The sequence below is a fragment of the Corylus avellana genome, chromosome 8, assembly GCF_965113065.1.
Source record: "Corylus avellana chromosome 8, dhCorAvel1.hap1.2, whole genome shotgun sequence".
Classification (NCBI taxonomy): Eukaryota; Viridiplantae; Streptophyta; class Magnoliopsida; order Fagales; family Betulaceae; genus Corylus; species Corylus avellana.
This window is the reverse complement of record NC_142497.1, coordinates 4,548,939-4,652,669: the sequence shown is the minus strand read 5'-3', so window position 1 is coordinate 4,652,669 and position 103,731 is coordinate 4,548,939. Positions and strand designations below refer to the sequence as shown.

At 36.4% G+C, this 103,731-nt stretch overlaps 15 protein-coding genes and 3 pseudogenes across 17 annotated transcripts; 10 read left to right on the top strand and 8 right to left on the bottom strand.

Moving 5' to 3' along the window:
• The first annotated feature begins 262 nt into the window (after positions 1-262).
• NLP1 (nitrilase-like protein 1) lies at positions 263-4,643 on the top strand. The gene is made up of 9 exons (XM_059574035.2): positions 263-436; positions 1,517-1,565; positions 2,456-2,547; positions 2,718-2,869; positions 2,947-2,993; positions 3,110-3,143; positions 3,395-3,561; positions 3,958-4,054; positions 4,198-4,643. Exons 1-9 carry the CDS (start codon positions 351-353, stop codon positions 4,371-4,373), a joined length of 900 nt encoding a protein of 299 aa, XP_059430018.1. The 5' UTR covers positions 263-350; the 3' UTR covers positions 4,374-4,643.
• A 3,426-nt stretch (positions 4,644-8,069) lies between these two features.
• On the bottom strand, positions 8,070-9,204 carry LOC132162771 (FANTASTIC four-like protein (DUF3049)). The gene has a single exon (XM_059572999.2). It carries the CDS (start codon positions 8,910-8,912, stop codon positions 8,070-8,072), a length of 843 nt encoding a protein of 280 aa, XP_059428982.2. The 5' UTR covers positions 8,913-9,204.
• A 2,816-nt stretch (positions 9,205-12,020) lies between these two features.
• On the bottom strand, positions 12,021-17,493 carry LOC132163600 (Rho GTPase activating protein with PAK-box/P21-Rho-binding domain-containing protein). Its single transcript, XM_059573947.2, has 5 exons — positions 16,748-17,493; positions 15,802-15,922; positions 15,411-15,530; positions 13,391-13,621; positions 12,021-12,858 (listed from the first exon to the last, which is right to left on the bottom strand). The coding sequence occupies exons 1-5, from the start codon at positions 17,170-17,172 to the stop codon at positions 12,280-12,282; spliced, it is 1,476 nt and encodes a 491-aa protein (XP_059429930.1). The 5' UTR covers positions 17,173-17,493; the 3' UTR covers positions 12,021-12,279.
• A 7,164-nt stretch (positions 17,494-24,657) lies between these two features.
• LOC132164378 (Late embryogenesis abundant (LEA) hydroxyproline-rich glycoprotein family) lies at positions 24,658-25,684 on the bottom strand. The gene has a single exon (XM_059574881.2). The coding sequence runs from the start codon at positions 25,332-25,334 to the stop codon at positions 24,783-24,785; it is 552 nt and encodes a 183-aa protein (XP_059430864.1). The 5' UTR covers positions 25,335-25,684; the 3' UTR covers positions 24,658-24,782.
• A 2,254-nt stretch (positions 25,685-27,938) lies between these two features.
• Positions 27,939-29,738, top strand: RHS18 (root hair specific 18). The gene is made up of 4 exons (XM_059572997.2): positions 27,939-28,166; positions 28,262-28,441; positions 28,535-28,694; positions 29,317-29,738. The coding sequence occupies exons 1-4, from the start codon at positions 27,948-27,950 to the stop codon at positions 29,736-29,738; spliced, it is 981 nt and encodes a 326-aa protein (XP_059428980.2). The 5' UTR covers positions 27,939-27,947.
• Positions 29,739-30,575: 837 nt separating this feature from the next.
• Positions 30,576-31,196, top strand: LOC132164754 (germin-like protein 9-3). The gene has a single exon (XM_059575309.2). The coding sequence runs from the start codon at positions 30,585-30,587 to the stop codon at positions 31,194-31,196; it is 612 nt and encodes a 203-aa protein (XP_059431292.2). The 5' UTR covers positions 30,576-30,584.
• A 565-nt stretch (positions 31,197-31,761) lies between these two features.
• Positions 31,762-33,056, top strand: LOC132162767 (germin-like protein 9-3; annotated as a pseudogene).
• A 9,200-nt stretch (positions 33,057-42,256) lies between these two features.
• Positions 42,257-44,807, bottom strand: LOC148583997 (uncharacterized). Its single transcript, XM_088519099.1, has 4 exons — positions 44,254-44,807; positions 43,761-44,058; positions 43,295-43,646; positions 42,257-42,831 (listed from the first exon to the last, which is right to left on the bottom strand). Exons 1-4 carry the CDS (start codon positions 44,805-44,807, stop codon positions 42,257-42,259), a joined length of 1,779 nt encoding a protein of 592 aa, XP_088375225.1.
• Positions 44,808-44,872: 65 nt separating this feature from the next.
• LOC148583996 (uncharacterized) lies at positions 44,873-45,712 on the bottom strand. The gene has a single exon (XM_088519098.1). It carries the CDS (start codon positions 45,710-45,712, stop codon positions 44,873-44,875), a length of 840 nt encoding a protein of 279 aa, XP_088375224.1.
• An 83-nt stretch (positions 45,713-45,795) lies between these two features.
• LOC148583995 (uncharacterized) lies at positions 45,796-47,304 on the bottom strand. Its single transcript, XM_088519097.1, has one exon. The coding sequence runs from the start codon at positions 47,302-47,304 to the stop codon at positions 45,796-45,798; it is 1,509 nt and encodes a 502-aa protein (XP_088375223.1).
• A 6,068-nt stretch (positions 47,305-53,372) lies between these two features.
• On the bottom strand, positions 53,373-57,602 carry LOC132162766 (TMV resistance protein N-like). The gene is made up of 5 exons (XM_088519096.1): positions 57,052-57,602; positions 55,425-56,499; positions 55,013-55,309; positions 54,090-54,917; positions 53,373-53,999 (listed from the first exon to the last, which is right to left on the bottom strand). Exons 1-5 carry the CDS (start codon positions 57,594-57,596, stop codon positions 53,373-53,375), a joined length of 3,372 nt encoding a protein of 1,123 aa, XP_088375222.1. The 5' UTR covers positions 57,597-57,602.
• Positions 57,603-73,353: 15,751 nt separating this feature from the next.
• On the top strand, positions 73,354-73,980 carry LOC148583994 (germin-like protein 9-3; annotated as a pseudogene).
• A 2,935-nt stretch (positions 73,981-76,915) lies between these two features.
• Positions 76,916-77,545, top strand: LOC132164767 (germin-like protein 9-3). Its single transcript, XM_059575321.2, has one exon. It carries the CDS (start codon positions 76,916-76,918, stop codon positions 77,543-77,545), a length of 630 nt encoding a protein of 209 aa, XP_059431304.2.
• A 2,517-nt stretch (positions 77,546-80,062) lies between these two features.
• LOC132164681 (germin-like protein 9-3) lies at positions 80,063-80,689 on the top strand. The gene has a single exon (XM_059575226.2). The coding sequence runs from the start codon at positions 80,063-80,065 to the stop codon at positions 80,687-80,689; it is 627 nt and encodes a 208-aa protein (XP_059431209.2).
• Positions 80,690-83,222: 2,533 nt separating this feature from the next.
• Positions 83,223-83,847, top strand: LOC132164762 (putative germin-like protein 9-2; annotated as a pseudogene).
• A 2,122-nt stretch (positions 83,848-85,969) lies between these two features.
• LOC132164550 (germin-like protein 9-3) lies at positions 85,970-87,395 on the top strand. Its single transcript, XM_059575083.2, has one exon. The coding sequence runs from the start codon at positions 86,538-86,540 to the stop codon at positions 87,144-87,146; it is 609 nt and encodes a 202-aa protein (XP_059431066.2). The 5' UTR covers positions 85,970-86,537; the 3' UTR covers positions 87,147-87,395.
• A 913-nt stretch (positions 87,396-88,308) lies between these two features.
• On the bottom strand, positions 88,309-91,731 carry LOC132163430 (small ribosomal subunit protein uS11x). The gene is made up of 6 exons (XM_059573717.2): positions 91,621-91,731; positions 90,284-90,403; positions 90,096-90,141; positions 89,208-89,293; positions 88,947-89,076; positions 88,309-88,595 (listed from the first exon to the last, which is right to left on the bottom strand). The coding sequence occupies exons 1-6, from the start codon at positions 91,621-91,623 to the stop codon at positions 88,528-88,530; spliced, it is 453 nt and encodes a 150-aa protein (XP_059429700.1). The 5' UTR covers positions 91,624-91,731; the 3' UTR covers positions 88,309-88,527.
• Positions 91,732-95,787: 4,056 nt separating this feature from the next.
• LOC132163429 (uncharacterized) lies at positions 95,788-100,189 on the top strand. Of its 3 annotated transcripts, none has more exons than XM_059573716.2 (3): positions 95,788-98,903; positions 99,031-99,163; positions 99,661-100,189. In XM_059573716.2, exon 1 carries the CDS (start codon positions 95,967-95,969, stop codon positions 96,699-96,701), a length of 735 nt encoding a protein of 244 aa, XP_059429699.2. In that variant the 5' UTR covers positions 95,788-95,966; the 3' UTR covers positions 96,702-98,903; positions 99,031-99,163; positions 99,661-100,189. The 3 variants fall into 3 exon arrangements, with proteins under 3 accessions (XP_059429699.2, XP_059429698.2, XP_059429697.2); XM_059573715.2 differs by having other exon boundaries at positions 99,015-99,163; XM_059573714.2 differs by having other exon boundaries at positions 95,788-99,163.
• The last annotated feature ends 3,542 nt before the right edge of the window (positions 100,190-103,731 follow it).

Here is a 103,731-nt window from a genome sequence, read left to right as displayed (position 1 = left end):
TCCGGTTTCCCGGTTTCCCGGTTTTCCGGTTCCGGTTCCGGTTCCCCGGTAATTTTTGACACCCCTAAATATGATATAAAAATATAAAAAATAATTAATGTGATATAAAAATAAAGAAGAAATAAGATGCTATTTTTATAAAAGAAAAAAAGCGAAAAAAAATTATTATTATTTTCTTTTTTGGGAAAATTGAAGGAAAAAAGGGAGAGTGAATTGACAAACTAGCCCAACAATTTTTTAAACGAACTTTATGCAAAAAGGTACAGTTCAGAGCGCCAGGGGCTCTGTCATTTTGTGCGCTCAACAACCACTACACGCTCTGAGAGGCGGAGAGAAAGTGAGAGGAAAGAATGGAAAAGGGAAGGAGAGTGGTGGTATCGGCTCTGCAATTCGCTTGCACCGATGACGTCGCCACTAATGTCACCACCGCCGAAAGGTCTCTCTTCTTCTTCTTCTTCTTCTTATTTTTTCTTGATTATCCAGTTCAAAGTGAGTAGGGTAATTACAAGTACATGGTGCCTGTTAATCTTGCTGTTGCCTCTCTTATTCTATTTGCCTCCTATGTGCACGGTGCTGCAAATTTAGGACCAGGTCTAGAAATTGTTCTGTGCGTTCTTTCTGAGTTTAACAAGTAGGTCTGAATTTTGATGTAGTCTATTTAGCAGAAGAACTTGTGGGTTCCTTTTATTTTAGTATTATTGGTCTTTGATCTTTAAGATTGTTCTTCCTGCATATGTTGGACAACAAGGAATGTTTGTTTTGCTTTGTTATTGGGATATCTCTGTCCAGTATTCTTATACTCTCTTTGAAAGTGTTAAGACTTCGGTTTAGTTTTTCTTTTCTTTTCTTTATCATTAATTTCTGCCAGCTTATTGTGAAGGTTTTAACCAAAGTGTACTTGCTTATTGTCGAAATGAAGGGTACTCACTTTTATAGTTTCGTCGTGAAAAAGGGCAGGGTTCGAACCACCAATTTCCCTTGATCACGAGATTGGAACTTCCAACATCTTAACATCTTGATAAGTTCTTCTTGGTTGCGCCAAGTGATTTTGGGGTGACAAAATGTTCCAATGTAAAACAATGACCCAAAAATCTATGCATCAGTGAATGATTTGGTTATTCAGACGCCAACTTGAATGATTGTTATGTGGCATCAACAATTTGTGTTTGCAATAGTTCTCAGGAACTTGATCAATATTATGTCATCTGTCTTCATGTCGGACCAAATTGAGTGCTTGGTGTTTAGAAACTTTGTATGGCATTTTATGGGAGTTCTCCTTCTTTTGCCATTCAAATGCTAAAGCGTGCTTCCATCAGCTTTTTCCTTCATGTTGTTGACTGCAAGTCATAAACCTCTCCATGTTTGTTTGTTTCCCCACTCCCTGTCTTAGTTTATCTTTTTGAAGTGTGTGAGTAATACTTTTGAAATTCGCTCATGCTTCACCTTTTTAGGCCATAAATGGAAAGGCATTTAAATTAAAATTGTTAGTATTCTTAAGCAACCTTCTTTTGTGCAGGCTGGTTAGAGCTGCTCATGGAAAGGGTGCAAACATCATTCTTATACAGGTATGCACGCTAGGAACTTGTGATATCCAGTCTATGTCTTTGCAGTTTACGGCTCTTTTAGAAACATTTCTCTTGAGAAAGTATTTATTTAATACATCTTCAGAACTACACCATCATTTCTGTTTCTTTGTTCTTATTTCTGTTTCTTTGGTTCATATCTAAAATGCGTTTTCCCTTTTGCAATTGTTGAAAATTTGTAACAAAAAATCGAAAATGTGAATATTCATGACATTAAAGAACCTCGGAGTTGGGGTAACTGACTATTTAAATGCTCTGAATGGTATTTGGTTCATGAGATTAAAGAACCTTGGAGTTGGGGAAAGTGACTATTTTTGGTAGTCTAGGCAAAAAAACAAAAAAAAAAGGAAAAAGAAAAGAAGTTAATTATTTTTCTATAGGTTTAAAGCACCTTTTTAGATAATGTAATAACTTTGTTAAGAGTATCTGTTTTAATTGGTCTTTTGTTCATTACTTTTTTTTGGAAACAATGCATATTGGAGACACCTTTCGATTTACGTATAACATAAACCATGTTGTATACAGCATATGATGCGTAATAGGATATTGAGATCTATTACAGCCAGTGATGACAATGATTTATAAAGTTCTACGGCAAGGTTTTTGAATGGTTCTTCTCCCTTTGAAATTATGGTAAACAGAGTCTTGTTTTATCATTTATTGCTCTGACCCCATGAAAGGGAAATGTTTGATTTTTAATGTAAACAAAGATACTATGGATGTTGATGTAAGTATTGCTCGTAACTAATGCATGCCAGGCATATAAAAAATTAACTGGATAAGTGACAGTGTTTGACACAAATTCTTCAACTGACTTAGTTTTATTGTTAATGGTAGTGTATAAGCTTTTGTTCTAATGGATGTTTCTTCAGGAGCTTTTTGAGGGTTACTACTTCTGTCAGGCAGAAAGGGAGGATTTCTTTCTACGATCTAAGCCTTATAAGGGCCACCCAACAATCCTGAGGTAAAGTATCAGATAATGTCATATGCTATTTGCTTAGGTGGCTGACCGCTCTTATGCCATATCCAGTTGGCACCGTGTTATTTTCCTATCACTTTACCTGTCTTGATCTCAATTTCAAGCACTTTTGTGCAATTGAACTTATTTGATATGTTTATGTTCATGCTGTGTAGGATGCAGAAACTTGCAAAAGAGTTAGGGGTAGTGATACCAGTTAGCTTCTTTGAAGAGGCTAATAATGCTCATTACAATTCAGTTGCCATAATTGATGCTGATGGGACAGATCTTGGACTTTATAGAAAGTCCCATATTCCAGATAGCCCAGGTATGCAAGATGCAGGATTATTCCTTCCCTTGAATCATATATTTTTTATGATGACATATAATAGTTTTCTCTGACAGGCTACCAAGAAAAATTCTACTTTAATCCTGGTGACACTGGCTTTAAGGTGGGTGCTTACAATAATCTCATTTGATATCTAATACTGCTTTGGTAGCGTAAGTCCTGGTAGTGATTTGTAATAAGTGTTGAAACTTTAACAAACGTGATACTTCTGATCAACAGGTATTCCAGACTAAGTTTGCAAAGATTGGAATTGGTAAGAATTTTTAAATGCTCTAATTTTGTGTTCTGATTTTAATTTTTGGGCTTGTATTAGATTTTTATCTACCTTTTGCACAATGTGGAGATGGTGTACCTTCAGTAATCTTCACTTACGCTTTAGATTTGCATTATAACTATGTTAATGGCAAACGTCATAGCATTTTTTATTTTTTATTAGTAATTTCATCTGCAACAGAAGTAAGGGTAGGAAAAAAACTAAGGCTTCTACTGCATATTTCATGTCAGCAATTTGTTGGGATCAGTGGTTTCCAGAGGCAGCCCGAGCTATGGTTCTTCAAGGTGCAGAAATATTGCTTTATCCTACAGCTATTGGTTCTGAACCTCAAGATGCAGAACTTGATTCCCGTGAACACTGGAAGCGAGTAATGCAAGGGCATGCTGGGGCAAATGTGGTAATTTCTCTACACTAGTAGATTATCGACTTAAAATTACTATAGTTGGTTCTGGTTTTGCCTGTTTGCCGAATCCGTGTTCCAGTAACTTCCTCTTTGGGGCCCCCATAATAATCCAAAAAAAATGACCACAAAATGATAAATTGGACACTTGATGCGTTCAAAGTAAATGGATCTTTGTTGTTATCTTTTGATGATTCTTGTCAAGAACTTGGCGTGATTTATGATAAATTTGGGCAACTTATGCATTCCAGAGCAAATGGCACTGTTGGTTGTTGTCTTTTGATGGTTTCTGCCAAGGACTTGCTGTGATTTAGAATAAAACTTTCCAACAAATAGTGTTTGTTATTGAAACACTTCCATACAAGGGGAACCAATCTATTTGCATGAATTCAGGTACCTTTAGTAGCTTCTAATCGCATAGGAAAAGAGTTGATTGAGACACGACATGGAGAAAGTGAGATCACATTCTATGGGAACTCGTTTATTGCAGGTATTCCTTCTGTTTATCTGCTGGCATTAGCAATATTGAGACTACCTTAAGTAACTGCGGCTTGCGCATGGATGTGTATCTAATATATATATATATATATATATATATATATATATATATGTTGTTTTGAAATTTGACCACAGGGCCTACTGGAGAAATTCTCGCAGCTGCTGATGACAAAGAGGAAGCTGTTCTTGTAGCAGAATTTGATCTGGATGAAATCAAGTCCAAGAGACACAGTTGGGGAATATTTCGTGATCGGCGTCCGGATTTATACAAGGTGCTTCTGACATTAGATGGCAACAATCCCACACTCTGATAATCATCTTATGACTACCTTGTTGCTGAGGTAACTAATAAAAGTTCTTTAACAACTTTCAGTACCGTGAGGTTGAAAGTTGGTGAAAAAATTTGGTTATCTTGTATTTGAACCTGAAATGGAATATGGTATGTTGAAGACTGTTGTTAGTAGTACAATTTCCATGTCAGATTGCCCTGTATTATTTTAATTCCACAAATCATACTCAATTGTTTGAGTATCATTTTTAGCACCCTGTTCATTAATGATAGGCAGCATTTGTTGTGTTTATGTGTAGGGAATTGGGGTAGTAATTTGTGTTTGCATGTCAGGTTTAAGTCGTGTCAAAGCATAAATATAAGACTGACTATGTTACGGAAGTAACATAGAGATAAAGTAGACATTATATTATAGTAGATTTATATTTAAAATGAATTAGATTTCATTTAGATTAGTTTTGTTATCAGTATTTTTATATTAGAGATAAACATGTGTCTATTTGTATTTTAATTATCTAGTTATTTATTTTAGAGTCAGGATTGCATTAGTTATCTTTCTAGGTTTATCTTTAGTGTAGGAGTTTTACTCCAAGTCTAAGTCATTGAAATCTTCCTATTTAAAGGATGATATTTTAATAAAAAGGGACTAGAAAATTAATCCCAAACCTTGAGTTTGAAAAGGGTTTTTTAGGTTTCCTCAAAACCTAAAAGGTCTAGGTTTCCTTTGAATCTAAGGTCTAGGTTCCCTCAGAACCTATAATCTGTCCCAAATGTATAATCTGTCCCAAATGTTACGTGTACATAACATTTGGGACAGATTATAGGTTCTGAGAGAACCTAGACCTTAGATTCAAAAGAAACCTAGACTTTTTAGATTTTGAGGAAACCTAAAAAACCCTTTTCAAACTCAAGGTTTGGGATTAATTTTCTAGTCCCTTTTTATTAAAATATCATCCTTTAAATAGGAAGATTACAATGACATAGACTTGGAGTAAAACTCCTACACTGAAGATAAACCTAGAAAGATAACTAATGCAATCCTGACTCTAAAATAAATAACTAAATAATTGAAATACAAATAGACACATGTTTATCTCTAATCTAAAAATACTGATAACAAAACTAATCTAAATGAAATCTAATTCATTTTAAATATAAATCTACTATAATATAATGTCTACTTTATCTCTATGTTACTTCCATAACATTCCTTCCCCCTTAAGGAGACCTTGTCCTCAAGGTCTAGAAATTCTTTTCTTCCAATGTTGCCCCCCATTTTTGCATTCTTTCGTCTTTGGCCTTTCATCCTCTTCCTAGGTGGTCGTTCTCTCGGCTGATGCACTTCCACTTTTGCAAGCATGGTGGTCATCAAACACAACCAAAACTGTGACCGGTGTGTATCAATTCTTAACACACAGGTCTTGTCTTTTTGATCAATCATCTTTGTTTGTATCCATGGAAGTCGTTCTGTTTGTTTCAAGTGGTTGCGGCATGAGGACTTTATTGTTAGTGGTGAGACTTCAACATGGTGAGATGGATCTTGTGGTTTGACAAGGTTGTTGACGTCTTCGGTTGGTTGGAAATCTAGTGGTGGCTGAGAATATAGTGATAGCATGGGATATGGCGGTAGCACCATTTGTGGCTGCTCGTAGCAATGAAATTCATCATTGTTATCAACTGAACCATCGTCAAATTTGGCAATCAATGCAGACAATTTTTTTTGAATCCTCTCATTATTTTCTTCCATCTTCTTCATAAAGCCTTCAACCATAGTCATGAGGTTACCAAGCTGCTGCTCAAGTCGATCCAGCCTTGGATTCGCCATTGAACAAGATCGCGGCTTTGATACCAAATGTTACGTGAATACGTAACGGGGATAGATTATAGGTTCTGAGGGAACTTAGACCTTAGATTCAAAGGGAACCTAGACCTTTTAGATTTTGAGAAAACCTAAAAAACCCTTTTCAAACTCAAGGTTTGGGATTAATTTTCTGGTCTCTTTTTATTAAAATATCATCCTTTAAATAGGAAGATTACAATGACTTAGACTTGGAGTAAAACTCCTACACTGAAGATAAACCTAGAAAGATAACTAATGCAATCCTGACTCTAAAATAAATAACTAGATAATTGAAATACAAATAGACACATGTTTATCTCTAATCTAAAAATACTGATAACAAAATTAATCTAAATGAAATCTAATTCATTTTAAATATAAATCTACTATAATATAATGTCTACTTTATCTCTATGTTACTTCTGTAACAGACTATATAGGTCAATCATAACTTAACTCATTTAATTAAATTGATCATACCCTTCAACCTTAACTCGTTGATTTTGTATTAGGTTCGCAGGTCGTGTCAAAGGTGTGTGTATAAGACTATATATGTCAACTCTAACATGATCAATTTAATTAAACAGATTAGATCTCTCAACCATAACTCGCTAATTTCATATTTAGTTCACAATTGTGTCGAAAATTATCTTAGCCTGTGGAAAACTATCTTAGTTATACCTAGGGCGTTATTCAATGATCCACTCAACCTAGCAGATAAAGCAAGTAGTATAGTTGCAATCATTATTCAGGTGATTGGTTGAGCTGTTTTGAAGCAGCAGCACCCTAGAGTTAAGGCTCAATTCTGTCAGCGATATGTAGGGCTTATGTGAAATCCATGTTGCTCTAAGGTTGGGTGATAATTGAGCTGAACCAAGTCGAATATTGGATCTTCGGACTTGTATCGGCCGAAAACAAACATGTTTAGATTCAACTTAAACTCAAGTCAACCTTTAAATATATATGTGAATTATATTCACGAACATTAATCAAGTCGAGCAGAATGTGTATGAGTGTGTTTCGTTTAATAGTCTAGTGTGATTTTATATTTACAAATGAACCGTTTTTTCTTACTTTCTTTTTTTTATAAATGATAAGGTTTTTCAATTAGAGCCTTACTTTTTAAGGTCAAGAAAAGCGAAAGATTTTTGTGATCTTCCAAAGAGTTGGAACGTATGTGTTGTCTGGTGGACAAAATTGTGGTGGTCACGTCTGATCTCTCTTTTGCATGCTCAAAAAGCATCCCATCTGATCTCTCTTTTAAAAAGGGCATCTTTAGGAGAGATAAGTAAAAAGCTTTTGTTGGCTCCAAGATTTTAAATACCATCAATAGGGATTGAATTATTTTGACTTATCATCAAGTGTCACAAAGATGCTCGTGAGACACGACTTTAAAGCACACACGAGCTTGTCCTCCCCTTCAACACCCAAAAGAAACACTCACTGGGCTGCATCATCCTTGATATATATATATATATATACTTTCTTCTCGTAGAAAGATAAAAAAATTAACTTAGTGTAAACTTTTATATTTACATTCATCATGTGATATATTGGCGGCAGCCAAAAAGTGTTCGGGTTGCATTGAGGAATGCGAGGCTTATAAACATATTTTACAAACTGATGTGGCACAATATTATTGGATATAAAATAAATTCAAATTTTTAGAAACCCAATCATATTGTGCCACATCAATTTGTAAAATTTTTTTTGTAAAATGCGTTTATAATTTTATTTTATTATTATTTTTTTTTTTTTAAATCTTCGAAATCTAAGGGTGAGAAACGTTAAGTAATTAATAGACAAATAGAGGAAAATTACTCACTTTCCTTTTAATTATTTAAGAAATTACTTTGGGTAGAAAAACAGAGTAACCGGCTACACCACTGACAGCCTGACATCAGGAGACTTCCTACCTATTACGAAACTTTCTGCGTCTTTTCCTCCATTGCTTCCACCATCATGGTCTTCCTTGCCTTCTTTGTTGTCATCATCAGTGTCCTCTTGATCTTCTTCGTCCATTTCTTCTTCTTCTTCTTCTTCTAGAATCTCATCATTTGGCTGAACAAAGTTCAACTTGAGGCGCCCATCTTCTCTACACGCATGCAGGAATTCCTGGGTGGGAATCCTTATCTGCTTGAGAACAAACCTGCCGTCCTGCCTATAAGATTTGAAGCAAACCCAAGGCTTTCCACTCTTTCCGATGCAAGAAATCGGCGGAGGAAATCCTCCCCCGGCCCCACTTGTCCTCGACCTCCTGAATTCGCCGTCATGATTCTCAGACGATGGAAAATGATGATGCCTTGTCACCCTTATTTTCTCCTCGTGGTTTTTCCAATCTTCACTCATCTCATTCCCCATGTCCTCGACGTCATCGGAGCTCTCAAAACCAAGCCCCTCCGTGCACAGCTGAAGGCTGTCGGAGCTCATCGACGAGAAGCTGTCACTGCTTTTGTGACAGCGGCTGTACTTGCTGCCATCGTTGATATTGAGGCTTTCAATCAAACACGACGAAGACACGGGCGAGACTGGAATGGCAGGACACGGGGGTGATTCTGCAGAATTCTCTTTGAAATGGAGTTCACCGAAGATCTCAGTAGTAAACGATGGCTGCTCAATGGGTTTCACGGGCTTCCACGAAGAAAGGGATTCAAGCAGCGTTGTTGGGTTTTCTGGCAATGGGTTTTCAAAGATGTGTTGAAGGCTTCCACAGGCAGCCATGGCTAGCTGCTTGAGAAAGAGAGAAAATGCAACAACAAAAAAGGGTTGATGAGTATTTGATATTGGTGAAGATGGGAGAGAAGGGTGCCGGAGATTAGGATGGGGGGAAGGCGCTATTAACCAGGGGAGTTGATTTTGGTTATCTTTTTCTGTTCAAGTGGAAGAGGGACGAGTGGCTATGGAGGTTGGTCAAGATTTGGTGGTTATGATTGTATGTGAATTTTCATAGATTTGCTCGACTATTTATGGGTGGCTGGTTTCCATTCACAGTTTCTCCAAAGGCTACGCTATTGAGTGGACTTCCTTACCTTAAAACTATATTAGACTTCTACACTAGAAGATGGTCCAATGATTTTGTGACACATTATTATATATTTTCAGAAATTATAATTACTCCCCTAAAACTTTTTTTTTTTTTTTTTTTAAAGAACAAAATTCTAGCAATATCATGAATAAAATCTGGGTATTTTTCCATCTAAATTTACGTAAAAAATTATTGAATCTACGAGCAGCCATATTTATATGTCACACTCCGAGATCTGAACCAATGAAGTAACAAACCATTAAACTTACATCTAAGTGAAATGATTAAATAGTTTGGGGTCAATTGCAACTTTATAAAATACAATTTTAGTGTAAGTTTGAGAGGAATAAGTGAAGTTTTATTTTTTTGATTTAGGGTAACTCTAATATTTGTAAGGATTTATATATGTATAAAATGATCATTTGGAAAGAAAATCTTTAAAGAGGATTTAAATTGGCCACTAAAAAATATTTAATAATAATAATAATAATAATATCCTGGTCATTGGTGGCACAAACTGCACCAAGCATTGCAACCTTTTGATTTTTGATTTTTGTTATTAAATGAAAAGCTAGATTTATTCAATGTATTCAAACTCACATGAATTGAATCTCAAGATTTTTATAAAAAGAACGACAAAAAAAAAAAAAAAAAAAGAAGGGAAAATGCGACTTATATATATATATACAATAGAGAAACATGACATGAAAAATGCACGAGGGTGAGAGAGACAGCCAATTTTTTTGGTGAAGGCTATATTGTTGTTTACCAAGGAGAGCAGCAGCAGCATGGCAGCATCATATGGTGGCGTCCAGGTTGTAGCGATGGAGATGGTTAGAAAACTAAAAACCCAAAAGCCAACCATATCTTCAAGTCGTCTCTACATTTTCCAGCAACTCCTAATCAACACTGATTTTTCGAATCTTGGGCACAAAAGTTTACCTACGTCACATTCATTGACATCAATCAACATACTTTAAACTTAAAAATGTACGATCCAAATTGAAACAACTATGTTTGGACACGAATTCAATTCCCACAATGAAAATTCTCGTGTCTTCTCATGTCTTATTAGTATAAACTACTTTGGGTTTCATTGATGTCCTGATGAGGCCACATCAGACTATAGCTCAAGTAGACTTGAGGGAGCGCTGCGGTTTTTATCGTCTAAGCCAGTTCTGTTATTGGTTCTCTCACCCAATAAAGAAATGCTACTATATGTTAGAATATATTTGAATGACTCTAAAGTTAGGGATTTGATGAAAATTGATAAAGATTTTATTATGATTTGATTACCCTAAATTAGGGAATTTGATTAAGATTATATTTATGTGTAAGCTCTATAAATAGGGTATTGTAAACAAATCAAGCAATAAGAGTATAATATAACCATTTGAGCTTTATCTATATAAGTATGTCATAGACCGAACCACATAAAATCTTTTGTGTCTAATTTATTTTATTATTCTACATTTAATTTATTTTCTTATATTATTATGAATTTCTTCACTATAATCTCTCTTTTTTTTTTTTTTGTTGTTGACATGTCCGGACAAAAAGGGAAAAGAGAATTCGAACTAGAGACCTCTACTTTATTAGGCGTAATCCCATTTAATTGAACTACCTCTTGGGGACAATTTCTTCACTATAATCACGCCCAAATAAAATAGCCACCATAATCGCTCCAAACTTCTCTATAGAATAGTGAGTGTTAGACACTTTATTTGATGTGTAGTTCTTCCAGAAACAAAAAGAAAAAGAGATAACGAGGGAGCAGCTGCTGCAGCCAAGTGTTTGTTCCTCCTCTTTCTCCTGTAATTTTCATTGCTATACAAGTAGTTGGGATATTCGAGCAGATCCTTTTTTAACATGAAACTTGCCATCCATTTCATTTTCATTGTCCTATCTTCAAAAGAATGACGGTGGGAAAGGGCTCACATCTAATCTCTACAGCACAACCTTCCCATTTTCCTTTTGCTTCAATCTAAATGTGACACATGTCAACATACAAGAGATCTGACGGTGGATATATAAGTATAACAGACAAGTTTTTGTTTTTTTAATCTATCAACCCTAAAAATGCCACGTGCGTCGTTTCAGCACCGTCATACATGTACCCCTATATCCAAACAAAAATAGAAGATGATAGAAGGATTTTGAAATGACAACTTCGTCCCTCTCTTCTTATATCCAAACAAAAATCAAGAGGATTTTTAGCCTAAACTTACTCTTGGAAATTAATGGCACGTCCACATTGATTAGTAGGGTTAGAATTCAAATTGAGACCATACTCAGAAAATAAAGACAAATTTCTATCTCGTTTTACATCCATAATCTAGTAGGGTAACCATCAAGAACCCTAGAAGTGTAGAAACCTCTAGTAGTCTCGTAGGTGACGAAAAAGAGCTCTAGTTCATGAGATCGTGCATTGGACTTAGACGGTAAGATAAGCAATGTACCGAATCCGACCCGTAAGGAATCTGCTTGGAGAGAGGCATATTATCATGTAGAGTGGTGATATAGAGTACACCAGCGTGAATGAACAGTATTCATGCCGGTGTACTGTTTGATAAAAAATAATATTATAAAGTACACCAACGTGAACACTGTTCATTCACGCTGGTGTACTCTATATCACCACTCTATCATGTAACCCTGCTAGTCCTAGGTGGTCTTCCAGGCTTATTAGATAATGGTGTTCACTTTCTTGTCTCGATTTCTGGTCCCAACTCAAGGGTGTAGAATTCAACTCTTAACGTGGACTATGAAGCACCAAGAAACAGGAAAAGGAAAACAAGGAGAGATAAGAGGATGGTGACAGGCATATATGTAGGAAAACAAACACACAAGAAACCACATCAATGAAACTCCAGTAGCAATGTTAGTATGATCCTATGGAAGTCTCCTCCATGAAATCAGAACAGGTTAAGCAAACCAACAACACAGACAACATACATGAACAATTCACAAGACTTTCCCTCAACTTTCAAAGCAAACAAACTTACACTTGAGAACATTGTAATATAATCACCTGGAGCTTGATCAACTGCTGCTGAGCTTCCTTTACCTCCAGGCTTCGATACGCTCTGAACTTGAATCAATGCGACTCAGATTGCTGATTCCTCTGGTCTTCTCAACAGGCACTGTTGCAGGAACTAGAGGTAGCTGACCACATTTTTTCGTTGGCCCCTTTTTGAAATTTGAATTACTTGGTTGACCAGTCTTGCCCTTTCCAGAATTACCTTGACCTCCACCTATTGCACCATTGATTTCACCAGCTTCTGCTTTGTTAATGGAAAGGTCAACTTGAAATGGAGTCTCACAAGAACCATTATCACAAGTCAATAAACTGCTAGCTTCTCCATCAATAAGGTTATTGTTTTGGTTAGAGTTGGGGGAAATTTCTGACACAGGTTCTTCAGCAACGAATGCATGCTCTCTCTCTTCATTCTCTCGGGTAATATCTTCCAGGCAGGTTTGTGAAGGGCTCTGGTGGCCATTCTCATCAGAAGGCTCTAAACGGCTAGCAGAAGATGGCTCCTCGGCAGAATCTTTTCTTTCGCGCAGTGTTTTTAAGATTAGGGTCTTGAGGAAGTTCATAACTTGGACTGCATACATCAAAGCAGTCAAAGGATCTGCCATCTGCAACAAAAGAAGTGAAAAATACTGTCATTCCACCAACCACTGGATAAATCTTCCACCTGCATTACCGTCAAATCTTTTCAATTAAAAAAAAATCTTAGAATGATTTATTTGGAGCTGAGGTAGGTATGGGTTGTAGCTCTAAATCTCACCAAGGAGCCAGAAAAAGGAAAAAATCTATTAGTTTGAAAGGGGTGGGGGATCTCCTTAAGCAACTTTTACCGTTTACATGTCATTTTGGTACGTGATTCAATAGTGAGCCGCATACAGACACCACCAACACGGAACTGAAAAGGTGAGACCTCTTCTAAAATCCGCAAAATGCTCCAATAAGCAAATGGTAAGAATATGGTCACTTAAACGTCATCCAAAGCATGCTTCTAGATTACATCCTATGTGACACAACAAACTGATTTGATTTAGGGGGAAGCCCAAATCCCATCTTATAGAAAGAAAGAAATTTATACTCTGCTATTAACATAAGTATATCAAGAATTTCTGGACTTCAAAAGTAAGAATGATTCAAACTTGCCTGAGTCATGTTTGGTGCAAAAACCATAGCTATGTTTCGCGCATCCATCTTGTTCAGATGTTCCTGTTGGACAACATCAGCCATGAGGTTGATGGCCCAATCCAGTAGAGCAAATTCAGTTGGGGGTAGAAGCCTCACAAGCTCGGCATAATCCTCTTCCGTCTGGCATTGCATTACCTGCTCAGGTGATAGAGAATCCAGAACCCCACTTGGGAGTTCCCTAAACCAAGCCTGAAAGATCAAATATACATCTACTTATATACATACATCGTTATTAGTTATAGGGCTCCATTCTTACCCATCTATAATAGAACCAATGTAGTGACTTAACTATTTATTCAATACAAATCAGTCTGGAATAAGCCAAACACTATTTCCACAGTGATTGTTGACCTCAACTTGACATAATTTTGCTTTGATTTAAAACTACGATATGAAACCTAGAATCTAACTTCTCTACAGTATTACCATCCATTAAAGAGTCAATGCATGTCAAAGAAGAGCAAATTCTCCTTAAATGGTCCAAATATATATATATATATGGTAAAAAACAATCAATTCATACTTTTCTGGTTTTCCTGCCATAATCCATAGTAGTGCCTTTGTCTATCAAATACAGAAAGTGAAAGGAGACAAAATGTAGCATATAAAAACAGCCGATGGTGGAGCCAAGATTGGTTGATATTTTTTTCTAACTTTTTCTTTGTGAACAGCTATGGTTGTTAGGTTGACAAGGAGCCTTCTGTAGATACGTTCTTCTAACTTCATCTTGATCATTTGGAATATAATCTCAAGTCGTAATACTAAGTCCAAGATCCATGGAAAGATTTTCCAAAGCCTAGAGAGTCTTTTACTTTGAAAATTTTATTTAATATAATGGCTACTAGATTTACGGACACCTGGTGCTTGGCTTTTTTCTTGAAAAACTTATCCATAATTGATTAAAAAATAATAACTTATCAACCTCAACACTTTTATAGAAGATAAATTGATGCACCCATTTTTTAAACGGGAAACCTAATGTGCATTAAGCAAGAAGTTTGACTGAAGTAAGCAATACCCAAACTACTATGATATATAATCAAGAAATTTACTATTCATAAACTTAATAGTAAAAGCCCAGAAAGAAATATTTTAATTCTCTACAAGAAATTAATTTTTGTCATTAAACTACATAATTTATGAGAGGAAAACACCCTAAACTACCATAACATTCAATTTAAACAAGCAAGTGAATAGATGCCATAAAAATTTAGCTTTATTGTTAAACATTTCAAATAATCAAACAAATGGATCCCAATAGAAATTTGGGTTTTAAACAAAAACTTTTACTTAAATGACCTAGATTACTTTTTCCTCTTTCTCCTCTTTTTTTTTTTTTCCAAGCAGATACAAAGTAAAGTACATTTGGAACCATGGGGGTTTGTTACTTTGTTTTGTAATCAAACAAACAGTACCCGCCATTTTATAATCATTTTTTTAATTATTTTGTTTCTTATAGTAAATCTGCCTATGAGTATGAGTCCCAATTTTTTTAAAAACCTCTCATAATTGACCCCATAAAACTTTTTCGGCAGAAACAACAGTGAAAATTTTCCAATTGTCTCAAATTTTACAAATTTCAGTGGAGAGAGTTTCCCACTTAGCATGATGCAGCTCCGCCAATGAAAACAGTAATAGCAGAACAAAGTCACTGCATATGTAGACATGTAACCTCAACGAAACATTGTTCTCAGCAATATGACCGTTTCTTTTGCTTGACCTTTGACAATACACCCTACACTGATGAAGGAATGAAGGATGGCAGTATTGGAGCAGTGACAATGAAATAAACAGTTTTATGCCACAACTTGTACATGGTGTAAGTCTTGTTTATCATTAAGCTGATTCAGATCAAGTGATCAACTCAGTTCCACATATTCCTCACAAAGAAATATAGGTTAAACACGATGGTTGAAAATGGTATACCTTGATAAAGATGATATATTTAATCAACTTTGATAAAATAAAAATGGTATACCTTGATAAGGCCTGCCAAACAGTGTACATCAGTGCCTTCTGGTACCACACCCCCATTCAATTGGTCCCTGACATACTCCTCTTGGCTGTTTTCTGCAGCAATTCTGAAAATTCCTTCTGCCTTCACATGTAAACTCAACAGTTTGAGGAATTTAAGTATCCAAAAGAACTCTCAGACAAAGAACAATGCCATTGGAATCAACATAACTTGACATGCAACAGATAAACATCTATAGAAAAATCCCCTTTACTCAGATATGTCATACCACCCTACAAATTTTCTTTCAATTCCCAACTATTGTACTTGGTTACACAAATCATATCCTGAATTTAGAGTCAGCATCATGATGTTAAAGAAGATAGAGGAGAAGAGAAAGAACAATGTCAAATACCTGCAGGCCTCCTAGAGCATACAAGTTTCTCTGCATTAGCAAGAGAATCGTTGGCACACTATTCCCTCTTGAGTCAAATGACAACTGCATGGATTCCGTGGAAACTCCAAAGACAGTAGCACTACATTGATAAAAATCAAAATCAAAAGAAAAGCATAAGTTTGATCCTACTAGTTAAACAATTTGGCAGAAACTGATTAGAAGATATGCAAAAATTACCAAGTTTTAAAGCCTTTGAGGAACAACCTTACACCATTTAAAGTGATGTACATGGAAAAGAGAGCTACATGGGTTCTACAATTTAGGAGAGATGTATTACTTCGTTCTTCTAAATTGAATATTCATGTGGCATATGGTAACCCCTCAATGGTAAGTGGTTGATCTCCTGATATCATTATTTAGGTTTTACTTCGTCTAAATCCCCCAGTATAATTGCCCCCACATATATAAGATATCATTCACAAAAAAAAAAAAACACCAAAAATTAAGTTAAATATCAAATGAATGCAACAATTTTCCAATTCCCAGAACCAAAATTTTGGGTGACGAAGTTGAATGCAATCTACTTGCAATTCTATGAAATGTATAAACCAATAATTAAAATAGGCCGCAAATCAATTAGGACATCCAAAACTAGAAATCCAGCAATTGAACAAAAATAATCTTAAGAATTGCATTGTACAGAACCCAGCAATTACACACGCCAAATTCACAATTTCAAGACTGCATTGCACAAAACCTATACGCAGCCCATAACCGAAATCCAACCCTCCAAAAAGAAGAAAAAAGACAAGGAAAATCAAAACCCACGAATTGTAAACAGTAAGGTAGCATTATGAAAAGAGTGAGAATAGCAAAACCCACCCATCAAAACCAAACAATTTCACAAATTTAATGACCAAAAATAAGCACAATAATGAAAATTCAAAACCCACATTCACATTACCTTGCACTGGGAGGCCTCCTGGGCACCTCAGGTTCAAACTCCACAGGTAATCCCAAGAACCCATTGAACCTATCAAAGGTAACATGCGCCACATGGCGCACATTAGTTGGCAACCCGATCTCCATTGCACAGAGCTCCCTCCTGTCAGTACTCTTGCAAGCAACCAAAGATCTCCTGAAAAGGGCCACCAGCAATGCTAGCAAAGACAGCTGATCCCTTCTCTGCCGGTCACCCTCCGCCTCCTCTTCCTCACAGCCGGTCACTATAGAATCCCGTTCCTCGGCTACCGACGAAGAGGGCGACCCACATTCACAGCCGCGGTTGTTGTCCTCATTCTGAATGTGTGCAGAGGAAGAAGGAGAAGGAGAAGAAGAAGAGGGAGAGAAATGTGAAGGAGAATGGTTGGGGTTGAGGACCTCAGTCATGGCTGGCAATGAAAACAACCTTTCTTGAATTATAAAAAATGGAAAGTAAAACGCTTTCTTGTTGATCTGGGAAAGCAGAAAAAACAAATACTAAAAAAGATTCTTGACAAAGAAACAAAGAAAATTTTCACAGAGACATTTGGAGTGGTGGAGTTGGACTGAAGCAAAGGGGTTGAAGAATGTGGGACGTGACTATCATTATCTCAATACTCTTTCTTTTTTCTTTTCTTTTTTTCGTATTTCTTTGGGGTTTTGGGGAGTCGAACAAGCAAAAGACAGGAGAGGGAAAACGAGAGAGACAGAGAGATATTTGGTGGGAAATTAAATTCAGTGAAATACAGAGTGGTATTGAAGCGTACGGAGCAATTAAGGTAAAAATGGGTGATCCGGATCCATTAAAAAAAAGATGCTTCATGTGAGAGGTTGTTCGACCCTATCAGTTTGGATCGGATTGTTCGAGGACGTGTTCAGGCCAGCCACATAGGTGGGGTCGGGAAAAAAGAGTAGGTGAGACTCGGTCTAGTCAAACATTTGCTAGAGCAAGTAGAACCTGAATAATCTCTCACACGAGACTATCCATTGTAATAGACAAAACCGAAACAACCTCTCACATGAGTCTACCCATTGTAATAGAACGACCTCATTGCACAAGTTTTCCCTTTATTTGTGGTTGTTTTCTAATTTTTTTGGTAAAAGTAGATTTTGTGTGTTGTAGTTTTTTCAACGGTTTAGATTTAATTTCACTCTTTTTTCTCATAAAAAATTTAAAATTACATCGATTCAAAAACTACTACACATAAGTTTTTTTTTTTTTTCATGTTTAATATCTAATGATTCCACTGAGGAGATTTTGTTTCAATTGATTGACAATTTCATATTAGAGTATGGTCTCTTGTTTAAAACAATTTACTCTGAAACTGAAAATTAATTGATTCCATTTAAAAATTGGTATAACTACTTTCAAAATGAAATGTGTCATAAAAATTGTTTGAAAATTGAGTTGTGAGAAAATCATAGTGGACTTAAGGAGCTAGCATTGGGAGATTTTAATATTTATATTTGTGCAATTTACTTATTGCCATTATTAAATTTTAAGATTTATTTGGATTAAGAACATAGTTATTTCAAAGATTCTCTAGAATTTTAAATTTAATATTTCCAAATTACATAGAAAAAGATGTCATGATATAAAATTATACTCACATTACCATTTTTATACTACCATTATTATTCGAGAAATGTTATGAGTCAGTATGGATAAGGATGCTCTATAATTTAAATAAATAAAAAAATATATAAATTTTAAAGTTATGTGAATTCAGATCATTTATTGCGTCGAACAAAAAAGTAACACCTATTAAAAAGAAGGCATGTTAACAATGAGAACGGACTATATTTTCATCAAGTTTTTGCGTTTTATATTGTAGAAAAGCTTTGAGCCAAAATTCGTCTCTTGGTTTTCTAAAGAAGCGTCGCTTCAGAAATGAATAATAAATCTTTTGAGAGATTTTTTTTTATTTTTTTTTGCTACCTCGATAACATGCCACATTTTTAATAAGTAACATTTTCCAGACTATTCGATATAAAGAACGGCCTAAATTTACATAATTTTAGAATTGACGCTTTCTTTCATATCGTAGAAGATCTCGATCAAACATGTATATACTATCATCTATGTCATTGTCACCACCATTGCCAATGTGGTAAATTTCTTCCAATTACTGCCAAATTTTATTTTATTTTGTTTAAAAAGTGCTAGATAATCATCAAACGTCGTTTAATACTTTAACGTGCTAAAACTTCCATGTTCATATTTATATAAAATAGAAGTCTAACATTTTTATTTTATTTTGAGGTTGAAAAAGTAGCAATCTAACCTAATACTAGCTAGTAGTGTACAAGTCTACAAGAGTTGTCCACGTGGTATTCAATTTTATAAATCCTAAGTAGTTTTCATTGTCAAACCTATTTCAATCACTTTAAATTCCCAACCAATAAAAGAAAATATTCAACAATGTGGGTTTTAGCTATGATGGATTTTAGTTTCAGACATATTTGGTTTGACATATCCATATATTGTCCCATTAAAGTAATGATATGTATTAGAAAGTAGAAAGAAGTTTTGAATTTTTTTAAAGAAATGTGAAAATTTTATGTTTTGTTGTGGATTTTTTGTTTTACTAGTAATAAAAAAATGATTGTCGTAGTATACAAGTAAGAGTATTTTAAAGTTGATTTTTTAATGAAATTTTGGTTAATTACCAAACGGCGCCCTAGATATCATATTCAGAACTCAAAAGTCCGTCTTTAAAAGAGCTTGCAACCCCAAAAACTATGTAACGTATCCTCTCTCTTACTCTCTTCATTGAGTATTCTCTTCCAAAATACCTTATTAATTTATGATCCGTTTGGTAAACCATTTTTCTTTAGATACTGTAATTGACGTGAATTAATGTAGTATAAAGTTTTGAATTTTTTGTATTGAAAAATGAATATGTTTTGGTTTGTGGTGATTTTTTTTTTTATTTGAATAGTAATAAAAAATGAATGATATGATATAAAAAGTAAGAATATTTTGATGTTGACTTCTTAGAAGCGTGAACAGTAAAAATGAAAAAAAGAGTTTGCTGAACAGACTCTTAAGCACCGAAAATTCTCCCAATCTCTTGATGATCAACGATTTTCAATGACTCTTACTCTCGTTTTGCAAGAACCCGTTGCTAGTTTGACCGTCCAAAAAAATATTGGTTGAGCAATTAATATGTCTCAAATTGAAATTCATCAAGATTATAATGAGATTGAATTCCAACCTACTTTGCTTTCATTTGGTGAAGATTCACGTCGGCCACAACTTTTTACATTTAATTGTTAGGTGTATATAAAAGTGAAGCGTGGCTTTTTAGGTGTTTGACACGTGTTCTTGCAAGTCAATTTTTCACATTAAAAAAGAAACTAAAATATTCTTACCAATATTAAACCTTTATTTATTTATTCTTTTAAGTTTTATAATTTAATTCCTAATTCCAACCTCCGCCTCGCCGGCTCCAGCCGTTGGATAGCCGTTGACTTTCCAATTGACCAATCAATACCACATCTAGTCTATCTAGAGACTTATATTACACTGTCTAGTCAAATTTCAGCTTGTAAAACAAAAAAAAAAAATTAGAATACTATACACCACATTTATTTTTTATTTTATTTTATTGATGTAGCACAGCTAATTAACTCTTAATTTTTGGTTAAGAAATACTGATCTAATAAGGGTTGATTGACAGCTCCACGTTAGCAAAGTAAGATAAAAAATATGATTCTAGCATTTTTCAATTGAGTATTATTAGAGTTACTACAAGTTTACGACAAGCTCCTTACAAATTGACACGATTGATGTTCACGTGACACTTATCACCTCAATTACTAAATAATTAAATGTCAATTGAATTAATTAGAGGCTGCCGTGGTAAATGCTACTTGAGCTATCATGTGAGTTTACAAAGAATTATATTAAGAGTGTTATAAATTACATTTTTAACTCATAATGCTAACGTGATATTTTTAACTAATTCTTGGATCAATCATTATTAAATAAAAAAAATTAAGAATTGGTTGGTACATCAATATTATGAGATAATTATAAAATAAAATATGATTTATAAGAAAGCATTTTCCTATAAAAATTGAGCCAAAATCTCTACACTGCAATAGAAAAAATATAGAATCATGATCAGCACTCCTTGGCACTCACTGGTGGCTTGACGCGTGACACACACACAAAAAAAAAAGGGTTATATTTATTCATTTGATAAGAATGATAATGATCAAATTATGATTTAATTGTTTCTTTTCTTTGCAATTTTTTCCTTGGTGTGACTCTTTCTTTGCTTTAATGTCAAAAAATGAATCTTTATGGTTTTAAGATTACAACGACACACATTGTTTGGTTAAATGGGCCGTTTCTCACTTAGTGTTCGGAAGCATTCTCATAAAATCATTCATTCTCTCGTCCATCTGGATAAGAGTGAAAAAAGATTCCCTTTGTTACCTTTTCCTCCTTTCATTAAAAAAAAAAAAAAAAAAACATAACAACTACAGGACCAGTCGAATGTGATTGTGGCTGATTAATTACTTAAATAATTATTCTTCAAAGTAATGATAAATCAATAGACTAAAAGAATTGAGAACATTAAGGAGACTTGGGAAAAGAGAAAAGGCTAAAAACAAGAAAAAGAAAAAGACTTTCAATCTTTCTGTCTCTTTTTCTTTCAATTTCTCTCTTTCTGTCTCTGTTTTGTTGTTGGTTATGGATGAAAAACAAAAGACTTTCCTCACTTTATAATTTATTTAAGGTGGGTGGCTATAATTCTACTTTACCATACCAAACTTTCAGTATTTGTTAAGCAATAAGCACAACAACTCAGCCTTTTGTTTTCTTAACTTATTTTTTTCATAATTTTTTGAAAAAATTATAGTTTACACCTTCAAAGTTGACATCGTTTTTTAATTCGAACATCAAAGTTTTAATTTTTGCAATCTATCCCATAAAGTTTCAATTTTTTTCAATTTGACCAATGTTATCCTAAAATTCCCAGATTGCCCATGATTTATTATTATTTTTTATGAAAAATAAATAAATTTGGAGGTGCAAAAATGACGAGATGACCAAAAGGGTGGCCGTAGCCACCCCGAATTTTTTTTTAAAATTTTTTTATAAAAAATAAAAAATAAATAAAAATTAGGGGCAATATGGGAAGTTTTGGATACAATTGGTCAAATTGCAAAAATTTAGAACTTGGGAGGGGGGTGGATTGCAAAAATTGAAACTTTGGTGTTTAAATTGAAAAACGCTGTCAACTTTGGAAGGGTAAACTGTAATTTTTCCTAATTTTTTATTTAAAATTTATACCTAAAAATAGCTTTGTTACATAGGCATACCCATGAATTTAAAAAAAAAAAAAAAAAAAAAAAAAAAAAAAAAAACCACAATAAATGATGAGAAATGCTAGGTGTTCTTCTAATGTTCTCTTAGTGTCCTCCCCATTGTGATGTAATTTTTAAAATCATCGTTGAATTTAAGATTATCATTATTGACTTTTAATCTATTGGTGAATTTAAAAGTCACATCACAATTAAGAAGGCATCAGAAAAACACCTAATATTTTCCTTTACGGGGACAAGAACTATTGACACGTATGTTTACACCATTTGTATTCATCCTGTCGTGTTTTATGATGACATCATTGGATATGGAACTTGAAATTATTGATAGTTGTTCGTAATAAGTTGATAATCGAATTCAATAATTAATTAATTATAATTGAGTAACTAACAAACCATTGTTGTAGCAAATAGTAATAATACTGCTCCTACAGTACTCAATCCTACCTTTACTACTTTTATCACTGATTCACGCGTCGATGATTTAAATTGAGCGGTGGAGTGAGGCTGAGGCGTGCATCTCAACTTTGGTTTCAACACGCGAAATGATTGTACAATTTATTCCAATCGTACGGAGGAGGATGATGGTGTTCTAATTCTGCGGGCTTTTTTCTTAAATGGCTGCTTTTGGTCCTGCCAAAACAAAAATCAAATTACACCATATTTTCTTAAACCACCCCCAACCGCCGGTTTTGGGGGTGGCTGTAGGCCAATAGGGTTGGTTTCGGTCACTTTATTTTGTTATTTAGGGCAGTTTGGCCACTCTATGGTTCGTTATATCGATTTAAATTATCTCATTTTGGCGAAAGCCATTCCTTCCCATTTTGTTTTAAAATAAGTTTTTTTAGTTTTTCTTTTTTTATTTTTTTTAAGAAAAAATATAAAATGGCCTTCAAATTATCAGTTATTTGCAATTTAGACTTTAAATGTTTAAAATGTAATAAAATAGCCACTCAAACTACCAACCAGTTATAATTTGGCTACTTCGTTAGTCAACACCGTCAAAATGGATGTAAAATTTTATACGACGTGGTCGATTTGGCAAAGTTAAGTTACTAAAATGTCTTTTTAGGGTAAAAAATCAAATCAAATTAAAAAAAAAAAAAAAAAAACCCACAAAACCTTGTCGTTTTGCTTAAAAATAAATAAAAATCCCTTGCACCTACAAGAATGGCGCCCTTTTAAAAAAAAAAAAAATCCCTTGCACCTACCAAAACGGCGCCCTTTTGATAAGTGTTTAATACCCTAGTCCCTAAACACGCATAACTTCGTCTTCTTCTCCACTTCCCTTCTTCTTCACCTTCTTCTTTGTCAAATTTCTGTTCAAACTCAATCTAATCGGTATAGATTTCATAATATCTTCCACCCAAACGCCACTTCAAACTTGTAATTGGTAAACCTCATCGAGATGCTCAAACCACTTTCATTTTTCAACTCAAAATCAACCCAGGAGTTGAAGCCAAATTCAAAGAAAACAGAACAAACAACCAAAATCTGAAAACCACAACCCAAAACCCATGATCATCTGGAGTTAAGAACAAAGAGAAAATCAAGCTTATCATCACCCAATTTTTTATTTTTTTATTTTTACTCAATGCAAAATCAAGCTTCAAATTGAATGGATATTGTTAGTAGCAGAGTAGAGCTAAGATTTTGGGTCAGAGGTCAATAATTTATTTATTTATTTTATTATATATAAAGTTGAACACAAATTAATTAAAAATCAATTCCCTCTCTTCCTCTGTTTCTCTTTCTCATCTTTTTGTTTCTTTCCCTCTCTTTTCTCCGCTACTTCTTAGTTCTTTCTTCTCTTTGTCTTATTTTAAAGGAATGGGGTTATGATGCCATGGCGTTGTTAAAAAGATAAGGGATTAAGCTGGTTTAGTTGATTTTCGGGTTGGGCTGCTGCATGGAGAAGGGAAGTGGAGAAGAAGATGAAGCTACTTTGGGATTAGGGTATTAAGGGTTTTTTTTTTTTTTTTTTTTTCAAGCCACAGACATCGTTTGGGGGCCTTTTTTAAATTGAGTTTTGAGTTTTTAAAAATGGTATTTTAGTAATTTAACCTCAACAAAACGATGTCGTTTTGTATTTTTCATCCATTTTAATGGTACCGACTAACAGAGTGGTCATATTGTAACTAGTTGGTAATTTGAGAGGCTACTTTATTACATTTTAAACATTAGGGGGTTAAATTGTAAATGACTGATAGTTTGAGAGCCATTATATATATTAATTTTGACATATTGGCACGTGTCACCCCATCCTTTTTGGCCACTTATGCTTCTGTCAATTTTATAAATGGAACATGAAGGGAAGGACGATATAATTTTGATGACATCCACAATATGAATTAAAATCGAGTAAGGCTAACATGGAGATATGTACATGTAAGGTGATGTAATTGAGCAAGTGTGACAAACGATTTATTTACTGTTGTAAAAGTGCAAGGTTTCTCAATTTTTAAATCAAATGATGTATCACCATCCATTACCTAAAGTCTGAGCATTTATCTTTTAAGGAAGTGGATGGGTGGAGTAATTTACACAGCTAGAAAGTCAAAACGCTAATCTTATCATTTGTGAAAGCCCAAAAACTGATTTCATAACCAATCAAATCAATTACATCTTCTGCTAAACAACATACACTTCACTTAAAAAAAAAAAAGAAAACATAAACTTCAAGCAGGAAAAACCTCCATCTCAGACTTATTATCCTGATCAATCACCTCAAAGAAAACCGGATCAACGGTCACGCGACTCTCCACGCGGACCTTGAACTTGTGGTCCCACCACAACACCTTGGCCGTGCCAGCGATGTCCACGACGGCGTCAAGCACCATCTCGCGCCTGGCTACGTCGGCGATGAAGCGCGGCGCGTGGTGAGCCAGCTCGAGCCCGTCGAGCCGAGCCGGAAGGCGGAGCAACTGGCAGGAGTGTGGCCCCTGGGAGCCCGCTTGCACCTGGGCGGAGCCCAGCAAGGAGCCCTCGTAGAAGATGGACATGGTGGTGGAGGAGTAGTGGATCGGCACGATGTTGGGGTTGGAGACGTGGACGGTGAGGAGGAGCTCGGCGTCGAGGACTGGGAGGTTCAGCTTGAAGGTTGTGAGGTTGATTGATATCAAATGGAAGGTTGGGTCCTTGGGCTTCGCCGAGATCAGAGCCGTCGCTGCCACACCCGACGCCGCTCCCACCAGAGCTGAGCTCCAGCTCCATTTTACCATTTTACCCATACTCGTTGGAGGAAATTACAGTCTTCTACTTCTTCTTCTTTAAATTGCCTACTCAGTTCAGAAATTGAGTTAACGGTGGAGGGGGAAGAGACAGGCAGGTGGAATCTACTGGGGGCTTTCTGGTTGGTTTGTTCGGCGGGTGGATGGATAAACGAAATGCCAAGAATACCCTTGGATGTGCATGTTGTGTTTTTTTAGTACACTAGAGTCTAGAGGTAGAGGGTTAGTATTGGTACTTCGACTGGAATGGCAAAACCAAAGCAATGTGCTGCTTAGGTGTCGCCAGAGAATCCGCTCGTGTGGTAGCTGTCGGAAATCCGCTGGCGTTGGGTTGAGTCAAAATGTATGGATTTCAAAGAAACCTGCTGCTGCTATACGGTTGGGGCAGAAAACATAGGTCTTTTGCCTACCAATCACCACATGACACATCCCCATTTTAAGAAAAATGCAAAAACTTAAAATGAGAACAAAACATCAAAATAAAAAACAAAATAAGGGTAGCTAAAGGAGGACCACCAGCCCCATCTGGGGTGGTCGGCACAGCCATCCCCAAGCCACGGGGTGGCCGCGCCGGCCACCCCTAGGCCATCTGGGGGTGGTCGATGCGCCACCCCTAGGCCAAGGGGTGGCTCGCGAGCCACCTTAGTGGTGGCTGGGCTGGCCGCGCGCCACCCCAGACAGATCTGGGGGTGGCGCGCAGCCACCCCCAGCAAGATCTGGGGTGGTTGCGAGCCACCCCATAGGCCCTGGGGTGGCCCGTGAGCCGCCCCCCGTGGTGGCGGGGGTGGTCGCGAGCCACCCTAGATCTACTGGGGTGGCCTGCGCCACCCCACGTTGCCGACGAAGAGATAGAGGGAGAGAGGCAGCGGCGGTTCTGGCGGAGGCGGTGGCGGCTCTGTCAGAGGCAGGGTGGCAGGTCAATGTGGGAAGAATAATATGGTGTTTTGTTCTATTTTGAGTTTGTGTGGTAAGTTAAAGTGTCAGCTTGTGAATGGTGGGCAAAAAACCCCCCTTTTTGCCTTGACCGAATTGAAGTTATTCCCAAAACCTCAAGGCAATCACAAAATGAAGAAAGTACATATACATTCATACATGGACATATTAAACAAGAAAAATGCCCACTTTCAAGTATCTACTTACTGATATGATACTGAAAATCATTATTAAATTTTTGTAATTTTTATTATTACCTCAAAAAATAAGCACTTAAAAGAACGAAGATAAAAAGAAAAAAAAAAAAGAACGAAGCAATGATTGAATAGTTACCCATCTAGAATATGAGAAAACTACACTTATCTCTCAAACTTAGACCAAAATTACAATGTACCCATGTTAAATTTGGTGGTATGAGATGGTGAAGTTGATCAAATGAGTCTAAGAAATGATCATATTACACAATGATATATCGAGCTAGAGAACTCTTTGTTCACTCTTCAACTATAATAACATTACCATCAATGGTGGTAATGGTTCAATGGCCCAAATTTTTCTTTCAAGTGGTCAAGACATGTATTAAGGTGTAGTTCGAATATCTATAATAGAGAATTTCCACATATGCTTAATTAGTATTAACTGTTTTAGATTCTTGTTGATGCTCTGATGAAGCTGAGTCAAGCTACACCACAATTGGTGGTGTCCCCGGCCTACCCTTTTTAATTAGAAAAAAAAAAAAAAACTATAATAACCTTTTACTTTCCCATTCCAGAAAATGTTTTCAACAGTACTACTGAGTCGGTTTCCCTGTTTGAAAATGGTTTTGAGGGGCCAGAATAGCTCTGTACGCGCGTTTTAGAATAATTGACATCCAGATCTCGTGTCCAAGGGAATCAAATCCTGTAAAATTCTATGTATATATCCAAACGTGATTTTTAATTAATATTTTTTTGTTTAGAGCGGCAGATTCATTCCTTGGAGGCTATTTTGTATACAAGATAACTCTACAGAAGCACGAAAAAACATCGGGGAACTTTGAAATAATGGAAAATTACAGTTTATCCTTCTAAAGTTGACATCGTTTTTTAATTTGAACAACAAAGTTTTAATTTTTGCAATCCACCCACCTAAAGTTTCAAATTTTTGCAATTTGACCAATTGTATCCAAAACTTTTCATATTGTCCCTAATTTTTATTTTTTATTTTTTATTTATGACCACCCCTTTGGCCATTTTTGCAACCCCATTTTTTTTAAATAAAAATAAAAAATAAAAATTAGGGGCAATATAAGAATTTTGGGATAATATTAGTCGAATTGAAAAAAAAATTGAAACTTTGTGGGGGTGAATTACAAAATTGAAACTTAAGTGTTTGAATTGAAAAACGCTGTCAACTTTAGGGGGATAAACTGTAATTTTTCGTTGAAATAAACAAGAATTGTTGCATGATGCAAACTTTTCTGTCGTTGCAATTGCAGTTTCCATGATCTGTTGACAGTATGATCCACGATTTTCTTTGACTTTGCAGATTCTCATAAACATCTCACAATTCATAAAATATTTCCTTACATGCCATCGTGCAAACCATTCATCATATGCATCCATGCATCTTCTTCCTTATAAATAGCAAAGAAACATGTTCTTTTGTTTCATCCCCTTCCAATTAATTAAAATAACGAAAATGTCTCCCAAAGCACTAGCCCTTGCGCTCATGATCATCTTTGTGAGCTTCACAGGGGGGGAGTGTTATGGTGAACTTCAGATGGGGTTTTACAGGGGAAAATGTGGGTTTCTAGATGTGGAAACTATTGTAGCAAGTGTTGTCAAGGCTAAGTTTTTCGGGGACCCTACAATTGCCGCCGCCCTCATTCGCATGCAATTCCATGACTGCTTTGTCAATGTCAGCTTCTAATTATTTTTATCTTTTCTTTTCTCTTTTGTTATAAATTTATATATACCATGATCACTAACATTGTGTTTGGCATGCATGAAAAGGGATGTGATGCGTCGATTCTGCTAGATGGGAGCTCCAGCGAGAAAACTGCACCACCAAATCTAAGTGTGAGGGGTTATGATGTGATCGATGCAGTAAAATATCAAGTGGAGAAGTTCTGTCCTGGGGTTGTCTCTTGTGCTGATATCATTTCTATGGCTACAAGGGACGTCGTTTTCTTGGTAAACAAACAAATATTAGTGTTTTGATTAGTTGGTAAACATGATTTTAGGAAAGTATTTTGTGCTGATATTTGATAATATATATATTTGCAGAGTGGAGGAGGGAAATACAACGTCCAAACGGGGAGAAGGGATGGTTTTGTATCTCTTGCCAGTAATGTTGATCTTCCTAGTCCTACATTATCAGTAGCTGAATCCATTGCTGCATTTGCTAGAAAAGGACTCACTGATACAGACATGGTTTATCTTCTTGGTACACTAAACATTTGCCTCCTCCTCCATATATATCTTGTTACTTCAACTAATTCAAGCACAGTTTAAATCGAGTTTTTTAAACAGTTGGTAATTTAATATGGTAATAAAATTTTTAAATTCAAACTCAAATTTTCAACTCACACATGAAGGAGAGTGTTAGAATATGTTATATCAGTTTCCGGTATGATATGAATGGCACGTTCTTCAAGGCATCCTTGATCGTTGATCTTCGTTCTTCGTGCTCCTTTTACTCATTTTATCAAGACAATATTGGGTATCGGTGGGGTCTTACTCTGATGCCTGAGTCAGTTTTTGAAAGAAAAGTATGCGTAATACACGATAATTCACTCTAGGGTAATTTGTACTTGGTGAAAGAGCCTATTTATAGGCAAAGAGATGGAGTCAGACCTGAATTAGGTATTCTACTTCAACTTGATGTAGGAGTGCTGAGAGTTGTTGTCCATTATTTTTTTGGTGGGCTCCTATTAGTCTTGAAGCCCATAATGTATCTGGTGGGCCAATAGAATGGGATTATTCCCAAAATTAAATGATTCTTATTAACTTATACTCTTTGATCTGAACCAACTGATTTGGTTAATTTCACGTTTGATGATATACAGGTGGTCATACAGTTGGTGTTACACACTGTTCCATATTCCAAGACCGACTTTACAATTTCCAAAACACTGGGAGACCCGACCCGACCATGGATCCATGGTTGGTCAAAAGTCTAAGACTTCGGTGTCCACAGAATTCGACAGGCAGCAACATCGTTAATCTCGACCAGAACCCATTGAGTTCGTTCATCGTTGACAACTCGTTCTACAGGCAAATCTTAGCCCACAGAGGCGTTCTCCAGATTGATCAAGAGCTAGCTTTGGATCCACTCACTAGCTCCACAGTGTCAACCATAGCCCGCGGTTTCGATTTTGGCACCAGATTCGGTGAAGCCATGGTGAAGTTGGGAGCAGTCGAAGTGCTTACAGGAACAGATGGGGAAATAAGGAAATCATGCAGAGCCATTAACAGCCCAAAGTTTTAACATATCATGAATTCTTAATATTGGCTTTTGCATGTCTTTCGTTTGTTTGTGTCTTGTATTGGGTTGATCATGATCATGTGTGTCATTTTCATGTTTCATTTTTTTGGCTTTTGTTTCCCTGTAATTCTTTTGCAGTTATTTTAATTAGAACTAAGTTGTATGAGGCAAAATTTTATTGATCAAGGACAATATTAATAAAGAAATGGAAAAACTTTACTTTTAATTCCTCAACTACGGCGCGTTTTAAGAAAACCTCTCCAAAATTCAAAAACTCGATCAATTTACACTCTTAAATTTTTAATTTTAATCATTTACTCTCTCTGTTAGTTTTAGCCGTTAACGTCTAACGGAAATGCCAAAAAAGACTAAATTATCCTTCGATTTTTTTTTTCTAACTTTATTATTATTTTTTAATTTTTAATTTGAAATTAAGGGTAAATTTATAATTTTATAAAAAAGTTAGAGGTATAAACGTCAATTTATCACTTTTAACGTTTAAAATTTGATGGGGAGGTAAATTAATTAAAATTGAAAGTTTGAGGCTTATAATTTGAAAGGTTTTAAATTTTTGAAGATCTTTTAAAAAACGCGCAATACTTCTGGAGTTTAAATTAAAGTTTTTCCTAAAAATATTAAGCCTTATTTTTATCGACAATCCACCAGCCAAATGACTAACCACCAAAAAAACTGCAGCTACTCTAGGCCTGCAGGAGCATACACAGGTACGAACGATTGCCTTTCCTTCAAATTCTATATAAATAGAGCCTTTCTTATAATCTATGAGCATCTCATTCCACCACATCAACAATCACTAAAATACATCAGCTTTATCTCAAGTTCTCTTCCATGGCCTCTAAATTCTTCTTCCTGCTAATTTCTTCATTTGCCATCATGAAAATGGCAACAGCCGGAGATCCTAACATCCTCTCGGACTTTATAGTCCCTCCAAATGTCACAGTTGATGGAAATTTCTTCACATTTACTGGCATGCGTTCGCTTGTTGGAGCAGGCCCTCCCACAGCCCTTGAGGTCTTGAAAGCAAGTTTGGCTGAATTCCCGGCTCTCAACGGGCAGAGTGTTTCCATTGCTGTCCTTGAATTTCCAGCTGGCACCACAAACCCACCCCACACCCATCCTCGCTCTCCTGAGCTTCTTTTCCTGGTTGATGGTACCCTTCAAGTGGGGTTCGTTGATACGACCAACAAGCTATTTACTCAGACGCTACAAACGGGTGATATGTTGGTGTTTCCTAAGGGACTTGTGCATTTTCAGTACAATGTTGACCCGAAAGCACCTGCGTTAGCAATTTCAGCTTTTGGAAGCGCAAATGCTGGACTTGTTTCGATTCCCAACACTTTGTTCAACACTAGCATTGACAACAATGTCTTGGCTTTGTCCCTCAAGACCGATGTTGCCACCATTCAACACCTTAAGGCTGGTCTTGCTCCCAAGTCCTAAGGATAGCATCCATTTCCCATAATATAATACCTATTTTATGATTTTTTTTTTTTTCGAATAATTACCCTCTTGTTTTGAGGGGTATGAATCATCAAATTTGTGAGCATTAACTTTTATTTGTCTTATTGGTCATTGAAGATATATAAATTCATTTATTTTTCAAAAATGTTGGAAATGAATATGTGTGGTAAAAAAATTGGAATGCAACTCATTTCATTGGGATCAAAAGGAGAACAGTAATTGTTTGTTGCATGTTAATTAAGAGTCTTTCAATGAGACATAATATGACATGTTGGGACACTTTAGAGAGTGGTTGAGATGAGGGAACTCTAAGGTCAAATATGAGGATCCTTCCTTGTAATTCATGATACTAGGCCTTGTTTGGAAATCCAGTTTTTTTTTTTTTTTTTTTTTTTTTTCAAAGTAGAAATCCAGTGTTTTTGAATCCAAACGTAATCATTGGATGTGCTACTTTGGATCCCAACGAGAGGGGGCGTCTAGAACGAGTGACTTTACTATTTGGGCATGACCATCTATAATAGCACTTGTTTACTGAGAACCCCACATGAAGGACCTAAAAGGTAGGAATCATATATATGCACTGTTTCAAGTCCGATTGAGTCATAGCGTAATCCAACCCCATCATGACATGAATGGCACCCATGGTGGTTTATAGTAATGAGATTTTTGTTTTGGAACGTTGAAAATTTTATTAAGACCACTAAATCATCACCATATATGTTTTGAAAACAAAAACAACAATTTATTTATTTTTTTATTAAAACATAAACTGTAATCCTTATCTGTTTTCTAAAAAAAAAAAACACCAGTATTTGCTTCCAAAGATGGCTTTTTGACTCTTTTTTTCACGACTAATAGATTGCTCTCTTGATATCTTGAAATTTCATATATAATTATTCTTTTGGAAAATTAAAAATTATTACTAGAGTTTTCATGGGATAAATATTGGTTTTAGATTTTTCAATTTCGACGATTAACTTCCATAATTTTTTTTTTTCGTTTTACAAACTGCTCATTTAATTAGTTAATTACCATTTCATCCAAATAATTGTTGAAATGTGTCCACATAAGCACAAGCTGCCACTTCACTCTCAGGTGGCCTATTAACCAATTAGTAATTAAGATTTGTTAAAAAAATTGATTTTTTTTTTTTTTTTTAATTATGTCCACAAAAGGAAAAAACCACAAGAAAAGAAAAGAAAGAAAGATCGATGAATGATTTGAAGAAGAAACCAATTTCTTTTATATTTGATTTCGAGTACTTATATTATCAGTTTTTGGATATGAATTAATAATAGTACTATATAAAGCATGTTTTTGAATAAGAACTTAAAGATTTAGTAAAAAATCAATGGTTAGTAAATACAAAATTTTAAATTTTATTTTAAACTTATATAAAAAATTTACCTAGCTAGATAAACATCATGCTCTCATACAACTGAGACGACGGGCAGAGTGTTTCCATTGCTGTCCTTGAATTTCCAGCTGGCACCACAAACCCGCCCCACACCCATCCTCGCTCTGCTGAGCTTCTTTTCCTGATTGGTGGTACCCTTCAAGTGGGGTTCGTTGACACGGCCAACAAGCTTTTTACTCAGACATTACAAGTTGGTGATATATTTGTGTTTCCAAAGGGTCTTGTGCACTTTCAATACAACTCTGCAAATGCAACCGCGCTAGCAATTTCAGCTTTTGGAAGTGCAAATGCTGGACTTGTTTCACTTCCCAACACTTTGTTCAACACTAGCATTGACGACAATGTCTTGGCTTTGTCCTTCAAGACCGACGTTGCCACCATTCAACATCTTAATTAAGGCTGGTCTTGCTCCCAAGCCCTAAGGATAGCGCTCAATGTACTATGGTGTTTTGTTCTCTCGCTGTTTCTTTTATTTTCTTTTTCTTTTTTTTTTTTGAAGTTTTTCTTTTATTTTTTGAATAATTACCCTTCTTGTTTAGAAGGGTATATATCATGATCACCTTTGACAGAATTAAGTTAAATGAGCTCAAAGCACCACTATCTTGACATACAATGAGTACGTAATAGCTTACTGTCTTCTCTCTCTATTAACACCCTTCCTTCCTCCTTGGCATAACAGGATTAATGGAGACGTCACGTCCACTTGAAACATGCTAAAGTAAGATTCAAGAGACCATACTTTGACAACTATAACAAACACATAAATTTGATGAGATTATTTGGAAAAGAATAGAGAGAGAGAGAGAGAGAGATCCAAGGGTCCAAAAATTACCATAAAAGAGACCCATTTGAAAGAGTTTATCAAGCAAAGCATAAAATCAATCAACACATAGATTTAGGTATTGAAGTAAAAACCATAATTCTAAAGTATTCTTCAAAAGTAAAACTATGTTGGAGCCGGCGGGACAACTCAAAAGCGTACACTATAGAATACTTACGTAACAAATTGTTCTTGCATACAAAACCTTTGTACCTTTGAAAACCCAATTTGCAAGCCTGGGAAATTACACGTTCACCTTTCAGTGGTGACTCAAGAACCTCTGACGTACATGACCTTTTATATGGATCACTTTCACAATTGAACCTTGTCTGCTTAAAAAACCGGAACTCCGATTGTTGTAGGCTATATTCTATGGTTTGAAATGCAAAAAATAAAAATAATAATAAAAAAAATAAAAAACTAAGAGAAGATTTTGATTTGTTTAGGCTCAAGAACAAAAGCAAACCTCTCCAAAACAATTGAGAAACTGCCTTTATTACAATATGAAAATCGTGGTATGTGAGGCTTAAATTGAGAAGGGGAAAGCGGGGTTTTAGGTCAAAGTTGATGTGAATTAAAACTACTAGCAGCTAGGCTCAATCAATTGATCTGTTAGAGTTTCAAATGAAATTGCAACGTGCCCTACCTTGGTCGACCGAGGGATCGATCGACCCTCTCAGGTTTTAGTATGGGACATGTTACATCATCTTAGTTGATTGAGCTTCAACTGGGACTTTGACCTATGTCTTCCACACTTGAATTTTTGACTTGTCTTCAACTGCATTACATTTCGACCCCAACTCAACCCTAATCCTAATACTTGCAACAAAACATATTTTTACATTGAAATTGGGAACACTAAAAACCTAACATCGTTGTCTTTAGGGTTAAATACTAAAAACCCCCCCTAAGGTTTCACTTCTATATTTTTTCGCCCATAAGGTTTGATTTTTATCACAGGAGGTACCTATGGTTTTGATAAAAGACCAAATTGGTCACTCCATTTATTGACCGTTAGTTGACTTACAGGAAGTCCACGTCACTGACACGTGGACCAGTTAAAATTTGACACCTAGCATAAGTGGCCACGTCATCAGCCACCTAATTAAATTTTTTATTTTTTTTTTTAAATTAAAAAATATATTTTTTTTCAAAAAAAAAAAAAGAGGTAAAAAAATTTGGGAGCCACTAGGGGTGCCTCAGCCACCCTCTTTGGCCATGGCCACCCCCAAGGTGCCAAAGGGGTGGTCGAAACCACCCCCAGTGGGTACTGGGGGTTGCTCAGCCACCCCCATGGAGCCAAGGGGGTGGCCGAAACCATCCCCAACGGTGGTTTGGGGGTGGTTTCGGCCACCCCCATCTGGCCGAGCCACCCCCATTCGACCAAATGGGGGTGGCCAGGCCACCCCAAATGGCCAAGGGTGTGGCCGTAATTTTTTTTTTTAAAAAAAAATATATTTTCTTAATTTTTTTTAAAAATAAAAAATTTAATTAGATCGACGTGGCCACTTATGCCAGGTGTTAAATTTTAATTTGTCCATATGTTAGTGACGTGGACTTCCGTTAAGTCAATTAATGGTTAATAGACGGAAGGACCAATATGGTCTTTTATCAAAACCACAGGTAATTCTTGTAATAAAAATCAAACCCAAAAGAAAAAAAAAAAGAAAGAAGTGAAACCCTAAGGGGGTTTTTAGTATTTAACCATTTTCTTTATTTTGAAATCCATATATGCTTCTCTGCCCACCATCTCCTTTTTGTTAACGGAGGCCTCAGTCAACATTAATGTTCCTCATGTGTCACCTGCCGGCCGCCAGCATCTCCGGACATTGTCATGGACATCTCCTCCTCCAATGACCCTAACCTAATTGATACTAGTGCCATCCTTTTTGTTGTGGTGTTCAGCTCCTGCTTGCTTGCTATTGCGAATTTCATCGCCTGCAACTCAGTTGAAGGCGCCATTTGCTGCTGCGAATTTCACAGGCATTGTACGCGCTAGCTAGCCTAGAGTGCTTGTAGATGATCCCACTTTTGTTACTTTTGAAATTACACTTGTTTATCTTTCGAAGTAATCAGTGGCGGATTTAGGATCTTATGATTGTAGGGGCAGGAAGCAAGCCTATAAATAATATAATATAATATAATATAATATTTTAATATGGTCTATTCAAGTAATGTTATACATAGGACTCATGTCTCCGTTTTATACATTCCCAAAAGTGATGTTATTTTTACTATTTAATCCATCACAAATTCAATGATGATTTTAAAAGCTACGTTACTTTTGGAGATAAGAGAGGAATATGAATCCTACGTATAACATTACCTCGATTTACCCAAGATATGTTGATGGAAAACATCCAAGTCTTATCTATGACATTGTGAGTGGCTGCCTTAGCCAAACCATGTACCGTTGCATTTCTATCTCTACGTACATAGCATACCTAATTAATTGCTTCTAATATTTAATTATCTATCAATGGTATACAATTATTTTGGAGTTGTTTTCTCTTTGATACTGACATTTAATACCTTCTTTAATTTGCTATAAAAGGGTAAAATTATATTCAAAATAATTTTTCAGATTCACTCATCTTTTTCTTCTGCTACAAAAATCAGGGAGTGTTTTGACATGACAAACAATAACAAACTTTTTGCCACGTTAATAATTATTGACGTAGCTAAAGTCACACGTCAATAAAAACTTTATTGACGTGGCGCATTTAGACACTATAATTAATTTCAGTATTATTATATTATATTTTTCATTTTTTTATTTTTTATTTTTTTTTGTAAAGTCTTAGTGTTGCTAGTTTCTATAAAAAGTTTCTTATACGTTTATTTTCTGTTATCTATGATTATAAAAAGTTTTTAAATGCTTTTTTTTTTTCCCTCTAGTTGCCTAGTTGACTAGGCGTCTAGGAGATGATTTTTTTTTTTTTTTTTTTTTGAGGTATAGCGTGTGGCGGGTGTTAAAACTTTTGTTGGGGGTAAAAACCTTGTCGGGGCCCTTATAAGGGCATAATATATATAAATTTTTGTTTACAAACGTTCTAGAAATCCTTGGGGGTGCCATGGACCGCCTAAGGCATGGTGTAAGCCCGCCCCTGCTTATTGGTGATGTGTCAACACCTGCAAGACAATGAACAACGAGGTAGAGGGCTTGTCGGAATGGCCTAACAGGAGATAACTCCAACGCTTAAGTCAATATCTGCTTTCATGAGGTTGTAAGAATATGAAAAAGTATTTGAGAATAAGAGAGTGTTCGAATCCTCATACCAGAGGTCCCCTTGACTATTTATACTGCCTAAGTCTTATTGAAATTGATCCCATAACTTCACAAATCCCAAGATTAGGGTGTGTGAGGTGGCCATGGATGTGACACTGGGTAATGACATGTCAACAAGGGAACGTTCACATACCCCTTATGTAAGACTATGGGTGAAACTCGAGGATGACTCAATAAAGTATGACACATTATTTTCCTCAAGTTTAAGGGCTTGAGAAGTAATGAATTGATTGCATCGCCCCACTTTGCTAACATTTAGATGATAGAGACAAATACTTGGCAATCGACATGAGAAATGAATAAGGATTCGATTCTTAGTCTGTTGTCATCTGTGATCAGCAACCTGTTAGCGGTGAAAATCTCCGATTAAAAAATTATCAATTTAATTAATCAAGGCGTGACATTGAATTTGGATCGCTCAATGGGCCTTGGGCTTGAAAGCCAACATGTTGAAAATGGGACAATTAAAGAATTTAAAAAAGGGTATATCACTATATAAAAAAAAATGCAGATGGAAGAATCAACATTCCAAATTAATGACCCTTGCGGCCACGCACCAACTATAGGAATGGATGCAAATTCTACACAATTATCAGACCCACAAAAAAAAAAAAAAAAAAAAAAACAGATAAGAGCACTGTTGATACACAGTTTTCCGGGATGGTAACGTGGCACGCCTTAAGGTGGTACAGACAACCTCGTGGATGCTTCAAGCTACACACAGAAAAGAACAAATAGGATTAGAGCCCCCGATGGTGTCCCGGTGGGGGAGCTCCGATGCCTAAGTTAGAAAGTGAGAAAAGAGTGTTTAAGCAACCAAACTTTTCAGAGCCAAGATTGCGCTTACCTTTGATTGAAATTGAGACTTGTATTTATAGGCATGGAGTAGAACTTGCTTCCCACACATCTCGGGATCCTATCCCTAAATATCTGTTTCGCAGTTATTTGATAAGAGTAGGAATCCTGGGACATGTGATAAGGTTTTCGTTTGAAGTTCAAACAACCTTTTGAATTTGAATAATAGCTTATCCCGCTTGTATAGGGATTGTTTGCAGGTGGATAACCTTTTATGTTGTAACAAGCTTTTTTGAATGTGAGATAATGTTCTCTGGGATGAGTTTGAATATTTGCATATCCTTAACTGTAAAATGGCAGTTTCACCCTTGATACTTGACTTATTTGCTTTTAGAGTGGTGTCTCGGGTCTGACATCTGATACCTACCGAGGAGTAGTCTCGGTTTCAGAAAACTGAGACTGCCTCGGTTTATGAAGCCTTCTCGGGAAAAGCTTGTCCGAGGCCTTGTCGGGTATTCCGTGTAGCTTAGATCGGGTTTGGGGCCCGTTGGGTTTTAATAGCATATCCATGGCCCAACAATTACCCCCCAATTTTCTGGTTTGAAAGATTATGAAAATTTTTGCATATAAATGGATCAGCGTTCCAAAACTGTATTTGAGAGAGAGAAAAAATCCGAGACCCTTGAGGTGGGAAATTTCAATTTTGAATTTTGGCAGGAAATTTGAAACCAACCTTTGCCGAGACGGTTGACCTAACCGAGGGCGTATCGGCAGCCCCACGTGTCAGTGCTGGGTCGGGGGCCTTTTCATTTGCCGGCTGTCAGCTGTCATGTGGAATTCACAGAGGCGCCTTTTTTGCCGCATTTACTGCCCCTCGGGGAAAGCTTTGATATTTACACTTTTATCCCTGCTTTATAAAACCTCTTCTTTTTAGGGTTTCATTCTTATTCGCACCAACTCTTTGCACCGCTTGTTCTTTTCTGAACTGTTTTCTCTCCTCTGTTCTGCTCTGACAATGTCTCAAGGAGAAGGATCAGGGTCTGATGGTGGTTTAGGCAAAACTTACCCAGCCTTGTGGAAGCCCTCTCTAACCTCGGCTGATTAACGTCGAATTAGATTGGATTGTTACATCCCTAAAACTATGAAGCTTCGTTTTGATCACGAGAATAAGGGCGCCGTTGTGGATGTCGGGACACACGAGGTCTGCCTTTATGACGAAATGTTTAAGGCAGGCCTCAAGCTTCCTTTCCCCAAGATTGTTCGTGAGCTTCTTGGTCGCTTGAATCTAGCTCCGCACCAACTGGTTCCTAATGGCTCGAGGATGTTTTTCGCTTGTGTTGTTGTTTGGCCCATGGCCCTTGGAGAAGGAAAGCACTTGACGGTTTCGGAGTTTCTCTAGGTGTACCGACTCCAGAAGAATCCCAACAGTGATGGGCTTTACAGCTTCCAATCAAGACGGGAAAAAATCTTCTTTATGGATAAGACCTTCACCAGCAACCATAATTGAAAAAAAAAAATATTTCTTTGCTCAGGGGCAATGGGAATTTGCTCCAGGAGAGAAGGCGGAGGGGCCTCGAGTGCCTCGGGAGACGACTCCCCCCGATTTGGGCCTTCACAAGAATTTGTGTTTGTCCGAGGACGAGGCTGTCCGAGTTAACACGGTTCTAGCCTGGGTTCAGAGAAATGAGTCTTCCATGACCTTCAAGCAACTGGTTACGACTGGTGCACTGAACCGCTGTTTATATACCGACAGAGAGGGCGTCGATGGGTCTTGGAACAGACCATCTCACCCCGCTATTTATTTGGGCCCTCCTGCAGCCAACACCCGAAGCGCTACCCTTCGGAAGCCTATACTTGACAAAGGCAAAAAGAAGGTAAACGAATCTGGGGTTAGGAAGGCCCTCCACTTGGTTGACGAGCCTGATGAGCGTGAGGCTCCTCCAATGAAAAAAAAGAGGCTAGTGACGGGCAAGGGCCCTGCTGTCAAGACCGAAAAGGAGAAATCCCTTTTTTCCGATCTCTTGGCTGCTCGGAGGAGGGCTAACCCAAAGCCTGATGTGGCCCCTGTATCGGCCTACGAGAACATTCTTGCCAATCATCCGATTGCTGCCACTCCTTTGGCAGCAACCCCCCTAGAACCTCCAGGAGCTGCTACTGCTACTACTTCTATCCCCGTGGGGTCGGTGTCACCGGTCAATTCCGGTCCCAACATTCAACATCTTTTAGTTGACCCACTTTCGGATAGCTCGGTGGGGATGGAGCTGGAAGAGAATAGGCCGCATGCTGATATAGAAGAAGTGAGGCCTCGAGTGATGTCCCCGATAGCCGAGGAGCAACCTCGGGTTCCGGCTTCTGCGCCCGAGACTTCATCTCGGGCTCCGACACCGGCTCCTGAAGCCAATGGTGGTGCCTATCCCGAGGCCTCAGGCTATTCCCTGGTGAAGCCTCGGAATGTAGAATGGATCGTGGGTGAGCCCCTGTCTCGGTTTGGTTGAGAATTGCTGGGGAACCCATTTCAAGCTTTGATAGAGCTGGTTCCCCAGGAGAGCTTGACGGGCGAACGAGACATCTCTGCCAGGGGTATGGCAGAGTCGATGTTATTTAATCAGTTGTGTGTGAGTATCACTCTTCATAAAGCTTTCTTTTTGCTTTAGTCATATTCCGTTTGATTAACTTTATCTATTGCAGGGAGTTGTGAAGTCAGTAGTCTCATACTGCTACTTGAGGAAGTTTCTCCAGGAGTCTGCCACAGAATCCGAGAGCCTTCGAAGTAGGCTCGTAGCTTCTGAGGCTGAGAATTCCAAACTGAAGGATACGCTGGCTCAGCAAGACAAAGAACTGCTGCTTCTCGGCCAGCAGCAGTCGGCAACTCAAGCTGAGTTTGAGCAAACCGAGTCCAAGGTCTCGGCTCTATCTTCTGAGTTGCAGACCCTCCGTGCTGATCACTTAAAGCTTCAAGAGGATCATTCCATTGTAAAGGAGGACCTGCATCAACTTGAGGAGAAGCACGGGGAGGTCTTGGAGCAGTAAAAGGCTTCTCAGGCGGAGGCTGCCGGCCAAAATACTAAGATTGAAGAAGTTATCGCAGGTCAGGCAGTTGCTGAGGAGCGACTTAAATTCTTCCGAGGAAAGCTTGAAGAGAAGAAGCTACGACTTAAAGAGGCAGAGGCCCAATCCTCCAACTACTTGCAGCAACTGTCGTATGCTTACTGGACTCGGGATAGTGCCTTGGCCGATGGGATCATTCTTGGTTTTGAGACCTTTCGGTCTTGGGCCAAGGATCCTGCTCGCACCATTGACCTTGATACAGTCAAGCCTGAGACCATTCCTGTTTCTGATAAGGCTTTGAAACAGCTTTTCAGTCTCGGGTCAGATTTGATGCCTGATGCTGAGGGGATCAACAAATTTGCTCATCAGCCATTTTCGAGTTCTGAGGAGTCCTCGGGTGATGAAAGGATTGCTTCTAGTCATGATGCCGAGACCCCACTTGCTTCTAAGGCTCCCTTTGAAGACCCCAAAGAAGGCTAAACCTTTTTTTTTCTTTTTTTCTTTTTGTAATAAAGTAGTTTGTAAATGACAAACTTGAGACTTTAATGAAGTGTTTTATATTTATTTCTCGGAATGAATCAGCAATGCTTTCTGAACATGCTCTTGATAAATTACTTTTTTCTGAAGTTTGTTTAACCTTTTTCGAGCATATTTTTTTTTTTTTTTAAGGATTTTTGCTCTTGACAGGCTACTCGTTTGACTTTCTTTGAACACACCTTTTTTCGAAGGTTTTACGTTCTTTACAAGTCATTAGTTTAACCTTCTTTGGACACACCTTGTTTGAAGGTTTTACGTCCTTTACAGGTTGCTAGTTTTAACCTTCTTTGGACACACCTTGTTTGAAGGTTTTACGACCTTTACAGGTTTTGTCTCGGGAAAGTTATAAATCTTTTTGGTGATCTTTCAGTCGTTTACCATGATGGTAGTTTTAATTTTCTTTGCTTTGAAATGTTTAAAAGGTGATTGAAACTTCAGGAGATTCTTTTATTTAAAATGTAATGAAAATTATAGAGAAAATAAGAATCAAATGAAAATTAAATAAGAATCACCTTACTGAAATAAGCTAGATAAAGTACTTTTTGAGGTGAAGGTTTTACGTCCTTTACAGGTTGCTAGTTTTAACCTTCTTTGGACACACCTTGTTTGAAGATTTTACGACCTTTACAGGTTTTGTCTCGGGAAAGTTATAAATCTTTTTGGTGATCTTTCAGTCGTTTACCATGAGGGTAGTTTTAATTTTCTTTGCTTTGAAATGTTTAAAAGGTGATTGAAACTTCAGGAGATTCTTTTATTTAAAATGTAATGAAAATTATAGGGAAAATAAGAATCAAATGAAAATTAAATAAGAATCACCTTACTGAAATAAGCTAGATAAAGTACTTTTTGAGGTGAAGGTTTTACGTCCTTTACAGGTTGCTAGTTTAACCTTCTTTGGACACACCTTGTTTGAAGGTTTTACGACCTTTACAGGTTTTGTCTCGGGAAAGTTATAAATCTTTTTGGTGATCTTTTAGTCGTTTACCATGAGGGTAGTTTTAATTTTCTTTGCTTTGAAATGTTTAAAAGGTGATTGAAACTTCAGGAGATTCTTTTATTTAAAATGTAATGAAAATTATAGGGAAAATAAGAATCAAATGAAAATTAAATAAGAATCACCTTACTGAAATAAGCTAGATAAAGTACTTTTTGAGGTGCTCGGCATTCCACGGCCTGGGGAGTGCTTTTCCTTCCATGCTCTCAAGGTAGTAAGCTCCTGCCCTTCTACACTCAATCACTTTGTAGGGTCCTTCCCAGTTTGGAGCTAATTTTCCTTCCGCAGGGTCTTTGGTAGCAATGGTGGTCTTGCGTAAAACCAGGTCCCCGATCTTGAAGCTTCTGTGCTTGACTCCTTTATTAAAATACCGAGCCACTTTCTCCTGGTATTCCGACATGGTAACTTGGGCCTGGTCCCGCTTCTCTTGTAGCAGGTCCAAGTGTAGTTTGAGCCCTTCATCATTAGTCTCGGAATGAAAGGACTCGACTCGGTAACTTCCCGAGCCTATCTCGGTTGGGATGATCACCTCGGTCCCGAAAGCCAAGGCATATGGAGTCTCTTCAGTGGGTATTCTTTTGGTTGTTCGATATGCCCACAAAACTTTTGGAAGATCATCTACCCAATCTCCCTTCCGATCTCCAAGTTTCTTCTTCAGAATCTTCAAAATTGTCTTGTTGGTGGCTTCTACTTGCCCATTTGCCTGGGGGTGAGCTGGGGAGGAGTAATACTTTCTTACATGAAGTTTTGCACACCATACTCGGAATGACTCGCAGTCAAATTGCTTCCCATTATCAGTTATAAACGCATGTGGAATACCATAGCGGCATAACGTTCTTCCACAATAACTATTTAATGCTTTTGGTTGTAATATTCACTAGGGCCTCTACTTCTGCCCATTTGGTGAAATAATCCATTGCTACAACCGCGAACCGAACACCCCCCTTTCCACGAGGTAGTGGTCCTACTATGTCCATCCCCCATTATGAGAAAGGCCATGGCAAAGAGATTGAACTTAGATCTTCTGGGGGCTGTTTTGCAATGTTGGCGAAGCGTTGGCATTTATCACAATTTCTGACTGTCTGTACCGAATCCCGACTCATATTTGGCCAGTAGAAACCGGCTCTAACTGCTTTATGTGCCAATACTCTTGCTCCCTAGTGATTGCCGTAGATACCTTCATGGATCTCGCGGAGGACATAATCTCCCTCTTCCTTGGAGATGCACTTGAGGAGTGGTAGCATGAAGCCTCGTTTGTACAGAATTCCATTAATTATGGTAAACCTAGCAGCCTTAGTTTTGACTTGCGTTGCTGACTTCTTATCTGATGGGAAACTTCCATGTTCCAGGTATTCCTTTATGCTCCTCTGCCATTCTGGTATGGTCTCAGTAACCGAGACCGGGACTGTCTCGGTAACGGCAGGTCTTGTTAAAGTCTGGATTGGCTCCTCGGGCTGTTCATTCTCATTGGCTGGTGCCGACGCCATCCGGGCCAGCCTGTCAGCTCTTTCATTCTCTTCTCTTGGTATCTTAACAATGCAGAATTTCTTGAATGCATTCTACAATTCTTGTACTTTTAATAAGTACTGCTTCATTTTATCTTCTCTAGCTTCAAACTCTCCCCGGATGTGTCCGACGATTACCTGCGAATCGCTTTGTAGTTCAATGAAATCAGCTCCCATTTCTCGGGCTAAACCGAGTCCTACTAAAACCGCTTCATACTCGGCTTCATTATTGGTGGTCTTGAATTCCAGCCTCAAGGAACCGCATAACTCTTCACCATCCGGGGTGATTAATACCACACAGGCTCCACCATTCTTCCTTGTAGATGATCCATCTACAAAGACCACCCATGTCTCGTCTTTCTGCCATTCCATGGTGATAGGTAGGTTGGTGAATTCTGCTAAGAAATCAGCCAGTACCTGTCCCTTGATGGCGTTCCTTGGAAGGAACTCAATATCAAATTCTCCGAGTTGAATTGCCCAGTTAGCTAATCTGTCAGACAAATCTAACTTTCTGAGCACTTTCTTTAATGGATACTCGGTCAACACTCTTATAGTGTGAGCTTAGAAATACAGGCGTAGCTTTCTAGAAGCAATAGTCAATGCAAATGCTAACTTTTCCATCTAAGGGTACCATTCTTCTGCTCCCCTCAATGCTCTGCTTATAAAATAGACTGGTTTCTGAACGCCGTCTTCTTCTCGGACAAGGGCAGTACTTACAGCAGTTGGCGAGACAGCTAAGTATAGATATAATGCTTCCCCGGGAACAGTTCTGCTTAGCAGGGGTGTGCTCGTCAGGTACTTTTTTAACTGTTCAAAAGATTCTTCACATTCTACAAACCACTCAAATGCCTTCCTTTGGATTTTAAAGAATGGTGGGCATTTGTCAGTTGATCGAGAGATGAACCGGTTTAAAGCCGCAATTCTGCCAGTTAACTGCTGAAGTTGCTTTGTATTTTTTGGTGATTGCATATTCAAAACTGCCTGGATCTTCTCGAGATTAGCTTCTACTCCTCGGTTTAACACCATATAACCGAGAAACTTACCCAAGGCCGCTCCAAATGCACACTTCGCGGGATTCAACTTCATCCCATATTTTTTCAAAGTTCTAAATTTCTCCTGCAGGTCTTCTACATGATCTTCTGGTAACACGCTTTTAACCAACATGTCATCGACATATACCTCCATATTACGCCCGATCTAGTCTCGGAACATCTTATTAACCAGTGTTTGATATGTTGCTCCTGCATTCTTCAGACCAAAAGGCATGACCTTGTAGAAGTACAAGCCTTGGTCAGTAATAAACGCGATCTTCTCTCGGTGTTTTGGATGCATATAGATCTGGTTGTAGCCAGAGTGTTCATAAAGCTTAACAGGCTATATCCAGCTGTTGAGTCTACCAACGCATCTATGCGTGGCAGAGGAAAGCTGTCTTTTGGGAATGCATTGTTGAGGTCTGTAAAGTCTACATACATTCTCCACTTCCCGTTGGATTTTTTGACCAACACCACATTAGCCAACCAATCGGGATAATATACCTCCTGTATAAACCGAGCCTTAAGCAATTTCTCTACTTCCTCAGCAATAGCCATATTCCGCTCGGGAGCAAACTTCCTTTGCTTCCGCCTCACTGGCTTCATGCTTGGGTCCACGTTGAGTTGGTGGAGAATGTCATCGGGACTGATCCCCGGCATATCTTCGTGAGTCCACGCAAACACCTCCATATTTTCTTGGATAAAAGTTACGAGAGAGTCTCGGATTTTCGAGGCGAGCTGTGTTCCTACTTTTACTACTTTTTCCTCTTCCAACTTCACGTCCTCCAAGGGCTCGGCAGGTTCCCCTTTTAGGGGATCTTTGCTTCGGCTACCTACCACGCCGACCGTCAAAGGAGCAGGATCTGATTTCTTCAGGGAAATATTATAACATTTCCTTGCCGTAACTTGATCTCCTCTTACCTCTCCTACCCCTTCCTCGGTTGGAAACTTCATCATCAAATGGTAAGTGGAGGTTATAGCCTTCAACTTATTAAGGGACGGTCGACCAATGATTGCATTGTATGCAGATGACCGATCAATCACCAAGAAATTCGCCATAGTTGTGGATTGTCTAGGAGCTGTCCCCACTGTAATCGGAAGGGAGATGAGTCCCATTGGCTGGACTTGTTCTCCAGCAAACCCTACCAATGGTGAATCAAACGTTGGATCCTGTCTCGGTCGACTCCCATCTGTTTGAAGACCGGCCAATATAAAATGTCGGCCAAACTACCATTGTCCACCAAGACTCGGTGGATTTTATGGTTGGCAACTATTAGCGTAACTACTAACGCATCATCATGGGGGAATATTACCCCCCTTTCGTCCTCTTTAGAGAAGGATATAGCCATTACCTCCTTCTTTGCTACCTTTGAAGGTCTTCCTATTGATAGCACTTCGTCATCAGCCTTTGTTCTCCTCACGTAAGCTTTTCTACTAGAAATTCCTTCGCCAGCCAGTCCTCCATAAATGGTGTGGATCTCCCTTACTACATCCTGATGGCGAGGCTGATGGACTTCCCGGTCTCGTCTCGGTTTTGCCTGCTGATTGTGCATCGGTTCAACATACCGATCTTCTCTTGACCTTACTTCTCGGTTTCTTGGAGCTTCTCGGTTTCCCTCTAGTAACTGAAGATCTTCATTCCTTCGTGGATTCCTCTCACCTGCTAGGAATTTCACCAACTTCCCGTTTCTGATGTGATTCTCAATCTCCTGCCTCAAGGTTATGCACTCCTCAGTTAAATGACCATGGTCACGATGATACTTGCAGTATTTCTGAGGATCACGTCTCTTAGGGTCGCCTTTCAACTTTCTTGGCCATTTAAAGGCAGGATCCCTTCTTATCTCCATGAATACCTCAGTCATGCTAGTATTCTGTGGAGTGAACTTCGTGCTCTGCAATTTTCGAGGGTCCATCCTTGGGTATGATGGGACCACCTTCTCCGACTTTTTCACATTCTTTTCTTCCTTCTTTCCAACACTAGCCGGTGCTATCTTCCCCATACTACTCTTGGCTTCAATTTCTTCCCTCTGGTTCTTCATGAGAGCCTTGACGGTTTCTTCTTGATTAATGTACTCATCAGCCTTTTTCATGAACTGACTTAGAGTCACTAACTTAGTACTTTTTGACAGTTCGGCCATCAATGGCCCTTCTGCCCTTACCCCGTGCATTAAAGCATAAAGTACTGTCCGCTCATTCGGATTTTCAATCATCAACTTCTCCAGGTTGAATCTGAGCATAAATTCTTTTAACGACTCCTCCTTTCCTTGAACAAGGGACAACAAATAAGCTGGATTCTTCTTTCTTTTTCGGGTAGCCAAAAATTGACTTAAGAAGAGGCGCCCAAGAGTCTTGAAATCATCTATTGAATTGGGTGGAAGTTTGCGGAACCAATCTTTAGCTACTCCAGCTAAAGTTAGGGAAAAAGCCCTACATGAAATTGCGTCTGGGGTCCCATGAAGAATGAAATGTGCACGAAGACTTTCCATGTGGTTCGTTGGATCCCCGGTGCCAACATAGAGATTAACTCGGGGCATTTTGAATTTGTCAAGGAGAGGAAAATTCATGACCCGAGGGGTGAAGGGAAGATTTGTGTTTTCCATGAGTTCCCCTGAATTGGATTGATCTCCGCCATCAGCTATTTGACGGGCCATTTCTTCGCATTTCTTCTTAAGCTCCTGCACGTCAGCATTAACGTTGCTCTTGTTATACCCATCAGTGTGACGGTCCTCCTGGCGAACAGACTACTCCCTTCGAGATCTAGTATGACGAGACCTTTCGGGGTTTGTTTGCTGGCTATCCCTTTCGTTCTGGACAGTATTATGATGGCTGGCTTGAGCTGAACTCACGTCGTCTTCGTATTCAAAACCTCAGGGCCTCTTTCCCCTACGGATTTCAGCGCATCTCTCCTTCTCGCGCCTCTCTTCATGCCTTTTGGTCCTCCTTTCCTCCCGCTCTTGATCCCTTCGGCTATTTCAGCCTTCGGCAATCGTGAGCCTTGTGGCGAGGTCTTCGTTCTGCTTCTGCAAAGCCTTCATGGATTCAGTCATCTGCTTCATGAAATCGGCTAACTCAAGAGGAGCTCCAGTAGCCCTATGAGGTATGTTGGGCTGTCGCACGGATTGGGAGCGTGTATTCACCATACCGGAAATTTGATCAAATGAATGAAACTTGAGGAATGAAGTCGTTCCCACAAATGGCGCCAAACTGTTGATACAGTTTTTCAGGATGGTGACGTGGCACGCCTTGAGGTGGTACAGACAGCCTCATGGATGCTTCAGGCTACACACAGAAAAGAACAAATAGGATTAGAGCCCCCGGTGGTGTCCCGGCAGGGGAGCTCCGATGCCTAAGTTAGAAAGTGAGGAAAGAGTGTTTAAGCAGCCAAAGTTTTCAGAGCCAAGATTGCGCTTACCTTTGATTGAAATTGAGACTTGTATTTATAGGCATGGAGTAGAACTTGCTTCCCGCACATCTCGGGATCCTATCCCTAAATATCTGTTTCGCAGTTATTTGATAAGAGTAGGAATCCTGAGACATGTGATAAGGTTTTTGTTTGAAGTTTAAACAACCTTTTGAATTTGAATAATAGCTTATCCCGCTTGTATAGGGGTTGTTTGCAGGTGGATAACCTTTTATGTTGTAACAAGCTTTTTTGAATGTGAGATAATGTTCTTTGGGATGAGTTTGAATATTTGCATATCCTTAACTGTAAAATGGCAGTTTCACCCTTGGCACTCGACTTATTTGCTTTCGGAGTGGTGTCTCGGATCGGACATCTGATACCTACCGAGGAGTAGTCTCGGTTTCGAAAAATCGAGACCGCCTCGGTTTATGAAGCCTTCTCGGGAAAAGCTTGTCCGAGGCCTTGTCAGGTATTCCGTGTAGCTTAGATCGGGTTTGGGGCCCGTTGGGTTTTAATAGTAGATCCATGGCCCAACAAGCACAAAGAGCCCACAACACGCCATGTTTTCTGGCTTTCCCATTCAACACGGTTTTAAGTCTCTTTTCTAGTCAAAAAGCAGAGTAATTAAAATAGTGTAAGAATCAAAGAAGAAACACTAGCTTTGCATCATTAATGCTTTTCACAGCAATTAAAAGCTTATTATTAAAAACTTTAACTTGTGGGTTACGAAATTGAATGGGTCCCATTAGAAATTGGTCTAATCTGGTTATCAAACTCATTCCCAGACATTGTTGATATTTCTTCTAGGCTGCTATGACTCTAGTTTCTTCATTCGTGACCAGAACAAATCAGGTGTACATATAAAATAGTAGTTAGTCATTAAAGCAAAACGCAAACAATATTTAAAATCAAACAATTAGTTAAAATATTAAACTGACCTACAATTTTCGCGCAATATCGCTATCGAGAGTAATGTTAAAAGCTTCTTTTAAGTTTTTTTTTAAGAATGATGCGACTTAAAATAACTATTGGACTTGTGATTAATTATTATTGAATTTTAATCAAATAATAATTTTAAGAGTAACATCATTTTTTTAGGGACACAAAAGGGACTTATGAAATTACTCTTGCATTGCCATCTTGAACTAGGGATGCAACTAGGCTCATAGTAGATGTTAGGACAATTTTCCTATTGGCATGGACGGGAACTAGGATTTTTTTTTTTTTTTTTTTTGTGGGGTCTGAACTTTTACACACACACACATATATATATATATATATATGATCCTCTATGTGTGTTCGCGCATTTATGTAAAATTAAATTTGACAAAAAAAATTCTAATAATCAAAGTAAATATTCAAGATTTTAATATAACGGTGTCATAAATACATAATAATATAAACTAATGGAAAAATAAAATACACACAATTAATAAGGTCTAAGAAAAATGAGCAACTGCGGTCATACAAGCCATTCCAACATACAGCATGAGCGTATTTTTGCTTCCAAAAACCCTTTGTTCAGAAATCAATTCGCTGAATCAAAAGTTTTGGTGGGGACACTAATCAAATCCATCTCGAATTCATTGGATGAGTTGGAAGAGACTGGGAACACCAAAGGCACAAGGAGGGATGGGGTTTAGAAATCTTCATTGCTTCAACAAAGCTTTGCTTGCAAAGCAATATTGGAGATTATGGGAGAACATGGACAGTTTGGTGGCTCGGATTATGAAAGCAAAATATTACCTAAATTGTACGGTACTTAAGGCGAATTTGGGTAATAAGCCGTCATTTGCTTGGCGGAGTATAATTAATTCAAGGGATCTTGTGAAGGAAGGTTTGATATGGCGAATTGGAAATGAGAATAATGTTTGAATTTGGAGAGACAAATGGTTACCAATCCCGAGTACGTACAAGATCCAATCTCCTACGGCTATTTTGAACGAGGAGGCTAGGGTAAGTGAGTTAATAGAGCAAGACATACAATGGTGGAATATAAGCTTTCTCAAACAGATTTTTAATGAAGAAGAGATGCAGGCAATCCAATCTATACCAATTAGCTTAACAAATCAGCCAGATGTTCAAATATGGAGGGCTACTGCCAAGGGAGAATTTACTGTATGTAATGCGTACCACCTGGCCAATGAGGTAGAAAATCAAGCAAAGGCTGAAAGTTCGGATTATAAGAGAGAGAGCAAGGTTTGGAATGGAATTTGGTCTATGAATGTTCCAAATGCATGGAAAAATTTTATGTGGAGGGGATGCCAAAATCTTCTCCCTACAAGAGAGAATCTGGTTAAGCGTAAGGTTATTAAGGAGCTGTGGTGTCCAGTTTGCAATCTGGAAGCTGAAACCATTTTCCATGTTTTATGGGAATGCCCTTCTGCGAAGGATGTGTGGGGGGCTAGCAAAAAGATTTTTCAGAAGCAAGGTTGCATGGAATCTGATTTTTTCCATCTAGCGGAAGATTTTTGCCAGCAGTGCAATAAGGAAGACTTTAAACTTTTTGTGGCAATTGCTCGAAAAATTTGGCTTCGAAGGAACAAGCTCGTCCATGATGAGATTTTCTCCCATCCAGATGATATTGTAAGTGAGGCAAAAGTAGCCATAGAAGACTTATCATCAGTGCACCAACAAAATGGTTTACAAATTAATGAAACAGAGAGAAAGAGTACCAAAGTATGGAAACAACCCCTTGAGGGATGGGTGAAAGTCAATTGCGATGCGGCGTTGGATAGTACCAGAGGGTGCTTTGCAATGGGCATTGTCGTGTGAGACCACAAAGGGAAGGTGAGGGTAGCACAATGCTTATACAGGAGGGTTACGGTAGTACTTGCAGTGGTTGAAGCAATGGCTAGCTTCTATGGGGTTAAACTCTGCAAGGAGAAAGGATTTCATAAAGTATGGCTAGAGGGTGATGCAAGAATGGCTAGAGGGGGCTCTGAATTCCAGAACCCCCAACAATAGAGGCAAATACCACAGCACATACACTTGCAAAGGATGCTCTTAATTGTGCTAAGGATAGGATTTGGGAAGGAGTAATCCCTGCAAGCATCAACTTAGTTGTAAACCATGAGATGCCATGAGATGGTGGTTTTACATGGATAGTACCAATGGAACTCTTATGCTCTGTTTTTGATTGCACCCATAGAGCTTTTGCTCTATTTTGATTTTTCTCAATGAAAGTTATCGTCAATTTCAAAACAAAAAAAAAAAAAAAAAAAAAAGGAAAAAGAAAAAGAAAAATGAGCAACTTTTTAGGAATCAACATTATCTTAAGGGATTTCTTAGAAACAAATCAAACACAATCAAGTATTAGTTGAATGCTTTTAAAAAAAAAAAAAAAAAAAAAAATTGAATTAGAAGAAGAAACGAAAGAACACAACTAAAAAAAGTTAACTATTTTGTTGCATTTTAATTAGTACATCGGCTGAAAAAAGCATGTCTAGTTTTCACGTTGCCAAATAAATTTCAGTTCTACTACACTAATAAATTTCACACCTACCTCTTAAATACTCTAATTAATTTTAGTATTCTATTTTATTTGTCAATTTTTTTATAGGTAATTTATTTATTTATTTTTTTTGTAAAGTGTTAGTGTTGCTAGTAAAAATGTATATGATTATTTACGATTCCAGAATCACCAGTGGAATCAAAATCTTTGCTATTGGGACTCCTCTACTCCATAGTCATTCCGATTACAAGATTTACATCTTGAATCCTTGTTGTCTTCCCTCGACTCCTTAAACTATGGGTTCCATAAACGGAATCCTCAAATCCTTGAAGGAAAGACAGAACAGTAAATTTATCTGTAAGAACAGAGAAATGACAAAATAACTATGAGTTAATGAATGGATAAACCAAACTAAAATTACATAACACCCTCCTAAATAAATATAATATAAAACCCTTTTTCTTCTCTCTTATTATTATTATTGTTATTGTTTTTTTTTTTTTTTTTTAAGTCAAAAAATAAAACCAATACCAGCCCTTCACATGTTTGGATCCAAGAAAAGCTTTTTTTTAACAAATATGTAAGTATCCTATGGTGTCAAGGACCGTTCTCAACATCACCTTGCTAAACAAAAATAAATAACTCAAACCGGCAAGCTTTCTTCTACCCTAGAAATAATTCAAAACTTCGCTAATTAAGCACCCTATGATTTGATATGGAAAATAGCAGAAACAAGCAAACATGATGAAGATGAAGAATTTGACTTGCATATTAAAATTATAAGAGTTACCAATATGACATGAATAACAATCACAGTAGGTGGTGCTTCAAATTATTATACAAGTGAATGAATCTACTTGTTGGCAGAAATGTGGACTCTGCAGCAACTCCAATATATCCTCTGCAGTCCATTAACCTGCATGTTATAAGCAGTAAAACTTGTAAATTGGAGTCTTGAGGTATGATGCTACACGCTGTTCAAAATGGCAATGTGTGGATGAATGGCATTATGAAATCAGGTTTCAAAATATCTCTTAGTCCCAAGCCTAGCCAACAAAAGCAAAGACAAATTAAATCCATACAGTACGAGTACAACCTACTTCACCATGTACCCATATTAAGTTATTCACATGTCCTATTTTCTGGTTTTCCAAAAAATTTAACCTAATTACACCACTGGACCAGTGAACAAGAAGCTGACAATATAAAAGATCTGGCCAACAAGGCATACCATAGAAAACCAACATCCTGGAATTATCTTAATAAATATCTATTGCCACCAGGTCATACTCTTTCAGTATAAATCACTATTTATAACAATCTAAACCGTGAATCGTATGGCACAAGCAAAAGCATTAGTAATACATAATAGAGAATAAAGAAATGCACAAGGGACTATGATGAAAAAATTTGCTTCTTCCATGATGACAATGGTAGAAAAGTGGATTGGCATTTGGCAATCATTTTTTAAATGCAAAAATCTTAAAGAAGCTTGACAGGGGTTTTGGCAACAAGATTTCAGGAAACGGCTTAAGCAACTGGGGAATGGCATCTAAAGACTCACCAAAGAGGCAAAGAGTGTCGGAACACCGCCAAAGACTTCTTTTCTGCTTTATTCAAAATAAAAACACCAAAAAACCACCATTTTTGGCCTTCGCTACCTCGCTCTTCATTCGTGTGCTTTGCTTCTCCTTTTCTTTGTCAGTTCGAATCTAATCCTCTGGAATGGAAACGTCAACGTTTTTTGTTTTCTCTTAATGCCCATTAACCTTTTTCCTATGAGTCGAATATTATACCTTTTGCTTTTTTTCAAAAGATGCAGACCATAAACCGACACAATTGGATTCTGATGATGAACTTCTTCAATAATAATTAAAAGGAATAATAGGGCCGTCTACAAAGAGCGATGAATTTCCGTTGAAATCCATATGAGAAAAGAAATCCTCACAACTTTTGAAATCCAAAGCAGAAGAAATGCTGTTCAGAACTTGGTACAACTCTGAAGCATCACGTATTAGACGCATCCCACACTCCTTTACCTTAACATTCAGGCTGCCTGTTGTAATTGAAGCCTCCAGGGATCTCCGTCCATCCAAAACGTGAGACAAACTTCTCCGCATGAGCCGCTTAAATGGTATATACACCCAAAATCTGTTTGGCCCAACAGAAGGGACTCCAGGGGCACAAAGGACAAACGGTTCTGTAGCATCAACTCCATCGTCTTGATATTGAAATTGACAAACAAAGTTGGGAAAATTACAATTACTGCCATCAAATGTTGTAGAATTCGAATTCCCATGCTCATCGACCTCTCTTGGATGAGTGAGAGGGACAGGGCCATGAAATTCATAACCAATTAAAAGAGCATACCCCTTCCCAGACAACCACCTAGTTGAGCCCAAATTAGTGCTTTTATCATCGTTGAACCACTCTGGGATGCTTGATTCCACCAACGCAGGGCCGCATGCTTCAGCATCAAACCCTTCAGACTGTAAAATAAAAACCGAAGAGAGAGATGTTAAGCTATTACAAACAGTGTTATAACTTAATTTAGTGTACGTGTTAAAAAAGAGACTCACAGTTATTTCCTGCCTCCATACAGGACTTTGTGGATGCAGATAGAGGATCTTGAAGGGTTTTCCATCAAAATCAATACCAGCTTGTAGAAAAGAGCAATCAATGCTCCTTAATTTTTCATTTGAAGTCCATATTTCCATTTGCGTATAAAACAACTCCAGCAACGGACAATTTCTTACCCTCAAGAGGCTTAATCCCAATGGAAGCTTCGGCAGTACTTGAAGCGAATTACAATCTGCCAAGTGAAGCTCACAAAGACGAGAAAGTTGAGCCACATCTGGTATTCTCGTAAATTTGTTCCCACTCAGCAATAAATCCTTAAGTGAGGATAAGCAACTAAGATCACTAGGAATTGCTCCATCTGATAGATTGCAATAACTCAAATCTAGTCTTTTTAAAGAGCTTAAAAACAGGTTCATCGTGATTAGCTTTAGTCTTGAGCAGTTACATACCTCGAGACTTTCAAGAGACGACAACCTCATAAATGATAGTGATAACTCTTCTATGGCAGTCCCGCCCAAAAAAAGACATCGCAAAGATGTCATATTACCCACACTATCTGGAATTTTGATGAGTCCTGAACAGCTAGAAAGATCAAGAATTTCAAGAGTTTTCAGGCAGATCTCGTCAGGAAGACACTTAAGCTGTCTGCAACATCGTAGATTCAACTCTTTAAGCCGACTTAGACATCCAATGGATGGGTGGACCTTGGACAAATTAAAACAACCAAAAAGAAATAGTGTCTCAAGATTTGGGACTTCGCTCAAATCTGGTGTCTCGATCAACTTTCGAGAAAAACTTAGGTCAATGTATGTCAATTTTTTACAACTCTGTTACAGACAATAAATAGTTAGATAAAATGAGTAAGAGTGAAGGGACTAAGAAGAATAAGAATAAATTAAATATGCATAAGCCAAAATCTTACCTTCTTTCCAATCCACAGTTCCTTGATGGAGCTGACAGGCATTTTGAGCACAACAAGATTGTCGAATTGGAAATTTTCCGGCAAGGATTTGGAAGGATATCCCCAAATTTCCAGGATGCTTAACTCATTGCTCATGAAATTCAAAGGATTTCCATTAAATTCCAGATTAGTGTGTCCATTATTGCCCCTAATCTCAAGCACTTTCAAATTTTTCATCTTTGAGAAGGCTTCAGCATCTATTCGCTCTTTTTTCTGTAAAGGAAGTTTTAGGACAATGCCTCTAACCGCATCAGTTCCCTAATAACCAACAAAAATTAAATTAGTAAATATGGTGGAAATATTTGACAAATACTTAGAAGAATCAGTATCAAAAATGTACTTCTCTATGCTTGTGTCAAGACTAACCACTTACACTATCATTTTTCAATACTCTAATGACATCCTCTTCACGCCACAATCTACTGCGTTTGCCAAGCTCCGCAGACTCATCATGAACTATTTTTTGACCCATTTTTTGTAACAAATCATGCATCCCCAATATTCCGATCTCTGAGATGGTTATAAGAGATTTCTCCACAAGAACATTCAAATTGATGTTCGGATAGCAACCCAAAGCTTCTAGTTTGTATATGAAGTATTGTTTGTGTGCGTATGCTCCATTGAAGAAACATGCAATATCTAAAAACAAATTTTGCTGCGAATTCTCTAATCCATGATAACTTATTTTTAGTCTATCCAAAATTTCTGCATTGGGATTTTCTCTTAGTAGATCCCTGACACTCTCCAATGCATTCAATTCTCTACCACGCGATAATTTACCAAAAGCATTTATAGCTAAAGGAAGGCCATCAGCGTAATTCACAATTTCCTTAGACAATTGCTCAAATTTTTTTTCAGGATGGGGTTTCTTGAAGGCTTTCAAACTAAAGAGTTTTAAAGTTTCAGCATCATTCAGCACCTTAACCTCATAGATCTTATCCACATATTCGCTCAGCAAATGTTGATCCCTGCTTGTTATAATGATTCTACTCCCTTGACCAAACCAATCGTGTCTCTTTGCTAATGCTTCTAGTTTTTCTCCATCCACATCGTCAAGAACAATAAAAACCTTTTGAGTACGTAGTCTGCTCCTTATCTCTTTGCTTGGATTGCAAATATCTATTTCTCTTTCCTTTAGGATATGAGAAATAAGATGTTTTTGTAGATCAACTAGACTAAGAGATCTAGTTTCTTCAATAAAGCAACTAGCATCAAATTTATGAGAAACTTCTTCATAAATGGCTTTTGACAGAGTTGTTTTGCCAATTCCTCCCATCCCCCAAATCCCTAAAATGCGAACTTCATCCAATTCTATACTAAGTAAGGCCATAATTTCCTCTACACGGGGTTTTATTCCAACAAATTCCTCGGAAACAAATGAGAAGTTAGAAGTTCTCAATCCATCAGATATACTATTACAAATTTCTTTGATAACGCTTGATTCGTACCTGTAAGAAATATAGATCAGCTATGGCCATAGAGAGAAAAAACTCAAAATAAGTTACAATGTTAGGCTGCATTCATCAGAGGAATGAAAATTATTAATTTATGATGTAGCACCATAATTAAGGTTTGAATGTTTGATTTGCTCTGTTCATCATGCGGTCTAATAAAAAACCATGTTTTATCACCTGACTATAAAACTTCAATGGTTTGAGAGTGTGCCTAATATACACAGGAAAAGAAAGATGCTTCTGTCACACAATTAATATACACAGCTAATTGTTGGTGAGGCAAAAAAACAAAGACTAGAAGTTTCATCGGAGTTGGCAAAAATTAAAAATTTCCCCAAGTCCAAACAAATTGAAAGTTGGTGTCATTCTGTTGGACTAGGAAATTAAATAAAATTTCGCATGTTAATCCATGGGAGAGTCCGCCAAATTTTAGTGTAGTAAATCATGATGAAGATACAAATTTAGAACAAAATTTGATTATTTTGCAGAAACTTTTAATTAACTTATTGATGCTCACGCTGAAAGAAGAAAAGACTTTAATGTTACCTATCGCTATCAATGAGTCGATGCCATCCGGAGATCTTGCTCACTTCTCTCAAAGCAGCTCTCCACTTTGACATCATCTGAATGTCAACCTTGGGATCTTTTTCATGCCTACCAAAAGCTTCTGCAAAAGTTCCCCTCTCGCTTCCTACATCGGATGGATTCACATGGTAGAAAATAGGAAAAACTCTAAGCCCCGGGCATTTGACCATCTCGGCAAGTTCATCGAGACACCATTTAGAGAATGCGTAGTTTTTAGAGATAACGGCGATCCCACACTTGGATTGTTGTATTGCTTTTGGAAGCTCATCAGAAATATATTTTCCTCGCTCGAGTTTCTCAACGTCTCTAAACACGAAAAGGCCTTTCCGTTGCAAAGCATCATGGAGATGGTCGCTAAAACCATAGCGAGTGTCATCCCCGTAGAAACTGAGGAAAACATCATATCTCTGTGGAGATGTTGAAGAAGAAGACGAAGAGACTATGTCAGTACTCGTGGACGCCATCGAAGAAGATGAAGAGACTATGTCAGTACTCGTGGACGCCATCGAAGAGACACAAGCTGGTCTTCTCTTTTTTAGCAAAACATCATATCTCTCTGGAGATGTTGAAGAAGAAGACGAAGAGACTATGTCAGTACTCGTGGATGCCATCGAAGAAGATGAAGAGACTACGTCAGTACTCGTGGACGCCATCGAAGAGACACAAGCTGGTCTTCTCTTTTTTAGCAAAACATCATATCTGTGTGGAGATGTTGAAGAAGAAGACGAAGAGACTATGTCAGTACTCGTGGACGCCATCGAAGAGACACAAGCTGGTCTTCTCTTTTTTAGCAAGTAGATCATGATGCCAATAACCAAAATACACACCAAATTAAAGCAAATCATCATTGTTAAAAGCAATGCCATAATTTGCAGATTTTGAGAATAGGCTGGATCAGTTTCTGTAACAAGGTTTCTGGCCCTGGGTATTGTTTATATTGAAAAGGCTTTCCGCGTTGTGAAAAAGCGGTCAACATATATAAATATAATTAAGGAAACTTGCAGGTTACTCACCATTAATGCTCCCTCTCTTGTCCACGAAAGTAGAAGGAAATGTCGTGTAAATTTAGTTGGATTCGGGGTCCACCAATTAAGGTAATTATTTTGCCGTACTTGAAGTTTCTTGGAAATTACAAGCGCTTTATCTTAGCTTGGCTACCATCTTTTTTTTTTTTCTTTTTTTTTGTGTTAAATCCCACCCCATCCCTTTACATTCTCTCACATTTTATCGTATTATTCATTTCAATTTTTTTTTAAAAAAAAAAAAAAAACTTACTTTTATATCAAATTATTCATTTTTTATATTATATTATTTACCTTTTATTATTATTCAAATAAAAAAATTACTACAAAATAAATTTTTTTACTTTTCAATGTCATTATTTCATTTTTTCATATCAATTATTATTATTATTATTATTATTTTGTTTACACATAAACAGTGCGGTGGGGGGGGGGAGGGGGTGGTGTTTAACAAACACCCCCTTGCTTCACTTATATTTTGGTTACTATATATAATTATTATTAATATATTTTATTTAAAGTAGGATGTCACAATATTGTTTTATGTGATTGTGATGATCTTCAGTCTCATGTTAGGCTCATAGTACATCTTGTGTAAATTGTAATTACTCAGATAAACTTTTTTCTTTTTCTTTTTTTTTTCTTTTTTGTTTTTTCAACAATGGGACAAGAGTTATACAGTCAAATACAAATAAAATAGAGTGGGCTTTCCAACAACAAAATTCAAACGAAAAAGTCAATATAAAAATGGTAATAGAAACAAACGGTAGGCAATTGAATCAAAAAGAATCCAGACCTTTCCAAGGGTCCCACGAAGTGGCATACAAAGGCAAAAAATTATTATTATTAATAATTTTTTTTTTTTCAAAATAAAGAAATTTGTAGGCCTAACTCATATCATAAAACCGGTTTCATAAGAGAGGGTTGGACATTCCTTATAAACATGCCCAAGATTTTGTCCACAAGCAATGTGAGATTATTTCTCAACACTCTCTCTCACGTACAGGCCAGTATTTTTTCTTGGTTCTTGTCACAGGGTAAGTAGTGTGGGCTTCATTAATCCTGTGGTAGGCTCTAATATTATGAAGAAATTTGAGAGCCTAACTCATCTCATAAAACCGATTCTATAAGAGAAGGTTGCCCATTTCTTATAAACATGTCCAAGATCTTGTCCACAGACAATATGAGATGACAAATTATTCAAAGTAAGATGACAAATTATTTTATGTTACTGTGATGATCGATCTTTTAGGCTCATAGTAGATACACAATAAAACCATATCATATGACCAATAAAACAACAACATAATATGAAAAGGGAAAATTACTTGGAAGTAGGCCTGGGTATCGGTCAAAACGGTCCGGTTAAGGACCTTATCGGTTGTTAACCGATAATTTTCGGTTAAACGGTTTATTAACCGATACCGAACCAATAAGAATTTTAATCGATAATTTCGGTTAAAACAGTACATGGTTAAACGGTCCGGTTAAACCGGTTAACCGATTTAACCGAGAGCTTTATATTGATTTATTTTGTTGGGCCAAAAACTAAAAATGAGTTTTTTTTACTTTTGAGAGCCCAAATACTTTTTGTTGGGCTAAAATAACTTATTAAAAATGAGTTGTTTTAGGGACCAAATACTTTTTGTTGGGACCCAAATATCTGTTTTTTTGGCTAAAAATTGAAGTTTTTTTATATTGATCAACTTCAACTTTTTTTTTTTTTTTTTTTTATATTATAAAATACATTTTTCCAAAACAAATGGACTAATTAACATAATGAATGCTAATTAGACTAGCCAAACTAGTTAATGAAAAATGCTTTTACCAAAGGCAAAGAAATCCCATCACCATCACTTAAAAAAAAAACATCAAACTTACCCAAACCCAAATTAAAATAAAATTCATTAATGAATAATAAACAAAGTATTAACTAATTAAAGTCACTTAGCAAAAGGAAAATAAGTCATGGGCAACACCATTACACAAATTCGGAAACCTGTGTCACTTGTGGGAATTTGGAAACCTCTCCAAAAGACTAAATGGCGCCGTTTTGGGACTAGGACTAAAAAATAAAAAATAAAAAAAATAAAAAAAAAAATATGGTTTCTTATCGGTTAACCGATAAGAACCTCTTAACCGGACCGGACCGAATTCCGGTATACTTTTTTTAACCGATAAGGATATCGGCATATCGGCTACGGTTTATATCGGTTCGGTCGAAGCCGGTAGACGGCCGGTTAAACGGTAACGGTTAATTTGCCCACCCCTACTTGGAAGTTGCAATGTCCCTAGCTTTAAGCAATTCCCCAGCTTTCGGCGTAGTGAAAAAGCCGTCAACTCAAGGAAGGTTGGAGGTTACAACTAAGCAATAAAAGAAAGTTGTCTTCACATTGCTTTTGTGTAGCTTTTTTTTTTTTTTTTTTTTTTTTAAATTTTTATTTTCTTTAAATATGGAATGAAAATGAAATTTCACGAGCATAAAACTTTTACAACACAGATCATAAAACTCTGAAAATATGCTTCATGTTTCCGTTAATCCGTGTACAATTACATTTAAGGAACAAATATGTTTCGTGCTGACTAGATCTAGGACCTGAGATTGCTTTTGTGTAGTTGGTCGGCTTCTTTTCTTTGCAGATATGTTCATCATAGCCAACGGGTGAGGTTTTTTATTGAAAAATGTTAGGCTTACCAATAAAGTTTTTAAAATGTTTTTTACAATATGATGTGTCATAATATGATTGAGTTTTTCAAAAGTTGAATTTATCTCATTTTCAATCGTATTGTGCCACATCATGTTTTTATTAGAGGAGAGATAATCATATGTATTTTTTTATTGGTATTTGTTATGAATTTGTTAAATTCCAGTAATAAAAAACCCAATTCTAACTTGATCTCCACTTCTACCTTGATTACCTGTCTTACAATATTTTCAAAATATATATTTTTTATAATTTTTATATTTGCTCAACTGATTTATATTTTCTGATTTTATTCTGTACGTAATATTGTTCATTAATTACTTAATTGTATTTTCTATTTTAACAGGCATTATTTAACTATAAATATACCTTTTTTGTACACAATTTGACACACAAAAATACAAAATTCCATTCAAATTTTGATCTAATATTCCTTTCTGCACAATTTCTAAAATACAGAAACAAAATCTAAGTGATGACAACATTTTGGAAAACAAATGAACTTGTAGATGTGTGTACAACCCCCTACTACTCTAATTCTATATTGATACCACATATGAACTAATGCATGCTTCTTTTTGGATGCATCCAATTTTCTCCTTTTTTCTTCTTCTTCTAGATTTCAAGGACAAGATGAAGTTTGAATTAATTACTGAGATAAACCTATTGTCTACATCCTGTATGCTTAAGATGTCTCCTCTTTTATAATCAAATTTCATTAATTACTACTTATCAAAAAAGAATAAAGAAAAACATTATTACTGATTTGTTGGCCCTGTAATATAAGGTCAAGTGTCTTGAAGCAATTGAGCAGTATGTCCTAAAGCACGAGTTTTTAAAAGCACTATTGCTAAGGGCAAGGAAAGGGCAAAAGGGTATATCAGAGCAATGCAGATGGAAGAATCAAAATCCCAAATTAATGACCCACGCACCAACTACAGAAATGGATGCAAATTCTACACACAATTATCAGACCCACAAAAAAACAAACAGATAAGAGCACAAAGCGGACACAACTAACAACACGTCATGTTTTCTGGCTTTCCCATTCAACGCGGTTTTAAAGTCTCTTTTCGAGTCAAAAAGCAGTACTGTAAAAATAGTGTAAGAATCAAAGAAGAACAGTAGCTTTGCATGATTGCTTTTTACAGTAATTCAAAGCTTATTCTTAAAAACTTAACTTGTGGGTTACGAAATTGAATGGGTCCCATTAGAAATTGGTCTAATCTGGTTATCAAAGCTCATTCCCAGTCTCCCAGACATTGTTGATATTCTAGGCTGCTGGGACTCCAATTTCTACATTCGTGCCCGGAACAAATCAGGTGTACATTAAAATCAAACAATTAAAATCAAACAATAAGTTAAAATATTAAACTAACTACAATTTTTGTGCAATATCCTATTTAGAGTAATGTTAAAAATTTCTCTTGAGTTTTTTAAAGAATGATGTTGCTCTTAAAATTATTATTAGACTTATAATTGATTATGATTGAATTTTAATCAAATAATAATTTTAAGAGCCAAATCATTTTTTTAAAGACACAAGAGTGACACAAAAGGAACTTATAAAATTATTCTGCCATCTAGGGGTGCAACTAGGCTCATAGTAGATGTTAGGACAATTTTCCTGTTGGCATGGATGGAATTAGGATTTTTTTTGTGTTGGGTCTGAACTTTTACACACACATATATATATATAGGGCAGTGTTTTAATATTATTATTATTTTTTTACTATTTATATAATATTTTAATAATATTATATATTATTAAAACACTGGCATGCATGACTATTCATGCACGCCGGTGTTGTCTTAAACATTACTCATATATATGATCCTCTAACGCATTTTTGTAAAATTAGATTTGCCAAAAAAAATCTAATAATTAAAGTAAATATTCAAGATTTTAATATAACGGCGTCATAAATACATAATAATATAAACTAATGGAAAAATAAAATACCCACAATTAATAAGGTATGAGAAAAATTAGCAACTTTGTAGGAATCAACATCATCTAAAGGGATTTCTTAGAAGAGAGCTCCTATGGTCCGGACCTCCTCAAAACAACACTTTTGCAGCACCCAATCAACATATGTCACATCATCATTTCAAGAAAATTGCAAAAAACCAAAATGAAAACAAATGCAGCACCCAATCAACATGTGCCACATCATCATTTCAAGAAAATTGCAAAAAACCAAAATGAAAACAAACACAGCAAATCAAAGTGAAAAAAATATCAAAAAGACCCTTGGCCGCCCGACCCAACAGACCCACAACCAGACCTGGCTGCCGGCCGTAGGTCTGGCCAAACCCACGACGTGGGTCTGGCCGCCTGCCGTGGGTCTGGCTAGACCCACGGCATGGGTCTGGCTAGACCCACGGCGTGGATCTGGCCAGACCCACTGGCCTGGGTCTTGCCGTGACCCACGGGTCTGGCCGGCCGTGACCCGCTGTGACCCGCCGAAATTTGCCTTAAAACTCGATTCTAATGCCCCAAAATCCGTTTTTAATGCTCAAAACTCGATTTTGGATTCAAATTTAAAACTTAAAGGTGGAAGGTTAACCCTTTAGGGATTTATCACCCTAAATGCTAGAAACCGACGCTGGAGAGAGGTGACCCACGGCGTGGGTGGGTTTCTACTAGACCCACGAAGACCCACGGCGCCAGACCCACGCCTTGGGTCTAGGTAGTTTCACGAAGGGGTCTGGCTAGACCCCTTCACCAGTTCTTTCATTTTTTTTTCTTCCTCAAAGAAAATCCAGTGTATTAGGACCTAGGTTATTTTGGTGCATTTTTTGAGTTTTTGCTTAGGTGTCAGTTAAGGATTGGGGGCTGTAAAAGTAGTGTTTTAAGGAGGTACTGACCAAAGTTAAACTCTTCTTAGAAACAAACCAAACACAGTCATGTGTTAGTTGAATGCTTCCAAAAAAAAAAAAAAAAAGACTTAGAAGAAGAAATGAAAGAACACAATAAAAAAGAACTTATCTAATTTAAAAAAAATAAAAAATAAAAAATTAAAGGTGTTGCATTTTAATTAGTATATCAACCGAAAAAGGCACGCCTAGTTTTCACGGTGCCAAATAAATTTCAGTACTACTATACTAATAAATTACACGCCTACATCTTAAACACACTAATTAATTTCAGTATTATTATATTTTATTTGTCATATTTTAATTTTATTTTTTAATTTTTTTTGTAAAGTCTTAGTATTGCTAGTTTCTATAAAGAGTTTCTTATAGGTTTATTTTCAGTTATCGATTATAAAAAGTTTTTTAATTTTAATTTTTTTCCCTCTAGTTGCCTAGTTGGACTAGGCGTCTAGGAGATGACTTAATATTTTTTGAGGTATATCGTGTGGCGGGTGTTAAAACTTTTCTTGGGGGTAAAAACCTTGCCTAGCCCTTATAAGGGCATAATATATATATATAAATTTTTCTTTACAAAGGCTTTAGAAATCCTTGGAGGTGCCATGGACCATCAAGGCATGTTGTAGGCCGCCCCTGCCTGTTGGTGACGTGTCAACACCTACAAGACAATGAACAATGAGGTAGAGAGCTTCTCGGAATGGCCTGACAGGAAATAACTCTAACGCTTAAGTTAATATTATCTGCTTTCATGAGGTTGTAAGAAGATGACAAAGTAATTGAAAATAAGAGAGTGTTCGAATCCTCATACCAGAGGTTCCCTTGGCTATTTATATTGCCTAAGTCTTATTGAAATTGATCCCCTAACTTCACAAATCTCGAGATTAGGGTATGTGAGGTGGCCATGGATGTGACACTGGGCAGTGACATGTCCGAAGGGGGACGTTCCCCATATCCCTCATGTAAGATTATTGGTGAAAACTCGAGGATGACTCAATACAATGTGACACATTATTTTCCTCAATTTTAAGAGCTTCAGAAGTAATGAATTGATTGCATCGGGCCTCACTTGGCTAACATTTAGATGATAGGGACAAGTACTTGGCAATCGACATGAAAAATGAATAAGGATTCGATTCTTAGTCTGTTGTCATCTGTGATCGGCAACCTGCTAGGGGTGAGAATCTCCAATTACAAAATTATCAATTTAATTAACCAAGGCGTGACATTGAATCTAGATCGCTCAACTGGCCCTGGGCTTGAAAGCCGGCATGTTGAAAATGGGACAATTAAATAATTTAAAAAACCAAAAGGTATTCATTACTGTTACCTAATGAAAAAATAGGTTTTTCATTTTGGGCCAGATTGAAAAGACTCAGGGTAAAGTCCAAATATCTCCCTTAAACTACCACCTAATTGACAATGTCCTCCCAAATTTTTAATTGTGACAATGTCTCTCTAAGGCTAGCAAAAAGATAAAAATGTCCATATGTATTCCTCAATAAGACAAAAATACACATATAAATTAAAAATAAATTTTTTAATTTTGTTAAAAGAAAATTTTAATTTTAAAATAATGATTTTCTTTTAAAAAAATTATTTTTAAACGATTTTTTTTTTTTTTGAAAAACGATTTTTTTTAAATGAAATTTTTATTTAAAATAAACATTTTTAAAAAATTTTGATTTAGAAAACGAAAATTGTTTATTTTTTTAGAACAGAAATTTTTATTTTAAAAAGTTATAAAAAAAAAAACAAAACAAAAATGTTAATTTTTTATATAAAAAATCGATTTTTATTTTTTATTTTTTTCTTATACATAGGACTTTTTTTATTTTTTTTATTTTAAATTTGCCACCCTTTGGATTTTTTTTTTTTTAGTTTTAGTTTTTTTAGAAGTTTTAGCATTTTTATTTTATTTTATTTTACTAAGGTTAGTTTTGCCAATGGGGGAACATTAACAATTTTTGATAGTTTAGAATGAACATTATCAATTTGGTGGTAGTTTGATGAGGTACGTGGACTTTCTTCAAAAAATTATTAAAAAAGCTCCTTCTTTTTTTTTTTTTTTCCTGAGATATTGAAAAACTCATTAATTGTAAGAGCACTCTAATTCTCCCACAAACCTGTGCTTGTTATTCCCCAGTTCTGAAGAGTGTATCCAATGCAAACCCAAAAATAGACTTGGGATTAAAGGAACTACCTATTCTTTTTTTAAGACCAAACCCATGTTAATTTATAGGTCTCTTAATGATTTGCTGAATTTGCACTTTGGTGGAGGGAATCCTTTTTGCTTGGAATGTGAGAGATGTGAGAATCCACATTCCTTGGCTTGAAAATGTGGTATTTTTCTAAAATAACAAAAAAGCTGAATTGCTAGTGACTTGAAGTGTATTTCACCAACCGAGTAATGCTAGAAATTTTTTTTATGTTACTTTAAGAATGATGTGGCTTCTAAAATTATTATTAAGCTTATAATCGATCATTCTTAAAGTGATAAAGAAATACTAAAATAACTTATAGAATTACTATGTACCAATCAGGCAAAGTCCATTGTGTGTCGAGAGATCTTAAGACCACAAGTAATTACAAGCAACCTCATTATAAGATGCTATTACTCTTTGTCCTCACCGTGCGATACTTTGAGATTTGTTAGGTATGAATGATGATCAGATCTGGTGCCTCCAATCTAAATCAAGTGTTGGAGGGATGAGGGAGATCATAAGTAGTACTGTTTCACACTACTCAAATACAACTCCTTGTCGTTGAAGTCAATCTGTTACTCTCTCTACTCTGCCAATATCATCAAATAATTAAAGTCCTGTGAAGACTTCCCTTTGATAAACTACAGGGATTAGAAATGACAATAACATTTTAATCCAAAATTTATGGATTTGGACTCCCCCAAATATTGTTTATTAGTAGTAAGATGTTATAATTTGACAGTGTTTTGGTTTTTATGTGATTCTTGAGTTGTTATGAGTACTGTTTAAATTTTTTTGTTATAAATTTCTTGATTATGTTAATTTTAACTCCATCATATATGTAAATCATTTTTTTTAAAGCTTCTTCTTGTGGTATTTTATCTACAAAATCTAAGTTTTTATGATGATGATGATGTCTGTTAAATCACCGCTTCTTCTAAAAGCTTAACTAATAAAAATACGTAAATTTAATCATTTAATAATTACTTTAACACTCTCATTCATATTCATATGTGAATTCAAACTTTATTTTAATATGTGAGACCCACGACATGAAATATTTAATTTAAATGAGGGTGGCACATGTAGATTCAAATTCTCCTAAAAGTTATTTTTTACTTTTTCATCTAATTTTTTATTTATTTATTTTTTATCTATCTATGTATAATGAATTGGTAAATTTACAATTAAATTTATTTGACAACCATATGAGTCCACAAATCCACTTCCAGCTTGATTACCCGTCTTAGAATATATTCAAAATATATTTTTGTATTTTTTGTATTTGCTTGACTGGTTTATAGTTTCTTGTATAGGCTGATTTTATTATGTAATATTCTTGATTAATTACTTAATTGTATTTTCTATTTTAACTTGCATTATTTAACTATAAATAATGTCCATTTAAAGTTGCAGGAAATTTCATGGAAAGTGGAAAGTTACACCTCACAACACGTCATGTTTTCTGGCTTTCCCATTCAACACGGTTTTAAGTCTCTTTTCGAGTCAAAGCTTTTTTGCAGCAATATTTCAAAGCTTTGTTTGTATTAGAGGACCTTGACTCAGGAAACTCATCACCTTGTGGGTTACGAAATTGAATGGGTCCCACTCCCACTACAAATTGGTCTAATCTGGTTATCAACACAACAGCAATGGATTTATTGCTTTACTCGAGACCCCACAACAATTTTAACCTCCCACCCATGTAAAAGTAAAAAACAAAAAAGTGACCAATGTCCATTTAATGTTGCAGTAGATCATCATCATCATATATATATATATATATATATATATATATTGTTTTTGTTTTTGTTTTTAATTTTTTTGATGTAGTTCATCATATGATAGGTTTTTTTTTTTTTTTTTTTATTTATTTTTTAAAGTACATTGAAAGCAAGAAAAAACAAACACAACAGGAAGGGAGAAACCCTTAACAGCAAGGAGAGGGGGATCTTTACCGCTACAAAGGAGAAAAGTGGGGAAAAGAGAAAAATAAGTGGGAATATAGTCTGAATGAGATTTAGTTGCGGCCCAATATGCCACATGATAGGCGCAGAAGTTAGCACTTCTGTTAATCTTCTTAGCCTGCCAAGAGGAGGAATTGAGTAAGGAAATGGAGTCTGAGATGAGATCTGCAATGCGCCAATCTTGAACATTTGAAGGCTCTTGGTTAAATATAAGTGAAATGCTACAGATATGTAATGTTTTTACCAATAGAGTTTTTTTTTTTAAAAAAAAAAAAATCAAATAAATAAATGGACCAAGTGTTACAAATTATATTTTTGAAATCGCTACTTTTTAAAATTGTAAAGGCGTTTGATAAAAAAATACTTATTTATCAAATATTTGTTATGCGAAATCGTGATTTTGATTAAAATTCGTGCTTTTTTAAATAAGCACCCGCTAGCCCTGCTTATAGAAATCGCAGTTTTTTTTTTCCTATTTTAAATTAAATGCTTTTTAAATGGCAATGTCAAACGCTTTACATTTTGCGAAATCTTTTAAAAACATAAATTATTTTTGTGAAATTGTAATTCCAAACGCACCCTAGTAATAATTATGTTAAATGTTTTTTTTTTTTTCCTAAATAAATGAGGAAAGGGCTATAAGGGGGAATCTTTCTCATTCTTGATCCAAATGAAAGAAAGAATGAAAGACCACTTGGGAATGCTTCCGAACACTAGGTTGAAAGCGGCCATCTACCTAACAAATATACTCGAACATTAACACTTATAGAAACTTTACCAGCTTTCCAGTTATGAAAAGATAGTAAAAAACAATTGATATCTGAAATAATGGAAGCAAAGTTCCAATCCTTGAAGACATCCGGATTTTGAACGGCTAAGATGATGTTGATTGCATCCCCTTCTAAAATGAGAGAGTTCACTACAAGAGAAGCTGCTGATTGAATAGCTAAATGTTACTCATGCAGTTACCTAGCGATTGTAATGGTGGAGTTCAAAAATTGGAAATGTCAATAACTGGCCCTCAGCTAGAGGAATAGTCACAACCTCTTCACAGACCAACAGAAATCCAACTTTAAGATTCTATTACTGTTCAGTTAGTTTCCATTAGCCCATTAAATCTATTCTGAAAAAACCCTTACCATTCCATTCGGGGCATCGTTTGCGAAGCAGGTCATGGTCCCTTGCTCGATTATTCCCAGACATTGTTGATCTAGGCTGCAATGGCTGCAGTTTTTCCATTCGTGACTCGAACAAATCAAGCGTAGGAGATAGTTCTGACGCTTAAGTCAGTATTTACTTTCATAAGGTGAATCCCAAAATAATTGAGAATAAGAGTGTTCGAATCCTCATACGTAAGGTCCCCTTAGGTACCCTTGGCTATTTATACTCGCTAGGTCTTATTGAAATTGATCCTCTAACCCCACAAATCTTGAGATTAGGGGTGTGAGGTGGCCATGAATGTGACACTGGGTAATGACATGTCAATAGGGGGACGTTCCCCATACCCCTTGTGTAAGACTATGGGTGAAACTCTAGGATGACTTGATACGATGTGACACATTATTTTTTTGAAGTTTAAGGGCTTGATCGAGAAGCGATGAATTGATTGCATCAGGCTTCACTTGCTGACATTTAGCTGATAGGGACAAGTACTTGGCAATCGACATGAGAAATGAACAAGGATTCGATCCTTAGCCTGTTACCTCCTGTCATCATCAACCTACTATCGGTGACAATTTTTTATTACAAAATTATCAGTTTAATTAACCAAGACCAGACATTGAATCAGGATCGCTCAACGAGCCTTGGGCTTGAAAGCCGGGATGTTGGACAGTTGAAGAATTTAAAAAACCAAAAGGTCTTCATTAATTACTATTACCTATTGAAAAAATAGGTCTTTTTTTTTGGTCAGATTGAAAAGAATTATTAAAAAAGCTTTTTTTCTTCCGAGATATTGAAAAACTCATTAATTCTAAGAGCTCTCTAGTCGTCCCACAAGCCTCATCTTTGTGACTTGTGAGTCAAGTTACTGTGCTTGTTATTCCACCCAGTTCTGAACAGGGTATCCAATGCAAACTAAAAAATAGGCTTGGGATTAAAGGAACTGCCCATTCTTTTTTTAAGAACAAACTCATGTTCCGGGACTCCTAATGATTTGTTAAATAAAGAGAGGTTTTTTTTTTGTGTGTGTGTGTGTGTGTGTGTTTTACTAAGCCTTTTCTTGGAGTTGTGTTTCCTAAAGTCGATGAAAGTAACTTTTTTACAAAGGGTTGAATATATGACATAAAATTATTAAGCTAAAATAAATAAACAACCAAATCATTTTACTTGAATTTTATTGGCCATATCATATGGGCATTATACCAATACAAGCATATTTCTTGATAGCAGGCTTATATGAGAGAGGGTTCTACTCCAAGCAAGAGTTCTCTGAACATAGCCTCACACAAACCACTCTCGTGAATCATTAGATGCCCTCCATCAGGAACCTCATGATACCTGATCCAGGGGAGCTTCTTCACCAAATATCGCTGCATTTCAAACGGCACAAGTTTATCTTCATGTCAATGCCAAAGATGAACAGAGGCCTAATTGTTAGGGTATGGATTTTAAGCTCCATTGGGTCGAATTCCTAGTTCCCAAAATGCACTATTATGTCTCTATGCAGGGATTCGTAGACCCCTTGTTGTCTTACCTTATGCTGTATACACAAAAACACATGATTTTGTCATAACTGGCCATAAACCATCACTAAACAAGTAAAGGGGAAGCTTTACCTCATCAGGCATTGGCACTTGTGACATTTTCTGGATGGTTTCTACATCACGTTTGTTAAAAAGAATAGGGTGTCTTTGCAAGATAGAACAATAAGGGAACCACTTCTGGGTCATCCACCAGTACACTAGTGCAGGGGCATAGTGCCCAATCCAAATTGGCTCCAAAACAAAAACAAATGGATGAGAAATTAAACCAAAAATGGAATGAAAATAGAAGTGGGAAAGAGTAGCCTGTCTGTGTGGAGACTTAGTGGTCCTATAAGCATATATGATGACACCCACTACAAACACCGACGCTGCCAATGTAAACATCACTGGCACAAACAACCAATATTATGATAATGCAAATTTATCAAAATCATATATGGCTTCTTCATTATTCTACTTTTGCTAGCACTTTCTAGAGGTAACAATAGCAACCAAATTACCTGGAAAATGTAATGAAACCAAATATTGCCACCAAAGTTTCTTTTGGTGGTGACGCGAGAGCAGAGGATGATCGATGTTGGCATGGGTGACAAAGTGACAGGCAGGTGATGTTAGAAAATTAATCATATTTCCCAAGACCCGTGAGATGCGAAAAATAAGAAGAATGCGGAATAACAAAGATTAGGCAATCACACACGACACAAATATTTAAGTGGTTCGGCTTAACAAGCCTATATCCACTGGCAGAGACGACCCAGAGAAAATTCACTATCAAAAGATGGAGTACAAAAATAGTAGAAAGAAAATCACTCAAATCTCGAAGCCCCAATACACCAGAGAGATTATTCCAAAATAGAATACAAAAGACAGATGTACAAACTCTTCTTTTGTTGGAATGGCTGGCGGCTGATCTCTATTTTCTTCTATCACTTTGCAGCACCATTTTTCTTCTAATCACTTGTTTTTGGCTCCTCCAAAAACCACCAAGAAGAAAACACCCTTACTGCCCTTGTACCTCCTCTCAAATTCTCTTTTTTTTCTCCTCCCTTTGGTGCTTCACCGATTTGGCACACACTCTTATGAAGCTATTCAGCTTGTCCCTCCTCAATAAACAAGACACTCTTTTATGGTGTGACTAAGTCGGTCATAAGCCTCTCAATGCAAGTCCAAGAATGACAAGGAATCCAATATTGAGTGGGAGTAGGAGAAGTCGACTGAAGTAAGAAACCTCTCCTAATTGGAGAAGGAATAATGTTGTTGGGTCCACCATATTGATGGGTTGAAAAAGTCATATACTTAACAATCTCCACCTTGACTTGAAACCGATCAAGTCTAACAAAAACGTGTCTCCTCCGGATGTCTCCGCCTCAACCCCTAAGGGCAATCAAACTACACAAGTGTCCCTCAAGTCCAAGCGCCTCTTGAACTTGAGCATAGGGCCTGATTTAGACATTACACCATGCCTCCCTATCTGTCTCGTTGACCATACAGCTTTCTCCGATGACTCTTTCTGATAGGGAATCTACCCGTGTGATCACTAGGAATCCTAATTCAAAGTACCGAGGGTAATCCGAGGAAGAAAAATAAGGGATAAGGGTTATCTCATTTATCTAGGAGTTGTTATCTTATCTTGTTATCTTATTTGTTAGTCAGTATCATTTAAGTTATTAGGAGATATCTCTTGTGAAGATAAGATTAGTTATTGTTATTTTAAATAGTAGTTATCATTAGTAGGAATTGGCTATTTATTGGAATGTGATAGGGAAGAGAGATTCATTGAAGTATTTTATCAAACACGTATGTGTAATCGGTGTCTCCTACCTCAAGTGGAGAATTATCAATAACATTTCCCATTCCATTTCAATTATCATCCACAATCCATCAATCCAACATCCCGAACCTATCACTTTCTTCCTGTAGACCCATCTGCACTCTTTAGCCTTATTTCCCTTGGGTAATTCTGTCGAATCCCAAGCTTTATCACTCCGTAGTGACTCCACCTCTTTCAACATACCATTCTGAACAGACGATGGATCTCCACTACTAGCTGTTATAGCAAAAGATACCGTATCCTCAAAGCCATACCTCTCTGTGCCTTTTGATCATGTTTCTCTTTGCCTCTTGCTAAAGAATATATATATATATATATTCCCGTCGATCGTGTTAGCCCTTTTTTGGATTCAATGACTAGCTTTTTTTCCTAGCTAGGCTCCCTCTTTCTTGTCCTTTAAAAGTAATCCCAGCTGGGAGCCGATGTTGGCAAAGCTTGTTCTTTTCTTGTTCTCCTTCGATCGGGTATATATATATATATATATGCGAAATCGTGGACAATAGCATTTGGACTGCTGAAAATATTAGATAGCTGAGTCATCAATATTTTCCACCTGATCTCATCAATTAATTGAGTTTTTTCTAGCTTCTCACTCCAATACAAACAAGAGAAGATGGAAGAGACATACGCCTTTGCCTTCTTCCAGCTGTGATATATAGTCAAATCCAATTTGGCATGAAAGGTTTTGAAGAATATATTCGTTAGAAACTACTCCAACATGGGCCAATGCGATGGATTCTAGTGAGAAAATAGAATGCTTTGTAGTCTTCATCTCTAGTTGTCGTCCTAAAAGGCCTGCAGCCTGCAGCAGCACCAAAAACACGATTGCCTTTCCTTCAAATTCTATACGCATGGATAAAAGTTAAAACCCTATAAATAGAGCCTAAGCATCTCATTCCACCACATCAACATTAATCACTAAAACCCCATATCAGCTTTACCCAACTTCTCTTCCATGGCCTCTAAAACTTTCTCCATGAAACTACTCTTCTGACTTCTAATCTCTTCATTTGCCATCATCCGCATGGCAACAGCCGGAGATCCGGACATTCTCTCTGACTATATAGTTCCTCCAAACGTCACAGTCGATGGAAATTTCTTCACATATACTGGCGTGCGTTTCCTCATTGGAGCAGGCCCTCCCACAGCTTTTAAGGCTTTCAAAGCAAGTATGGCTGAATTCCCGGCTCTCAACGGGCAGAGTATTTCTATGGATGTCCTTGAATTCCCGGCTGGCTCCACTAGCCCACCCCACACCCGTGTCCGCGCTACTGGGCTCCTTTTCCTGATTGCTGGTACCCTTGAAGTGGGATTCGTTGATACGACCAACAAGTTGTTTACTCAGACTCTACAAACGGGTGATATGTTTAATTTTCCAAAGGGGCTCGTGCACTTCCAATACAACGCTGGTTCGACATCTGCGATAGCAGTTGCAGCTTTTGGGAGTGCAAATGCTGGACTTGTTTCAGTTCCCAACACTTTGTTCAACACTAGGATTGACGACAATGTCTTGGCTTTGTGATTCAAGACCGACGTTGCCACTATTCAACATCTTAAAGCCGGTCTTGCTCCCAAGCCTTAAGGATATATATATATATAGTTTCCATTATCACTAGTAGTTCATTGTTCTATGGTGTTTAATTTGTGCTCTCTTTTTATTCGTTAGTATTTTTAAATTTTTTTTTTTTTGAATAATTACGTACCCTTCTGGTTTAGAAGGGATGTATCATTGACTTTGAAGTTAAATAAGCTCAAAGACACCACTTTCTTGACAATGCAATATTGAGCAAGCTTGCTTACTGTCTTCACCCACTTTTACCACCCTTCCTCCCTGGCGTGTACCCTTATACTGGATTGGAGATGTCACATCCACTTGAAGCATGATAAAGTGAGATTCAAGAGACGTCGACAACTATTAAAAAATACATTACTATTAAAGAAGAGAAATGATTTGTAAAATATACCTGCTCTAACTTCGTAAAATAAGTGAAAGACATCACATCATCAAGGGTGCATGATGGATCAAAGGTCCAAGAAAAATTTCGAGTGATCAGAGAGGGCATATACTAGGATGTGGGTTTGAATCTTTGCAATGAAGAATCTCCACATATGCATGATTAGTATTAATCGCCTTGAATTCTCATTGATGCCCTTGTGGGGCTAAGTCGGGATATGGCTCAGTTGGACTTGAGAGAGCGCCTGCGATTCCCATCGTCTAAGCCCCTTCTGTGCGACTCCCAGCGAGTAGGTGCTACTATGGTTACATTTGGGTAGGATAGCTACAAGTAGTTTCCCCAGCCTACCATATTTGCTCAGGAAAAAGAAAGAAAGTGAAAGACATCACGTATCAAAGGGAGCCGAGATCCACAAAATTAATGGTATTCTTCACATTCAAAAGGAGTCGAGACATATTTTAAGTGACTTCTCATGTAAATCACTTAAAACACACAACATCGATCAACCACTATGATAAATGTGGGTGAAAGTAGCATTACTTGACATACAAAGATCTTCACTTTCTTTTACATTGTTTATTGTAACAAAAGATTTCACTTCTACACGTTACACTAATTAAATTATTGAAATAGATGAATTTAAAGAGGAAGAGGTTACCATTATGTACTCTCGAAAGAAAAACTATATATATATATATTACTTCTACACGACATTAGAGCAACCTCTCACCTAACTACCATATTTTTAATCCGAGAAGTGCTACGTACACATTCTTATTTTCTTCTCAAAAGTTGGTTCCCAAATGATGTGTCATCATTTTATGAGATTTATTATTTTGAAAAATGTGTCACCAACTCATGGGATAGTGACATATCATTTGGAAACTAACTTTTGGAACAAAAATTTGGGATGTTTAGCATTTCTCTTTTAATCCATTACTTGTCGCCAATAAGCCCTCTTTTCTCATCATACCTCCATAACCACTTTCTTAAAAGAGCCTAATTGAAAGTGAGCAAACTCCTAATTCCCAAACCTCCGAGTTTATGTGGAGTACGGATCGACCTTCTTTTAATTAACAAGGTGAAATTTTGGCTCATCATCTGGACCACCCCAGAAGAAGGCCTCTACAATTTCTCTATTTGATTAGCAACAATTATCGGGATAGGGAAATGAAAAAGGAAATATGCTGGAAGCTTGGAAAGCGTGCTCTTGATCAACGTAATTTGACCACCCTTAAAAAGGTAGAGACTTTTCCAACTCACTAATCTTCTCTCAATTTTCTCAAGAATAGTATCCCGGATAAATTTTGCCTAAAAGGAAACACCTAATTAAGGGAGGCCCAAGTATTTCAAGGGAAAATAAGAAAAAAACGAGCCACACCATCCACATTTAGCACACTACCAACTTGAACCAATTAATACAAATTTAGCCAAATTACTCTTTGAATAATGCTACACTTATTCCAACTTTTTTGCACAATTTTTTCATACCCATAGGTGGCTATTAAAACTACAATTGGATATGCAATGAATCTTTATTGAATTTCGATCTAATGGTGGTTTTAAAAATCACCTATAAGTGTGAAAAAATTGTTTAAAGAAATTGGAGTAAGTGTAGCATTTGAGATTGCTCTAAATAACTGTCTGTCTTTGAGATGTATTCTCATTTGATTTTAAAAGTCACATCTGGGTATAGAAAAATTATGTAAAATTATTGTTTCTCTTAATCTTTCGCCATAGGGCCGCTTCAAAACAAAGGAGAACACATCTCAACGAGGAATGCTACACATCAATGAAGTATGATAATTTTTTTTTTTTTTTGAAAAACAATGAAGTATGATAATTAAAACTTCAAAAGGCATTGCATTATTTAATATTATTGCGCAACTTGTGAAAAAAGATTAAATTGTATATTGAAGGTTGTATAACGTAGAACTAAGAAATAAAACCTATTTTTCTAGTGAAACAATTGGGTTAAGTGAACAAACGAGAAGATGGAAGAGACGACTTCGATCGGTTTCTACCAGCTGTACGTGATAGTAAAATTCAATTTTCCCATGCTGTTAAAGACACATTTGTAAGGTCCATTGATCAAGTCCGCATGAAAGCCTTTTGAGGGTATATTCAATTCGTTACAAACTATAATAAATATCTAAATGTTAATTCATATATATATATATATATATATATATACACGCCAATAATATAGATACACACCAATAACCAATGTGGGAGCTAGAATACACAATATAAAACATAAACCAACCTCAGAACCCAGGCTACGTACGAAAGCTGCTAATTGGTCAAAAGATGTCTTGTAGCAGCCGAACGATAAAACCAAAGAACAGCAGCTACAAGAAAAATGTCTTTGTAGTTTTCATCTCAAGTTGCCACCCAAGAGGCCTGCAGAAGGCAGCACAAACACGATTGCGTTTCCTTCAAATTCTATATGCATGGATAAAAGTTAAAACCCTATAAATATAGCCTTTCTTATAAGCCTAAGCACCTCATTCCACCACATCCACAATAATCACTAAACTTCGTATAAGTTCTCTTCGATCCATGGCATCTAAAACTTTCTCCATGAAATTCTTCTCACTACTACTGATTTCTTCATTTGCCATCATCCAACTGGCAACAGCCGGAGATCCAGACATCCTCTCTGACTTTATAGCCCCACCAAATGTCACAATTGATGGAAATTTCTTCACATTTACTGGCATGCGTTCTGTTGTTGTGGCAGGGCCTCCTACAACCTTTAAAGTCTTCAAAGCAAGCTTGGCCGAATTCCCAGCTCTCAATGGGCAGAGCGTTTCCATTGCTGTCCTTGAATTCCCGGATATCTCCACCAACCCACCACACATCCATCCTCGCTCTGCTGAGCTCCTTTTCTTGGTTCAAGGTACCCTTCAAGTGGGGTTCGTTGATACGACCAACAAGCTGTTTACTCAGACACTACAAACGGGTGACATATTTGTGTTTCCAAAGGGGCTCGTGCACTTCCAGTACAACGCTGTTGCGAATGCATCTGCACTAGCAGTTTCAGTTTTTGGGAGCGCAAATGCTGGACTTATTTCACTTCCCAACACTCTGTTCAACACTAGCATTGACGACAATGTCTTGGCTTTGTCCTTCAAGACCGATGTTGCCACCATTCAACATCTTAAGGCTGGTCTTGCTCCCAGGCCTTAATTAAAGATGATAACTCGGTGTTCTTATAATCCTTGGCTGACGTGGATGTTGTTGTTTAATTCTCTTATTCTTTTTGTCCATTTGAATAATTACCCTCTTGTTTAGAAGGGTATAAATCATCAAATTTGTCAGAATTAACTGTTATTTCTCTTATTGGTCATCAAAAATTAAAGATATATAAATATTTTTTGTTTCTAAATTGTTGGATATGAATCTGTTTGTAATAAAAGAAAAATGGAACGCAACTCATTTCATTGTGATCAAAAGGAGAAAAGTAAATGTTGCAACATGTTAAAGAGATTAATACTTTCAAGAGTACTCTTTCATTCAAACATAATAGTACTTTAGACTCTAGAGACATTTTAGATTGCTCTTGTAATACCTTGAAATTCATAATTATTATTTTGGATTTATTAACTCCAAAAGATCTGTCTTTTTGACAAATGGAAATGTGGTCAAAGATTAATCTTTATTAATCCTTTCGTCCTAATAATTAATGGAAATGTGGTCAAAGATTCATATGTGCGCAAAGACATATTGAAGGTGCTACTTCACTATCCCGTGGCCACGGTGGCCAATTAGCCACGCCCCTTTTTTTTTTTATATGAATATACTACTACATAAAGCATGTTTTTGTATAAGAACTTGAAGATTTAGTCATAATTAAATTGTTAGAAAATACAGTTTTTATAGATTTTGTTTTAAAATTATATATGCCTTTGCCTATAGCTAGATAAACATGATCTTACTTCGTTGTCGTTGCCTCTGTTCTAAGTTGAGCACATGCATTCATATACCCAATGTCTCGGTTACTGCTAAGTTATCTATAACGTATTGTTGATAATGGCTCAAATTGTTAACAAATGTGAAGATAATTGCTGAAAAATATTAATATTCAAATTGGTGGGCTCAAGTTCTATTTATCTATAAGAGGATAATGTTAGTTTTAAAAGGAGTCCAAGAACAACTTGGAATTGAATTTCTGGAGAAACCGTGTGTGGGTAAACATGTGAGCCACAATGTTTATCTTCATCATGGAAAAGACTTTGTATTCATGATGGTTTCGTTTTCTCAGCAGCAATTAGATTAAAATTGTTCTCCTATTTTTCGTAATTAAGCCTCTATAAAAGGACATGTAGTCCTTTGTTGAGATCATCTGAAAAATCCAAGTTGATGAGAGCACTTTGTAGCATTTACAAAGTGTATAGAGTTTTTTTTTTCCTGAGTATTTGAGAGGGACAGTTGAGTGAGGTGTACAAGGGGTTAAGGGCTTCGGTTTAGGATATTAAACTTTAGCAGTTCAGCCTTGTAACATTGTATTCAATATTTCTTAATAGTAAAGAATGAGATTGGATCACGCCCCGTGGACATCGGCATATTGCCCAACCACGTCAACTCTTTGTATACGTGTGTGATTGGTGTTTTCTTGTGTGTTTTCTTTCGCATAAAGGTCTTGTGGGAAATTGATTGCCAATTAATTATCAATTTTCCCAACACGTATACGTACCTAGCACTTTAATATACAAACATATTTTCTACTTGTTACCGTACACATAATACGGAATTGAAAAAATAAAGCAAGAAAAATTGAGACACCCATTTACATGGTCAGGACAATGCAGCTATATTTTACTATTCAATTATTTAAGGTCATAGCATATATAACATACTAAAAACCCTAATTGTACGACGTATTTTGGAAAATCCCAAAATACCCATTCACTCTACTTCGCTCTGCTCCGACAATTGGCCAACCATACTAGTATTTCAATATTACTCTTTATGCCTGAGAGAATATGAGCCACTTATTTCAACACTACTGAAACATGCACGTTTGCTTCTACCAACTGTGATAGTAAAATCCAATTTCCAATGCTGTCAAAGACAGAGATATTGAAAGCTCCATTCAAGTCCGCGAATGAAAGCCTTTCAAGAGCATATCCGTTAGAAACTCGTATATGTAAATGTTAATTCAAATTTACAACTGTCCCAGATAAGATCATACTAAAATACAAACAATTAGCACAAATAACACCGTTGCACTTATATATGTGTGAATATGTCATGAATTTATCACCAAAAATTGTAGAAAATAAAATCATACATTAAATCACGCATAATACAGTACATGAATGGCTTATATATAAAGTCCAATAATACGTCTCAACCTCAGAACCCAGCTTTAAGGGAGCATGCATCCTCTTTTTGGCTTGGTATTAAAGGTGCTCATTGGTCAAGAGAGCTTATTAAGCAAAACTTGTACTTTCTTGGTGTATTATACGAGCCAAATGATAAAACCAAAGAACTGCAGCTACAAGATGAATGTCTTTGTTGTTTTCATCTCTAGTTGTCATTCTAAAGGCCTGCAGAAGGCAGCACAAACACGATTGCCTTTCCTTCAAATTCTATACGGATGACACCCTATAAATAGAGCTCTTCTTACAAGCCTAAGCACCTCATTCCACCACATCAACAATCACTAAAATCCCATATCTTCTTATACCCAAGTTATCTTCCATGGCCTCTAAAACTTTCTCCATGAAATTCTTCTCTCTACTGATTTCTTCATTTGTCATCATCCAACTGGCAACAGCCGGAGATCCAGACATCCTCTCTGACTTTATAGCCCCACCAAATGTCACAATTGATGGAAATTTCTTCACATTTACTGGCATGCGTTCAGTTGTTGCGGCAGGGCCTCCCACAACCTTCAAAGTCTCCAAAGCAAGCTTGGCCGAATTCCCAGCTCTCAATGGGCAAAGCGTTTCCATTGCTGTCCTTGAATTTCCAGCTATCTCCACCAACCCACCACACATCCATCCTCGCTCTGCTGAGCTCCTTTTCTTGGTTCAAGGTACCCTTCAAGTGGGGTTCGTTGATACGACCAACAAGCTGTTTACTCGAACACTACAAACGGGTGACATATTTGTGTTTCCAAAGGGACTCGTACACTTTCAGTACAATGCTGTTGCGAATGCATCTGCAATAGCAGTTTCAGCTTTTGGGAGCGCAAATGCTGGACTTATTTCACTTCCCAACACTCTGTTCAACACTAGCATTGACGACAATGTCTTGGCTTTGTCCTTCAAGACCGATGTTGCCACCATTCAACATCTTAAGGCTGGTCTTGCTCCCAAGCCTTAAAGCTCGTTGATCCTTGTCGACGTGGTTGTTGCTGCTGTTGTTGTTGCCTTTCATCTTGTTCTTTTTTCGTTTGAATAATTACCCTCTTGTTTAGAAGGGTATGAATCATCAAATTGGTCATCAAATAAAGATAAATAAATTAATTTTGTTTCTAAATTGTTGGATATGAATCTGTTTGTAATAAAAGAAAAATGGAACGTACTCAACTCATTTCATTGCGATCAAAAGGAGAAAAGTAATTGTAGCAACATGTTTAAGAGATTAATACTTTTAAGAGTCTTGCATTCAGTTTTTTGTATAAGAACTTGAAGATTTAGCTATGAATAAAGTGTTAGAAAATACATTTTTTTTTAGATTTTGTTTTTAAATTATATATATGGCTCTGCCTAGATAAACCTCTTGCTTTGAGGAACAGCCGAGCATATTATTTTAATTAGCTATTGCAAATCAATTATCCCAACATTCCCCCAAGATGTCTTTCTCAGTTGAATTTATTCCCTTTCTAAGGCATATTCATTTTCCCACAATTCCCAAAAAAAAAAAAAAAAAAAAAAAAAACATACACTAGCAAACCACTCACCAAAAAGGCCATTAATACAGATAGACACGGCAATAGCAAATGTGGGACAATATATACTGTACAATATATATATAACCTAACAAATAAATGGCACATCAATTCTCTTATATTCATATGCGGATGGATTGGTGGCACCCCTTAGGTATTCTTTTTGAAAAGTATGGCTTCCGGGTGATTTATTATGATGCTCAAAGTAGAATTGATGCAAAACTTTCTTTGTATTCTGCATAATGGGAATTGGCGGTGGAGCCCTTCCAGATTTGATGTGTTTGTCAACATCTAGATGAAATGATAGGAATAAGATTAGGGTCAGGAGTTGAGTCCCATACGTGGAATATTTAATTGAAATTGGGTGAATGACTGAGACAATGTTCGAACTCAGTATCTTTGGCTTTAATATCATGTTAAATCACTGATTGTCCTAAAAGCTTAAGCTAATATGAAGAGATGAATTTAATCATTTAATCATTATTCTAACACTCCCGCCCGAAGTGGATCCTTGTGGTCTCTCCTACTTGAAAGAGCTTTTGTGGTGCTCCCAATCCAGTGGGTCTCCATCATAAAACTAGTTGAAGTTCCTATTTTTGAAGAGCATAGGCCAATATGGGTGATATCTAAAAAGGGGTATAGTATTCGAGCTATGAGACATGGGATGAAATTAGGGTGAAAAGACTAGCTGCAGATTGGTGGAAGATTGTCTGGTTTTCTATTGCTATTCCTAAACATTCTTTTCTTATGTGGTAGGCAATCAGGAACTATTTAAAGTGGGATTATAAGGATAGGGGGCTGCAAATTGAATGTTTTGCCGAAGAGTTATTGGAGGGAAGGAATGAAAAGGTGCAATTATAGTCAACCTTTGACAGTTTGAGAAGATATTGAATCAACTTACTGTGCAGGAATGGAGGAAGAAGTCCCTCAAAGCTAACATGTTATGAGATGTTTACAATATTTGGTGGAACCAAAATGAGATCAAGTATGGTAAGCATCCTAAAACAGAGGAGCCTGGTTCTGCAGAATTTATTTTGGGAATCTTGGGAAAAGGAAGATTTAAAAGAAGCTTTAAGAATATTGAGCTTTTTCAGAATTGGAGCATTAAAGAGGAGATTTTGGTTTAGAGGTGAGTGCTACTTGCTCTGTCATCAGAAGGGAGGTTTTCTGCAGAAGCTGAACAGATGCTGCTACAATTGGTTGTGCTTCTGCAGCATTGTGGCTTTTGTTTTAGGAATCTTTGGATGCCAGTTTTTTTACTAGTTGTTTGTGTTAAATCACTACTTGTTACAAAAACTTAAGCCGACAAGAATAAATAAATTTAATCATTTAATCAACATTTTGATAGTTTATAAGCGTTTGCTAATTTGTAGTCGTTTTTGGTCGATATGGTACTGATCTCTAGTATCATTGTGTTTCCGGTTTTTGCTGAAGAGTTATAACGTGTTGGTTTGCGCTCACATGTAAGCTCAAACTCTCATTTAATATATGATGCCAAAAACATAGAACATTTAACTGAAATTGAGAGTGAATGACGGAGTTATAGTTTGAAGTCAGGACTTCTAACTCTGATATCATGTTAAATGTTCATATCTTAAAAGCTTAAACTTATAGAAAGATAAATTTAATCATTTAATCAATACTTTTAACTCTATTTCACAAATTTAATCTAAGCATTAAGGAGCATCCTCTTTCTGGCTACGAAAGGTGCTAATTGGTCAAAAGAACTTACTAAGAAAAACTTGTACTTTCTTGGTGTCTTGTAGCAGCCAAATGATAAAACCAAAGAACTGCAGCTACAAGAAGAATGTCTTCGTAGTTTTCATCTCAAGTTGTCATCCAAGAGGCCTGCAGAAGGCAGCACAAACACAAACCCTATAAATAGAGCCTTTCTTATAAGCTTAATTAAGCACCTCATTCCACCACATCAACAATCACTAAAATCTATACCTCAAATTCTCTTCCATGGCCTCTAAGACTTTCTCCATGAAATTTTTCTCACTACTAATTTTGTCTTTTGTGATCATGAAAATGGCAATAGCCGGAGATCCCGACATCCTCTTCGACTTTATAGCCCCCCCAAATGTCACAATTGATGGGAATTTCTTTACATTTACTGGCATGAGTGCCCTTGTTGGGGCAGACCCCCCCACAGGTTTTGAAGTCTTGAAAGCAAGCTTGGCTGAATTCCCGGCTCTTAACGGGCAGAGCGTTTCCATTGCTGTCCTTGAATTTGGGGGTGGCTCCACCAACCCACCGCACACCCATCCTCGCTCTGCTGAGCTCCTTTTCCTGATTGATGGTACCCTTCAAGTGGGATTCGTTGATACGACCAATAAGCTGTCTACTCAGACACTACAAACGAGTGATATATTTGTGTTTCCAAAGGGTCTCGTACACTTTCAATACAACTTCTGCAAATGCAACCGCGCTAGCGGTTTCAGCTTTTGGAAGCGCAAATGCTGGACTTGTTTCACTTCCTAACACTTTGTTCAACACTAGCATTGCCGACAATGTCTTGGCTTTGTCCTTCAAGACCGACTTTGCCACCATTCAACATCTTAAGGCTGGTCTTGCTCCCAAGCCTTAAGGACAGTGTTCATTACCATTGATAGCTATTTTATGATAGCTCGTTGTTCTTTGGTACTTGGTCGATACGATTGTTGGGTTTTTTTTCTTTCTTTTTTTTTACAAATAATTACCCTCTTGTTTAGAAGGGTAAATACTAAATCATCAAATTTGTCGGCATTAACTGTTATTTCTCTTATTGGTCATCGAAAAAACATAAATCCATGGGTTAATTATCTTTACTCCCTTTCAAATTTATTTATTTATTATTATTATTATTATTATTATTTTGACATATTCGCACAAGAGGAGGGAAAGGGGATTCGAACTAGTAATCTCGGCGTGGTTCCAACCGATTGATCTACCTCTTAGGCCCCTTTAAATTTAATTTAAAGTACCACAGATATACAAATTATTCTTATTGGATTACCATATGTCATACTCAACCGCCTTTAACAAAATTTGTTTGCAAAAAAAATTTGGTAGGCCAAATAGTTGAATTTGGCGGATAAAAAAAAAAGGGAATAGGGATAGCCGAGCGAGCCACCCTTAAGTGTGTTTAGGGGTGGCCAAGACACCCCTAAAAGTGTTAGGGGGTAGATTGGCCACCCCCGCAACACATGGGGCAGGCTAAAAATGTATGCCTCTGAAACACTCTTGGGGACAATTTCACATAAAAAAGAGCGTTTTAAGTACATTTGGTTTCTAAACTTAGTGTATTTTCATCATTTCATGTCTAAAAAAGCATGTACTATCCATATGATCAAGATTACATTTGATTTAATGAGCTGCATAACCTATCATAAGGGGGGTTTTTTCTTTTTTTTTGCCAAAAAAAATAAATGGCAGTTTAAGGTGGTTGAGTGTGACCTGTAGTAGTTTTGGGAGAAAGATGTAAATGAGTGGTAGTTGAGGAGAGTAAAAGTGTTTAGCCCTAAATTCATTTCTTTTTCAAAATTGTTGCATATGATAATAAATAAATAAATTGAAATTCAACTAATTTAATTCACTACGATCAAAAAGAGAAAAGTAATTGTTACAGCATGTTAAAGAGAGTAATTTTTTTATTTTTTCTTTAAGGTAAAAAGAGATTAATACTTTAAGAGTAATATGACAAGTTAGAATTCCATCCATATACTTTAAACTTTAGAGACGTACACTTTACTAAAGTATTTGCGGACACATTTAAAAATATCCCCTCAGTTTTCATACGATAAAAATTGGTTTTGGATATGAGTTTTGTATTTTTTAACAAAGTGCTCATTTATTAACCTTTTCCTCCAAATAATTAATGGAAATGTCACATGTGCACAAATATTACACGTCAAAGGTGCCCTTTCACTATCACGTGGTCAATAAGCCACGTCAGATTTGATAAAAATATATATATAAATTTTATTATTATTTTCACAAATGAAAAAAATAAACCAAAAAAAAAAAGGCAAAAGAAAGAAAGAAAGAAAAAAGAAGAATTTGAATAAGATAGCAAGCCTTTTTTATTTATATTAAAGAATTTGGACATTTTAAAGTTTGGTGGTCAGAGTAGTAAATGAGTGTTAGTTTAGGGGAGCGCAGTAAATGTATTCATTTCTAAATGCTAATAAGTAAATTTTCCGTGTGCTAACTGCATGTGATGAATTTTTCATCTATTTTAATACCAAATGTTAACTGAGAGTGTGATGTGTAATAAAGTTGTACAGTTGAAGGCGAGTAAGTGTGACGCATTTTAAAATTTGGCGGCGATCCCTTTGGTTGTGCAACTACCAACCAAAGGTCAAGAGGGGGTGGCGAGCTGGGAGGATGAGATGGAAATGCTTCTAGAACCATCATTGATGGCTACATGTGAATGTGTTTTTTCTATATTTCAACTTCTCAAAATGCCCTAAAAAATTATCAAAGCGCAATAAAATCCGCTCAAATAACTGTAGGGGTGGCCAAACCATAGCTGCATAGATGTTTTTTTAATAAATTTGGACTGAAAAAATAAAAAAAATGTTTAGAAACAATCCATTCTATAATCAGCAATCAAAGGATGATTATTCTTTTTTCATCTGATCCCATAAGGATCATTTCACAGATATTCTTGTGTATGCAGATGATCTTAACATAGCAAGAAACAATTTAATTTGGAGAATAATTTCAATGTAGGCAGTATATTCTCTAGTTTCTACATGCAACAATCAAAAAGAAAAAGAAAATTCATAAACTAATCCCAGTTGGAGGTCGATGTTCGCAAAGCTTGTCCCTTTCCTGTTCTTCTTGGGGTATATGCGAAATTATGGACAAATTAAATGAGAACGCTGCTGCTGCTGCTGTCCAATATTTCTACTGAAACAATATTGCAGTGATAGTGATATATACTCAAATCCAATTTTCTAGTGCTGTCAAAGATAGACATATTGAAGGGTCCATTCAATTTGGCATGAAATCTTTTGAAGAGTATATTCGTTAGAAACTCCAACATGGGCCAATGCAATCGATTCTAGTGAGAAAATAGAAGGCTTTGTAGTTTTCATCTCTAGTTGTCATCCTAAAATGCCTGCAGCCTGCAGCAGGACCACAAACCCTATTGCCTTTCCTTCAAATTCTATATAAATAGAGCCTTTCTTATAAGCCTAAGAATCTCATTCCACCACATCAACATTAATCACTAAAACCCCATATCAGCTTTACCGGCCAACTCCTCTTCCATGGCCTCTTAAGACTCTCACCATGAAACTACTCTTCTCGCTATTGATTTCTTCATTTGCCATCATGATCCGCATGGCAACAGCAGGAGATCCAGACATTCTCTTCGACTTTGTAGCCTCACCAAATGTCACAGTCGATGGAAATTTCTTCACATTTACTAGCATGCGTTCCCTCATTGGAGCAGGCCCTCCCACAGCTTTTAAGGCTTCGAAAGCAAGCATGGCTGAATTCCCGGTTCTCCACGGGCAGAGTATTTCTATGGATGTCCTTGAATTTCCTGCGGGCTCCATTAGCCCACCCCACACCCGTGTTCGCGCTACTGGGCTGCTTCTTCTGGTTGCTTGCACCCTTGAAGTAGGGTTCGTTGATACGACCAACAAGCTGTTTACTCAGATTCTACAAACGGGTGATATGTTTATTTTTCCAAAGGGACTTGTGCACTTCCAATACAACGCTGGTTCGACACCTGCAATAGCAATTGCAGCTTTTGGTAGTGCAAATGCTGGACTTGTTTCACTTCCCAACACTTTGTTTAACACTAGCATTGATGACAATGTCTTGGCTTTGTCCTTCAAGACCGATGTTGCCACCATTCAACGTCTCAAGGCTGGTCTTACTCCCAAGCCCTGAGGATATTGTTCGATGGTGTTTAATTTGTGCCTTCTTTCTTTTCTTTATTTATTTATTTATTATTATTTTTTTTTGGAATAATTACCCTTCTTGTTTGGAAGGGTAAATATCATCACCTTTGTCAGCATCAAGTTAGATAAGCTCAAAGACACTGGCCTTTATCTTGACATACAATGAGCTAGCTTAATTACTATCTTCTCCCTCTTTCTTTTACCACCCTTCCTGCCGGGATTTTAGATTCAAGTGGCCGTACGTTGACAAGTGACAACTATAAAAAATAAATAAATAAATAAACAAATAATAATAAGGTTGGAGGTGGCAAATGTTAATTGGCTTGTAATAAATGAGAAGTGTTTGAAAGCCAAACAAATGAATTTTAAATTGACGTGATAAGAATTTTTAAATTTAAAAAATACAATTTTTTCTCTCTTGTCTGCCACGTCAGTTTAAAAAAAATTTTGAATTCATTTCTTTGGCTCACTAGCACTTCCCATAATAAATTGGCTCTCCAAAGAAAAATTCCTCTTTCTGAGTAATACTAAAAGTTTCTATTGTGTCACTTCGAAAATGAAGTAGCTTTTAAAATTACTATTTAATCAAAACTCAATAGTAATCAACCACAGGTCCACAAGTCCAATAATAATTTTAAAAGTCACATTATTTTTAGAGTGTCACCAAAAAAGACTTCTAACATTGATCCAGTTCTCACTCTTAACTCATAATAGATCAACTCCTTCCTAGGTCTGCTAATCTCCCCAAGTGCTTGAGCATAGTGGGAAACACAGCCACTATGGTCTATTTAAATATTGTTCTAGGGTTACTAAAATCATCCATAGATATTATTTTCCAAACATTTGTTTTAAGGAAACTTTGGCTCTCTCTAAAAACTTACTCTAATTTATCCAGTTAAAATATCAGCTACCATTCATGAGAGCCAAAAATTTTCCAGTCCTTAGATTTGAAAGAACTTTAGGCTATCGAGTGAAGCATCCCACAAAGACTAGCTACTGATTTCATAGACATTTTGAACCCAGGTGTCTTCTACAAATAAAGAACAATTTTGCTTTCTACACTCTCCATATGCATTGCATATCATTAATGACCGACCACAGCCTAGCCTAGATTAATCATTAAAGAAAAACAAACTCACATGAAGCATCACTAAGTCATTAACATAATTTCATTTATGCGAGAACACAAATGCCATAGATAATCTCACACCCTTCTGATTGTACATTATGCTTGATATAAAGCAAGAGTCCGCCATCGCCAAAAAAAACTACAAAAATGTTCCAACGACTAATAAGCCCTACAGGAAACCAAGAAAACGCATCACCAGCACCAAAGCTGAATGATAGGATGATTGGATTCGACAACGAGCCTACAGTCTTCTTCCTCTTCTACCACCCTTCCTTCGCGTGCTGTCACTGGGGATTGGAGTCACATCCTCTGTGAACATAACACACACAGTAAGATTCACGGCCACATTCTGATTCCAATTAAGTACATTGTTCTAGAGAGAAATTCCCAGTATGCAAGGCATGGATGCTAATGGTCCAAATCAAGCAGATGCCCATCCAGATAAACATAGTACCGGTAAACTGGGGTAGGGATAGAGAAAAACAAGCCCTAAATGCGGACAACCTCAGAAATTCATTCTATGCTGAAAGAACTTTTGCAGAATCTTTATACAAGACAGGCAAATCCTCAAGGTGTCTGCATCTCCACCATGCAATTGCAGCACACAAATGCCAGATTTTATGCTTACATTTCATGCATTTAAAAGATCAAGAGCCTTACCAATGCGACCAATCTTCATTCCAGAACGAGCAAGGGCACGGAGGGCAGACTGAGCACCAGGACCTGGAGTCTTGGTTTTATTTCCTCCAGTAGCACGAAGCTTAATATGAAGAGCAGTGATTCCAAGTTCCTGTTTAGGATTGAATGAAAATTGGTCAAGCTAGCAAATACTTATAGTCAATAAACACATTTAGGAAGGCTCAATTCAAAATCAAATAATTACAGTTCGAAGTAATAAATTAAAGGGAAAAGAGGAAAGACCTTGCATCTCACTGCTACATCCTGCGCTGCAAGCATGGCAGCATATGGTGAAGACTCATCCCTATCAGCTTTTACCTTCATACCTCCTACATTTTGAAGAAAGATTCATTTTCACCTTTCATGGGAATCCATAATGGAGACTTAAATTCTAACACTAACAAACACCACATCGGAATAATTATACTGGATGGACAAAAGCATACATGCAAAGATAAAGCAATTCAATTTGTTTCCTATGCTAAGGTTTAAAAGGCAAATAAAATCACTGCTAGAAGGCAATTTTTCTAGACGTAAACATAGACGCCCTTACTGATGTAAGAAGATCAACCAAAGGCAAGAACACAGAAGCACAGGCAAGCCATGCAAATGAGCATAGACAAGAAAGATGACACAAACCCAACATCGACATTAGCTAAAGAACAGCCAACTTGAAATGCAACCAATAGGAAGGAATAACTGACCCTTCCAAAATAAGACCCCCCCCCCCCTCCCCCCTCTTCAACTCTTATGGCCCAAAGTGACTCCTTAGTTACCCAAGTATGAAACAAAAAAAAAAAAAAAAAAAGAGTTGTAAGCATGGCATATTAAGGCCCGCATAAAAGTTTTTCTGATGCACACCAACATACTTGACCAGGAAAAATAATTAAGTTTTCCCCAAATAAATGGGATGGTTCAATATGAAAAGAGCATCACATTTATAAATTTCTTCGGTAGTAACAAGACACATAAAGGTCTACAGAAAGAAATATAGACACCAAAAACTATAGATATAAAATAACAAATGATGTACAACAGTGTAAACTCTTTTCAAGCAAGTGGGCCTAAAAATGTTATTCAAGATAAAAAGTGCACATCAAACTAAACAATTAGAAATAAGATCACACATACCAGTGATGCGAACAAGTGTTTCTCCTCCAGAAAGATCAGTCACATGCTGTTTTTCAAGCAATAAAATGATTTATGATCAAACTCAAAAAAAAAAAAAAAAAATCCATAATTGGAAAACAAACAAATAGCTTCTTTACAAAAATGAACAATGACACTTATTTATAAGAAAAATGAATAATGACACTTACAATGAAAGTATCATTAAAGGATGCGAAAATATGAGCCACACCAAAAACTTGTTCTCCTTCACGGGTAGCTGGCCCAAGGGTCACATTTTCTTCCTTTGGTTCCCTTTGCTTCCTCCTCGACTACACCAAAAATTAAGAAAATAAATTAGAATTAATCTCATTTCTCAAACATCAAGATTTCACACTCATAAATGTTAATTCTGGTTATCTTTCAAAAAGTTGCCCCCTGGAGATTTGGGGAAGGAAGATTTGAACCAGAACAAAAATAAATGGATAAATTTATGAGCTTGAGCAATTATGTGGTGCGAAAGAATAAATGCATGGCTTTGATAGCCGACTAGAAGTACTATTGAGTAGCAATGGAGCACACCATTCCATCCAGGATAATTATGAAACTAAAATTAAGAGCCCAATTACTGAATAATGTTCTCCATCCAATTACACTACCACACTAAAGTTTGCAGTTCCTCTCAAAAAAATGACATTAGTGTCACACTTTGTGAGGGGTAAAAGTTGTCTGTCCAACCCACTACCTAAATTTATACAGAGATTGAAGTGACTCCTAGTTATATGAAGTCTATAAACTTTGCACATCCTGATGCGTATTATTATAACTCAACAATCAAGCAAAAAAAAAACGATCAATTAAAGTCAATCAGTATAGCACATGATTAACGATTGCTGACCATAAAGTATGAAAGAATTAAGAAATTGTGAAAATATTGTGGACACCTTTTCCATTGCAATCCAGACAGAGAGAGACCAGCGACAAAAGAATGAACCAATCAAGAGAAGGATATGAACAAAATATGTCCAAACGTGACTACAGTACTTATAAACATAGTATATACATACACTAAGCAAAATTATCATCAAATGTGACTCAGTAAAACAAGCACACACACAAAGCTTTTCTACAAAAAAACAGGAAATTACTTGCATGAAGAAGGTATGGTTCAACAACTTCAATGAGTATAAAAGTTGGAAAACCGCACAGAAATTAGATATTACATGGTTTGGCTGAGAATCGAAAGATTGTTATTAGACCAAATTTTTAATTAATTTCAACTGTTCTAGTACAAAATAAATAAATAGAATTAAACATAAGCCTTCAACTTTTCCTATCGTTTCGAAGTTTTCTTCGCAAACTAAGAGGACCTAGAAAAGCACAACAATATAAAGAAAATCAACATTTTTTTCAGAATCCAAATGGCTACAAAATCCCACTGTTTTCCCATTACTGTAATCAACCTTTCGCAGCGACCAAACAGAGAACAAACAGGAACATAGGTCTTTGATTTGCTGAAAAGATTAGAAATTGGATTCGATTCGCTTACCATGGCTGCTTCGAGTAGATGAGGAACTCACACAGAGCGGGAGAGATTACTGGCCTGAGAAGTGCGGCTTTGGCTTAGAGATGAAAGCTTCGCTTTATATGAGACTGGGAATTAGGGTTTTACGCGGTGGGGAATATTTTTTGTGAATTGATGCGGAGGTCCCTGCAATTTTCTTGTATTCTGAAACCGTGCCTTAACTTTTGGTATTTTCCGAATTTAGACCTTGGAAGTTGGGCCATACTCTTTCTTTCCTTTTTTTTTTTTTTTTTTTCAATCGTGTTAAGAATGGTTTTCTATTCATGAAAACATAAAGTATTTTCTTAAAACTTATTATTCAAACAAGTTTTATTAGGGGTGTCAAGGCGGTTATGGTTAGCGGTTATTGGCAATAACCGCCAACTGTAACCGCCTTAACGATTAGTAGATTTCACTAACCGCCTTGCGGTTAACGGTTAGCGGTTAACGGTTAGCGGTTAGTGAAATAGATAACCGCTCGCTAACCGTTTCTTCAAAATTGATCTTTTTTTTTTTGCGCTTTTGGGCTTTCTTTATGGCTTTTTGAGCTTTTTTTTTGGCTTTTTTTTTACCTTTTTCTTCCTTAAAAAAAAAAAAAAAAAAAAAAAAAAAAAAATTATTTATAGTGTCGTCTTGGGCCCAATTGCTATAAAAAGAGCCCCTATTGAAAAATCATAAATATTTGATCCAAAATTTACATTTACTTGTACTTTAAACGGTTAAATTTTTTTTTCAAACAAAAAAAAAAAAAAACAACATATGAAAAAAAAAAAAAAAAAAAAAAATCAACACAACATATAAAAAAAAAAAGTTCAGAATTCAGACACCTGTCACAACATATAATGATAATACATTAATACTTAAATTGTGTTTATAAGTAACACATTGGTCATTATTTAATTCAATGTCAATTACTTAATTTGATATTATACGAATCATATCATCACTGTACATTAATAATATGATTCACTTGAAGTCTTGAATAAAGTATTTGAATTGTCATTTAATCATATGATTAAGTATTGATATTTTACATTTGTATTATTCATATGCATATGTAGACTTATATAGACTTATAACATATATAAACTTATAAGTTTATAACATACATCGGAAATAAGTCTCTAAATATTTAATTGTTGTATTAGTATGAATTGGTATACTTATGAGTTATGTCATATTATATATATATATAATTTGTTATTATATAATCAAATGATTTAATTATCAATTGATTATGTGATATAATCATATAAATTATAGTGATAATATATTAATACTCAAATTGTGATTTAATTATTTTTTTTAAAAAAAATTGTGATTTAATGATGAAGTGATTATATGATATAATCATATAAATTAGAGTGATAATATATTAATACTTAAATTGTGATTTAATTATTTTTTAAAAAAAATTGTGATTTAATGATCAAATGATTATGTTATATGTATAAATATTTTTATGATTATAATTATAAAAATATATTATATAAAAAGGCGGTTAGCGGTTATGATTAATAAACCCAATAACCACTAGGCGGTTATATCGGTTAGCGGGCGGTTTTTAACCGCCCGCATTGATACCCCTAAGTTTTATCCCACCAAATTTTTTTTTTTTTTAATTTTTAAAAATGGTTTTCAAAACACACAAATATTTTGTTGATTATTTTCTTAAAAACAGGTTTAATGACTGATTTAAAAATATAATAATAATAATAATAATAATAATAATAGTCAATATCACATATTCATCTAGTGGCCACTGGTTGCCCAAAAGTTTCGTGGTTACAAATCTGTTATTGTGCTAATAGTTTCAAAATTATTTAGAGATATGTGATACTTGTGAAATCATGTTAAAATCCAAGCTCACATGTGAAATATTATGGAAATGCTACTTGTTTTTTTGGTATTTTTTTAGTGTATTTTTGGTCATAGATGAATATTATTTTTTTTAAAATTATGTGAGAAATAAGGGTCAGTTTGTTTTTTTTTTTAAAACTTTTTTAAATAATATCCACTTAGGATGAAGTGGACATTAAGAGAATACCAAGAGAACACATAGTATTCCTAAGTACATTAGTTTTGAAATCATGTTTTCAAATACATTTTTTGGTGATTTATTATTTTTAAAATATGATTACTTTAGAACTACTATATTTTAATTGATACTTTTAAAAATTATGGTATATATATATATATATATATATATATATATATATATATAATAAATTAGTTATATCATGGAAATTAGTCCTTAAGTATGTTTTATGTCCAAAAAACTAACTTTCATTAAGTTACATGAATATTTTTTTGTCATATCATATTAAAATAATAAATATTTATTTTATTAAATAAATTAAAAAAGTAAATAAAATAATAAGAAATAAATTATAAAAAAAAAAAAAAGAAAAAAAAAAAGAAGGGATCCATCCCTAAAGGCCGGGAAGGTGAGGGACACCATTGGCTGAGGATGGTTAGAGCGGCCACCCTCATTAACAGGGAGGTGGCTCGCGAGCTACCCCAGCCATTAAATGGGGTGGATTGCAAGCCACTCCTCACCTCTAGGAGTGGCTCGAGATCCATCCCCTAGACCATGGGAGTGGTTGCCTCTCTCTTTCTCTTTCTTCTTTTATATCTAGAGCACTAGCAACAAATACCCTATAACCTATTTTATTTCTTATGTATAGGGAATATCTCAAATAAAATCACAAAAAGTTACCTGCAACAGTTTCTCTATTGCTTCCCTATACATTAGAAATGCAACAATGCTACTCAATGTGTAGAGAACCAAAATGATTTTTTTATACATTATTTTAATATAAATATTTATCTTTCCTATCTTATGTTTCATCTTTTTGCCTTTTATTAGGGATTGTGTTAGGATATTGTAAAAAATTTGAGGGTAAGTATAAAACTTGTATTTTGTAAAGAAATAATATTTTAATGATATAAAGAAATGTAAGAAAAGCTATTATGAAGTATATTTAAATAAGGAAGCAAAAAGTAATTTTGTTCTTTAAACTTGTAAAAAATAAAAAAGAAACTGTTGTTAGTGCTCTTTTAGGGATGCAAACATGAGCTATTTTAATTTATTAGTTTATAACAAAATAAATAATAATTATTTTAATATGATTCAACAAAAAATGCTAAGGTAGCTCAGCAGGCATTGCTTTATTGGATGGAAAACAATGACTTATTTCAAATCTACAAGCAAGCTAAGTAGTTAAAAATCAAATTTTAAATGCTGAGAAAGTGATCACGAAATGCAATTTGACTCATATATTTATCATTTTTAAATTAAAATAACTATAAAGAATAGTTTATTTGCATAGTACGTTGTCTCAATCTCAATTAAATCGCTTTGAACAATATCAACCACGTCTTCAATTCCCATTATCAGTCCACCTCATGAATTTGGTCCAAATTTCCGTCAAGAATATTGTATGTAGCATAGCATGCCCACTTTAATCTACAGTCACAGCATTGCCACTTTATGACATTTGTTATGGAATATATTGAGCGCATTTTGCGCCTCTCTTTTTTATTTTTATTTATAATATGGGTAACTAATATTCCCAAACACTTCAATAATAGAATTTTTTTTAAAAAAATTTTTATATGTTCACACAAGAGAGGAGGGGATGAGAAATTCAAACTAATAACCTCCGCTTCATAAGACGTGGTCTCCAGTCGATTGAGCTGACTTTTAGAAACCTCAATAATAGAATTTAAAAGGCCTATTAAAATTATATATATATATATATATATATATATATTTTGTGAGTTGTTAAAATCGTATTCAATACTTACTTTGATCGGACATTCGGAATCCATGATCGTTAAGTGCGCGACTCGTCGTATCCGCATTGAAATTGCCGGTGCCAGCATCAACTATCAAGCATCGAGATTCGAGAATCAAGATCCTTTGCCGGGTCCCACCCGGATTCGCTCCATTTCAAAAATGGGACTACCTTCTCGCCCGCACCGTTATCCCACGTTTATGTCATTGCTTACCCCATCAACCCTCTTCCCCAAAGTTTCCGCCACGTCATTCACTCCCCCATCCCCTACAATCGCATCTTCATATCTACATTAATCTACACCGTTGGTTATAGAAATCAGGATAAATCACCATTGTTTCGATTTGTCCAACGGTTCACATTTCGTACAGCCTCTACGAGAATAGCGGGAGATAGTAGGGAATACCGAATATAACCTTCTCCTTCCACCTCTCGCTCCTCGTCCTCTCTCTCTCTAAAGTCTATCACCGTGGTCCGTGGACGCTCCAAATTCACACAAACGCCATCGCTTTCTGAAACCGGACGACCCACATGGACCTCAACGGCCCGACCCGGTTCCGCCCCCGGAAATCCACGTCCAGCGACCGCTTCCTGGGCGCGTTCCCCCACGCGCCCCTCGAAAACCCTAGCTCCTCCTCCTCAACCGCCACCACAGCAAACGTCATCGTCGAGCTCAACGAGGACGATGTGTTCTGGACCGGTGACTATGCCGAACAGGACCACCACCATCACCAAAACCACATCCACTCGACCCCTCCCTCCTCCGCCTCCTCCACTCCTCGCCACAACCACAACCCCCACCACCACCACAAGAGTTTCGCGCAGGCAGAGAATTTCGGAATCCTCGCTGTGCTCCCCGAGAACGAATCGTCCCCGGGCCTCCGAAACGTTTCGAATTTGTACCACAAGGCTTCGTTTTCGTCCTCGTCCTCGTCCTCGTCCTCGTCCTCGCGTATGATTCCGGCGATCCCCAAGCCGCCGCTGGAAAGACTGGCGCTACCTTCTTCGCTGAAGTACCAGTCTGCGCCGGTGAACGTGCCGGTGCTGGCGAGTGCGATGCGGAGTCACCACGAGTTCGACGACATTGACGACGACGACGACGGTGGCGGGGACGGCGAGATGTTGCCCCCGCACGAGATTGTAGCTAGAGCGCAGTCGCCGATGCTCGCGTGCTCGGTGCTCGAAGGCGCCGGGAGGACGCTCAAGGGGAGAGATCTTCGCCAGGTTCGGAATGCGGTGTGGCGGCGAACAGGTTTTCTTGATTGAGGACTTCAATTTCTTGGGAAAATGTGCTTTTTTATTTTTATTTTTTATTTATCTTATTTTTGTTTTATATTTTTGTCCATTGACAATTATATGTGCAAGTGTAACTGTTTGGTTTAATCATCAAGTATTTGTTTTTAGGGGAAGAATGGTGTTTCGTTTGGTTTCTGATAAATTTGCGGGGGAAAAGAGGGAAAAAGAAAATAAAATTAGGCCTTTCGAATGTTAGATTGTTTATTTCTTGGGATGAAAGCAAAAGCCTACATTCAGAAACTGTGTTCAAAATGAATATTTGATTTCGGTTCATGGTGGAAGAGTATGTTTCACTTTGCTTGCAAGAGGTTACTGGTTTTTATGCCTTCAGTTCCTTCCAATTTTCAAGTACCCAAATTCAAGTAGTAAGATTATCCTCTTAACGGCGAGTTACAGTTAAACTAGGCAAACTAGGAAAGAACCATGTTTTGCTATTGTTGCGTGTAAAAATTATAGATTTAACGTGTATCAACCTACAACATCTATCTTCATATTCATATACATAGATGTCAACTACTTGGATGTAATGTACACAACATCTAACATTTTGAGTCCGTTGGGATTGCGATTTCAAAACATGCGATTTAAAAGTAACGATTTTAAAACTTGCAATTTGAAAACACGATTTAAAAAAAAAAACACTTAAGCGTTTGGTTAAATCGCAGGTTGACCTTTAAAATCACAATTTAGCCTTTTAAATCATGCGATTTTAAAAATACACTCCCTTGCTTTTGATTTGAAACATAGAAAAATCTACATTTTCAAACTGCAATTTGTAAAAAACGCACTCACCAATGATACATTTTCTCTAATTTGGTTTAAAATCGCACTTTTGCTCTGCGAAATCGTAGTCCCAGTCTCCTAGACGCACTCTATGTTTGTCATGCCTTTATCTACTTGATCCAAATGCAACTGTTATACTTGAAGTTCTTTTTTGGAAGCGTTGTGGTGTCTCCCTCCTCTTTCTTAAGGGATTATGTGAGTTCTAGTCTTGAAGTAGGAAATACACAAGTCTAGCAAGGGCCTAGTCAGCGTGTGATCTAAAATAATCAAAGATGTTTGCAGCTTTCCTTGCTTTATTATACAGAAGTCGGTTTGGATTTCTTTGTCATACCCAATAGTGCAAATGCTTGAGATAACAATGCACACTTCAATTGATGTGTTATCTGTATCCTTCATACTTAAGCTGCCCCAACTTTCAAGCATATTTGCAGTGCTCATGGAGTAAGACATAATTTGGCATCCATAGCCAATCTTCTTGTGTTGATTACATTTTTAGTGTTGTGATCATATTAAGCATGCACTTAGTGATGGAAACACGAAGTCTCATGTTTGTGGAACTTGAGTGTAATTAGTTATCATGATAAGTTGGTCTTAGATCTAGATGATGGTTTTTACCAAACGACAACCCCACCTTCTCCACCACCTCAAGCTCGGTTCCTCTGCACCCTCTCTGGCCTCCACTCCTCACCATCGTCCCTTTTCCACTAAGAGTGTGGCCCATGCCCCATTCATGAAAAGTAAATTTGGGTTTTTTCAATTCAGATTTGGCCCACTAAGAGTGCCTATTTCTTGATGTGGAGGCTTATTCTACCATAGTTTGTTGCTTCTCATCGATGGCTCCAGATCAATCCATTCCAGCGCTCCTCCTCCTACAACGACACCCTTTAGGTGGTTGTTTCAATTATTTAGCTTCTTGGCCCGCTTTAGAAACTGTATCATGCAGCCCATTTTTTGGCCCATTTTCTAATTCTAAATTGTATTAACTTCAAGCATTGTATTGTTGTTTCGGCCTATTGCCAGAGAGTCCACCCCTTATTGGTTTTTGTTTCCTTGTAACCCGTGTTCCCATATTGCTTAGGGGAAAAAAAACAACTCATTTTAGAGTTCCAGACATTTGGCAAAGAACGGTTGTTTTCTGGGTTAGGCACTTTTAAAACTCATTTTAGAGTTCCAGACATTTGGTGAAGAACGGTTGTTTTCTGGGTGAGGATGGACTTCTCCTTTAGTGTCCTTAAGCACCCGGGGTAATTGTTTCTCAATGTCCCACTCAATGATGCTGCAGCTTACATTTGTGGCAATGGTCTTCATGAACAGTTCTTGGTGCTGGATAGGCCGGCAAGTTTCTAAATCCTGTTACCCCAGCTGGCCATAGTGGATGTATTCTCGCAGGTGAGCCACTGGGAGAGAGAAAGAGAGGGAGAGGCATGGTTGGCTGCTTCGAAAGTGCTCTTAATCATCCTAAATAATTGTTTTTCCATGTTCTGCTCAATGATACTGCAGTTTACTTTTGCGGCAGTGGTATTCTTGAAGTGTTCTTGGTGCTGGGTGGATGGCAAATTTTTGAAATTATGGCTATGGCTGCTTCTGACCCAAAAAGAACATTTGCAGTTGTTGTCTTCTTGCAGGCGAGCCACTGCCAGAAGATGGAGGTATTTTTGTAATGCTTTTTAGAAAGTGCTTTTGGCTCTTTAGTTGTAATGTGACATTAAAGTAAAAGTAGTTATTGAGTGTTTTATAAGTATTTTGTTTGTCGAGTTGTTTGTTAATATTTTTATTTTTTATTTTTTATTTTTGATAAAAGGCAAAAAGCAGGTCGGAGTTTAATAGGGTACTACCATGATTATATGGTTGTGTTTTGGTTGGGCCTATGTGTTGGATCATATGGTTGCATTACAGTATTGGAGATGCCTTTACAGATGAGATTTGAGGTTGCATTTCAATTGCTGATCATGGATTGATTGGTGAATTAGAACTTTATGAACTAATGCGTAGACCCCTTTGTGGAGCCTGATCATTTATTTTTTAGAACTTTATAAATAAAGTGAATGTGATGGGTAGCAAGGTCTCATTTTCAGACCTTTCCCATGGATAGTGGTTGTATGGATTTGAATCATTGATGCCCATTCCTTTTTTGTATGTGATACAGTCACAGAAGCTGTTAATCCGGAAAGTATATGAGTACCTGTGACTCTGTTGTGGATTGAGGTCTCTTTCGCTTCCAATTCTGACATCCAAAATATCAAGGAGTGTTATCATTTGGGAAAATGTTGGTTAAGTTTGGACTTGTGTATACTGGGGAGGGAAATTATGTTGGCTCGTTATGGTTGAATTGTTTGGCTCGGATTTGGTTTAGGTGCCATAAAAAAACTACAACATATGTACGGTAATTTTTTCAACGGTCTCGGATTTAGTTTAACCTTCTCTTTTCCTCATACAGCACCTAAGCTAAATTCAGCTCTAGTATAGGTGGCACTGCAGAAGGGAGGGCTCTCTTTGGATTTGGTTTTCTGGTGTCATTTTATTTGGAAGATTGTTGATTTAAATTGGTGGATGATAATTCATTGAGTTTACACCCCTGCATATGAATATTATTGGTGAGATATCATACTGTCAGTTTCAAAGTTATAATGTTGAAGATTGTTATGATTGGTATATATGATCACAACTCTTTTTCTTTAGGCCAAATTGAGACACATGAATTGATTTTTTCTTTTCTTTTCTTTTTTAACAGTTGCAATTAGAGAGATTAAATGGAGAATACATGAACAGAACAAATTTTTTCTTTAGTCTGAGTTGAAGCAAGTTTTTCTAATTCAATCTATTAAGCTAGCATATGTTCAAAATGCAAATGATCATCACATGCATTTTGGACGTATTTAAGTGTAATAGATTGAAGTCGAGAAAATTCCTCTCAACTCAATTTGAAAGAAAATTTTGCCCCAATAATATGTGTTAACTATTTTTGTTCATTTACCATAAAGCTACTACTCTCTTCCTCATCCTCAAAACCACATCACAATTTCATTATTGTTCTTTTTCTTTTATCATAATAACAAAACAAATGTTGTTTCTCTAGAAATGTTTTTATGAAAAATATTGCACATACTCCTAATCCCACATTTTCAAATGCATATTTATTGACAAAATCATCATTAAATTTTAGATAGATTACTATTAATTTCGGATCTAACAGTAATTTTTACTGTTACGTCAAGAAATGTGCATCGAGAGTATGAATAGCATTTCCCTTTTTGGATATATTCTATGCACATCTTCTCTACTCATTTCTCAAATCAACAAATGAAATTGAGTGCATTTCATCATTTTTTTTTTTACCGAGAATTCTAATCCGGTATGGAATTATACCGGCTGTAATTTATTTTTTTACTGTTTATTTAAAATGAATCGTTCAAATCATGATAATTGTAAAATAAAGAAATATTAAAAAAAAAAAATTGAAGGAAGTAATTCAGCAAAAAATATTCGACCAACCCAAACCACCAACTTAAAAAGATTTTTTTGACTGATAGGCTAAAGGAGAGACTTTCATGTCCACTTGGTCTCAATACTTGTTTGGATTCATGGAAAATGTAGGTAATGTTGATGACTGTCCAGTCTGTCCCTGTGTCAGAAGTGGAGAAAAAAGAGGACACGTGTCTCCACATAATGCCGGTGCTGTTACCCACATTTGACTCTGATCTGTACTCTGTACAACTTGTAGGAAGCATACCCTATGTGGTTGGGAATCTTGCCAATTCAGTTGCACCTTCACCAACCACATTAAATATATATATATATAATAGCATTATTCTAAAAAAAGGAAATTAAAAACAAATTCATGTCACATTTAGACAAGGAATTCATGTTGTTTGTTGCAATTGTTTTTTTCAATTTTTTTTCTTTGTTTTTGATTTATTTTTATTAATTGTATATAAATTTTACAGAATTCATTATTATTATTATTTTGGTGTGTGACGATTTTAGTTAGCAGCAAGGGAAGGGGAAGGATCACCTACCATCCTTCAGTGCAATTAATGTGAAGGATAATTTGCCCTCCCTAGCAATGAGACTATGAAGAATCCAATAATCCCCTTGATCTTAAATGTTTTTTTTTCACTACTTGTTGGAGTGATTCATGTATGAGTGAATAAATGTTGTGTAATCTCTCAGCAAAACAAGAAATTAAAAAATAAAATACAAAATGTAATCTCATGTTGAATATAAATGGAAAAAAAAAAAACAATAGAAGTTCAATTAATTGTATAAATAATCACTAAATCATTGTTTGACAAATTAAAAGGAGGTTCTGACCAGGAGTGAAATTTAAAACCGTCTAGGCGGTTAGCGGTTTTTACCGTTTTATATATATAACAATAAGTCGTGAGTTTATGAACTTTTTTTGGTTGATTGAAATGGGTCTCAAGCTTCAAGTTCAACCATGTTAGTTTTTTTGGTTGCTTGTGAGTTTATGAATATATTTGTGTTTTATTTTATTTCTATGTGTGAGTTTATGAACTTGCTTGTGAGTTTATGAATTTGTTTGAGTTTATGTATAAGACTACAAGTGAAGTGATGATTTTGTTGTAATTTTATTTATATATTATATGATGTGTAGATTTGTAGAAGGTGGCCAACAAAATTTTGGTATATAGCAACTTTTAATGCTAAAATGGCCATGAAAAGGGAGAAAAAAAAAAAAACGTTTAAAATGAGCAAAAAAAATATTTAAAGTGAGCCTAAAACCGGCCCAAAATCGGTCCAAAAAAAAGCTCAAAAAAACGGTTAGAAAAAAACGGTTATCCTAAAGCGGTTAACCGCTAACCGGGTAACGGTTAACCGCCTTAGTAAAAATTACTAACCGCCTAGGCAGTTGCGGTTAGCGGTTTTAGCCACTAACTGCTAACCGCAACCGCTATTTCACCCCTATTCCTGACTCCACTATTTCATTTCTTAAATCATCATGAGTTATCTACTGAATTTAAATCAAGAAAAAGGTGAATTTAATTAATATTTTAGATTAATATGTTGTCCTATTATTTAAAAAATAACACACTATATTTTTTGAAGTGTTATGATGTTGAATAAAACAAATAGGAAACAACACACTCTTTCTTGCAAGCACTTGGAGCCACTGCATCATTCATGCCAAACAATCGTGGTGGCCATTGTAGCTGCCACCACGGGTCGTCGAAAGTTCATGACAGCAACTACAGGGCCACTTGAAGTTCTTGGCAACCATCACGAGATTTCTTAAAGTTCTCGTCTCGCAGCTACATCCATGGATGCCAAAAGTTCATGTGTTGGTCCGCTAAATGTTCCGTACGGTCACTACGAGAACCGTTAGAAATTCAAGATTGACAACCACCACAAGACCACTAGAAGTTCTTGGAGGCCACTGCAGAGTGGTCAGAAGTTCATAGCGGCCATCACAAGACCACCAAACATTCATGCCAATTATTTTTTTAGAAATATTTTGTAAAAATATTGTTTTTTAAAAATAAAGTTTTATAGTTTGTTGGGTGTTTTGTTCCCCCTTTGGCAGGAGATCATGCCATTTTTACTTGACTTGTTCCCTGCTAAAAAACACTAATCCCAGTTAGAGGCCAATACAGCAAAGATTAGACAGGGAGGACTAAAAAGGCCCAACCTGTCGTTTGCCAAAACACCAAAAAGGCAAAAACTCTAGCTACTTTGATGACGTATGGGGTATTTTATACCGATTTAAGGACATTTTGGTCTTTTTCTTTGTATTTTTAAAGGGTAAAATTAACGGAAGGGTTCTAATTGAGAATAATTGAAAATTCAGGGATCCAAAATGAGAGATTTGGAAGTTCATGGGGGGTTTGTAAAATCGGGTGAAAGTTCAGGGGGCCAAAGTAAAGTTTTCCCAAAACAAAAATTACAGTATATATAATATAATTTTTTATGACTTAGATTTTTAGTTTTTCATAAAAATAAAAAATTATGTACTATATATATATATATATATATATATATATACAGCAGCTAAGTTAAAAGAAAATATTATATAACTTGTTTCTTTTCTTTTCAGTAATAAATACAGTAAAACACAAAATATTTAAAATTATCTTTAGTTTCATCTTATATCATAATACTTTTCAAACAAAAATGAAAATCACATTTTAAAAAATATTAACATAGAAACCCTGTCACTTGGTCTAAAATTATCAAATTAGCGAAAATTTTACCCCTAAAT

Bases quoted from the DNA above. Each gene is read 5' to 3' on its own strand.
- NLP1 (XM_059574035.2), top strand. From the start codon at position 351: ATGGAAAAGGGAAGGAGAGTGGTGGTATCGGCTCTGCAATTCGCTTGC. The intron at 1,566-2,455 runs GTATGCACGCTA...ATGTTTCTTCAG, and splicing joins CAAACATCATTCTTATACAG to GAGCTTTTTGAGGGTTACTA. The intron at 3,562-3,957 runs GTAATTTCTCTA...GCATGAATTCAG, and splicing joins GGCATGCTGGGGCAAATGTG to GTACCTTTAGTAGCTTCTAA.
- LOC132162771 (XM_059572999.2), bottom strand. From the start codon at position 8,912: ATGGCTGCCTGTGGAAGCCTTCAACACATCTTTGAAAACCCATTGCCA.
- LOC132163600 (XM_059573947.2), bottom strand. From the start codon at position 17,172: ATGACTGAGGTCCTCAACCCCAACCATTCTCCTTCACATTTCTCTCCC. The intron at 15,531-15,801 runs GTATTTGACATT...TTACATGTGAAG, and splicing joins ATGCTCTAGGAGGCCTGCAG to GCAGAAGGAATTTTCAGAAT. The intron at 12,859-13,390 runs GCAAGTTTGAAT...CTTTTGTTGCAG, and splicing joins TTGCACCAAACATGACTCAG to ATGGCAGATCCTTTGACTGC.
- LOC132164378 (XM_059574881.2), bottom strand. From the start codon at position 25,334: ATGGGTAAAATGGTAAAATGGAGCTGGAGCTCAGCTCTGGTGGGAGCG.
- RHS18 (XM_059572997.2), top strand. From the start codon at position 27,948: ATGTCTCCCAAAGCACTAGCCCTTGCGCTCATGATCATCTTTGTGAGC. The intron at 28,442-28,534 runs GTAAACAAACAA...ATATATTTGCAG, and splicing joins CAAGGGACGTCGTTTTCTTG to AGTGGAGGAGGGAAATACAA. The intron at 28,695-29,316 runs GTACACTAAACA...GATGATATACAG, and splicing joins AGACATGGTTTATCTTCTTG to GTGGTCATACAGTTGGTGTT.
- LOC132164754 (XM_059575309.2), top strand. From the start codon at position 30,585: ATGGCCTCTAAATTCTTCTTCCTGCTAATTTCTTCATTTGCCATCATG.
- LOC148583997 (XM_088519099.1), bottom strand. From the start codon at position 44,807: ATGGAGGTATATGTCGATGACATGTTGGTTAAAAGCGTGTTACCAGAA. The intron at 43,647-43,760 runs GTAATCGTCGGA...TGCATTGTTAAG, and splicing joins AACTACAAAGCGATTCGCAG to ATACCAAGAGAAGAGAATGA. The intron at 42,832-43,294 runs GTATCTACGGCA...ACTCCTCCCCAG, and splicing joins CCTCCGCGAGATCCATGAAG to CTCACCCCCAGGCAAATGGG.
- LOC148583996 (XM_088519098.1), bottom strand. From the start codon at position 45,712: ATGGCGAATTTCTTGGTGATTGATCGGTCATCTGCATACAATGCAATC.
- LOC148583995 (XM_088519097.1), bottom strand. From the start codon at position 47,304: ATGGCCCGTCAAATAGCTGATGGCGGAGATCAATCCAATTCAGGGGAA.
- LOC132162766 (XM_088519096.1), bottom strand. From the start codon at position 57,596: ATGGCGTCCACGAGTACTGACATAGTCTCTTCATCTTCTTCGATGGCG. The intron at 56,500-57,051 runs GTAACATTAAAG...TATTTCTTACAG, and splicing joins CGACTCATTGATAGCGATAG to GTACGAATCAAGCGTTATCA. The intron at 54,918-55,012 runs GTAAGATTTTGG...TGTCTGTAACAG, and splicing joins AACTGTGGATTGGAAAGAAG to AGTTGTAAAAAATTGACATA.
- LOC132164767 (XM_059575321.2), top strand. From the start codon at position 76,916: ATGGCATCTAAAACTTTCTCCATGAAATTCTTCTCACTACTACTGATT.
- LOC132164681 (XM_059575226.2), top strand. From the start codon at position 80,063: ATGGCCTCTAAAACTTTCTCCATGAAATTCTTCTCTCTACTGATTTCT.
- LOC132164550 (XM_059575083.2), top strand. From the start codon at position 86,538: ATGAAACTACTCTTCTCGCTATTGATTTCTTCATTTGCCATCATGATC.
- LOC132163430 (XM_059573717.2), bottom strand. The intron at 90,142-90,283 runs GTAAGTGTCATT...CTTGAAAAACAG, and splicing joins CCTTTAATGATACTTTCATT to CATGTGACTGATCTTTCTGG. The intron at 88,596-88,946 runs GTAAGGCTCTTG...TTATGTTCACAG, and splicing joins AATGAAGATTGGTCGCATTG to AGGATGTGACTCCAATCCCC.
- LOC132163429 (XM_059573716.2), top strand. From the start codon at position 95,967: ATGGACCTCAACGGCCCGACCCGGTTCCGCCCCCGGAAATCCACGTCC.